This window comes from Pezoporus occidentalis, unplaced genomic scaffold, assembly GCF_034315485.1.
Source record: "Pezoporus occidentalis ecotype Australia unplaced genomic scaffold, CSIRO_AGI_Poc_V1 ctg1, whole genome shotgun sequence".
Lineage (NCBI taxonomy): Eukaryota > Metazoa > Chordata > Aves > Psittaciformes > Psittacidae > Pezoporus > Pezoporus occidentalis.
This window is the reverse complement of record NW_026912778.1, coordinates 18,164,686-18,279,472: the sequence shown is the minus strand read 5'-3', so window position 1 is coordinate 18,279,472 and position 114,787 is coordinate 18,164,686. Positions and strand designations below refer to the sequence as shown.

General features: G+C 39.8%; 1 protein-coding gene across 4 annotated transcripts; it reads right to left on the bottom strand.

Moving 5' to 3' along the window:
• Positions 1 to 58,039: 58,039 nt before the first annotated feature.
• GABRA4 (gamma-aminobutyric acid type A receptor subunit alpha4) lies at positions 58,040 to 100,864 on the bottom strand. Of its 4 annotated transcripts, none has more exons than XM_062607716.1 (10): positions 100,320 to 100,438; positions 95,517 to 95,616; positions 90,985 to 91,052; positions 88,369 to 88,589; positions 88,184 to 88,266; positions 86,309 to 86,452; positions 84,817 to 84,969; positions 81,452 to 81,711; positions 62,604 to 63,018; positions 58,040 to 62,283 (listed from the first exon to the last, which is right to left on the bottom strand). In XM_062607716.1, exons 3-10 carry the CDS (start codon positions 90,985 to 90,987, stop codon positions 62,153 to 62,155), a joined length of 1,410 nt encoding a protein of 469 aa, XP_062463700.1. In that variant the 5' UTR covers positions 90,988 to 91,052; positions 95,517 to 95,616; positions 100,320 to 100,438; the 3' UTR covers positions 58,040 to 62,152. The 4 variants fall into 4 exon arrangements, with proteins under 4 accessions (XP_062463700.1, XP_062463681.1, XP_062463690.1 ...); XM_062607697.1 differs by lacking the exon at positions 95,517 to 95,616 and adding an exon at positions 100,530 to 100,863 and having other exon boundaries at positions 58,041 to 62,283; XM_062607706.1 differs by lacking the exons at positions 58,040 to 62,283; positions 95,517 to 95,616 and adding an exon at positions 100,530 to 100,862 and having other exon boundaries at positions 62,372 to 63,018.
• Between the last annotated feature and the right edge of the window lie 13,923 nt (positions 100,865 to 114,787).

Below are 114,787 nucleotides of genomic sequence, written 5' to 3'. Positions count from 1 at the left end.
TGTTTTATTTGCTATCGCTTACTCAGTTTAATAAAATTCGTACTTCAAACCAAAATTGGCTACAATATTGATAACACCTAGCAAAGATGGATCTTTCGGGAGTCTTAAAATTACTTCATGCTTCCTTCTTGTGCTCAATTTGACTCTTTTTCTGGACCAAGCTTCCAACCTCCTGTTTTGACAATTTCTCTACTCAGAATACTACTTTCTGTTCTCAAAATATCTTTTTATTACAAAATAAACTTTCTTCCCCTATACACACACCCCTTGTGCATCATTCTTTATTTCTATTTTTCCTTCATTTTACATGACCTTAGAGTGAAAAAATCTTCAAATAAAAACATCTCTTTCCAGTCCCACATGTAAATTCACTGCATTGGACAGGTTATCACAACTAGGCAACAAACTGGCAACCTCTGAAGAATGCTCAAAAAGGGAATGAATATGCTTCAGTCTTTCTACTGCCACACAAAATGAGGCGCTGCATTAGGATTGCCTGGGACACAGTTTTTACTATGATATTTAGCTATATCTGCTTGTATGTATAAATATTTAAGCTACAAAAGTATTTAAGCAGACCATTAACATTGCTTTTCCACATGGAGGATGTTTCAACATCATTTCCTGAGCAGATAATTATCCAGTAATAAAGGAAACTATACCTTCTTTGAAGCATTCAGACAAAAATGTCTTAAGAACATTGAATTTCATTGTTCATTTTCTATATTAAAAGGATTCAGAACATCGACCACAAGACCTTTCATTTCCTGAATCATGCTATACACTTTAAAAAAGTAATTTTGCAAAAAGAAGTTGGTATTTTGCTATTCAGTAGCAGACCTATATCTTCTGTTTTAGGACTGCCAAGTTCTGGAGCAACTAGCAGTTTCTTATACAGATGCTGACTAAAAGTTTAAACGCAGAATCCGCAGCATCATTTCTGAATGTCCAAAATCAGCCTTAACATCAGCAACAACATAGTGCCGTGAACCCAGGAGGTTCACCTGCGTACCCTATAAATTTCTCGCAATCTTCCGTATGTCTAAACAGAAATGGCTACGAGTGCAGTGGCAGTTAGAACTGCATTAAATTCTAGCTTCTTAACAGTAGTGTCATGCTATCCATGTTAATTGGTACAGTAAGTTGAACTGGAGGCAGACAGCTAGGTTTGTGGAGGGAAGGTTGGGAAATACATGTGCTGGACAGGCTAGGAGTGCTTCAGCACACCATGCAGCTCTTCCAGCAGATTTAGGAACTTTTTTCTACCCTCCCCCTGTCCTTTTCCCTCAGAAATCCTGTTGCTGAGAATACAGAGAGACATTCTATCTTTGGGAAAAACCTACCCTCAACACAGACTATGACATTTTCATCTACCAGCTTTATGGCCTCTTTTGACCTTGCTGACAGCAATCTCTTGGAAATCCTTCAGGGATTTTAAGCAAAACCAGGTAGTTACATTGCCTTGTCTGTAAATTTAAGCTAGATGACATTGCGCTTGTTTTACTTGCAGGCTCTTTGTAAAAGTCAAATATTTAGACTTAACACAGAAGTCTTTCTTTGTTTTTACTATTGGCAGAACCAAAATCAACAAGTATTTTTGCAGGCATCTCAGAGCATGTTTAGCAAAGCTTCAGGTTGGAGAGCAGTTTCTGCCAAGTTAAAAAGAAGCAAAGCATATTCATGAGCTTAGGTGGAAAAGATTTCCCTGGAAGAGTGAAAAGCCAGTATTTTTCCTTCAAAGTTCTGGTAACAGAGATAGCCCAGGACCCAAGCAGAGGTATAAAACCCTCCTGCTTGTTGATTTATTCTCCTTTCTAAGGATCAGAGATCACTGCTGAAAGGTATGTCTGAGAAGGTACTGATTTTTGAAGTTTATTTATGGTGTGCGATTTTATTTCAACTTAGTAAAAACGTGCAGAGGAGGGAAGTGACACCTACACTTTCAGCCAGAGGGTGGCCATAAATCTATTTCTGCTGCACTGGAAACTGCATCCCCCTCTCCTGTCACGATTATTTGCACATCTACTACCTAGCTAAAGCACAGTCTCATCCTTGCTGTGTGGCAGCGCCAGTCATGGGACTGCAGCATGGGGGAGCAGGCAGAAGAGCTAGCTTCTGCATTCCTTCTTGCAGGTCACAGGTGTCACAGGATACACATATGGTGCATGTTAAAGAGGTATGCTTTTCATATGACATGGCTGGTCGCAGCAGAGAAAATGCTGCAGAGTGATGGAAAGCTGCCCTGGCAGAAAAGGACTTGGGGTGTTGGTCAACAACTGGCTGAATATCATCCAGCTTGTGCCCAGGTGGCCAAAGATGGACAAGACCATCTTGGTTTGTATCAGAAATAGTGCCGCGAACAGCACTAGGGCAGCGATTGTCCCCTGTATGCAGCATTGCCAAGGCTGCACCTCAAATCCTGTGTCAGTTTTGGGCCCCTCACTAGAAGACAGATATTGAGGTGCTGGAGCATGTCCAAAGAAGAGCAATGAAACTGGTGGAGGTTCTAGAGCACAAGTCTTGAGAGAACTGGGGTTGTTTAGCCTGAAGAAAAGGAGTCTGAGGGGAGAACTTATTGCTCTCTACAACTACCTAAAGGAGGTTGTAGCAAGGTGGTGTCATTCTCTCTCAAGTAACAGGTCATAGAGCAAGAGGAAATGGCCTCTAGTTTTACCAGAGAAGGTTTAGATTGGATATTAGGAAAAGCTGCTTCACTGAAAAATGTTGTCAAGCATTGGAACAGGCAGCTCAGGGAAGTGATGGAGTCACCATCCCTGGAGGTATCTAAAAGATGCGGAGATACGGTGCTTAGGGACACCATTTTGTGGTGGAAGTGGCAATTCTGGGTTAACAGTTGGACTTGATCTAAAGGTCTTCCCCAGCCTAAACAATTTTATGATTCCATGAACTGAAAGCAGCTTCTGACTGGCACGGCAGCATTTTGTCTCTGTGACCCCTTCCCAGATGCAACGGTAGAGGATAATCCTGAGCAGCACCCAGACAATGGCAATAGGAGCATACTGTAAAGGGGAGTAATTTCTCTGTGAAGTGCATCTGGCACATGGGCCCTATCTCAGCTCATGCTAGTTTGACAAACAAATATTAGGAAAGTGATCTTTCATTTTTAACAGGCAATAGAAAGGAAATCAAAGTAACAGCAACGATGAACACAACGTTAAGTCTTTTCTGAAAGCCAATCCACTAAATAAAATAGAGCCTCTATGCTCCAGGAAAATATTTTCCAACATGGAAGGTATTTTCTACACAAGTTAAGACACCATTCTGTAAGCAAGTAACAAGCCCTGTTCTCGTGTACCACACAGTTAAAAACCATTACACAGATGAAAACTGTTTTTTCATAATTTAAAAGCGGGCATCAGTGAACTATTTTCATTAGCACTTAATCAAGGTAAATATTAAATTTCATTACTTAAAAGATTCCATTCATGCAGTGATCTTGAAGTAAAGGATTAATTAATATTTTAAATATTCATATTAACCAGATCTCATACCCACACAGACCAATCTCAATCAATTCCCCTGGTAATGCTTCTGCAAACTGCATCTGACTTAAGGTTATTTGAGAGCAGCATTACACCAGATTCCCACTGCTTCTTTTACCTTCTTTCTGCTGTTTGAACTCTCACAGTGATACACAGGACAATTTAAGGAGATACTGCCATAAGTGGAAGGGAAGGCCTTTCCCTGTGCAGTTCATACACAGCTTGTTCCCATCTCACCTCATTTCACCAACAGAAGAGAGAGCACTGTGCTCAGGAATCAGTTGGCTGTCACCTTGCATTGCCTCACATGTTTAAGATATTGTAGCCCTCCCTCACCAAGTTACTGTGGGTCATGTGGCTGGTGATGCTTCCTGGACTCTCTCCATTACTCTGCTAGCATCACTTTTCTGCAGAAAGCCTTTCAAAAGGCTTTCAGAAAGAAGAGATTTTATATCTAAATCTATTAATATTCTGTGATCTTAGTTCCATTACACATTAACTTTTGAGTGTCCTATGTTTGATAAATGCTTTTTTTTTAATTTATTTAATGTAGAACCATAAAGTTGTTTTACCATTGCCAGATTCTTCAATTGTTTAACCATGCATTTCAATGGAAAGCAGATAGTTTGGATTTTAAACTACATATTTTTTTCAAAAAAATTAAAAAAAAAAAAAGTGGGGTTTTAGGCATTACAGCAAGTTCTGTAATACACATAGTTTCCTTTTTCATCATTTTTTTTTTGCCTGGAGACAGCATGTGCAATTAACCTTGCAGAGTCATACATACAGGGCAGATATAGGAGGCTTTACAAGTCATCAAGTTTCACTTTATCTTCACTTCAGCTATTTTCACATAGCAATACCATCACATCTTGTTTATTCTGAGTTATGACTCCTTCTACAATTTCATAAATTTGTCTCTGCAAGGAAGCCAGAAAAAGATGCAATCAGTGGCAAGAGGCAGAAGTTGACTTCTCAGAAATATGATGGAGATGATAGAAGAGAATGGAATTAGCCCTGAAAAGAAAAAAACAAAGAAACAAAAAAAACCCAACAAACCAAACCAACCAACCAAAAAAAAAAAAAACTGTGGAGAAGTGAAAATAAGTGAGTATCTGATAGATGTTGAAAAAAAATTAAGGAAATATTATTAAAACATCCCTGATCTTGCAAAAGAATAAGCAGTGAAGCAGGATCAAAATGAAAATAATGATATTTTGAATCTATGGAGAAGGAACATTGTCTGTGCAACTTTCCATGAAGCAGCACAAAAAGGATATATTTACCAGTTCCAAACCACCACGTGACACTTCAAGAGAAAGTGTAAGGTGCTGGGTGAGACATAAAATGAGAATTTAGATGTCAAGATGGCAGTTTTATTTTGCAAAATACAGTTCTATTGACCCTGTACAGAAATCCATGAGTGGCCCTGCTCACTACTGTAATACCTAAAATTTTCCATCCAGTTTAGTGCTATTGGCAAGACCTGCAGCATTGTTTTTTCTGAAGGCCTTCGGGTCTCTCCAAGATGCAGTATTTCATTGCTAGCACTTGTATCCTTTAAAAAGAAGTTTGCACAGTCAATCATGTTACCATTTTCTCATTGTTTAGTGCTCAACCAAGGCAAGTCTAGTCATTATAAACAGATTTTCCCTAGAACTTTATTCATAATGCTAAGAAAGTCTTATCTCTTTGTTGTGATTTCTTTGCCCTACAATGAGGGTGGGTGTAAAACTACATGATATAACTTCTACAAGGTTTTTCAAGGACCAAGAACACAACAATTACCTTTGTTCCTTGTGGCCCTACAGTAATTTCCACTGCATCATTTGGTTTACAGTAACCTTTTACATACAGAAAAAGCAAGGAAAGAAAAGAAAGAAAGAGAACCTTAGCAACTTCACTTTCCCCCCCCCCCTCCTTGTCTGGAAACCATAGAAACCAAACTGAAAGTACAGCCAAGAAGTTCGTCATTTGGCTATCTCTGGCTGATCTCCATGGAAACATTTCACTTTGTGTTGAAAGGAAAAATCTTCAGATCAGACAAATGGCCACAGTCTGATGGGTTCTGACATCTTTGGGAAAAAATTAAAGAACAATGTCAATTGGTTTTGCTTTACGTATTCCTATTCTATTTCCATTGTATGCCATTTTTGCCCATTTTATTTCATTATAATTACAGGTTTTCTTTCAGAGTTATGTTATCAAATAAGACATTAAATTTGCAAAAAAAAAAAAGTTATATCCTGCCTACAAACCAGGGTCTATTCACTCTGGTATTCAGTTTAGGTATCATTTGCTGTAAGTTATATAGGTCATCCAATACCTTTATTTGCATGCTTTGCCTGGAAAATTGAATAGAGGTGTTGAATACATCATAACAGCTAAGACTGAGAGATAAAAAAACATTCAACACCAGCAAGTCACACCTCTCAGAACTATTCTTTCAGGAACCCTGCAGACCCAGGAAGGTATTTCTGCCTGCTTAGCACCCTCTTACCTTTAAGTTTTATTACAATTAAAATAAACACTGGATGAATGAGAAAAAAAAAAAATCTACAAACAAGACAACTAATATGAGAGGCACTTCCACGGGACTTAAGGCTTCTATTGATCCTATGGAAGTCATCATCATCATGGCTTGACTTCTCAAACAAAGATTTGGGAAGGGCTTTACCCACACTTACTACAAGCGCGCTGATGACTAAAAAGGCTAGTGTGAGATAGGCAAATCCGGCTGCAAAAAGCACAGGGAAAGGTCTCCTTGGGTGGTATAGGCGGGGCACGACCGACTAATGTCCTGAATAACCTGCATGCAGGGTTGGGTCTGCGACTTCCAGTGCACCTTATCACCTCCCGTTTTGTCCATCACCTGTTGCTACAGGGCTTTGCAAGTGTGGGTAGACCCTTCAGGCCTGCACAGTGGATTTTTTAGGTGAGGCACAGAGTGCACAAAACTGGCCCTACCCTTTACACCTGAGGTTTATCTGCAAGGGCCTAGCGAGCTTGGACAGTGACAGCAAAGTCTTCAGGTCTTAGGTTTGATTAGAGTATCCTTCTCTTAGATGGATGGCCTTACAGAGCTAAACGAGCTCCATCTGCCCGGGTTTGAAGTTAAGAGTTGTCCTTCTCCTAGGATGGTTGTCCGAAGGCTAGTGAGCCCATCCTGCCCATGGACACATTTTGTCTGACTCTTCAGTTGAGACCTGTCTGGCATGGGAGACCCTCCTGGAGGCATATGCCATCACCAGTATAGCTCCCAACCTCACAAGCGCAAGCAAGCTCTTTCCCCACGACAAGGGGGTGTGCGTGAAAGAGCCCATGGAAGTACTTGAGCACTTGAAGTACATGCCCATGAGAGGCCTTCTGACAGTGGGTGAAGTGCCTTGAGGCACTCCTACAGAGGCTCCAGAGCTCTGGGCACCATCAGAAAGGAAGACTTTGGAAGACTCCACCTTTATAACTACTTTTAGTAGTACATAGGTACCATCTACACTGTAGGTACTACCTACACTGGTAAGGTGTGGCTAAGCAGTGCAGATACTCTCCTGAACTACGGATTCAGAAGTGAAAATTAAAAAGCTTTGCTACAAAATGGTCTGAGGTACTAAACCACAATTAAATTTATTCATCCTTAGACAGCTCCAAGTTACTGCTGCAGCCATTCTACTCCCATAAATATTTATTTGCTTCTTTTGGAGGTAGTACACATAAAGTAGTTGAGAACAGGGTAATTTTTTCTAATATATACACAGAAGCTCCAGTCCCAGAAAACATTCAGGCATCGAAGGAAGGAAAAATACTGGTACCATCTTAGCTCATACAGAAAAATTAAAAATCCACAGCCACTCTAACATTGTTAAAGAACTATTCTGTTTATCATTATATACAGCAAAACAAACTACGATATATATGGGGTATGATTTGCAGTCTTAGAAAAACCTCTAGGTTTCTGACTGATAATACAATGAATATTGTTTCAAACATCAATATTATTGCAAGAAGTGTCATTAGCTAATGCTTAGTTGTGGCAGTTAATTATACTGCTCCTATCAGTGGCTTACCTGCAAAGAAGTGATGATGAATTCAATGGAAATATTACCAGCGATGAACAGACATCATCTGATTTCAGCTGCAGACAAACTGTCACTGAACAAAAGAGTGAAAATGTGCTGATGCTTCCTGAAATTTGAAAGAATGTTGGAAAGATTGCAATGAATTATACAGACAGAAGTAAATAGAGCAGGAAACTCAAGGAAGTCATGAAAGAACATTCATAAGGAGAAAGTGATAGGCAAGATATGACTCTGCTGAAGGTTTTATCAAACAAAGTAAAATAATAGTCCAGAACCAAGAGGAAGAAAAAGGTCACATTGCCTCAGTTGGAAGAAGTTACTTTACAAACATATAAATGAAGACTTGCATGAAAATGAACGGCAAAGTTTGGTCCAGATTATTGAAATCTGTTTAAGAAGATTATTAAATTTATTAAGATTATTAAGAAGATTAAGAAGAACTATTCTAAATATTTTGACACCTTCTGGTTTCTCTGTACCTGTACATTTCTACACTTACCATTTGTGAGATAAGTTGAAAGATGTGCTTTGTAGTAAAATGCCTCTAATATCAGAACACAATAAAGCACAGCTGTGCAGAAGCAAATGTACAGGACCTGGCAGTTCTAGGTTTATGGTTGGGCTCATAGAATTGCAGAATGGTTTGGGCTGAAGGATCCTTAAAAATCATCTAGTTCCAACCCCCTGCCACAGGTAGGGATACCTTCCACTAGACCAGGTTGCTCAAAGTCCTGTCCAACCTGGCCTTGAACATCTCCAGGGATGGGGAAGATGACACAATTTCTTGGGGCAACCTGTTCCAGTGCCTCACCACCCTCACAGTAAAGAACTTCTTTCTTACATCTAATCTAATCTACCCTGTTTCAGTTTTAAAGCCATTCCTCCTTGTCCTATCATTACCTGCCCCTGTAAAAAGTCCCTCTCCAGCTTTCTTGTAGGCCCCCTTTAGGTACCGAAAGCTGTTCTAAGGTCTCCTCATAGTCTTCTTTTCTCCAGGCTGAACAAGCCCAACTCACTCAGCCTGTCTTCATAGGAGAGGTGCTCCAGTCCTCTGATCATCATGGCCCTTCTCTGGGCTTACTCTAACAGCTCCATGTCCTTCTTCTGTTAGGGGCCACAGAGCTGAATGCAGTGTTCCAGGTGGGGTCTGACAAGAGCAGAGGAGAAGAATCACCTCTGTTGACCTGCTGGTCACATAGATTTTAAAAGGTCTTTTACAACCTAAATGATTCTATGATAAAGGCAAGTAACAGTGGCATAGATTTTTGCCTTCACTGCACATAAGTGCATTATGCTATCAGTCCTTTACAATACATCATCTGTAACCATAAGGAAAGGTAGGGTGTATGTTATTTTAACTCAACAGGCATAAGAGACTTACGATTTCCAGCTTGATTCTATTGAAGTTTGAGTTCAGTTGGTTGATTTTTTTTTTTCCAATCGTTTATGGGGTTTGTGTGGATTTCTTTTACCCAGGGTTTGAGGGGGTTTTGCCTTGGTTTTGGGGTTTTGGGTTGTTTGATTTGGTTTTGTAACTAATGCTTGAGAATTCAAAATAATCTCAACAAATTTGTGAAATTATTGTGTGTAGGGAAAAAAAATTTAGTATTTTGTATTTGTGCTTAGAAGGGATCAGGTGCCCAAACACAAGAAAAAGAAGCCTTTCAACTTAATAGTCCCCAACAATGTCAATCTTGCAAAGCTGTCTTTGTCCCCTGAGGTACATATATATATATATATGTCTTAAAGAAAAAAAATTAAAAGGATATTTTGCAAGGCATCCAACATGTTCTTCTCAGTAATTGCAGATACTCAGTTTGGAGAAGAGAAAGCTAGCGGGAGACTGAGCAGTCTTCTAATATGCAAAAGCTTCTAGTAAGAAGAGATTAATCTGTTTCCCATGACCATAGCAGAAAGGTCAAGGAATGATGGACTTAAATTGCCTCTATGGAGATTTGGGCTAGAGATCAAGAGAGAAATATTTCCAGCACTAAACATTGTGATGAATCTTCTAATAGAAGTGGAGAAATCTCCCTCACCAACAGTTTTTGAGAGCATATCACAAACATCTGTCAGGAAATATTTATACATAATTGGTCCTGCTTGGGGCAGAGGAATTGGCCAGATCAGAGTTTGCCTGCTTCACTCTTGAGGCCAGAACCACAGTTCCCTGCAGTAGCAACAGAGGCAGAGAGCAAACTCACTTTCCCTCTTTAACTTGGAAAGCCAGAAAGGAACTCATCAGTTAGATGTAAAGCACTGGCCAAATTATTTCAGCTGCACCAGACTGAGCAGCCTACCCATGTTCTTAACCTTGTTTTCTACAGTTTTCAGTTAGAGCCATAGAAATAGAGCATTTCAACTTTTTTAGCATATGAGAAAGCAATTACGGTTCAAAACTTAAATTCTAATCTAGAAACAAGACTGTCTGGAATCAGATGCAAACTGATTTTGGTTAAACCAATTTAGAGAATCTTTAAGCATCCTACCTGGCCTAACAGTTAGAGAGTTTAGTTATTGGATATTGGTTTGGTTTTGGTTTTTGTGTGGTGGTGGTTGTTGTTGTTTGTTGGTTTTGTTTGTTTTAAACAAAACCCCACTCCAATGAAACTTTTTGTAGCAAGAATAAGGCATGTTGCAGCACCTGCCAGGCCTTTGCCCATTCCCATCGTCAGAACAGGAGCCTGCACAAGCTCCCAGGAGACTGTCAGTCCTTGGAGGCAGTAAATCTTTCTTCAGCAATAAAAAGTGAGGCATCAGTGATATGGGGCAACCATTAATTACTGTGCAATCCAGATAAAGCACCCTTTCAAATGCCAATTTTTATATTTTATTTTTCTTCAAAAAATATGAATGTGCATCACTACAGGATAGTTTTAGATAAGTATTTCCTGGATTTCTATATTGAGCAATCACACTTCTATTGGTTTTGCCTCAATCTAAACTACTTCATGGCTACTAAGACCACCCTCACATTAACAGCTTCTGCTTCGCTTTCACACAAAAATATGAACATTTCCCCTTGACTTCTCTTGGTGCAGCTTGTAATAGATCTGCATCTGGAAACACTATACCATATTCTTATACTACTTTTATAGCAGGAACTGCTAAGTACTTTGGCTCACTTACAAATTCCTCAATTCACCAAGATATAATTGTGCTGTGATTCATGCTTTTGCTAAATCTATGCAAGTTGTGGGCATGCTTATTAACATCACATTAAACCCTAGAACTAAAAAGATTAGCAAGCAGATTATTTTTTTTCTTGGACATTGACACTTAGCAGATAAATTACACTGTCAAAATGTTTAAAGAAAACAAAGCACAATTATGACAGATACGGTTTTATTTTACATACTGCTCTACTTTTACACAGAATCACAGAATAGTTAGGGTTGGAAAAGACCTTAAAATCACCTAGTTCCAACCCCCTTGCCATGGGCAGGGACATCTCACACTAGACCATGTCACCCAAGAAGACTTTTAAGACTTTAGCAATTGTTGTATGTCAAAATATAGCATCATTTCAAGATTTGTTTATCCATGGAACAGCACGAGACCAGCATAAATAACATTAAGTGCTCAGTTCAGGAATTTATGGTGTTATTTCTTAATTTCAATAGAATTTCACACTCAGCATGTCATAAGCCTCTGTAGTGATGTATTGTAGCATAAACAGGCCACTGTATGTCACCTTGCAATTGCTGTGGAGCTTATTGTATCTCTTTGAAGTACAACCAGTGGCTTCATTTCAATTTTAAATTTTGCTCAGCTTCAGATTAAAATTACTGCCTTTTCTGCTGCATTTTTCTGCTGACCAAAATCTCTTCCCAACACAGGTATGCACCAGCTATGATCAAATGACCATTCAGCTACACTGAAAAATGGTGGCCTCTTATTTCTCATTGCTAGGCAGATTTTTTATTTTTGTTTTTGCACACCTTCAAATAGCTTTCACCCAGCAGATGGCTTTTTTATGCAGATTCTCTAAGGAGTGTTGGGGGGGGAAATAGGAAACTGTCAGCCAGGGTAGAAGGGGTGAACTAAATTGGTAACAGCACATGCCACTGACTTTAGCAAAACCTTGAAGTGTATTGAAGAGGCACAGGATTTATCCTGTGGCTGTAGAATATTGTCACTGCGGCCTCTTAGGAATCAGTCCTGAAAACTTCCAGAGGAATTCTAGAGGGGCAGGAAAGTCTAGCAAGAAATAACAGCTTTGACATTCTTAATGGCCAATTTGGTAATGAAAATGTCTTACCAGGCCAGCTGACAGTGACTGTCTTCTTAAATAGCTTTTTGGGGTTTTTTTTGTTTGTGTTTTTTTCAACATCCTTTCTCAGCAGGATCAGTGCAAAGAACTGTGCTAGAGAAACTGTGCTCAGGGAAAACATTTTACGATAAGCATCATCCATCATTAGAAATGTTAATATGATGACACAAGCAATCTGAGCTAAACAGTCTGTTGCATTTATCATTATTCATTTTATCACATGTATAAAACAGGTAAGAACAACACACTTATATCTAAAGCCAATAAGGAAATCTGCCTTATTAATAGTGCCTTGAGGTTATAATATATGTTATGTTACTCTTACCTTTTTTACAAGTAAATCATATTACTTGCAATGTAATTAATGCAATCGATGCTTCTAGTCATTAACCACTCATATTTAAGAGCTTTCTTGCAGCCATTGATTCTTTTGATTGTTATGCACTGGAATACTTTTCAGATAATTGTATTTAAAAGCTTTCAGCAAACAACAAAGGATCTGCAAAATACTTTTTGGCATTTTTTTGTCAGAAAACCATGACATCAAGACCACACAGATTTTCAGTGTCTGGTATTAGGAACAGATCAAAACTCACTCCTAATAAGGCAAAATTATATCACATTCAGATTTTCAGTGTATGTTCAACACAAGAGAGACTTGCAGAGATTTTGGAGCTACCTTGAGCAGGAATACAATTCGCTTTAAAGTTATTCTGAGATAAAAGAGCTAGATCAGCACACCAAGCCAAAAATACTGAGACAAGTCTGGAGAGACACAGGAGCACATTTTCTGAGCTCCTGACCTGAGCCAGATACTATTGCTCACCACAGGCCAAAGGCAGAGGGAAGCCATAGCCACAGTGGTCCATAACCTCAGACACAGAACTTGGGGCACAGAATCTGGCAGGGGAAAAGCAGGAGGCACAGAGACTAGCATTAAGCAGTGGTTGTTAGTTAAGGGTGAGGGAGACACCACCACACATGAGCTACTGAAACAGCAAGCCTTAAAAAAATCACACCACATATTTTCAGTCATATTCCTGTCAAAGCATCTTTGCTTTCACAAAGCCATTCATTTCCTTTCAATAGCTCACTGCTGGTAATACCAACAAGCTCAGAGCTGTATTATTCGACGCATGACCAGGATGAATTTCATCATTATAGCCATGTGTCGTGGTTTAAACCCAGTCAGGTAATTCGTTCACTCACTTCCCCCCCTTTCTTGCCCTCCCCCTGCTCGCGGAGGGACGGAGAGGAGAATCGAAAAGAATGCAACTCCCACGGGGTGAGATAAGAACAGTTTAGTAACTAAGGTATAACACAAATCACTACTGCTACCACCAAGGATAATAATGATAAAGGAAATAACAAGGGAAGAGAATACAACATCTCACCACCAGCCGACCGATAACTCGCCCCCCCCAGCCCGACCAAGCTCTGACCGATACCTCCTCCAACCCTGCAGTCTCCCAGCCCTTCCGGCTCACTCCCAGTTACATCCTGGGCATGACTTGCTGTGGTATGGAATACCTCTTTGGTCAGTTTGGGTCAGGTGTCCTGTCTCTACTTCCTCCTGGCTTCCCCTCCTCCCTGACAGAGCATGAGGCTCACAAAGTCCTTGGCCAAACCTAAACATTGCTGCTATCAGCTCTGTTCCCGAGCTGAAAGTCAAAACACTGTACTACACCAGCTACCAAGGAGGAGAAAAATGACTGCTACTGCTGAACCCAGGACATTATCCACCCCTTATTCCATACCATTCACGTCATGCTCAGTTCCCACATTTTTAATATACCACCACTCTTATCTCAGTGCATGGACCAGTCCCTATAAAGCTGCTGAGTCCATCTGGTCCATGATGTCAGGCTCCATCTCTTGTAACAGTCTTCCAGAGCAGGAGAGACTGTGTGCAGTGTTCACACTCGTGAATAACCTGGGCAATAGTGTCCATTGCTAAGTCCACCCCTCGATCATGAGTCCATCTCTGTGTTGCATCTCTGCTCTGATGGCCTGAAGTGCCATGGGCCCACCAGGCTTAAAACAATTCACTGTCCCCTTAAGCAGTTTCTGCAGCTTGTTGCTGGGGGCTCCATACAGCTGCCTTCCATCTCCGATGCTTCCAAAGCACTGGAGGGGCCCAGTGGACTGCATAGTTGCCCATACTGTCCCACACACCCTGCCACTCATGACTGTCCAGCCTTGGGGAAAACCTCTTGGTCCCCCTATATTGTTGTCTAACCCCAGACAAGACCCAAACCTGACTCTGCTTAACTTTTGAGATCAGACAAAACGGTTGTGGGTAGAACACAGTCTGTGTGTGTGCCAACATGCTGATCCCCACCACAATCAGCAGGCAGGTCCCAAGGACACCCAAAGGCCATTCAGAACCTTCAGAACTCTCAGTTGATGCTGCTGTACTTGTCACTGGGGCTGGTGCAGCTGCTGTACTTGTCACTGGGGCTGGTGTAGCTGCTGTGCTTGCCGGCTCTCCCACCGCCAGCTTCTCTTTTCCTGAGTCCAGCTCTTCCTCCTCTGCCTTGCTGGGAAATGCTGCGTGGTCTCCTGCATCCTCCTGGGGCTCGGCAGGCGGCTTCCGGGGAATGCTCTCGGCCGTCGCGGGGCTGGGCTCGGCCGCGGGGCTGGGCTCGGCCGCGGGGTTCGGCTCCTCCGCGGGGCTCGGCTCCTCCGCGGGGCTCGGCTCCTCCGCCGCCTTCTCCCGCTGCTCGGCAGCCCCTTCCTTCCTCTCCTCGACCGCCCCGGCCTCCTCCACCGGCAGCCGTCCCCTCGCGGCCTCCGGCCCCTCTCCCGCCGCCGCTTGGTCCCCGGGGCCGCTCTCCCGGGCCGGTTCGGCTGCCGCCGGCTCCCGGGGCCGCTCCCCCTCAGCTCCCCGCAGCCTCACGAAGATGGAGAGTAGGGTGAGGGCCAGGGCGGTGAAGAGCAGCCGGACGGCCAGGTACAAGTCCACGGCCACGTCCGTCCCGCCCTGCTGCTGGAGCCCGCCCGTATTACAAGCCATTGCCATAAAGCACAGTGAGACAAGAACCTTAGCCCAAGCCCCATACTTGATAAACACTATCACAGCAAATACCGGCTCTACGTAAGTTACAACATTCTGAAGCTGCGAGATCAAGCAAAACAACTCTGAGAGCCAATAAATCAGCATTGTGACGAGTGACTATTAATCCAGTCAAATCTGTCGTTATCTCAACCCTTCGTGCCCCACGTTGGGCGCCAAAAAGAACTGTCGTGGTTTAAACCCAGTCAGGTAATTCGTTCACTCACTTCCCCCCCTTTTCTTGCCCTCCCCCTGCTCGCGGAGGGACGGAGAGGAGAATCGAAAAGAATGCAACTCCCACAGGTTGAGATAAGAACAGTTTAGTAACTAAGGTATAACACAAATCACTACTGCTACCACCAAGGATAATAATGATAAAGGAAATAACAAGGGAAGAGAATACAACATCTCACCACCAGCCGACCGATAACTCGCCCCCCCCAGCCCGACCAAGCTCTGACCGATACCTCCTCCAACCCTGCAGTCTCCCAGCCCTTCCGGCTCACTCCCAGTTACATCCTGGGCATGACTTGCTGTGGTATGGAATACCTCTTTGGTCAGTTTGGGTCAGGTGTCCTGTCTCTACTTCCTCCTGGCTTCCCCTCCTCCCTGGCAGAGCATGAGGCTCACAAAGTCCTTGGCCAAACCTAAACATTGCTGCTATCAGCTCTGTTCCCGAGCTGAAAGTCAAAACACTGTACTACACCAGCTACCAAGGAGGAGAAAAATGACTGCTACTGCTGAACCCAGGACACCATGGAATAATTCAAATACACTACTTGACAGTCAAACTAAGAATTAGTAGGACTATAATGCCTTGATTACCTTTCATAACACTTCAAAAACACAAACCTACATAAAAGTCCCTACCTAGGTAGTCTGTAGTTATCTAACAGCTTCTGCATTAAGAGGGAGACAGCACTTCCCCTTGCACACTCACCTGGTTAAACATCTTTTTAAGCTAAAACTTATTAAGTAAATATCGAAAGCAAAGCAAAATACTGACCTGCATAGTCACTTGCCAGTCAGACTGAATCAGAAGACTCAATAGCTTCTGGGCAGCAAGTAAAGACAGAAGTCCTTAACAGATTAGCAGTGAAAAGTAATTTTATTTTGATCAAAGACAGATAAGGATGATTACCAATTTTCTGTTGGGGTTTTCCCCCTCCCCTAATCAATTTGCCCATCCCAAACACCACCCTTGTTCATTATGGTAATGGTTGTAATGCTTTGCAACTGTGAACATGGCAGAAGATTTTCATGGCTTTTTCATTCTACAAATACTAATGTCAAAGAGGACACAAAAGACAATGAACAATTTCTCGCTTCATTTATCACAATTTTCTTGTTAGCTACAGGGCTCAGTTTAATTACAGCTGCAAGCATCGGGTCAGCTGTTGGGTCTTGCCTCTGATAAGTCTGTAACAGTTAGTGTCTTCCTTGATCTGATGCTATCATTGGCAAAAGCGCATGGCACTGAACTTGACATCATCATCCAACACCTACCCAAAGAAACCCAAGAAAGAGATTTATCGATGGGGTTTGTTTGTTTTAAACATAATGGCTGTAACCCAGAAGACTGACCTAATAGACTTTCTGAGGGAGTAGCTCATTAAGCTATTAATTAACAAATACACATCTCTCAGTCTCTGTGATTGTTGCAGTACTAGGCAATATGTATGAGCAAAATAGATAATTAGAGGTGTTTTCTAGATTATCTTTTTAAGGCAGTCTAAACATTATTGCTTGTGGAAGGGAGTGTGATACAGAACACGTCAAAACAAGAACTGCAACACCATTTAACCACTGTTTTTTTCTGCTTTCAGTTATTTAGAGTTGAGTTAGAGCTTTTACTTTCCATAAGCAAATAACAGTAAAACTCTGAACCAATAATATATTAATTTCTCCTATACTGGAAATAATCTTCGCTCCTGTCATGAATCGCTGCTAGTGCCATGCTTTAAACAGACGGGAATAGACAATAAGCAGTTTCCTACATTGGTGAATGCAAATGAAGCACACACAAGGACATGGTACAATGACTGTTTCAGGGCTATGGTGGCGCAGGTCTACTGTCAGAAGCTCTGTTTTGATCAGGTGTGGATGTAACTTGAAATCTAGTCATACCCATCAATTACAGGTAAAATTTGCAGCTATATATGGCAAGAGAAACAATACTGAGGCTCATCACTGCATTACTGATCACACCTACTTTAAAAATCTAAAAGTTATGACCATGATTATGAAGTTATGATGAGGAATTATTATTATCCTTTATTATCACTTTAGATTGCCATTACTAGGAATGTAACTGATTTAGTTAAGTTTAAATTGACACTATGGTGCAAATATATAAAGTAAAATTATGCTCAGTTTAGCACAGTTCAGGGGGAGAAAATAGGATTGGTATGCCTATATTTCTGGCCATACAAAAAGAGGTTTCTGTGCCAATATAATGTACCTGGGGGAAATAAACTTAGTGTGCATGCATTTCATACCTCTTATAATGATAGTATACACAAACGTAGGAGACTATATCTCTCTTAGGTGTTCAGGGCGCCTCCTGGCTTTCTTTAAGATACCTTGGTGGGTTGATCCTGGCTGGAGACAAGGAGCCCACCAAAGCCACTCTATCACTCCTCTTGTCTGGTTGGACAGGGGACAGAAAATATAACAAAAGATTAACAGGTTAAGGACAGGGAGATCACTCACCAATTATCATCACAGGCAAAACAGACTCTACTGGGGAAAATTAGTTTAATTTATTACCAATTAATTGAGAGTAGGGTAATAAGACAAATAAAAACAAATCTCAAAACACCTTCCCCCATCCCTCCCTTCTTCCTGGGCTTCACTTTGCGTCTGAATTCTCTACCTTCTCCTCATCAACGGCACAGGGGGATGGAGAATGGGTGTTGCAGTCAGTCCATTACATGCTGGTTTTGCTGCTCCATCTTCCTCAGGTGAAGAACTGCTCACACTCTTCTCCTGTTTCAGTGTGAGATCCCTCCCATGGGAGACAGTCTGCCTTACTCATAGTAATCACCACAGGCTGCAGGGGCATCTCTGCTCTGGTGCCTGCAGAACCTCCTCCCCTCTTCCACTGATTTTGGTGTTTGCAGAGACTAAGAGCCACAAGTGGAGAACAAATCATAACTGAGCAGGAAAACTCATGAAATCTGGTTTCTTGTATATGGAGAAAGAAGCAGCCCATGCTTATGTGATTTCTGATCTACCCCCCACTGTACTGACAGATCAGTAAGCCAAAAGCAGGTAAAAGTCTAGAGCTCAGAAGATACAGACTTTCTGTCAGAACACTTCTCACCAGTTTCCTTCAAAACTAGGAGCAATTTAATATCTTTGAGATCTCCAACCTTCTGTTATGTCCAGAAGAAAATGTTCAGTGGGTTGAAAATTTACACCACCTTTTAGGAAGGGAGAGGAGAGAGTTACTATTAAAAACATTGTGGAAATGCTCAGAGTTTGGGCTTCTGGGTTATGAGCTGAGACTACCTCCCACTTGGCAAAGAAGGTGAAGGTGATGTAAGTCATTTGCTGTTGGGGAATGCAGGTGAACCACAATGATGACAAACAGAGCAGCCCCTACTGAGGGAAAGTAACCACAAGTAACAGAAAAGGCTCAAAATAGTTTCCAGGATTCTGTCCAAAACCGGAGTATTTCATGTCAGAGAACTGAAATGACCACAGGGAAGCTTAAGGAAAGTATAAAAAAAGAGAAGTTATTCCGATTTGAGGAATAGTCAGCAAGAATCCCAAACTAGCATTAAATATGCCTGAGAAATGATCTAGGGGGAGGAAAAGAACTCTGGAAAAGAGTTACTGCTAAGATTCACCTCAACATCTAGCAAGTTATTTATCTTCAGTGTAAAAAAAATGAGATTCCTAAGTAGTATCTTAAACTCTAGACTCCATTAGGTTCCTATTCCCATGTGATATTTAAAAGTAAGGCTGGAATGGTTGCTTTTTGGAAGAGTATTGAAAGAGGTTGGAGATGAGAAGAAATAAGGACTAGAGGCTGAATTGTACTTAGCTCAGAGTGAAACCAAGGACAAGGCTTATTTATGCATCCTGCTGAATGAAGCATTTAAGATAGGGAAGCCTGGATAAAAGATTGAAGATACTGCTGTAAAAAGTATCCATTTTCTATTTTCTCTATTATTGTGTCACATGTCCTTAGGAGATTGAGAACTGTCGTGGTTTAAACCCAGTCAGGTAACTTGTTCACTCACTCCCAGTGAGTGGTGCCGAGCTGACAACAATCGAGGTCCATGTCCGTCTCCCCCCCCCCCCCCCCCCCCCCCCCCCGGGGCTCTCCCCTTCCCCGCTCCCGGAGGAACGGGGAGGAGGATCGAGAGAGTGCAACTCCTACGGGTTGAGACAAGAACAGTCCAGCAACAAATCACCACCGCTACTATCAACTACAACAATGATAAGGGAAAATAACAAGGGAAGAGAATACGATACCACCGGCCAAGAAAGCGAGTTCCACCCGGAAGCAGTTTGTTTTATATAGGCTAGCAAGACTAATTACTTTAAGTCATTATTAACCTGAACCAAATACACTGTCCAAAAGATGAAATTGTATGTGCACATTAATCCTCGAGAAAAGCGGCAGTCAATGATCCATGGTTTAGATTATTCAGAGATAGTGTACTTCTCACTAGTATAGTCACAGTATGTAGATGGTTTAGAATACTCTTAAATTATAAAATTTTGAATACCTTTCCAAACTCACTTTCCCTTAGGAGAGGCCAGAAGCTCTAGTACTTGCAATTGGGTTGTGGAGCAGTGATATAAAATCTCCCACTTGCTAATGGTGTTCTGGTGCAAAATGGGTCCAGTCAGCACAGCATTAGCTCCCCTTTGTTTAGCTTGCTTTATGTGTCAGTTTCATTCCCAGTCAATCCATCTGTTCATCTATCCATCCGTCCACCCATCCATCCTTCCTTCCATCCATCCATCTAATGTAGTTGTGAAATACAGACAGTAAAACTAGACTTGAATTTCAGAAAATTTTCATTTTTAATGGAAAAAATGTGTGATGATGTAACTATAAATGACGTTACTATAAATGCTAGGCTTGACTAGCTCATTACATAACATTGCTCCAAGTGTTCATTTTGCACATGTACATAATCACAATAAATGCCACTCTGATGCCAAATTTCAAGAGACTAAGTTGCACAAATAAAAGAACAGGGTTTTGTGTCAGGTGGGATATGCAAAACTTAAAGCTCTGCCAGAATACTGTACAGAAAAGGAATTTCACCCTATGACTTCACATGCAGAGAGAAAAAGGCAGTAGACATGATCTCAGCTGGAGTACAAGTTATTCACCCGTCCATTGACTGGTATGAAAGGGGAAGACATGAATCAGTAAATTCATGTATTAAAGAAAAATAAAGTATGTTGAAGCTCTCTATGAAAATTATTGAATAAAATAAGGAATGTCAGTTTGTATTCTGAAACACACCAAAAGATATTGCTCCATTTCAAAGATAAAAGAGGAAACAAGTATACCTGTTAGAACTTCATGTGTCACTTGAAAAGACCACTACGAGTGACAAAGAAACAAAGCTCTCCCCAGATGTTTACGTTGACATCCTGTACTGCAGACATAATAGAAATATGAGGAGTCTTTATAATTTTGGCAGGTTACAAGTCAACAGTATTTTGAGCAACAAATTAAAACTATATCACAAATTCCTGTTTTCTGTCACCTGCAGAGAAAGCCTAAAGCAGTATGTCTTTTGAGGACTTCATTGATTGTTTCTGACATACTCTGACGAGAATCAATTGCAGGTCCTGTGCCTTCTTTCACAATATTTTGTACAGTGGTTTTCAAAGACAGGTATTTCAGGGCTCCTCATTTGTTATCTTTCAGCACCTTTCTGTTCACAGTTGCTGTCATTTCTTGCACACCTGGGGAAGAAGTTATTGAGACAGAAGAAAGAGCCTGCAATGTCCCTGATAGGAGACTGGGAAACCAAAAGCAACCCAACCCAAACTCATGAGAACCCCAGCATGATAAGGACCTAAGGCAGATTTCATGCATGCAGGTTTTTCTCTGTGTTAACTGCATCAGTTATCTATTATAGTGTGCAAATTACTGCATATGTGTAAGCGGCGAGGAGAAGCTGACAGGCCAACCCAATATGGGTGATAAGCAACTTCTGGTTTATTTGTGACGCAGTTCACACATATATAGGAGTGGTATTCAGCCAGTCCTTCTTGGCATAACAGTATTGGTTAGCCCCCACAGCTTCCTCCACATTCTCCTCCCAGGTCCGGTCTCTGGCCACCTGTGGGGGCCACCCCCTGCCTTGCTTGCACAGTCCTCCAGAACTCTATGGCTCTGCTCTTAAAGTCATTCTGCAACAATTCCCCCCTTTTTCTTTGTGCAAGCAAGGCATTATGGGTTATTCTGTTCACCTGTTATATCACACAACTATAAACAAGTCTTAATAGCTACGATGATTAACCTAACAATGATACATAAGTGCAATGCTTCAAACAACAGTGTTTGACTCAACCTGTAATGCCCGTGAAGACAACCATCTAGTTATTCTTAGGATATTGCTCATTTACTATTGCTGGGTAAGCTGAGCCAGGGTTCTCAGCTGTGCGTGCATCGAATTAGCATAATCAGAGAGACTCATACAACACATTCCATCAGACTCTTCACATCCATGTCCCTGTTCGGGCGCCATTTGTAAGCGGCGAGGAGAAGCAGACAGGCCAACCCAATATGGGTGATAAGCAACTTCTGGTTTATTTGTGACGCAGTTCACACATATATAGGAGTGGTATTCAGCCACTCCTTCTTGGCATAACAGTATTGGTTAGCCCCCACAGCTTCCTCCACATTCTCCTCCCAGGTCCGGTCTCTGGCCACCTGTGGGGGCCACCCCCTGCCTTGCTTGCACAGTCCTCCAGAACTCTATGGTTCTGCTCTTAAAGTCATTCTGCAACACATATGCTGTGCTTTTGGATACCTCAGAAATTGCAGCTTCCATGTGCTTCCAGATAGTAGACATGCAACAAAAGCATACTGAAAGTCCCAGGAGTTGGTGTGGCCAGTATACACTGTGAGGCCTGGGATATCTCACTGCATGGCCCTATACTTGCAAAAGGGAAGCAGCTGCCCATGCCCAGGAACCATGTCAGAAAGGTCCTGATCCTGAAAAGCCTGATTTTTCCTCAGAAAAGAAGAAATCCTACACGCAATTGCAACTCAAAGAAATTTCAGTGGGGCTCATGTAAGGAGATATTTCACTGAGGGGCAAGGATTTTTTCACTCTAAAAGTTGAAGGCAGGCAGAAAACATGCAGGAGCTGGCTTGAGCACAAAAAACCTCTACATTCTCCACTGAAGCAGTCTAGAAGTCAGACAAAATAAGCTACCAGAACAGGTCCCATGACCCATAAACACCACACATTTCAGTGACTGGAAGTACAGATGTCACTGCAAGAGCAGACAGGTGGGCCTCCACTACTCTGCTGTAAAAGAGAAACCTCTGGCATTTCAGTTGATATAATACCACCTCACTGACATCAACTTGGATTAAAATTTAATCACTTTACTGCCCATGGAAATATTACAACTAAGTGGTTTCACTGTCACCAATAAATGTGAGGACTTGCTATTTGGCAATAACAGTGTTTTGAACCAAAGATGTTCAGTTCTGCTGACCAGGAGCATTCAGGATTTCTAACTAAAAGGCCATAAAACATAGGACTTGGAAATAACTGCAAAGACATTAAGCTTAACTCACGTTTTCCCTTTGATTTCAGTACACACCATGAGATATTGGGCAGTTTGAGGACAAAGAATACTCTAAACCTTGATATGACCTCTTTAGAAAGAAGAACATTTGCCAGCAATTTGTCTTTCAGATTTATGCTTGATCATCAGTAGGTTAAATGTTAGTCATTTCATTCCAAGTAGGTGAGTAGTATCACTCATTAATGCAGTAGGTGGGTGTGAAGTGAGTGCAGTGGAACAGGTTAATGACATTGCTGACCTGAGAGAGATCGGAAACTGTCTCTGATACAAATGACAGGATTTCTGAGACATAATCCGTTCACTCAAATTTTAAACATTAATGGTATTTTATTAGAAAGAAGCAGCTCAAATGAAACATTTAATGCTTCAAACAATGGAAATATATACACAGATACAAGTATTCTTAAATGTTAACATGGTTCCTGAGTCATTACGGCGTTTCTTTTCCATTAGTCATCAAGAAGAAAATATTAAAAATACCACTGATGGGTATTTATATGGGTGGATTTATCCATCTGTCTACTAATCATAAGGAAACAGAGTTTCTCTGAGTCTCCGTAAGTGCGTGACTATACAAATACATGTAAGTTTTTATGCATGTTTGTCAAGTATTTATGATTGTCAAAGACTCTTCGGTTAGAAGAAGAGATGTTCAAACAAGTAACAATGCCTTGAAATCTTTGTTGTAACCAAGTGGGTTACAGTGAGGTGGGTAGAGGTTCATATATGCAGTGGTTTCTATAGTTACAGTATCTCTTTCTGTCCCTTTAATGAGGAACAAATTACTTTGTTCTCTGTCCAAGGCATCCGTATCTCGCTTGTTTGCCTCTTTGCCCACAACAAACAGTATTTCTTCCCCAGGGGAAGGCAGTAATCTACCAATATTCATGTTCCAGAGCAAAAGACTCTTTGACTAGCTAATCCCAAGCCCTAGGGAAAAGAAAGGACTTTCACAGAAGTGACAAGTTTAATACTGGGCAGGAATAGGTCGAGAGAGGTCCTCCTTCCGCTCTACTCTGCCCTGGTGAGACCGCATCTGGAATATTGTGTCCAGTTCTGGGCCCCTCAGTTCAAGAAGGACAGGGACCTGCTGGAGAGAGTCCAGCGCAGGGCAACGAAGATGATCAAGGGAGTGGAGCATCTCCCTTATGAGGAAAGACTGAGGGAGCTGGGTCTCTATAGTTTGGAGAAGAGGAGACTGAGGGGTGACCTTATTAGTGTATATAAATATATAAAGGGGGAGTGTCACGAGGATGGAGCCAGGCTCTACTCAGTGGCAAACAATGCTCGGACAAGGGGTAATGGGTACAAACTGGAACCCAAGAGGTTCCACTTAAACTTGAGAAGAAACTTCTTCTCAGTGAGGGTGACGGAACACTGGAACAGGCTGCCCAGGGAGGTCCGGCAGGCGGATTGGACTAGATGATCTTTCGAGGTCCCTTCCAATCTCTAGCATACTGTGATACTGTGATACTGTGAATATGGCATGCCATGGCAGTGGATAACACTTCCCACCTCACCACAGCTATAAGAAACCCTAAAAGGCTGCAAAGAAGGTACATACTTTACATAAGCACCTGTCATTGAATTAAATATCAGAAATGTTATTTAAAAAGGACTCAAATTTGCAAGTATTTAAGGAAGTTTAACCATAACAAGTGCAAGGTTCTACACCTGGGTCGGAGCAATCCCAGGCACAGCTACAGGTTGGGCAAAGAAGAGATTCAGAGCAGCCCTGCCGAGAAGGACTTGGAGGTGCTGGTCGGTGAGAAAATGAACATGAGCCAGCTTCAGTATGCACGTGCAGCCCAGAAAGCCAACCGTATCCTGAGCTGCATCAAAAGGACAATGACCAGCAGGTCGAAGGAAGTGATCCTGCCCCTCTACTCTGCTCTTGTGTGACCTCACTTGGAGTATTGTGTGCAGTTCTGGTGTCCTCAACATAAAAAGGACATGGAATTGTTGGAACAAGTCCAGAGGAGGGCCACGAGGATGATCAGGGGACTGGAGCACCTCCCGTATGAAGATAGGCTGAGAAAGTTGGGGCTGTTCAGCCTGGAGAGGAGAAGGCTGCGTGGAGACCTCATAGCAGCCTTCCAGTATCTGAAGGGGGCCTATAGGGATGCTGGGGAGGGACTCTTCATTAGGGACTGTAGTGATAGGACAATGGGTAACAGGTTAAAACTTAAACAGGGGAAGTTTAGATTGGGTATAAGGAGGAAATTCTTTCCTGTTAGGGTGGTGAGGCACTGGAATGGGTTGCCCAGGGAGGTTGTGAATGCTCCATCCCTGGCAGTGTTCAAGACCAGGTTGGATGAGGCCTTGGGTGATATGGTTTAGTGTGAGGTGTCCCTGCCCATGGCAGGGGGGTTGGAACTAGATGATCTTAAGGTCCTTTCCAACCCTAACTATTCTATGATTCTATGAACAGTTTGCTGCAAGATCCCAAAACTTAGTAGTTCCTAAGACTAAAGAAAGACACCCGTAGGCTCTATAATGCATACATGGTAGCTTTTCTCCCCACTCTGAAATTATGTCTTACAGCAGTAGTAGATGAATTGTGACCCAAATCCAGGAAGGGACTGAAGGCTTCACATCCAACAGTTAGGATGCTGTGCTTCTCAAAATATCTGCCGGCTGCCTTTTAGTACCTCCCTTCACAGATCTATCTATCTGGTTATTTTCTTTAGGTAAAAAAGACAAGATTCAGGGGCATAAACATAGGTGCCAAATGCCCTCTTTGGGCACAGCTGAGTTTCTGAAACCAAGTCTTGACCTGTCAAAATCTCACCTCCTGGGCTGGTAGGCACAAATACCTCAGCACCCTGAGCAAGTGTTCTTCTACTCAAGGACCAACAATGGAAATTTAGGGCTATAAAAATTTCACAATACATTTTACCTCTCTAATGAGTAGGACACTCCCCAAAGAGGTGAAGGAGTCTGTTATCAAATGTCCTAACTCATGGGTAAGAGTCACCTGAAGAATCATAAAATGGTTTGGGTTGGAAGGGACCTTAAAGATCACCTAGTTCCACCCCCCTGCCACAACCAGGGACACCTTGCACCATAATGATCACTTTATTAGAATAATACAGTCAGATACTAACTACTTAATACCACTAAGTAAATGCAGTGTTTTATCTGCTCACTTTCTGTCCTGCTGCACTACAGTTGATAAACGTCAGTGGCATTAGTCACATTTGACAGCATATTTTACTGAGCATAAGCACAAGCTAAAAAGTAACCAACAAAGGCAAGTGCAATTTAATGTCCCTAAACATCATGTACATCTATTACTTCGGTAAGCTACAATTTTCAATCTTTTCAGATGAACTTATAGCCAAGCTTAATGTTACGGAAATGAGCTATACTAAGCTTCATCATAGATTTTCCTCAATTTAACTGACAAGCTGAAATTACCCATGCTTGGTCTTTGCCTCAGGGAAATGAGTTTTAAATTTGCCAGGGATTCAAGTCTGTGTGTGAATATCTACACACAGTCTGCATCTCAGAGTGCTCTTCCTGTTTTGAACCCATTGCCAGTTATCAGATAGATCTGAGAGTTGAATGTACTCTCATAAATGCCATAAAGAGGTTAAGCTATATATTGTTTTTAAGCTATATATTGTTCTTAACACCTTAAATATATTCTTAATACCTTTATACTCTTAATTATACTTTAGTATTTTTAATTAAGATTTTCATGAAGATACTGATTTCTTTAAAATATGGGTGGCCAGAAAGAGAAGAAAAGATGTGTAAGTGCCAGGGTAAAGATTGTGTTGTGATTTCAGTTTGTCTGTACAAGATAATCCAGATACAAGACATAAAAACTGGATTTGACTGATTTCAACAGCAAGCAACACTTTACTGAAATTCTAAAAAGCAAACAAAAATAAAATAGTTATTTTACATTTGAGACAGGGAACGTATGATTATTGGTTTAGCAAAGGTTTCTGACTTCTTTTAACAACTCCTTTCTATTTGGAGGAATACATTTAAATTTAGCATGCTAGCTTTTGGACATAAGAAATGCCACCATAAAATCTGACAAAAATATGACTGAACTGTCATTGTAGAAGGTCACTGCAGCCTGTGGGAGTTTTGCACCCCTTGGGAACAGCATCACAGGACAGAGCTTCAGGACAGTAGACAGACAAAGAGCTTCTCTCTGGTTTTACTTTCAATTTTCTCATTCTTTGTTAAAAAAACAAAAACAAACCAAACAACAACAACGACACACAAAAGAAAAAACCCTTCTCAGTATCATGCAGAACAAATATATATATCTCTGCTAATATTGTTGAGGGTAAACTTAAGATTAGTCAGTTCAGTATGGAGACCTGCTGAGTGGTCCACTTTGGACTGACAATTAAGATACATACCGTAATGTGTATTATAAATGCTGACAGGAGGTGAGTTGGGGAGACATGACTGCTACATCTTTGGGGGGGAGGAGGTTCCTTTTTTGTATTTGCAAATGGTCTACTTACACAACATTAAAAGTGAAGAAAGTAGCTGATGAGAAAGAAATCCTATGCAAACACGTGAGAACTAAGGAGACACTTTGCTCTTTATAGAAATATTCTCTTAAAGGAGCATTTTCCCTTGTTAGCTGAAGATTTTTCTTTTTTAGCAAATCAAGAAAATAGGAGTGAAGAGTTTTTCAGACCAGCACGTGATACATGCATATTAGCCAAAGAGTGATAGACAGTTGCACAAGCACAAAAAGAAAAGCTATTTTAAGAAAATTATAGCCCCATGAATTCCTGAAAAGGTTATTGTCTTTAAATATGCTCTGCCTTGTTCAAAGGCCCTCACTGATAGCTGCAATTACTTAAAACAATAGTAATTATTTTCCACATAAATTGACACAGACAGTGAACATGTTGATAAAGTAAGTAACATCATTCTATCCTAGGGTTAAGCTTTCTTCAATAGTCTTTCAATATCTAAATTGTACCTGCTATTATACCTGTTTCTCTGAATTTTAATTATGTAACAATATGAAGTCTAAATTGTGATAGCAGTTATCTTCACTACAACCTGCTGATACAAATTCCCCACTCTGGGAAGATGACATTTTGCTGAATGCTATTAACAAGGCAGCTTAGAAGTTCTCCCCTGAGCAGTAAGATACTTTCTAAGACCAGCAGTTGTTTATTTGCATATGAAAGACAAAAAGAAAAAATTAAAATAATCTCCAGAAGATCAATTATTTCATCATTGCAGTTCTACATGTAATTTGTCACATCATGTTAGCTTTTCCATGTTAAAATATTATGCACAGCGTAGCCATTTCTTCCCAACACATCCTTCTGCAAGGCGAAAGAACAAATTGTATAAACACTTCTGCTCTATTTAAAATAGAAAGTGGGTCACTGGGTTTGCAGATAATTTTATTTAATTCTCAGTTGTCCTGTACTTCTTGTTATCAGGCTGAACATTAGATGCTACTAAATCAAATGGTATTATTTAATCACAGGTGCTAATAAACAGGCAGGCTGCTGGGAACAGCAAAAACTGCTCACACCTGGCCCCACTAGCAAGCTAGAAGATTAATACGAATTACAGGCACATGTAGGCCCTTTTCCTTCTTCCTTTCCCTGGTGAAAGAACTATTAGTATAGCTAATCACCACAGCTAACGTTATCCATTTCAAACACCAGCATTCCCACTCCTCTGACAGCAGGTCCAGAGTCATAGCCCCTAAGGGACAGGCTGACCTCCTCCTTTGTGCCTCTTCTATCCACTGGGACAGTGAGTTACACAGCAGAGCAGTTAATAACGAACAGTAGCATCACAGTTAGCTCAGAAGCTAGAAGGAAGTCTCCACTCCTATAATGAACGAGACAGTGTTATAAAATGGGGATAATACTTGGTACCCAATTGAATATAGCCACTATTTCCCAAATAAGAAGTCCAACGTAAAGAACTGAGGTTTGTATTCAAACCTGAAAACTTCACAAGCATTGCCTAATATTTGCTGGAGTATCCAGTTTTGCTAGAAAAATCTATGTGAATATTAGCAAAAAAAATGCATTAAATTACTCTGTATTGGTTAACTTCTTTTCCTTAGCATAAAAAGAAAAAATAACTCTATGAGAATTAATTTGGATTTAAAACTTACTGTGGGGTGATTTGAGGTTTGGAGTTTTTTGCACAGACATATACATCTTTATACAAAGCCAGTAGAAATGGTAACTTAGAGTTTATCAGAACAAAAGTATTTTATTGTTCTTCAGGTTATTGCTATCTGGGTGTCCTGTGAGGTCATGTTTCTGTGATGTCAATGTTGTCCAAGACAGCAATAAACTGGGTAGCTATTATGCTATATCGTAGCTTCTTATGAGCTTTATTTTTGGCAATCTTGAACACAGGAAGAGGCTATGCACAAGATTAAAAAACTGAGGCAGGGGCAGTAAGGAGCTGCTAGTATAATAAAGATGGCTTCATAACTTTACCTTTCAGCAGCTCTGAATGAGGAAAAGAAGTCAAACAAAACAAAACATGAAGCTCTTTCATGCTTGGCCAGATTTGAAATTAGGTGCTTTCATTCCTTTATTGATTCAGCACCTTTACACAATGCTCTTAGTTCAGCCTCAGCTTGTGAATACGTAGTTTGCTTCATAAATATGCAGCATTTTTCTAAAAGACTTTATTTTTATAGCAAAGAATTTTTACATCATCTTCAAAGCTTACTTCTTCCTTCGTTAGTCCTTTTTGTGAAATACACCTTTTTCCTTTCATCAGGATTTACTGTCAATTAAAATTCTGTCTCAAGTAAGTGCAAACAAGCTTATCTTTTACACAAAGGTCTATCAACTCTCCAAACTGTCTTTAAATTTAATGAGTCCTTACACTTAATAGTGATTAAAGAAGTCATTTTTCTTTACCATTAGCAATCTGGAAAGATGGCTTCTCCTGCAAGGAAATTGCCTGGTCACTGCCAAACTGTTGGTTCAAGTGACCATAGATATTCTCTCCTCAGATCATTTCTTACGTTGGACCACAGCTGGAATATCTGCTTAGACTGATACACCATATATATATATATATATATATATACATATATATATATATATATATATACATACACCATTTCACTACTCAAATAATGCTAAAAGGAAATTTTCTGGTGGTTTACATCAAGACAAATAATATTTGCACCTACACATCTCAGGAGACTTGGTTAAAGTTCACCTATAGGTGGTCTTCACTGCCTTAAGATGAAGTATATCTGAGAAAGCAATTTCATCACCTTTCAATTGTGTCTTTCTTAAAATTTGGAGATTCTAGACAAGAAAATTATTTTAGGTAAGAAAATCATTGTCTTCTCTGAAGAAGGATTTAAACTAAGGTCATACTCATTTCCAGAGACTGGCAGAGGTTATGTTCTGCTCTACCTCACATGTAGATCACAGTGAAGCTTAAATCAGTGGAGTAGCTTTTATTTAAACAAAGAAGTCTCTGAATTCCCCTATGAAGAAAAATTTCATCACCTACTTACAGATGCTGCATGAGTTTTGTAGCTGTCCTGGCTTAGGTGGCTGCCAAAGCAAAGATATTCTATATTGCTATTTTTAATGTGGATGCCTCAGTAAATCTCATCTTAATCTTCCTGACAAAAATTTGACTCATTTCATCCAGATTCTCAGGAAGCCATGAATGGTATTATCACAGGAAGAAAGCCAAGTGCTCAGAACAGAGGAGCATCAAGCCAAAGTTAGAGAAGAAACACGTTTAGCTAGGAATGTAGATCTGCATTTGTCCATCAGGATTAGTCCTATATTCTTCTGAGCAATATAACATGATTGTATATTTTAACTAAATTAAACACATTAATTTTAATTATATACCACTGTCAAATGGTATGAAAAGCAATTTGAGGGAAGTGTACATTAGAAAAATAAATTTTCAGAACCCTAAAACTGCCTGTTACAGCTTCTTTGACTAATTAGCTTGGAGTTGCAGGAGCAATAAATGACCAATTTCCAAATACTCTTATTATTTCAGTCTGAAAAACATGTTTATCAATTATAGAAAAGAATAGATTTTTATTCATAGTCTGATGTTTAAAGGAGTGTTACTTTCCCTAGGTGCAAACTATATAAAAGGGGATTAGGGTATTGTTTTTCTGGAACAGGAAAAGTATAGACACCTCACTTTTTACAGGTAGTCCTCTGTTCTGTTTACATCTGCTCAATGTGAACTGAAATTAGTATTCTTGGTGTAAGCTGCAAACTATAATGTAGTAGTGTTTGAAATCTATTTGACTTTTTTCACATGCGGTGGATAAAGAAGCAGCTCTATACAGTTCAAGGTATAAGTAAATAAATAATGATATTATTTATTGGCTATTTGCCTACTTTTGTAGAATTTGGAGAAGTTTAAAGAAAGCAAATCTGCATTTTGGTAGTCACTGAATAGGAATTATGGGGGAAAAAAAAAAAAAAGAATGAAAATTTAGGAAAATCAGGATAAACTGAGAGAAAAAACTCATCAGTCACCTTCTCTTTCACCTGATACTGAATCTTCAATGTATTAGTTACTAATACAGTTATCATATAGCTGTCATCTTTTAGCTTTAATCTGTCTGGGCCACACCAGCAGAGTTTCTGTCATGAGGAAGACTCTTAGCTCCCTAACTACACTTGTACTTTTACTCTACTTGAAATTCATCTTTCCTCACAGTAGGTGACCAAAATCCACTGATCATTCTCCAAGATGAAACCTGACCACTGTCTCAGAGTGACACTGTCAATCTCTTCTTATACCTAAATGCATTTAAGAATCAAATAGAACTAGGAGAGCCAACTATTTGTTTTAATTTGCTTATCAAAGCTCTGAAATGTTATTATATCAGCTAGACCACCCAAACAGTCTCTTTACCGGTTTAGTTCAGTTATGGAGAAGGAAGCTTTGGCACAACATAGTCTCACTCCAGGATGTGTTCCACTGGTACAAACATTTCTTAGTCCTGCTTTTATCTGTAATTATCTGTGGCATGCCTAGAATAACAGCTGGTAGGGACTCCACTCTCATCCATTGTCACTCTTTGAACTTTGAGGTTTAGTTCCATAAGTACCTTTCTTGGAACTGCAGAAACAGGTCCCCTGAATCCTGGAGCTTGCTACAAGAGACAAGCATCAGAATAAGAAACTAACATGAACAAATGAACTGACGATCAGAACATGGTTTCAATGGTTGCATATATCCTGAGACTTCAGGCTATGTAAGCAATATAAATGAGGTATAGTCTCACAGGGAATATGTATGTCTGGAATTACGTACGATTTTTGAGGAGATGTCCCATGGTGACATTTCAGCTGCTGAACACAAATTCCACAGTGAGGTTGAAATTATATTCTCACACTTCTTAGAGTTCTTTAATGAAAAAAAAACAGCATTTTAAAGTTCCTGAAATCAGAGACTGAAATTGCTTCTTGTTGGATGATGCTGACACAGCATAAATTAGTACACCACAGCAGTATATAAGCCTATGAGCCTGTCATGAGCTTTTTGTCTTGATGGCTGCACAAGCAATTACTTAGTAGCACTGAAGATGAGATTAACCGAACTAAATTAGAAAAACACTCATATATTTAACTTCCATTCACCACCAATAATTGCCCATTAAATTTAAATTTGTTCACATTCTGGATGATAAAGTAAAAATGTCCTTAGTGGAAGTATCTGACTACTTATCGGCTCAGAGGAAAAATTAGGCTATTTATGGAATGTTAATGCTCAAACTATCTAAAAAGAAAAGCACATATTAGTCTTTTACATGTTAAGATTTCTCCTGTTTTAAAAAAGTGTGTAAGTTTAAAAAGAAGAAAAAAATCTGCAAATGAAAATACCTACTAAATATGCAACAGCTTTATGTGCTAAACTGATCGCAAAAGAGAAAAAAGTGATACAGCATTTGAGCTACCTCTATGTGAAGACACAAGGGCTCTAAATATAATTCTGCAATATCTTTAGTTTTAAAAGTTAGGGATACACAGTGAGCAAAAAACAATTTGCAGTCAATATACAGCATGGGATACCTGGAGAAAAGTAACTAAGTTATAAAGCTATAAATACTCAAAAGCTCAGTAATGGTCTCACCCTGGACATCAAAAAAAGAAGTTCAAATTGCTTATTGCCACAGTGTGGTTTTGATCATGCTGTGATTAATCCAAACTCAGTGTGATTAGTGTGACTTAGATGAAGGAGAACATCTACAAACCCAGAAATAATTTGGAGGTTGCTCAATGGAACCCAAGGCCTTCTCCAGGCACCTCAAAGCTTATTGCTTAAGCAGTATGCCTGGCTGCTCTGTCAGTGGGTTGGATATTGTTTAGCTCGTTGGCATGACAGTGGGCCCAACCTAATGAACCCTGACTTTCAGATTACTGAGAAATGAGGCCTTCCATACCCATTGCTTGATGGAACATTTTGTTGACTGTCATTCTCCCCAGGATTTTAGGTACCACATGAGCAAATCTAGTCAAGAATAAGGATTCAAGGGCTGTCCGGAAGGCAAAATGCTATGGTGAGACTTAGGATGCTCTTGTATTCATAGAATCATAGAATGGTTTGGGTTGGAAGTGACGTTGAAGCTCAACTTAATTCCAACTCCCTGCCGTGGGCAGGAACACCTTCCCCTACACCGGGTTGCTCAAAGCCCCATCCAGCATGGCCTTGAACACTGTCAGGGATGGAGCATCCACAGCTTCTCTGGGAAACCTGTTCTATTGTCTCACCACCTTCATTGGACATGTCTTCTCAAAAGCTAGCCTCAAGAGCCAGGAGTATCACACAGGACAAAACAGAAACTCCAGACAGGAACAAGCGCAGGTAGTACTGCATTGCCCCAGGAGTGCTGCTTTGCTGGTATTCCTGTAGTCCTCATGATTCACGTGAGTATCTCTGCTTGGTGCTGCCATGTCACATGCTAGCACCTCTACCGCGGGTATTGAACACCCTGAGGCACAGGGTATTCAATCCCCAAGGGCAGAGATTGCCTTAAAACAGGTGAGATTTTTTAGAAGCACTGGAAGGTTTCAGATTTATATATATACTATATTTCACCAAGTATCACACAGATGAAGTATTTTTCTACTGTGTTCTCACTATATACTAGTCCTAAGAGTTTTTTCAAGGGTGGTGAAGTCTATTGCAAATTTCCCATGGTAGGACAGCTTTATACTGGAAAAATTGAAAGCAGAGCATGTGGAGTCTCCAAATTTAGCTTTTTAAATTAAAGCAATAAGCCATGACAAGCAGTGAATTTTTTGAATGGTTATTGCAGACTGTGGGGGGCATTAAAAGGTACAAGGCAGAAAGCCAAATTGCTTTTTAAGCACTCAAGCAGAGTGAAGCTCAACTGGAAACAAATTACCTGGAGTCTGTTATTGCTACTGTAACATGCAATTCAAGCATCTAAGCAAAACAAGACAAACTATGTTTTAAATAACAAATAATCTTAAAGAAACTTAAACTAGGAGGAGTTCATAAAGGCAAACATTCTACAGAAGGCAGAAAACTTGCTAAATAGACTGTTCAAAGCTACACTGTGCACCTTGGCCATTACTTTACTGAGTACTAAAGAATGAAAAGTGTTTCTAAGTAAAAATTTAAATGCATACAATACTGGGGGGAAAAAAAATTGTAATTTCTCTTAATGATGTATTTAGAAATTTTTTATGGGGCATTACTAATTACATGCAAATTTTGTCCAAAGTTTCATGCACTTAAGTCTGGCTACCATTAAAATAAGATAAAAATCAAGGCTGTGACATTTCTAAAGTTTGCTGCTATACCTAGACTATTCTTTATCCAAGTGGGTTGATGTTTTTAAGGGTTCTTCTTGGTTTTTAGCATCAAGCTAGGTGCTGCAAAGCCTAATTTCTAGGCAAGTAAGTGCATATTATATCTTGACCCAAGCAGGTATTGGTGTCCACAACTCTGAAGTTACCCAGCCTTTACAGTGACATGCTGAACATCTTGCAGCTGCCATGCTAGCACTCTTAAACATTTTTACTTTAGTTTAGAAACCTAAGCCAGAAATATCTAAAGCCACTGTCAGGTGAGTTTAAGTTGAAAGTTAAAGTTGGGATTGGCCCTGCCACCTCTGTGGATGAATAAAGCATCTAGAAGATGGGAGATCTGTGGCAATTTCACTCTGAAGAGGGCAACTGATTTCTAGGGGAAATACTGCATCCACCAGTGGCAGCCTCCTGCCTGGATTTTAGTTGAGCATTTCATTTGCATCCTGGTACACCAACCTCATTATGCATTAAGAAAGTGCGTGCGTGCGTGAGAAATGGTCTCACCAGCAGAGGACCAGGATGGGGTGCTTTGATTAATGACCTTCCTCTGGATGCCCAGGTAGAAATTCACATTCAGAAAGGTACAGTTAACATCTTTTTTGACCCCCTTCAACTGCTTATGAAATGGGGATCAGATCGGGGTTTCAGTGAGCCAGAGTTATCATAGTATACTTTAATATCCTTCTATATCTGAGTGAGGGCATTGATTCTGCCCTCAGCACAAAATCTAGGAGTCTTTTTCCCTCATGTTTGTCCTGGGTTTAAACAGTGACAACGTTGAAAATGAATACAAAGAAAAAAAATACCATTTTAGACTTGCTTTGGATTATATGAAAATAACATCCAAGATAAAAAGGAACTGTGGCTGGTATCTGGATAAGGGTTAGCAGCAATCTATACATTAATGAATCACACAGCTTTAAAAAAAAAAAAAAAGCAGAAATGAATAAATCCTGAAATACATGTGAGAATAAAATACTACTCACAGATATGTACATGCAAAAAGAAGCAGCAGATAAAGAAAGGGACTGGCAAGGTTTACAGACCCAAGGGCAACTGAAGAAATGTAGTTTCATTTCGTTCTAATTTGTCCATTTTATCATATTCTAATTTATGCTATCTCCAGGTCAAAAGAAATAAAAATCACTCATTTAAATTCTTACCATTCTCAGATGGGCACCAAGTTTTTATGTAATCATCACATTAAATGCCTTCCCCCAGAATCAGACGAACAAAAGAAATGAAACCTTGGTTTTTTTTTTTCTATAGAGGCTTTCCAGAAAATCTTCTTTTTAATGCTCTAATTTCAAAAAGAATCAGTTTGGGGAAGAAACAAAGAATTAAAATCAGAAAGCCTTGTTTGAAAAAAGGAGAGTACAGCTGACTAGCCACATGCTCCAAAAGAAGTATTAAGAAATCAATTGGCTTTCCAGTTGGCTGAAGTGTGCAGTCATTATTTGTAGTACCAATATTACATTAGCTGAAGAGAGATCAGCAGCAAACTGGCACTAAACTCTGGGGACAATTCTTTTTCCTTTCCAGCCAGTTTCTCTTTGCAATAATTAACAACTGTCATTAGAGTAAATCCCTTTGTAGTGCAAAATGTGCCTCATTTAAAAAAAAACAACCAAAACTTTGGATTCTGAATAGGCCTGGCTTCCCAGTGCTCTAGGGTGCATTTTCCCCTCTTATGACTTCTATGCAGAAATGGAGAAGGTCTCAGTACAGATATGAGAAATGTGAGATTCAGTTTGTGGGAGATCAAAAGTACATTCTCAATAGAGCTCACCAAGTTCATCACCTGCAGTGTATTAATCATGAGTTTGAGGACTGCAAACTGTTGGCTTGAAGTATTCCCTGAAGAGTTCAGGTGTCTCCATCATACAAATTAATAGTGAGGGACTGGCTATTTTACTAATCTTCATTCACATTATACAGAATTTCTCTGATTGGAGAAAGGAAGACCTTTAACATCAGGAAGAGACAAGAAGACTTAGATGAAAAGGAGAAGTCTTTGTTCCAAAATTTTTTCCTGCTTTCTGATAATATATTCAACATTCATTTGCTCTTGAGGTATTTAAAGAATGGCAAATTGATAACACATTACAGCTGTAATGGGCCCTGTTTAGGTAAATATCCATGATCAGAGGGAGCCATTCATGCGTGGAAAGTGAATTCATTTCCAGTGCTCTTGGTAAAGATAATTTAGATGAACAGTTCATTCACAAACAGCTTAACTGATACACAAGCTTTGTAAAAACAGAGTGAACCCATTAATCTAGATAGTATTAATCTCTTTAGCAGCAAGTAATTTTGTGGGTATGGGCTAAAGCTACAGAGTCTTAAGCACCTAATTGTCCTCATTGCTTTAATCAGGAGCATTTGCTTAAGCTTTGGGTGAAAAGCTCTCCACTCTCCATACTGGATTGAGACTTTACACACATTTCACCTTCTAAGAGGCTGCACTGATGTGAGGTTGTCAGTCCCCTTTGCTGTAGCAGTTTTCCTCTACCTGGCACACTTGGGCCACCCTGTCCACATCTAGCCACTAGACTTAACAGAGCAATCCACATTTGCTCCTTGTCCCAGTGAATAAGCAAAGAACATGGAAAACAAAACAAAGCTGTAACCTCTTTACCCCAGAATAACCTGGAACAATGTCTCCCTGCATACAACAAATTGCGGGATCTGGGTTGCAGTGATTAGATATTTCTTTTATCACCTTCACAATATGATTTAAAAAAAAGAAAAAAGAAAAAGAATAAAATGGTAAACATCTTTGAAGTCTTTTCCTGTCTTTTCTCTTAGCATTCGCAGTATCTCATTGCTCGGCAGCTAATTAGCGTCATGCTGGAAAACAGTGCTGTGAGTCAGAGCTAGTGACAGGGAGAGGAGAGATCAGGAGGCTGGTTCAAGCACACACTCACCTTCCTCTGCAGCCTGACCACCTGGGAAGGGGAAGGGAGGAACCTGACTAAGAAAAAGCATCATGATTTCAGATTTATTGGCAGGCCACAGTCGTGATTGTGACGCTCTCTGTGTTTCTCTCCCATCTTTTGAAATACTTTGCAAGCATGAATTTGAAGCTGAAATAATTACACAACATAATTAGACATTTATTTTAGCTCTGTGGGCCAACGTGTTGGCTGAGGATTTGCAAATGACGAAAACTGCAGCTGCCATGTTCAGCTTTGGGAGCAGCTCAGCTGCACTGTGTGTCATCAGTTCCCATCCTGCCCTCTCGTTTTAATTAGACTCTCTTGCAGGCAACAAATCAGACTGATATTCTTCCTAAATGCTGCAAGTGCCCAGAGCAAACTGTGAATACTAAGGCAAAAACAAAGAGACAAACTAGATGTTTGTGCTCTTTAAGATACAAGAGCTTTACAAACACAGTAAAATCTATCAAAATAGCCATGTTCAAGAGAGAGGTGGCATGCTACTATCACAGTAGTGTTATTTCAAAGTTGTCAGGCAGAGATACTCTCCATAAGATCAGGCTTAGTTAGCTGATGCTCCTGGTGCAGGTCCTACCTCCACTTCCCTTCCTTGACATTTCTTCCCACACCACGCATGTCGCTTGTGGTAATAGCCAGGATAGAAATGGAATGTCGTTAGGAATGTGCTATCCATGCCTCCTTCCAGTCAGCTCAGTGAGTATCGCAACTACTTTAATGTTAAAATCCCCAACTGTCTCAACTGTTCACCAAAAGCAAGGGGTCAGGTCAACTCCATTTGGTTAAAGGCACAACAATGTAATTTGCCCTTCTCTAAGTGGCGTATATGTATACAGGGCACTCCAGACTCTTCAAGAGAAACACACTCCTATGCTTTTATTCATCCCTCTTCTGCCCTCAAAAAAAACAAAATCTCCACTAAAATGAAAAACCTGAATCTCTCTTCCTTCTCCAAGCTCATTCTCTTCTAGAAGAGGAAGATTTTCAAACTTGTGAGCTGTTTCCTACCACCTGTACTTCGTGTTGGCCAGCAGGATGTTCTGTGTTGCTTGTCAAAGGACCATTGCACTTTGCAAGTTGCTCACATTTTCACCTTTCATGATCTTCACCTTCCTGCACTCTCCCCAGCAAAATGCAGAATGCAGAAAGCGCCTTGTGCATGGCTGACTCCAGAGGGGACTGGGTGGAAGAAATGGCTGTAATAAGTAGATGAAAATATAACTTAGTGTGAAGTCCTAGCTCCCACAATTTCTCATCAGCTGCAGGTGATCTGTTACTGTAGTAGTGAAGGGGAGACCCACAGCCTCCTGAAACCCCAAAAAAGTCGAAAATAGGTATGCTAGTATTACAATACTTGATTAATTTATGCAATTTTTATGTTAGTACCGATGCTGGCAAAGATTCAAATGACAGCCCCCATCACTAGTAGATACCTGAATGGAGCAAGTCCAGATATCGAATGTGTAATCATTCCATTCCAGACTGCAGCCAGTATTTATAATTACACTATCAAAATATTTTAAGCACTCTAACAGCTATTTAGCTTCAGAAAGAGTTCCAGACATGATGTGAAATGATCTGTTGTAGCTGGTCTCATTCTTTGAAAGAGGTGGAAATCTTTAATATTCTGATGTTTATAACTTGGCTAAGTCATAAAAAGCACATTCATTTTTTTCTCACTATTGTAATGAAAAAGTCAAAAATATTCCCCCCCCCAAACAAATTTTAAACCATTCACAAATCAGCAGACCATTTTACATAAAGAACTGAACTGCAAGAGCCATGCAGTTACAGTTACAGAATGAACTACAGATTTGAAGGACGATTATAAATGAGGCCCTGGGTGTGCATAGAGAAAGATCCTTTAATTTTAAATGAGCTTGATTGTGAAAACCAGCAGAGCAGAAGCATTTCTCCTGAGGTTGTGGAAGTAAGCTGTTTTACCGAGGTAGGAATGCCCCATGGCAGGGGAACAGGAAAAAGGAGTTAATGAAGATAAGCAAAAGAATGTCTCTGGCATGTCAACACCTGGTTTTAGGTACTCATATGAGTAGGGGCTGCTCATGTAAGTAATATCAATTGCATGATCCTGGCCCTGGAATATTAGTATTCTAATATAACCCTACTAAAGTGTAAAAGGTTGAATAACTATATCATCTGAGCTGGGACTGCCTGGATCTACAGTTGTCAAATTCACCATTCTGGACATTTTTCCAATCTCCTTCAGTGAAAGCAAATGAAAAAATTATTCAAGTGTTGGGCCAGGCTAATATAAACTGAGGGAACAAACAGTGCTTGAACAACTGCCTGTTGACACACTGAAAAGCATATGTATATTTGCCAAGGCAGGCAGCTCCTAGGGATTATGCTTTTCTCTGAATAGCTATCAGCTTGCTGCATGTATCTGAGTTTACAGCAAGAGGTTTATGAAAATGTGTTGAACTGCAAACAAAAATAGTACCAAGTGCAGGCAGAGCTCAAACAGCTGCATTGCAGTAGATGTTTGCTTTGAACATCGTAACAGAACAGCATTCAGCAAAGCTATCTAGTGCGTGTGTTCAAAAAGGATGCCAGGATGTTGTTAGTTCTTGTACTCCCACTGACTGGGATGACAAAGCCATAAACATAATTGTCAGGCACAAAGAAGCGAAGAACTGTGCAGAGGTGCTTCAAACGAGGGAATATAAAGATTTCTATGATCAGTTTACATCTGAATAGACTGGGGTGGAGGGACACGGCACAGGGAAGGGGAAGATGGAGGGAACAGACCAACAAGAGCACTAGAGACACACTGAAAGAGGAAGGACTGGCACTGCAGAAGGGAAAACTGCTGCACAGTAATGAAAATTAAGGACGAGGAATAGCTTATAGAAGAATGAAGAATAAATAATGTCAAAACCAATAAATAGAAAAAAACTTGTCTTTGGGCCAAAGTTTATTTTTTCATGTATGTATTACCAAACATGACTGAGACAGGGTCCCTGTGGTTACAGTTACATGGCACACATTCTCCACACTCCTGGCCCCAGGGTCTATCGGATCTCTTGGCAGACATCCCCTCTAATGAAATTAAGTCTTCTGAAAGAGCTTAGAATGAATCAGGTTGGTTGTTTAAGTGAATGCTACAAGCTCAGGTTAACAGGTCATGATGTGCTGGAAATTACTGATCTGAGATGAAGATTAGATGTACTAAAGAAGAGGTAGGCAGGCCCCACAGCAGGATTTAGCCAACCAAATTTTTCCCAACATAGCTGCATTCAGCAACCCTAAAAACCTGGAAGTGCTCAAAACCCTTTGGCACCACCCCAAGTCCACATTGGCAGGCTTCTACTCTTCTGCATGTCTGCTTCAGTCTGTGTAATTCAGCCTTTAGCTCCAACCCAAGTCTCAAGGGGATGCCAAAGTCTTGAAAAGAGCCCATTTCAACAGGTTTCATAATGCCCATAATTCACTCTGCATCAGCTACACTGCGAATGCTACTTTCTCTGAAATGTGCATGCCAGAGGAAAGCTTTCCAGGAAATGATCACCTTTTCAACATGCAGTTTGTGTTGCAGCAGACCTTTTAGCTCAGGTACAACATGATCCCGGTGCAATTATACAGCTTCTTGATCAGAGGTGATGAACATACAAGCAACAATACCTGCCCATTCAATTCTGAACAGGTATGTCTCTGACATTTTACTGGATACAACCTCTAAGCAACCTAAAAAATGCAAAAATATCTTGTTGTTGTTGCTCTCATTTCTTGATTATTTTTTAATCCCATTTCATTTTTCTTTCAGAAACACTGAAATGAGAAAACTCACAACTTTACTCATACATTTGTGTATTATTTCAGTACAACTCTCTATTATTAGTTCTATTATTTCACTATATTATTTGTCTTAATACTGTATTCATACAACATGTGAAGTGTCATTAGCTCATCCTTATTTATTAAGCAAAAAGACCTTTATTTGTTTTAATTCCTTTTCAATGTCTGAGGTTGACTGCTTATAATTTTCTTTACCCACTCATTTTCTGACTTTCACAGTGTTTTATTTAAATCATCAGCCTTTCCTCGACTTCTTGAAGGCACTCTAATTACTTCCCCAAATCCTTTCAGAGAGGTTTATTCATTTAAAAAGATGTGGAGATATTTTCTACAGTATTTTGAATCCCAAGTTTTGTGATCTTTCCTTTCTTTTCTGAAGGAAATCCCAGGCATTATCTTCACATCAATTTCTGAGCTTCCTAGTTCAATTTGTCTTCAGTTCAGTTTTCTTCACTCACTGTATTTCATAGCTTAGTTTGCAAATCGAACATCATCTTAATTATACACCTACTTTTGTTCTCACAAAATTTAACTAGAACTGACAAATGTCAACTTAATGTAATGTTTTCTACTGCCAGAGCATTTCTTACGTTTTTAGTGCTTACCATGCTACCTTTCTATACAACTTCATGTTCAATTGGGGACACACTGACTTATAATATCAGGAAACAGAAAGAAGTCAGATGAACAAGCCAGCAACTACCTACCTAGTAAACTCTACTTTCAGCAACAGTTAAGATTTAGCGCCCACTCCTAAACAAAGAATACACAAACACAACCCTCAGTCATAATAGTCTAAAATAATAAAAACATCCTAACCCAAAATATATACCATTTGTGCAGCAGTTTAACATATTTCTAAGAATACATGATACTAATGCACCAAAACTCTTCTTGTCCCTTATCCTAATACACAGTGTTGTCAGTAGTGATGGCAGCAGGTAGTTAACGGCCACAATCCCAATACCTCGCAGCTGTCTTTTTTTAAGCTAACAGGGTCCAGGTTTTTCCCCGCCCCCAAACATTCATACCATTCATATTAATTTTTTACTGTCACACACAGCTTCAGTTAATCCCGCTGCAACTTTTGCTTCTTGGCATCATATCTGCCTTGCACCACAAACTGCTCCATTGCTGTACTGCTAAAATATTAATTCAGAAAGGTGTGCAGGTGGAGGGCAAAAAGAGAGAGCAGGACATTTTAACTGCACCTTTGAAAAGAAGAAAGAACATCATTTGAATTGACTAGGTGACACACAGTTTTGGTCTTACCATTTGCCACTACATTACACATTACTTCAGCAAGGTAAAGCCGAGCTGCAACGCAACTAAAAGCTAAAAACAATGTAGAAAATGTCATAGTCTAAGAAAAGCTTTTGTAAAATCTATATTTTGATATGAAAACCAAAATTGATGGGTTTACCGACAAATGACATAACCTCTATTTTTACCTGAGAAACTTGAATATACAGAGTCTGAATAGAATTATAAAAAGTCTAGGCATATAAACTGCCAGTCACCAGACCACACTGTGAAATAAAGACAGTAGCAGGAGACTTCATAATAAAGATGCAAATTCTTAAGAAAGGAGCTGTATTCAGAAAAATCAAAATAATGACTCAAAAAAATATTTGACTCATTAAAGGCAATACATCCTATTTTTCATCATGAACGGACCTGAAGAGATCAGCTAATCCAGCCTCATACCACAGGAGTACTAACAACATTTAAACATTTCTGATACAGGCTTTTTGAGAAGAAAAAGCAATGACAAAGACTCCATGGCAGTCCTGTGCTGGAATACAATAGCAACCAGCAGGTTTTTCCCAGTGTCAAAAGTCTCCCTCATTGGGTGAATGTCAACCCATGAGTCTGAGTTGCCAGTCAAAATGCAGATGACTAAAAGGTAATCTTCTACATAGAGACAACCAAGACAGCATATGAAATCAACAAGATGTAAACCCATGCTTAAAATCACTGAAATATATGATGGGGGTGGCTTAGTGAACTGGCCAACAGTATTCTCATAACCTGAACATCCCTGTTTTTCCTCAGTCATAAAAATACTGACCATCTTCTCAATTTTAAAGCTTGATATAAATAAATTGTTAGTAAAAACACTCACTGATGGACATGGATCAGTAAGCACTGGGCTGTTTGACACTAACAGCAAAGAGCCACAAATATTATAGAAGCTGATAAATGTGAAAGGTGTGCAGTAATGTAGGTCAGGGTAAAAGTCTGCTTCCAGTTCTGGCCTTGGAGCAACTTGTTTACTAACCCTATACCTTTTCAATAGCACTATCTTCACATTTCATGTTTTCAGCAGGTGTACACCTTTACTTACTCATTCTCAGTGTTTTAAAGGCCTCACATCAGGGATATTATACAAGGACTATCTTTATTGGCACTTGCTGATCCAGGAAGCCTTCAAATGAAGAAAGGTACGGAACATTCTTCCTGTAATAGCTTGAAGTCAACAGCATCTAGGGTTTGCTTTTTTTATCCCTTAACATTTCCTGTTTGAGGATCAGAAAAGCTGTTCTATGTAATTGTTTCCTTAAATTGCTGTTTTCAATTTGCATAATGTATCATTTAAGTAAAGGTAAAGAAGCATTTCATCTTGATAATTTCTGCCACAGCTGAGATTGCAAAATTGCTTCTTGTTAGAAGGAAATTTTTAAGAAGTGCAATCACTGCAACTTTCCAGATGGCAACTAACATATTTTTCAGTGTGCTGCAATAATATGTTATGGATATGCCTGCTATTCAGTTCAAACTAGGAAGCATTTGCTCCAGCTGAGGTAATTTTTTTGGCCATACTTTTTCATACTGTATCATGCTTCTTGACATTTCATGATTTTTTTTATTTCCAAAGCTCTAAATTTTACTTTTATATGAAAAAGTCTCTAAAAATTTGGTTTATCTAATTTCTTTGCTACTAAAGCTCATTCTTTTTTCCAGCCTCATTTAAGAATGCAATTCAGTAGTCACAATGCCATTCTACATTTATCAGTTCTTACCTCCTCCTAACTTAAATATATTTCCACTGTTAATAGTAGATATTACTACAGCATCCTATACTTCAGGTTTATCCGTACAGCTATATATCCATACATCCTATACAGCTACAGCATCCTATCCTTTAGGTTTATCCATAAGGTGAGATATACAAAACACTGAATTTCTCCTGAAGCAACATGGAGGTTCACGTCTGATACCTCTCTAAAATGAGTCTTTAACTATAAAGTTGCTGAAAATATAAATTTCATTGTATTGAATAGTTTTGCACAGGTCAAAAGTCTATAAATATGATTTTTTTTTTGTTTGGTTTTAGTCTTACATTTATCTGAGCTTTTGACTCAGCCAGGCATATATAAGGCTTATCGTTCATAAAGTCACTGCTTACCTGCTTAATTTGGTTCAGTGCTGGGCAGGACTGGAAAGTTCAATAGCAGACACAGACATTCAACTACTTAAATTAAATAAATAAATATATAAATCCATGACAAAGAACATATAGAATCATACTGGTTAAAAAATCCTGTTCCTTGACTTAGCTGAAGACTGCAAGTCAGATCCAGAGGTGTCTCCCTGTTTCTCAGGGAGAAGAAAACACTCTTAGTCACCCTGAAGCTCTTGACCTTCATCAGGAATCATTCTTATTCACCTGAACTCTCCCATTTTCTCTTTGAACTTCAAAGCAAGCAGGGTACATAGCCTTATTATCTCTGCACTACAGTATCACAGAGCTGTGCAGATGATCAAAACTAAATTTGTTCTTGATTGAGTCATTTTCTTTTTCTTAAATTTTGAATACTTTCCTTCTCTGTCACCTGCACGTCTACAACCCCTCATTTGAAATTCTTTAGACCAAGTTTATTAAAATAGGACATGCACACCCCTACTCAGTGGTTGGTTTATTAATCCGTCTTTTTCTATCACAACTGGAAAAAACTGTTTTTTCATAGAAAATTTGAAAATCTTGGGTTTGTTTACCTGTAAACTTAGGTGCTTTAAAGATTTATTTTTGATCATTGTCTTTGTTTTTGAAGCTCAACATTTTAACACTGAAGAACATAAAAATCTGTGATTATTTCATTTTTTATGACATCTTGCACAAAGAAAGCTCTATGAAATATTTTACGTCAAAATAACTCCAGTGCTTCTCTAACGTTTAATGACAATGACATGAACTCAAGCGATCTGCAAGGCAGCAAAGAAGGCACCTGCATACAAGGGCCAGATTTCCTGTCTACTGTCTGACCTGAAAGACTACAAGAAATGAAGAGATTATCTAGAATATGTGCACTTTGGCCATGTGGTTGGCGAGTCATGGAGCTGGCACTGTATGTTTGGGTGGAATAAGCTGTGGTACGTCTCAGGTACCTATATGCCACTGCCCGAATACGATCACAGACTGTGAGGTTCACATGAGATTGCACCAGCAAGACCATTTACTTGTGATGTCTGAAACACTAAATGGCTTTACCTGAAAATAAGGGAATGCATTAGGGTTATTTCCTAGAGAATGGAAAGCATTTCCAAAGGATCTAATTGCAGTAATACATGTCAACTTATTTTGAAATACAGGTAATAAGGGCATACAATGCACTAATGATAGCTAAATTTGGCCTTCAGCTAGGATTATCATAACCCAGTGGGGTTTTCCTCTGCAACTGCTATTTAAAACTTCTGCTTTCAACACAGTTTGTCACATTCCTCCATAAAGCTTCTGCTAAATGACCAGGTAAAATGACAATCTCTTGAGGAACACAAGGACTCTTCTCTAGCCCACTGCTTTCTGTTGCACCTATGTAATAGGTTAAACCTGTCCAGGACATTGGCCTGCTGCTGAGGCCAGCTGGCAGTGAACAGAGTAATGCCATTTACTTCTCTTGCCTTCCAGTGAGGGCAACGATGTACTGAGAAAGCTCTCATCATGAACTCCCAGACTGCGTCCAGAAACCTCCTGGCTAGCTGGTGCAAGCTAAAACCACTCCAGAGACTAGTTTAGGTACTCCTAGTACAGACATAATCAGGAAGAAATAAAAGTAAGAAAGAAATAAAACTATGTTTTTGTTTCACTGGCCAAACACTGGACTTCAGAGTATAATTACTGCAGTGGGAGGTGACAACAAAAGTTACTAAATTAATATCTAAGTGGGATTATTTCTCTTCCGCACCAGGTATCCGAGCCAGGTTTATGTAGCTGCCTGAACAATTTATTAATAAAATAATTTCTGACAAAATTAACATGAACAAATTGTTTTTGCATTCATTCATAACTCAGAAAACTCTTCAGAAACATTATTTACTTCACAGACAATTTCAGTCCTGATTAACTAGAGCATCGTTCTTCAGGAGAGCACTTGAGCATGTCTTCAAATCCCACTGAAGTCAATTATCAGGTTAGTTAAGAAAACAGTTTTGAAGCGAGATCAGGGAGGAACATTTAACAGGAAAAAAAAAAAGAAAAAAAAGAGAAAAGCAGAGAAGGAGAGAAACAGAGGCAGGACACAGGATAAAGCCTAACTGAAAAGAACCAGGAGGATTTGAGATCAAATCTGATAGCCTTGGACTACTGTACTTTGGCCATTGGAGGGATCTGTACCTCATTTTTCAGTACCTCCAGCACAAACACAGTAGAAAATATCTTCTGTACTTCTCTAATTTCTTCGTAACTCATGGAAAATGCTTTATTCTATCAAGTTTTCCCAGAAAACTCTTAAAATAAACATGTTAATAACACAACACAAAGCTATATGTAACCTGAATTAACTACTTGTGAGGGCCACCTAAATTTACGTACATAAATGTAATATGTATTAACTGAATACAGAAAAAAAAACCAAAATAATGGTTACAGAAAAACACAACAGCAATGCATTTGCAAGGGCATCCCTAATACTCATGGGGAAAATCCATGACAATGAATTAAGCACACAATTAAGTAATGATTTGGTTGATTTGCTCAATTTAGCACACCCTGCTCCTATGATAATGGAAGTAAGAGTTGCTCACACTATATAATGTAATTTATTCAATGAATCTGACTTTAATGTGAACAAGGTAATGATAAATCAAGCCACATGAAACAAGAAGGGAATGCTCAGGCTCATTCCCTCAATTCTTACTTTGAGCACCTGTCACCTGTGGCTGTCATAGGTCAGTCCTTCTCATCTGACAGAACAACCAGACAACAACATCCACTGGGACAGAGGCTGGATACATAACCAAGGATTTAATTTAGAGTTCAGTATAAGTCTCTACATAACCAAATTTAAACATTTTAGCAAGACTTGAATTCCATAGCATACTTGTTAGAGGGGGAAAAAAAGACATAAAGCAGTGACTGCAAGACCTTAAATTACCTCAGAAAACAATTTTTTTATATTTTTCAAATTATGTCAAGATTATCTGAGAATAGAATTGCCTTTCCCTCCCATCCACTGCCCACCTTTACTTCCCTGTCACCTGCCCTTCTCTCCTCCTCCCAACTCCTAGGAAAAAATGCCTTTGCAATGGTATCAGCATGAAACAGCATCTGCTTGGGTTTAATTCTAACTCTACAATAGGTTTGGATGTTGGATTTCACTGAGGGGAACCTAAAAAGCTGTGATGACCAGCATTTAGCCCAGGTTTTTTAATCCAGAACTTTACAGGCACAGACCCATACATGGTCATAATACAGGTACATAATCAGGGCAATTTAACTTGTGACTGGCTACCTCTACCTTTATAAACTCTTTTTGAGGCAAGTATCAAAACCACTATAGCATTTAGCAACAAAGCTGGGGTGAAGTTCACAGGATGCTTGTGTCTCTGGGGAAAAATAATCCTCCTATAGCTTGGTCTGTGTCCATACAACACACATAACCCTTTGGCCTCTTCAATTGAGTCCAGTTCCCATATTTAAAGGCCATAAACTGCTTTATCAGCTGCCATTTTAGCAATATTTAGGGCCAAATCCAGCAACATCAGCAGGCACTGCAACACCTGTCTCTTCGCACTCCACGTGCAATGTTACCTGGGGCTAAGGCTCTCTGAGCACATAGGTTCCCCAAACAAGGGATCCTGAAACACTGTGAATAATGTGTCCAAAATTATCCCCCAAACTAGCAACTGAATTATGCACCTTTGTCACCTCCAGATCCTAGACAGGCTTCTAAAGCAAAATACCTTCTAGCGTGTTCCAAGGAACACTATGAGGCTTCTTTGCTATAATGGCCCACTGGTTATGTTTACAGTTACTTTATGCCATCTGGGAACCTGCACCCATATACACCTTGTAGGCAGGAGTCTTTGAAGGCCTTTTATGGGCAAGTGCTCTAAACATTAGCCTTGTAAAGAAATTACGTAAGTACCACCTCAGTCAGTAATCAGTTTAAAAACTACCCACCCAGTAGCTACAACACCGGGGAGCCCCAGTTGTTCATGTCATTTTGTTGTGCTTTCCTATGCTGTGAACGACACTTCAGAGTAGCTCTTTATACAGTCTCTTGTCATCTGAAAAAAGAAAATAATACATTTTTAATTTATTTTCTGTAGTTCAAAATGAGATTTTCTCATTTTCTCCACAGAGGAAACAGAAAAAGTCATATAGGAAATATACCCAAAATTGTAATAAATACTAGTGAATACGTTTGGACACATTTCCCATCCTAGATCACCTTTGTCATCTTATCCCTATGGCTTCACATCTGCTAGCTTACCAGCAAGATTCCTTTCACACCATTCCTCACGTCAGCAACGTAATTCCAGTCCAGAGGCTTTCATTAGCATTAAAGCAAGCTCAGCAATACAGATAAAACCTCTACTTTTCTCAAAGACTACCCTTCAGCATTGCTTTCCAACAAAGCTGAAAAACAAGCCTTTGATATATAATTTCTCTAAATCTTGCTGCCTTAATCACTGCAATTCCTGCCTTTGTATTCCCTCGCCTAATAACATCAGGTTGTCACCAGTTCCTGCCTGCTCTCAAACTGGGGCTACACTTCACCCTGTCTCTTGAATTTCTCCAGCCTCACTCAGCTGTGCTCTTTCCCAGGGTGAAGTCAATGCAACTGCCTGTCTCTCTGTGCCTATGCTGGCTGCCATCCTGACATGACACCTGCTAGAATAAGGTACAATAAGCTATGTGAGTTACATCCAGTCTATTCCCAGGTATTCCTTCACTTATATCTGGAGCTGTCATCTGGTTGATTTCCTAGATAATTTTACTCTTATCATCTCAGACTATCTAACAGGCGGAGCTGGCTTTACATTTAATACATTCCAGGTCAGAGTCTATTCATTAGATGAACAGTAATATTCTCCATTTGGGACCAGGACCTTTTATTCAAATAAGGACATACTTACCTGTCTCTTCTCCAGGATCATTCCAGCAGAGTATCTCAGCATACATTTATGAGACTAAGCTCTGCAGAAAGGAAGGAGGAAAAGGACAGAAGACAGTGGCAGGTAAAGAGCCAAAACCTGACTTCCCCAACCGAGTCCTTCTCAGTTGCACAGGTCCACAGTGAAAATGCTCAGACAGCAAACACAGGCTCAATTTCCTTCAACTCAAACCGAACATATACATACAACAGAACTCTCATGCTGCTAACTACCAGGAACAGATCCTAGTGCTCTCAAGAAATACTAATCACACCCAAATATATGAAGATGTATGAAAAATGAATTTAGGAGGTGCTTTGCAGTAGCCTAAAGCAAAATTCCTAGTTGCTTTCAGCATGGGACTAAATTCTTCGTACAGGCAGAGTTCTGACTTGCATAAAACGTGATCCCAGCATCCACTGAAGCCAATGGCAACTTTCCTTGGATGCTAAACAGGCCTCATGTGTAGCCTAACAGCAGAATTCCCTGCCTAATCAATGCAAGTGCCATTAATACAACATGGGATGTGGGGTAGCATTACGCCATAGAGCATTAAGTGGCAGCAGCAGCACATACGACTGATTTGTGCATCAGGCTTAAAAAGCACAGCCACAGCAGTCAGGAGAAAAGGACATAGAGTCTCCCAAATCTAGGAACTAGCTGTGGCTGTCAAACACAGCAGATTTCTTGGCATCAACATCTGTGCCTGAAGCAAGCAGCAATTACAGCACTTTGCAGTTCTGTAAGCCATTCTGACAGCTCTCATCTCAGCCTGCAAAAAGATTTGATGGTTCCAGCCACACTTAGCAGTAGAGGTGAGGGTGCCCCACTCCTTGTCTTGCACAGGCAACCACACACACCAAAATGATTTTTCCATACATCTCTCTCTAAATGTATTTAGTGCTAGGCATTTTTCGTCCTTACTGAAACACAGGTTTTGCAAGTCTATGCCTTTAAATGCATGTAAGCTTTACCAGGCCCAAGCACAGAACATTAGAAAATCACATTAAGTCATGTAAAGAAGCAGAGCAGCTGACAACTGGCCTGTTGTCAGATAAGGCAAGAAGTGTTATACATTACCTCACAGCAATAAAAAATAAAATTAAATTTAAAAAGAATAAAGTGGGCACTGCTAGTATGTGTATTATTTGTTTCTGCTCCGGGGGGAGGCACGGCAATTTATTTAGTTTTTAAGTTGTTAACATAATGACACATCTTGACAAGATATAGAGGTAGACTGGTGTGCCATCTTAATACAATACAATATTATTCATCATATTGCTGATTAAACCCATCCCTTTTTCTATCTTATATAAAGCATCAGGTTGATTGATTCATTCAGCTAACGTCATCAATGTTCCAGCAATAACTGCAGGAGGATCCATCTCAAAGTTTACTATACTCCTTCCTTTTCCTGCTTCAGGCCACAATTAGAAAGACAACTGTTTAAGAACTCTCACAATTGTATTTTATTTGACATCAGCAATATACACTGGAGTATAATAGGAACAATTTTTTGCACAATCTTTCTTGCAAGATGGATTTATTTTCCAAATACATAGATGTTCATAATACAAGAAGGTAACACTTAAGCTGCACAATAGCAAAACAAGTTGACAGCTATCAAACCACCTTTTGTTAGTATAGTCAGGTGACCAGCATTGAATATATGCATTCAGACAATTTAGTTAACCTCTGATTCTTCCAATCCTCCCAGCCACATTGTTCTATGCAATAAAAATATGCACGAAGAATAGGGTAAAGAAATTCAACTCCAAGTTTCCCTTTGCTTTGATTTCCCTTCAGATTTTCCCCCATGTATGAGTTAATACGAGGGGATAAACATCAGAATTTACTGTGGCACAGAAACTCTTGTAACATGCATCTAGGACAGGTCACATATTGCAGAAGTAGTAAACCACTGACAGAGAAGATAGGGGATTTAGGACTTTCCAAAGAGGGTGTTAAAGAATCATTTCTACTGTGCTCCCTTAGTGTGCATTTCCTGCATGCCATGGCTTTTAAAGAAAACAGAATATAAAATACTTCAAAAAGCTTCATATTTTTCACTGGGAATATTCCTTACAATTTCTTACAGTCTAAGCTTAAACCCAAATGCTTTGGTTGCAATGGACAGGGCTTCAAAGGAAAATAAAAGCTTACAGTCAATTAAAATACCAGTAAATACCATCTTCTTGTTTTATTTACTTTTTTTTTCATCTTAAAAACTCCCTTCCTCTTTTGGCTCCTCAGGTGGTATGGCTATTAAACTTTTAATTAGCACAGAAGTTAGCATCTCCTAGCCTGCCTCTCTGACCACTGGGAGCTGAGAGAGCGAGAAAAAGGATGTTCCACATCATTTGTTAGATGGACTGATTTTAACAGCTCAAAAACGTTCTTCAGCCATTTGGAATATCAGAACTGGCAGGATTAGCAGAGCTCAAAATCTGACGGTAAAGGTGAGGAGAAACAGGACCTTGAGGCAACTATTAGGGAGCTTATTTATTGTCAGCATGTAAACACTGTGCAGCCAGGCTTTTAATATAGTGTTGAGTCTCTGTGTTTTTGCTAGTGATGCAACACTCTTCACATGAATCCAAGTCAAATGGTCCCACAGAATGAGTGGGCACTGGTAGTATGCATCCAGAAAATCTAGAAACCAGGAAATCTTTTGTCTGCTCTAAAACTGACTTGTATTTCAAGTATCCAAAGTGTTTTCTGACTCTGCGCTAATGCTGGAGCTTGAAACCTGCGCAACAATCTTTAAAACCACTGCTTCAGTACTCCAACCCTACGCACGCTGCACCTCACTCCCTGGCTATCAGGTTTTATCTGCCACCAGCATAGGGACATGCCCTCCCACTGCCCAGGCTCTGCTGTCCACCTTGGTGATGCTCAGTGCAGAGAGAGCCTGCAGCCAAGCAAAAGGCATGTGAAACCCTCACCATACCATCCCAGTGGCTGCCACCCCCCACCTCGATGCAAGCCAAGAGAGCAAAGCCAAGAACAGGTCTAGAACAAATTCAAATGGTGCAAAAGTAGCAGGACATGCTGAAGTGTGTTTCTAGATTGTACACTTCAGGGTTTTTCAATAGCTAATGAGCAGCTCTTAAGCCTAATTCAAGTCTCATGTTTTACCTCGGCAAAACAGGTAATGGTCTCCAGCCTCAGCGGTTCTTACCTGCAACTGGGATTACCTACTTCTGCTGAACAGGTTACTCCATCAGGACTAAATTTAGACCTACAAAACTACGTTCCTAACTCAGCAAGGCCAGCATTTACCAAGTGCCCTCCTGACTCAACTGATGAACTGAACCTAAGAATTCCTAGGTCTTGATGGAAAAGGCATTGCCTTCTGTACTCCCCCCATGGCACAGCAGAGGGAAAACCTGAAAGTGTACAGGGAAACTGTTAACTCATGTACTTCATAAGAACAATTGAAAGTATGAAGATCAAAGAAGGTCTTTTCTTTACTCACATGTTTTCTCTTACCTGATTTCACCATATTTATGTACTTCCAGGTAGGAAGTAAGAAGTAGCCTTTTCCAATCTCTCTACAAGACTATCCCACCTTGTTTATGCACAATCATCTTATTCTCCAAATGAAAAAAAAACAAAACAATCCATGTCTTTATGAAATGGCTACTGAATATCACACAACTAAGCACCTTTCTCACAATGACATCTATTAACTAGCTTATTAACTAGAAAACCCACATACATTCGTGTCTTACCTTACTAAGTGAAATGGCTACAGATAAAATTCAGATAAAAATTCAGCTTGATTTTCTCCTTCACAAAGACACAGCAGAATGGATAAATGAGCAGCAAAGACAAAACCCCTTTTCCAATGTTTAAGCTACAGGAGAAGTGGTAAGGGCATAATAACTATACCTACAGAAGATCAGTGACACAGTCTGCTTCTGGGAAGGCTTGCTAACTGCTGGCATGAGACTGTGGGTACTTGCCAGTTAGCAGCACTAAGCATGCTCTGTTTCATTACCATATGTGTACTTGTCACTCCCACCACGCTCCGTATCAGAAGATTTAACAGACGCAAGACTGCAATACACCTTTGTCCTCCTTGGGGATGTTCAGTGCTATTAATGGGCATCAGCAGCGCTGAGTCGAAAGAAGAGTCAGACTGAAGATCAGCTTCAGTCTGCTCTATTCTGTACTCTAAGAAAGCATTTTTCATCCCACCCCCAGTGACCCAAGGATGCTGACACTCCATGGTTCAGCTTAGATGCACAGCAATGTGGATGCATCCCAGCAGGCAGCAGCTGCTAGCTCACATCTCTCCAGTTTCCTAGTCACCCCATCAGAAACCTTAGGACAGATTAACTGTGCTGATCCTCCGGCAGGATTCTCAGTTGGTGTTGAATTCCACACTGCACTCAGCTGGTGCCTAAGCTGCCTATTCGGAAAAGAGTTTAGCTGGTATTTTCATAAGTGGCTTAATCCAGTTTAAGATCTGCAGTGTGTCTGAAAGAGGCAGTCTCCTCACTCTCCTTCCTCCCTTCTATTTCTGACCATAGATTCCTGCCTTTTCCCACATCAGCAACATAAAAGCCTTCATGCGCTTAGTGGGTTACAAACGCATCTTTGCTTTTCATGGAATCCACACGGTGCAAGTGCTGATGTCGTGATGTGCCTTTTCAGACATATTTCCCATAAATGCAGCTGCAGCCCACAAGCTGTAGTACTGACCAGATTATCAGAAATGCTCAGAAAAAAGCTCCCATGAATTCAGGTACAGGAATGAAGTCTTCAGATTTAGTAGGAAGGCATGATACTTCCAAAACTGACCGTTGCTGTAAGGAAAGCTTTTTTCTCATATTCCCCCCCCCTCCCCCCCCCCTTCTATAACTGAATTAAAACGGAAGTACCAATCTCTGTATTCAGTCTTTTAAACACAAAGCAAGTTAAATGCTAAAAGCTCCAAAGTGCTTCATTACTTTGAATATTAAATTACTGAAAATGAAATATATGGAGTCCAGAAAGATAAAATTGCTACTATTTACATTTTTGGTGGAGAAATGCTCTGAAACAGCTGGAAAGAGTAACACTTAAAAAACCCATAGTCTTCTTCCTTTACCATTTTGTCTTCTAATTCTTCTTGGCTATGAAAATATCCTTTTTAAATGAAAACAACTTCAATGGAACACAAATGTTTCTAAGAGGACATTAGCAACTTATTTTCTTTATTACTTTCTCATTATATTTATAATGAAGAAATAATTATTTCTAGGCTGTTTCCTGCCAGATGCTGTTCTAGTAGCTCTAATAGGACATATCTTAAAATAACTGCTTGGTAACAAGAACAAGAAACTAAATATTTCGTCCTTACTCATGTTTTCCTTTCTCTTCCTTTTCTCTCTCTTGAAGTAACTTCATTGATTTGGGTTCTTTCATAAATTCTGGCCTGCTTATATCTTTTTCCTCCATTATTTGTTATTGAGGCAATTCATAAAATCACCTTTATGGGGGAAAAGTGACTACAGAGGGCATCTGATGTTCAAAAAAGGCAGAGATTACCTCTGTTTTAATGCCAACAGAGGCAGGATGAGAATCCTCAGGCTGTTTCACACCAGCTCAAAACATCTCTCCTCACCACTTCCTTTGTACCACCACTAAGACAAGGAACCAGATCAGAGAACTGATCCCGCTGGCAACTAACCAGCCAAAAGACCAGCCAAACTTGGCTTTTTAGCTAGACAAGTTATTTCAGCCAGCTCATCACCATCACACAAATACTTCTCCCCACACAACACAAGACAGCAAGGAAGAAGGTGGCAGCGCTATATTCAGATTCATCAGTAATATAGTTTTATGGTAGAGTAATCACAGTCTTAAAAAAAACCCAAACCAAAACCAAAACCAGAAAATCCCCCATAGATTCTGCTAGCAGTCTGTCTGGAGCAGGCTGCCTCAGTGGATGGTGGGACATAAGCCAGCTCCAATCCAGAAGCCTCTTAGAGCAACCTTGCCCTGAATCCTGCCCTGCTTAACATGCTTCATGAGCCCTTCGAATAAGGGTTAAATACTCAAGGCCAGGATTTTGCACAAGTGGATACACTTTCCCATGAATATGCTGCTGGTATTGATTTGCAAAGGCATGTGCCAATGAAACAAAAGGATATTTTCATTTTAATTTTACAAGAACTCCAGTTATCTGAAACTCCTCAAATCTTCACCACAGCTCTGGTGCCAGAGAATGTTGCCAAAAATTAATAAAAAATGGTTCCATGTACCTATGGAATCTCTATTTATGAAAAGCATATTATTCAGTTGACAACCTGGTATATTCGAACTGAAAAAGAGATGCCCAACCTTGCAAATGTAAAGCAGACTATGGAGTTACTGTTAATAATAAGGTTAACTATCTCATACTTTGAAAGCACTTTGAAAAAATACCTGTACACATTCTTGACTTCCGAGTCCTCTGTCACTGTGCATCTTTACATACCATGGAAATGAGTCACCAGCACAAGATGATGAGGCAAAGCACAGCAGTACTCAATTATATTTTGTAATGCACTGAGTTCAGAAGTCCGAGTGCTGTCGCCTGATTCTTCTATCAACCTCCAGCTGAGTTTTTCCCATGGATGAAAACATATTCACAAATAATTATTATTTCCTTAAATTCTTCTCTATGCCATCAGATCATTCATAGAGTGCTATGTCAGTTAACAGCAACATGGATACAACATTCAAAAAAACACAGCACAAAGGTTGAAGGCACTCAACATCAGCAAGACCACCAGCAGGAAATAACCTAGATTTTTGTGCTAGTTGAGGGTTAATTCAGTAGTTCTGTATTTTTGCTCAGGACCTTTTTCTTGAAAATACAGATATGAAGATGATCATAAAAAAGAAAAAAAAAAAAAGAAAAAAATTACCTACCTTACATGGTGCTTTCCATCCAAAAAGGAAATCTTCCAAAACAAGACTGCTTGTAACTGTGTCTTGAGTCTGCCTCCCTTACAATTCAGGGAATTCATATTATTTGAATGGATACATACATATGCATGCATCCAGGCTGCAATCACATTAGTATTTTAAATGCTAAAACTATGCTATTATATAAAAAGAGCATTCAATAGTTGATGGAAATTTGGATGGTTTTCTAAAAAGGAAATCTCCAAGGCCTTTTTATTTTTCCTGCTGTTAATTTTATTTTAAAGAAGCCATCACACTCTCAGTTTCTCTTGCACAAGAGAAATTAAAATAGAATATAACAACAACAAAAAAAAATTGTAGCGAACTGAAGTGGATAAGGACTGGTTTGCTTTCGAGTCCTTTCTAGTGGAATAACATAAAAAGCATAAGTCTGAGATATATGTAGATGCACTATGTTACGGTCTAGAAGGCCCTGTTAGTCAATTCTGAAGTAAATGCCTACTGCATTGTCTAATTCATGTGAAAACAAGGTATGTTTTACAAATTCTACCAATTTTACAATAACTGCATTTTTCATTCCCTCTGGTTAAAACAACAGTACATAACATTAGCAAAGAGAGATCTTTATAGAGTGCTCTGTACTTCACACTACTCTCACTTGCTTGGGATGCAGCAAACACTTTCAGTCTGATTTACTCAGAACATGCTGAAACTGCTCACCACACACGTTTTATCCAAAAAGGCTACATTTTGACTCTGAGGGGAGACCTACAAATTAAGACTGTACAAAATAACACCCATCAGACTCTTTCAAAATGGTGCATTTTTCTGTTCAAAGTGTTCAAACTTCCTGTTCAAAGTACATTGAAGTCAATGAGAAACACCTATTGATTTCAATGGATACCAGTACACATCCTTATAACAACATAAATATAAGTAACTTTTGAAATCACACAGTGAAAGAAATACAGAGTCTTGAAAAAAACGGTGAGAAAAGATGCTATTGTCATTTAACTGGTTTCTATTTTTCCTGGATTTCTTCCTAGTTTGGGGAGATTGGGGATGTGGTTTATACTGACCTCCATAAGGCTATTTAGCTTTTGGATTTTCACTAAATAAGAAACCTTATTTATGGAGTTTTGATCCTCCAACTTCATGCTCTTTCACTTTATTCTTGTCAGACTATGAACAGAAGCCCCTTCTGTTCTTCCCACTTTCCACTGACCTACACAAACTTACTGCTACATAGTTATGCAATGCTTCTACAACTTTGATCTTCCTTGCCTTTATCAGAAAACATTATACTTTACTTAGGCTTCTCAACACCTCAGTTGCCATTTTCCTAATCTGTTATTCAATGTTGGGATTAAATAAAACCAAGAGCAAATTTTCGTCAGCTGTCTGTAGTGTAATTCACAACAGTCAGTGCTAGCCACACACCACCTACCTATTTTAATGCAGTCAAGCCTATTGACAACTCCCAGGAAGACAAGAAAGAACTCACCAAAACTCCTTTCTTCCTAAAACCTTTGGGTCAAGCAAAAGCTCTGGAGCACGGTGTGCAAAGTCCATCATCTACTCTGCTTTCTAAATAGATCTCTTGGAAGCTTTGGGGATTTGGAGGGTGAGTGTGCTACAGCAGAAACCGTGCTCCAGCTTTCACACTGAGCAAGATTCTCCTAGGAAATCTCCTGTAGCACCTATGGGAAAATGTCTCAGGTGGCCAATATGGTCATTTCTTCCACTCTGGCCTTCCCTCCGCTTCCAATAGCGGGAGGAATATGGGAATGTTAGGTTTTGGATAAACTGGATATATATACACTGTATACTCCGATGTCCTCACATGGCACACAGACACTGTGCTAAAGCATAAGGTATACTTAAGCCAAATGATATACAGGAGATATGCAAGAAAATGGAAGGAGACAGAAATCTGTGCATATTGAAAAACTGAGTTCATCTGCTTTTCTGTAGAAATACTGGTTATATCCAATTAAATACAGTTACTTGGTTTCCCCAATTTTTTTGCGAAGTCCAGCCTGAATGATGAAAATTTTAAGATGCCAAAGAGGGTATGTTTGAACATTCTGTAATCAATACCTTTTAGTTCCTATTAACAGAAAAGCTCTAATCATATTCCTTATTAAATTATTTACCTCTATCATTGAATTATCTTATGGTCTACTTGCCTGATCACGGGGTAATGTAGACTGGATGACAAAACAGTCTACAAAGTCTACTTGGTTTTCCCTTAAAAGACACATGGGAGAAGAAATGTGCTACCAACATCCATTTGATGGGGATGAGCCCATTTTATAGGAGGAGAAACATAGTCCAGTTCTGCCAGTGAGCTTGAGGAGCTCAGGTCACCAAGGAGGGCTGGGGTCTAGGCTTGCCGCCTTGCTTGGCTTCATTACTTTCATACTTGCAGTGAAACCTGTTGATAGTAGGCCGATAGAAATTTGACCTTGCTCACAATTGTCTATAAAATATACTTCAGCTCCCATGAAGGCAATCTCCCTCAACTTAGTTTTTAACTGGTTCTCTCAAATGATTGTGCTAGTGGTTGGGGCTGCATCACTGCAGTCTGTGGGAGTTTTGCTGTTGGTAACAATGTCTCCGAGGAAACAGCAGTCAGTGAAGATCTAGCTCCGTTTCCTGGTAAGGTTTTTTGGCTTTCTATCCAGTTTCCTTTAATGTTGATTGAGACGACTTACCTGAAGAGTTTGGTTAATTTTAAATCACTATGGTACTGTCAAAAAAGATTGCCTGATGTAGGCAATAGCAAATAATAAAAATAGCTCCTGCAGAGTTCATCTCACACAAACCCATCCCTAATTAATCATTTGGTCACTGAAATGACACCTGCAACATTCTCCCTTAGGATTTTAGTTAGCAGTGTTGAGTATTTGAGCTACTACATTTAATACAGATTTTGTTTGTGCTTCTGAATTACACAGTATTCAGAACCTGCCAGTTTACTGCAGGCTTTTGACTGCTTCTGATCACTCTACAAGGAGATTAAATATAATGAAGAACAACTGTTAACAATAACCTCCTGTTCACATTGTCCATAGGTACTTTGGAAAGCTAGTTACAATAGTTTTTTCATGTACTGTAACAAAAAAATGTAGCACAGTACTATAAATTGGTCCTAGACTCATAATTAGATTTTTTTTTCTTAAAATCTCATTTTGAACATAGGCATTCAAATGTTGGAAGGTACTTCAGAAATAAACTCATGGGTTAAAAATAGATTTTCTTAGTGTGGTATCATTAAAAATTTCTTCCAAAATAGAAGGATATAAATATTTAAAATCTTTATTTTTTAATCCTCTTTTCTTCTTTGTAAGTCTTTAAAATGAAATGGGAACTCAAATGAATACAAATAGCACATTGAACCCTGAACCAGTGTTGATCCTACTGAACAATGCACTGAAAAAGCTGATTGTACAATCATTATACAGGGATGGGTGGAAGGATGAGACAGCTTTTTCTAGTGAGTTGTTTGAAGCTCTTCCTAAGAGAAAGCACACTTGGTTTTTATCATAGAAGAAAACAGAGTAATTTCAGTAACTTATGGTGCAAACACTAGGTTTGAAACACAGCAAGACATCATTCTTCATACTAGAAATATTCTCTCATTTGTGCAATTATGATCAGTAACTGCCAGAGAAGTAGCTTTGTTTCTTCTGGCTCAACAAAATAAACAATCTCTTGTATACTGTCTTCTATTCTGACAATATGAAATAATGCGATCAAATCAGGGAAGAAGCAGCTATAGCAACTAGAAATACAGCCAAAGATGCAAACTACTGCAATTAGACACCTTGCACAGGTGCTCCATTTTCAGTTCAGTGCTACAGCACATGTAATGATTTTCTGAAGAATGTTGTAATCACAGACTTTTCCTAGATGTAAAACACAAAAAGGAAAGGACCATACCTGGCCTTCTGAGAGCATCACTTAAGCAAAGAACAGGCTAAGGTAACAATTTATACCACTATATCATAATAAAGTCATGTAAGACAATCCCACATCCCTATCATTCTATCATTGACAGCCCAATGCTATACATGAAATAGCCTGGGAACCATACTACATGCTGTAGGACACGTCTTGCAGTGTCTCAGGTCGTGCAAGTTAAATGTCATATTCTCAGCCATGAACTGACTAAAAGGTTTGGAGAGACAGAAAGAGGCACAAAAATATAGTATAATTTCACCATTACAGAGTCTTTTTACTCTGATTCTTCTCCCAACATAGTCTAGGGCAGTCTCATACATGCCCTCAAGTGCCCCAGATTCTTATGGCCTCTATCAGTCACTTTATTATTACCTCAGCACAAAAATCACTCAACACTTACCTGATCTGTCCCCAACATAAAACTTTGACCACAGGCCACCAATCTGCTATTCCAGTCAATTGAAGCCAAGGATTAGTCCAGACCCTTTAAAGGCACAGCCAAATCACAGCTGAGAATTTGGCCTTTGATTTTTACATGTCACCTGCACAGAAACACTAACCACTTGCCTAGCCAGATGGATCTGTACAAACATTTTCAGGTTTATTCCCAGCGTATCTTCCACTCATTCTCATGAAAAGAACATTTCTAATTAAGATTTCTATCAGGTTTAAACAATTCAATTCTTTAATAAAGTTGCCTGCCTGCATATTGCAGTTTGAGCCACTAAGAAAAGAACTTATCTATGCCACAGTTTAAGAGAAACAAATGGATCATAAACTTTTTATTCCTCAGGCTCCACCTAAAACCTTTATTTTCATATTTATGTCACAACATTCCTTCACAAAAAGGTGTGTCTCATTCACTCAAAGATGTGCCATAGCCACGCTCATCAAAGCACAGGAAAATTTGTTTTGCTCAATTTTGAAGCCACTTTTATCAACTGTGTTGAAAATTTAACTTGACACAAATATATATAAAGCAGAGGGTGGGGGGGAGTGAGAGGAGGAGTATGTGTTCAAAGGAAATCAGAGGAATGTGATTGAAAAATGGGGAGGGGGTGTGATCCTAAACCCCAAAGCAACCAAAGGCAGAACAAAAAATTCAAATAAAAAGTTGAACATTGTAGGCCTGGTCCTCATCTACCACAACTGATGTAATTTAGGAATAAAGCCACTCAAGCTGGTCAACAAGGTCAAAGAAGAACCAACACTTAAGATTACCTTACCAAACCAAAACCTCCAATTTTGAAAATTACATCAGATTTCAGATTTTACAACGTGCACTCATTCTTATTTTGGAGTGAGAATTTCCCAGGTTGCAATGCAAAATAATGCTTAGTAAAAATATACGGAGCTCTACAACTCCTTTGCATAACTTTTCTGGAGTTGCACTCTCCCAGGCTGGACTCTCTTTTCTTTTTCCACTGTTCATTTTCTTCCCCCCATTCTGCCAATTTTAATCTAGCAGGGAAAGTCTTTTTTCTATCAAGCACTGTCTAAATATTCAGGACACAGACCTTGCACTCCAAGAATGCAATGCTCTGTCCAGACAGCAGTGCTGGGTGCCTCAGGGATCTGAAATAATCAACATGTGTATTCCTAGCAGTCAAGATGTGTTCCACTGCACAGCTGTGCACCTCTGCCTTTGATTTGTTTCAGGTGCATGTTCCTCCCAAAGGCAAGTTCTGTGTAGCCAGAGTAGTCTGAAGAGAGTGATGGTTCACTGCTAGCTGAAGGGAGGAAGATAAATCTGTTACCCATTACCCTGGTAGGAGTCAACTAATTATCCCCAATAACTCCAGCCTTTACAATGGGAAAGTAGCACACAGCTTTTATAAATAAGAATTATTGACCTCTTTTTAATAGTTTCAAAAGAAGAAACTCTGCATCAAATGTGAGTATAATTTAGGAACTACTACATAGCAGCAAAACTACATTAGACTTTCCGATTTTTCCATGGTATCCTTGGATAGATACACCACCCAGTAGACCATGTTAAATGCTCCAAAGGTAACAGGAAATAAAATGCGTGCATATTTGTCTATCTTACTCGTGCCAGAATGGGAGGCAGGGGGAGCAGGTGGTGTGACAGCAGATGGCTTTGCAGATCCTCCTAACGTGTTAGGTGTAGTGGTCTGAATCTGCTCCAGTCTAGATCCAAGCAAGCGCTGAATGGAAGGGGATCCAGCTGTGGCATGCTGGGATACAAATCCAGTTAAAATTGGGGTAGAAGGAGGAGCTGGAGGGGTAGCTCTTGCAGAAGATAATGTCTCTGATGCATTGATTCGTGTGAAAGGGTTGGGACTTGATGCAGAAAGGGAATGGGGTGTAATGTCAGAAGACCCCTGAGCTACAGAGGGAGGCTGGATGGAGCTATGCCTTGTGTCAATTCGGCTCCTACCATCAGCTTCAGACTGTACTGTGGCATTTGTTCTTTTCCTCACATTTGAGTTGGCATCTGTACTCTGCAAAGTTAAAAAAAAAACATACTAGTCATTCTTAAAATAAACACACAGAATCAATGGAAACTTTATAATCAAGCACTATCAGAGTAATACTCACAAATAGAACCAGCAGCTCGATCCTGAAGCACAAAGATACCACGTGCTCATGAAAATAGATTTATTAGCATATAAAGTGATAAACAAGAGTTCCTTTTACCTGTGGCTGGAATACCAGGGTGAACATACCTGATGCATCATATTCCATGTGATGTGGTACCTATGTGAATTCAATATGATGAAGCTAAGGATTCTTGCATTAGAGTCCATTTTTTTTTTTTTTATTTCCAGGCTTACACGCAGAACAAAATTCTCTGATGTTTACCTATTTTCTCATGATATAAAAACATTCTAGAGGCAACTTACCACCATGATGGTTTAGTTATGGCTTATATCTCCAGAAAAGAAACTACCATATATAAGGAACTCCGGCCTGTCTTCTAGAGTAGATGCTATTAAAATGCAAGTATTTATAAAACCAAGTCACCACAGTGCAGCTCTTTCAGAAATAAAGACAGTGCTTTTTCACATCAAACATAGGCAATAAATTCTCCAGCTGTAATTGATCTAGTGAATAAACCAGTCTTTCATCAACTACTCCTTTCCATTAATTAAACTAAGAAAAGTGGTAAATTCTCCATCACTTGATGTCTTCAGGCAAGTCTGGATGTCTTCTGAAAGATATACTTAAGCCAAATAGTACTTATTAGGCTGGATGAGAAACTGAAAGACAGATAAATAAGTACAGAGTTTAATATTTACTGACTTCTGAGAGTGGGACTCAGGCTCTGCCGTTCTTCTCTGTATCTAAGAGGAAGCCTAACATCTCTTGAATCTCCTTTTGGAAGCGCACCTGAAGAACACTCTTTTGAACCTTCAGCCCTGCACCTAAAATATTATATAAAACATATTATATTTTAAATATAATACTTGAATATATTTTGTGCAAAGACTCATTGCTTTCCAAAAGCAAAGATATAATGCAGATAGAGTACTGTCCAGGTTTCAGCTTTAACCACGACAGGTACATATTCACAGTAGCAGCAGTACAAGTCTAAATACAGGGAGAACCAAATAACCACTCGTTATAGATCAAAAAAAAAAAAAAACATAAAAAAAAAAATCACGTTTTGCACCTCTCTAATGATACTGTTCCCAAGTACTGCTCTGCAACACAAGTACTGTGCCTTTGGCTCCACTTTTTTACACCCCTACCAGAGAACCCTGCCAAAGCTCACAGCACAAAGAAAAGGGAGAGGAAGTGGGCAATGATTTCCCTCCTTCATCCAACAGCAATTCTCTCCAGCTAAGTGTCAGAGCAGTAATGGAGAACAACCCAGGTGTTACTCAAGGTACTAACACCATGAGAAGTGAGCAGTGAGAAGAGTAACAATCAGGTCTGTTTGCTGCATCAGTTGTGCTTAGCTGCTTTGATCAAAGAAACAGAGAGATGGAGCTGAGAAAAAAATGAAAAAAATCAAATCACTTGACATCTCCAGTACTCCCACCATGGCCAGAATGCTGGTCCCAGATCCTGTTAATTGCAGTACAAATCAGTCATTGGCAATACTGCTGGCCTGAATTTATCTGAAGCTGTCATAGCTATATGCCAGTTCATGGCTGATGTATTTGCCAGCTCATGGTTGATAGATCAAAGAATCCCTCTTAAGTTTCACTTAGATTTCCTTCCTGCATAGAAGCATGTCAATCCCTTTATTTATTTTTCTGCATCTGCAATCCAAAGAAGCAGAGGACTGGAATAAATGCCAGAGGAAACTGGATTTCCTGAAAGAAACACTAATTGTACTGTCTGAAAGAGAAGCCTGAGTCACTCTTCGGGAAGTACAGAAGTACACACAGGTGTGCAATTTGGATACTTTCACACTAGGGTTGTTCCACACTAGGTTTCAAAACTGCTAAATTGAAATTATAAAGCACAATCAGGACAGGAGTGCATTTACTAGACACTTGGTAACACCTAGCAGAGTATTACATGTTACTTGAAGGCTTGCAAAGCTAAGCAGGTACGAGTCATTCACTGTCCAAAACAATAGTTCTGTTCTACGGAGAAGCTGGCACTAGAGTCATTGACAGGAGGAGAGTTTTACCTTCTAGGTGCAGCTCCTTGTTCAACTGGCTTTGTTCAGGTTAGATTCTCCCATCATAAAGTTCTCAAGCAGTGCCTGGTGAGCAAAAGTCCTTGGGCTGGGCCAGGGGTTTCAAAGTAGATCTGCACTGGAACTAACAAGTCTCACTTCCCTCCTTGTCTCTGCCTACATTAGACATGTAGCTTAGAGGCAGTGCCATTGCAGAAAAGTACCACACCTTCAGACACTCTAAGCCTATCCATAAAAGAGTGGTCCCAAGAGTAGAACAGAGAACTTGAATGCAGTTCTCAGAGGCACCAATTCAATGCTCCTGCTCACTTGTACTGCGACCTGTTTTCAACAACCATCTCAGTGCATCATCAACCACAGACACTGGTAAGACAGAGAAGTAACAGCCATGCTTATGCTCTCATCACAGTCATCTCCATTTCTTTAGTGGAAACATTTTTTCCATTGATAAGTTTGCATAACATTTCCTCTTCCCCCCACTTTGGCCGTCATCTAAGTGCCCAAATGAGACCTGTTGCTATATTTTATCCACTACTGATATCCCATTACAGTGCATATTCTAAAATAAAACTGTATATATATACACACATATACACATATATATCACATCGAATGGTCAAAACGTATAACTGTCTAAAACTCTACAGGGCATTCTCTTTCTTGCCACTGATACACAAAGCTTCCAATATTTCAGGAACTTTAAGATTAGAGAGAAACCCAGTTTCCTCATAAGTATTACAATGTACACATAAAGCCCAAAGAGATAACATTGTAAGATAACACAACATACCACTGCATAACATGCCCTAAAAATATGGGTACATACTTTTTTAATTCTCTTGAAACCACCTTTCATGCGCTTAGAACATGGAAATTAGAAATGCTGTTTCTAATGTGGTCTGCAGAGAACGTATCACTGCAACCTGTTTTTCTTGCATAATGTAATTGTCATAGCTTGGTTTTGTGTTCTTGAACTGCACCTTGCCCTTGAAACATACTGAAACGTATACTGGAAAAAGCACATTTCATACAGAGATGCAACATTATGTAGCAAAGGCAGGAGCTTTGGCCAGTGCTAGAGTAGCCCTGTTTACCATTAATACTCACTCTAACAGTGCTGGGAGCAACTTTAATATTGGAGATAGAAAATCTCCTGGGTCAGTATTCAGTTTCAATACCTTACACACTCCACAAGGCCCTGTCTAAGGGGAACACATTCAAACCCCCATCCCCAGTAAGTTTTGCAGAATCAGCATGCAACAGCAAAACAAGAGGCAGTCAGCCTGCCTCACTGCTTCCTTTTTTAACACGGCAGCTGTATTGTTCCCACTGTGAATGGTGAGCACCCACCTCTGTCCTCTGTCAAAGCTGAGCAGAATACATCCTCACTTGCCAGGATGGCCTCTCTAGCACATTGCCCACCACCTTCCCTCATATAGCCTTTTCTTGCTCTTGCCTTATTCAAGCCTAAATCATGACAATAGCTCACTCTGCCTTCAGGTGTCTCTCTTTTTAGGTTTGTCCAGTGAAAAAGTTTCTAGCAAAAATTTTTTGTTGGTGGTTGTATTCATACAATCCCTATATATTCCCCTATTCCTCTGTTATAAAGATAACTAATTTCTTCCCACATTAGTCTATTCCTTCTCTGTACTAATGCTATTGCACAACTCTACATCATCTGAAGATCAGTGCCAAGGTCACTAACAAAAAATATTAAACAAGTCTGATTCCATGGCCAAGCCTTAACAAACCAAATTCTATTGATATTAGCAGACATCAGATTAAACAGTACATTGCAAAACATAACATTCAGATTGTAATAAGCAAAACATTCCACAAGCATTTCAGCAATGCTGCATACCCCTAGTAAAAGGTTATTGTGATAATGGCAATCCGACCAACAAAATTATATACATATGTAAAGCGCTGCCTCACAAAATTATTTTACTTAGCCTTTTTAAAAGAACAGCAAGAAACACAAACCTACTGTCCTTCAGTAGCTTTTAGTTTGGAGGCACTGTATTGGGTTTGCGTGGCAAGGCTTTGGTACCAGGGGGGTACAGGGGTGGCTTCTGTGAGAAGCTGCTAGAAGCTTCCCCTATGTCCAATAGAGCCAATGCCAGCTGGCTGCAAGACAGACGCACTGCTGGCCAAAGCTGTGCCCATCAGCGGCAGTGGTAGTATCTCTGGGATAATGGACTTAAAATGGGGAAAAATTACTGCACAAGAGCAACTTCAGTCCAATAGAGGAGTGAGAATGTGTGAGAGGAACAGCTCTGCAGACACCAAGGTCAGTGCAGGAGGGGAGGAGGTGCTCCAGGCGCTGGAGCAGATTCCCCTGCAACCCGTGGTGCAGACCATGGTGAGTCAGGCTGTGCCCCTGCAGCCATGGAGATCCAGGGTGGAGCAGAAAACCACCTGCAGCCCATCAGGACCCCATGCCAGAGCAGGGGGACATCCAAAGGAAGCTGTAACCTTATGAGAAGCCCACGCTGGTGCAGATTTGCTGCAGGACTTGCGACACCGCAGAGGACCCATGCTGGAGCAGTCTGTTCCTGAAGGACTGCACCCCATGGGAGGGATCCCATGCTGGAGCAGGGAAAGAATATAAGGAGTCCTCCTCCTGAGGAGGACAAGATAATGTGTGATGAACTGAACAGCCCTCATTCCCCATCCCCCTGCATTGCTGGCAGGTAGGAGGTAGAGAATTCAGGAGTAAAGTTAAGCCTGGGAAGAAGGGAGGGGTGGGGGAAGGTGTTTTAAGATTTGCTTTTATTTGTCTCACTGCCCTGCTGTGATTTGATTGGTAATAAATTAATTTCCCCAAGTTGTCACTGTTTTGCCCATGATGGTAACTGGTGACTGATCTCTCCCTGTACTTATCTTGACTCATGAGACTTTCAGTATATTTTCTCTCCCCTGTCCAACTGAGGAGGGGAGTGATAGAGTGGCTCTGGTGGGCTCCCGGCATCCAGCCAGCGTCAACCCGCCATAGGCACAAAATCAAGAAATAAAACATTAAAATCAAGTGGAAGTCAAATTATAGTGCAACCCAAGAAATGAAGGGATTATCCAACTAAAGATTCCTTTCTGAGTACAAGTCAGGAAACCACTCAATTATTCTGAGCCGACAGAGAGCTGCTGTGCTAGTCCAGATGGGACTCCACAGGAAGTACTGAGTCCATGTTTTTTACATTCTCACTCTAGATTGAGAAAGAAACTGATTTTCTGGAGGCATTTCAGTGAGATTTTTGGGAGACATTTAGAATGGTGTAGCTCAGGAATGCAAAATGGGAGCCTGGAAACTACCGTAAAATGCAGCATATTCCAGCATGCAATGCCAGCCTTAATATATTTGCTAAAGATTGCCTTTCTATAAATACAACAACTTGCTGCTTACGTAAATGTCGCCTCACCCTTTCTTTGAAATATCTATCATTCTGACTTGGTCCAACCAACTCCACACTTCACAACCACTACAAAACCAGAAGCTGCAAGTACTTTTCTTTGCTCTACCCTCCTTCAAGTGGAAACCTTGCTGTTCATTCTGTTAGGAGACTTCAGCCTCTGAACCTTAACTGGCAGAAATACTATGGATAAAAGCTTCAAAATCCTGGGCAATGTCCATGCATAGACAAAGTTCTCAAGAGCTCTGATAATAATTTAAGAATATATTTTTTGCTTTAATTGTAGGACATCATCAGATAAAGCTCTGTGGCTGGCTGGGATATATTAATGCCAAGAATGTACAGCACTGATCTCCTATTTAACAGCCAAAATTTGCAACAGTGAAAGTTAAGTTTCAGCCTCCATGGGATTTCAAACATTTATCACCAAGATTTAGGGACACTAATATGCCAGAGGTAGATAGCTGACTGCACTAAGGAAGCCAATGAATTGACCAAACATAGAGAAATGCAGGCTCCAGTCTTTTTCAGAAGAGATTGATAATATTTCCTTCTTTCTGTCCAAATTAACATTTCATTAGTCCATATAACTAAAAACAAAAACAAAACAAAACTCAAAAGTGAGTACAAGAGATTTAGAAAGCTCTCATCCTATGCACACTTTACTATGGAGGCAGAATGGGGTGTAGGATAGAAGGTTCAAATTCTGTCAGATAAATTCCATCATACAGCATGCCCTATACAAAAGAGCTTTTGAAATATTTACTGTATTACAAAGCATAGAGATCTTTGTTAATTTTTGCATGGGTTTTAGCTTTAGAAGAACTGAAATAGGGAAAGATACATTCAGTACAAATTCTTACTTAAAAAATCATGATGGAAGATGCCCTTTTGCTAGTCCCAGAGCAGAATGTCCATTTTATTTGGCATGAAGATCAGATAACTAAACCGAACTCTCTGCAGGCATGTGTAAAATATAGTAATTAATGATATATCCTTCCCTTGACAAGTGGATTCACTTTTGCAATTGACCATGTGCAACTGACCATGAATAATACAATGAATGACGCTGTTAGCATACTTCAGGATAAATCTACATGACTTATTGTCAGATACTGTGGCAGATCTGTGAAGCAAGTCTGACAGTCAACTTCTGTGGCAGAATGTACAGAACAGAAAAGCCCCTACAATTAATCTATTGCCAAAAATCAATTTATAGATCATATGCTTTTCTATTTAAGTTCAACTTTGATAGATACGGCTGTTTACTACTGCACTAAAGTGATGCACAATGATTCAATCTAAACTTTTCAATATTTAACATGGTTTGCACACTATAAACAGCTGCTCACATAATGTGGAAATTCTGAAACTTTCTATAAGCCTATATGAGCCTTGACTTGAGAAAAAAAAAATGGATTGTTTTGTATGTATTACCAGTTTTTGACAAGCAAGCCAATTTTGCACTTCAATGAAGTCAAGATTGCAAATTTAGCATGAACTGAAGTAGCGTGCAGCAGCTGAGCTGAGATTCATGGGAAGGGGATCATCAGCACAGCAATATACAATACTGAATTTACAAAGTCAGTCATCTTGTTACAGAACAGAGAGCTGGTAACAACCACAGTGCATATTCCCTATGATAAGGCCAACCTAGAATGTGTAAAACAAACAAGTAGCATTATTTAAAAGTCACATGCCATGTCCTGGGGAGAATGCAGCAATGATAAAAGCAATTACCAGGCATCAGGTAACTTCATCCTTAGGGCTGTAGTATAAGAACGTAAGCACAGCGAACACTGCAAGCTGTGAGAAATTCTTGTGTTGGTACAGCCCTGTAGCACTCAAGAGCATCTTTCTATAGCCTGTTAGTGCTCAACATAACAGCTTTAAATCAGTCTCTGCAATTTTAAATTGCTTCATAGTTTTTATGATGGATACATCCTGTTGGGATGTAATTCAAAATAAGTGGTTCCTACTGCCTAAGCTAACAGACAGTAACACTCAGCACTGAAAATCCCCTTCATAAGTTTTCTGGCCACTAGGAAGCTCAGCCATCATCAACTGCTGATAAACAGGTACACATTAGACCTAGAACCATGTATCCGCAATATAATTCAGAGGCATTCTTCTAATCCTCCTCAGCACTCTTTGAAAAATAGTTCGCCAGTCCTGAGATTGGATATATAGATGGTTCTGAAGACATACACCAGTCTCACCCTGCAACAGACCTTCACAGCAACATTGTGCGAGGTCCAAAGGCTGCTTTTGCACCATTTGTTCACTTAAACAGAGAGTTCATCGCTGCAAGCCAATAGATTTTCTAGGTCCTTAGCAGATTTTTGACACAGGATAATCATTAGTGCTATCTCTCTCTGGGACAGAGGTGGTACAGTATTTAAAGCAGTAGCTTCTATTTTCTCAGGATAAATTCACAGCAGAATTTACAAGTTACAACACCACCATCTGGTACCAGTCTTACTGAAAGAGAACTAATGCTTCGACATTCAGCATGTTGCTGTCAAAGCTGGAGACACGTGTCCTAGGTAGGATCACAGCCCAAATTACACACCTTTGCAGAAGGAACCATCCAATTGTACCCAGCACTTTCAGCTCTGAGCTTTTTCCTGAAACTAGATAGCTAAGTCACACTTTAGAAAGACACAAAAAGACTTTGGCAGTGACCAGGATGGGAACATTGGTTTGGTGATAGGAGACCTCTTCTGAAATCTGCCCTGTCACAGGAGTATCAAAAGAGGCCTTCCACATCTTATGCACTTTCCCACCAGGCTACTGGATATTCTACAACAAGTGGTCCTCATTCCTTGTCACAGGTGTTGCAAACTGCCCATTTCAATCTCTCCCTCCCACTGCAGTGCATGCATGGACAAACCGGCTCCAAAATCCACTCCTCTCCTTCTCACTGTCCCCACATAAATTATTTCACAAGAGCAGCTTCAACAGGAGCTTAACGTCCCACAGACTACCTAGTAGCCTGGTTACTAATACAATTCTACAAGACAGAAGGGTCAGGACTTAAGCCTGCTCAGACTCCCCCATAAGGTTTGTGGGAGGCTGTATCTAATAGCCATGCTGGCCATTCAGATGAAACAGTGTAAGTATTTTTCCACCTAAGATGTGTGGCAAACACTTTGGAAGCAGCAATTCTGTTCTGTACATGCCTACCCAGGAAAAATCTAGTAATCATGCTTTTTAGGTGCCTAATCACCATTTTGGATACTTAACCTCCCTGGGAAGAAAAAAAAAAAGAAAGAAATGAAAACACAACCAACCAACCAACCAAAAAACTCCACAACCAACCAAACCTGAAAAGGGTAAGGTATCACAAAGTAATTTAATAACTGCACAGAACAATTTTTATTGTTTACTAGAATAATCAAGCATATAACAAAGAGGTGTTAATCTAATGAAATGAAAAGGAAACAGTAAATAAAAATCTGTATGCTTCAACATTAATTTTGCAAGACTAAGATTAGAGCTTTCCAGGATAGTACACAGGAAGGTCAGTGATGTGCTGTATGAAAGCATAGGTTTCTTAAACTGAGAGATCTCAACTAATTCAAACAAAAATTCATGCAAAAATCGGAAGGCTTAAAGCTACCAAAAGTCTGGCATTACTTTATGTTTAGCAGCAACATGAAAATTGTTTGTGTGGTAATCTAGTAATATTTTCCTATTAAACTCTACCATAGCGGTTTTTGTCCTTACCATTCCTTCCGCAGAAAATGGTCTGTTCTTCTGGGAGGACATTAGATAGCCTGCCAAATTCACACCATATGACATTTACCAGGGAAGTAGCGTGTTGTCATCAGCGTAAATAATGCTGCTTGTCCCAAATCCCACTGAGTCACCGTATTGCCATGCTGCTAGCAAATGCACAAGTTGGAGGAGAAATCTACCATGGTTTACTATTACACTGTACAGCCAGTCAATCAAAATCCTACTGCAACAGTACTAGAGATTTTGTTTTGCTTTACAGAGCCCTGGAATATGACCAAGTAAAAGCTCCACCTGCCACAAAATACAGTGAATTCTAGTTCACGGCTTTAGCAGTGCAAAGAGCAATGCAGATTATTTGGAGAGAAAGAAATGAGGGGACAGAAACTATGAGAGCCAGTGCACCATCGGTGCTCCTCATATTGCAATCTGAATCATGCAATAGGAGGTAAGAGCAGCACTCCATTATATGTTCTACTATTTAACATTTTTATTGGTGACATGGACAGTGGGACTGAGTGCACCCGCAGCAAATTTGTCAGACACCAAGCTGTGTGGTGCTGTTGACATGCTGGAAGGAAGGGACGCCATTTAGAAGGACCTTGACATGCTTGAGAGGTGGGCCAATGCCAACCTCATGAAGTTCAACAAGGCCAAGTGCAAGGTCCTATACCTGGGTTGGGGCAATCCCAATCACAGATACAGGCTGGGCAGAGAATGGATTGAGAGTAGCCCTGAGGAGAAGGACCTGGGGGTATCAGTCAATGAGAAACTGAACATGAGCCAGCTCTCGCAGCCCAGAAAGCCAACCGTATCCTGGGCTGCATCAAAAGGAGCATGACCAACAGGTCGAAGGAGGTGATCCTGCCTCTCTACTCTGCTCTCATGAGACTCCACTTGGAATACTGTGTGCAGTTCTAGGGCCTCAAACGTATCAAGGACTTGGATGTCTTGGAGCAAATGCAGAGCAGGGCCACAAAGATGCCAGAAGGCTGGAGCATCTCTCCCATGAAGACAGGCTGAGAGAGATGGGCTTGGTCAGCCTGGAGAAGAGAAGGCTCTGGGGAGACCTTAGAGCAGCTTCCAGTGCCTAAAGGGGACCTACAGGAAATCTGGAGAGGGACTTTTTACAAGGGGATGTAGTGACAGGACAAGGGGGAACGGCTTTAGGCTGAAAGAGGGTAGATATAGGTTAGATATTAGGAATAAATCCTTTACTGTGAGGGTGCTAAGGCACTGGAACAGATTGTCCAGAGAAGCTGTGGTTGCCCCACCCTTGGAAGTGTTCCCAGGTTGGATGGGGAGCTATATGGTCTAGTAGAAGGATGGAACTAGGTGATCTTTAAGGCCCCTTCCAACCAAATAGCATTCTATGATTCTCTGACAGGCCCAAAAGTACACATGAAAGACAAGTGAATTCAAGGCTATTAAAGAGACATAATTAGAAGAACCATTTTTCAAAAACTAGATGCCAAATAAACCTATCCACCTGTATGATGCTTAAGAGCCATATACTTGTATAGGGTTCCTAAGGACTGGTGTGCACAATTTTTGGAGATTTATTTATATCATGACAACAATGAAAGAGCTGAAAGCAACATTGGGAGAATAAATCTATTAGGAGAGGTCATGTGGTAATCAGCTGTCGAGGTGCTCTGTTTAACATCTATGAAAGGAAGAAGAACAGCTGATCAGGGACCAAAACCCTTCATTATTTTCTATATCTTTCAATTTTTGGGGACCTTAAAGCTGTAGTTAAATTTGCTTCAGTGGTTTGCTGAAAATGCCTTGAACACTCATTGCCTCATAGATTTTCCCAAGCCTCTCAACATTTATTTCTTCCGACTCCAATCTTCCCAGTGTAAAAACGAAATCAGCTAGAAATCTCACACACAGCTGTGAAACTCAATTGCAATTTGATGTCATTGGGTTCACTAGTACTGAAAACTCTGTATGGAGGGGAAACAAAACTCAAATCTGAATATAAATATAGAAAAAGGTTTAAGCAGAAAATATGAAGAGCCTTGTACTCAAAGGCATCATTTCATATTAATGATCATAGGGAAAACTATGAAATCCCTGACAATGAAAATTGTCAGGGATGCTGAGCAATCTGAAAATCTTACCCCTGTCACCATTCAGGTTTGTTCTGAAGTGCTGTTTCTGAAATGCTGTCACATATATTTTGAGTCCTTAACATTTGCCTCTTAAAAAAAAAATAAAAATAAATAATTAGATCAATAGCCCTATCTTAAACCTTGCTACTGACATTAGTATGAAAATAACAAGAACGTGTATTGTTTATTCTAAGGACAAAACTATAAGGAATACATTTTTTTGGAGCATGGTGGAGGCTTTTTTCCAGTAGACCAGCACAACAGCACAGGATGGCATTTAAGCATATATTTAGAATTAAAGACATTACAGTTTAGTATTTTCTAGAATAACCACTTGAAAGATTGACATTACTGAACTTTGGTCTCCAAAATAAAAGCCTTATCCTAGTACAATTTAAATTAAGTCTTCCCGCAACTATAGGGGGAACACTGTCAGCTATTTGAGCATCAGATGAATAACAGCCAAGCATATCCCTCATATTCCCTTGCTTACTATTGTGGTAGTTCATTATAATACTTATAGAAAATTGAAGAGTGAGCAATTACCACACTTGCTAGCAAGGGGTGGAGGAAATATCATGATTTTTTGTTTAGTTATAAATCAGGTGGTTAAAATAAACTTCTGGGGTTTTATGAATATTAAAAAAAAACACCAAACAAACCAACACCCCAAGAGACAAACAGAATCACCCCAAAACAGAAAGAATTTCCATTTTCTTATATCAATATGAAAAAAAACCCCTCATTCCTCAACTTTGAACTGCAACACTTTTGTTCATTTTATCAACAGTCAGCCGTTTTTTACCTTCATTATAACTGAATTCTGGAATTCAATGTATTTTACAACACGGTTGTCTCAGAATCTAATCCCAAACCTAACCCCACGTTGCATACTTCCAGTAATTACTCTGCTCACTTTGCAGTAGGCAAATGATTCTACTTCCAGTGTAAATTTATTCCACAACTCAGCCATGTTAAAGGTAGAGCAATATTGGGTTCTTGGAAAGAGACCAATTTTTTTAATATAGCACTTTAATTTGTGCTATTTAGAAAGACATACAGTGTGAAATATTAAGAAAACCATTGTAAATTGTACACCACCCATTTATGCCTCAGTTGTATTGTTTGAGCACATATTTAGCTTTATACACTGTGAGTAGTGTCATTTGTTGGGTGGGAGAGTCTAGAGAACTAAGTTAAAAAAAAACAACAACAACAAAAAAGAAGCAATCAGAAGTGGAAAAAAAAAATGGGGGATGGGGAGGAAAACACAACACAAAACATTGTACCTGGGCATCGTAGTTAATAAGATATTTTAAGAACCAGTTTGTATTTATTCTACCTTCAGGTCTCCGAACATTCAAACTAAGTCACTGCCACCTTACCCTAGGTAGTTATTAGCTTCCATCTTTCAAATAGCATTGGTATGAAATGTGCTGGTTGTTTATGACCTGCATCCACTCCCATCCTACCTAACATGATGCTAGCATATTACGACAGTAAAGAATTGATAGCAAAAATGCTGACTAACAGAACAAGAGTGACAGAAAATTGTTCATGTCAAAGAAATTATTCATATGGCACAGCAGGTTCCCTTTGTATGGTCCTGTCCTTACATCTGCATGAACTCTATAAGCATTTCTTGAACCTGAAGTCCTTCATTAGGATCTGAGTTTTAAATGTCACTGCCCTTAAAAAACCTGAACCATAACACCCAAGGCAGTGATGAATCAGTGAAGCAGCAAAAAATTATTATTATATTTAAAAACTGAAATGCTGTTCCAACAGCAGAACTATTCAAGTCACACAGAGGAGGTAGGCTATGCATCCATATAAGTTCAGCAAGCAAACCATCACCTTGTGGTCCAAGTACCACCAGTAAGATCTAGCTGCTCTTCAGGTAACTCCCTCCACATGAGGGAAGAGGGCTTAGCTCCACTTCTCTATTTGCTGGGACACAGGAAGATATTTTTTTACTAGTCCAAGGTAGAAGCAAAGAAAAAAAAGCAGTACCGCTCTAGATCTGGTACATTTATGCACCTCTCCATTACAGAATACGTCTACATAGTCAAAAAGAAGTTTTGGTTCAAAGGTTAATATTTCCACTTTCACTTACAGTCTAAGCCTTAGAAACAAGAGTGTATCTGCTGCTGTTTCAGCATTAATCAACTCTGGGGAGTAAGACCAAAAACAAACAAACAAAAACAAACAACAAAAAAAAACCAGCATACACATGCACTAAGAGAAGTATCCAGCCTATAGCCTCTGGATTGTACCCAGCCCATAAGAGCTATTTATCCAGCTGAACCCTTACTCTGGAAGTCAGGAGATGAGGCAGAGAGCTGGGCATGAGCTAGATTAATTGCTCCAGACAAATTATTCTAGACATCTGCTCATCAAAAGCTGCCAAAGGATCCCCACTTTCCTCCCATCCCCCATCATATCACTTGAGCCCTGTCCATCATATGACCACAAAGCCACAGAAAATACATCTTGACTACATATAAAAGCACATATGCGTGTTGCCCACATGAAAATGTTTCTTGTAAACTTGCCAGGTACATGCCAATCACATATTATCCTACTAAGGAGAGGAGTGCACGCCTACATGGCAGTGAAGTTTGACCCTTCAGTTCCTCCATTAGATGCTATGTGGCTTACTCAAGACAACATAGCACTTAACTGTCTTCAAAAAATAGAAGAGAAATTTGAGAATTACAATCTGCTTGTGACTGAGTTTAATGAAATTATTCCATTGAAAAGGGTCTTCTGAGTCTGAACTGTTTTTTTCCAAGTTTCACACTCTTTTAAAAACAGCTAAGGTTGAAGCTTATGTTAACAGTGTTTAGGAGCCTGTTTTTTGAAGACTACCTTTCAGTAGCATTCTTCATCTCCAAAACTGGGTAGGTATTAACTGTATCCCAGATGAAACCAGGACATCTTTAAAAATAAACTTCATAGGAATACAGTGAGAAGGAAATAGTGCAGAAGCATAAAAATAGACTCAGAAGTCCAATAACAAACTATAAATCATTTCCATCACACACTGACTTGCACATTTCTGCTCTTACTAAAGAAAGTAGTTCAGAACATTAGGGACAGGTTCACAGAATCACTAGGGTGGAAAGGAGCTCTGGAGATCATCTAGTCCAACCGCGCTGCTAAGGCAGGGCCACCTACAGAAGGTTACACAGGAACGTGTCCAGAAGGCTGTTGAATGTCTCCAGAGAGGGAGACTCCACAACCTCCCTGGGCAGCCTGTTCCAGTGCTCTGACACCCTCAATGTAAAGAAATTCCTTCTAACCTGAAAGCATTTTAACTTGTTCCAAAGACAACAAAATCACATGAGGCCATGGTGTAAGTCATCTGTCTTGGCTTAGACAGACTCCAGTATGGTCTCACTGTGTGTGACAGAAGGGATGAGTGAGGCTGTCCAAGTTCCTTGTGAACTCATGGCAGACCTAAAGCAAATTTGGACATTACTCATGGGATGTCTACTGCAGAACTGCACTCTTTACGGTGACACGTTAAGTTTGTAGCAGAAAGTTATAGGCAACAAGAAGAAAGTTGAAGTGAGACAGGGAGAGGAGGAGGGTAAAGAGACGTTGCATAAGACCATGGCTAAAACCAAATCAAGTGATAGAGGGGGACACCTGCATATACAGGCACTACAGGCTCGCTCCTGCTACCCCCAACCAATTTTTTGTTGGAGCTAATACAGTTCAGATTACTTAGCTAGTCTCCAAAATTCTTTTAATGCTTACTGTAATCAATACATTGATCCATCACCCATCATGAAGCTTCAAAAAATTAAATACAATTACACAAATGAATAACCTAGAAAAGAATATAATCCACATTTGCTACAGTAAAGATGTACTGGTTGTGGTGAATATACAATATGAATTAATACATCCCAAATCATTTGATCATAACAAGAAGAGTTGCCTTTGATCCCAGACAACTGGAAAAGTGTTCCTTATCAAAAAGAAAACACCACCACACCACCAAGAATTGTAATTAACGTGAGTAATATATGAACTGATTTAGTATAGAAAACCCACTTTAATTCTATGGTCATAAATCAGTCACATACATGTTAAAAAAGGACTTCCAATTATGTGCAATTTATCTTTATTTTACCAAAATGTACTATTAATATACCTAAATTTCTAGTACTATCGAATAGTAAAATCCCTATGTTCTATAGGGAACCCAGTTTCACAGACCAACTTGCTCCATCCCAGAAGCCTTCTGGGACAATCCAACCATGTTACTTGAGGTAAAAAATAAATAAAATTAAAAAGCTACTGCATTAACCACCCAGTAAATAATGCAAAAACAAAGCCCACAGAATTAAGCCCTTTAAAAGTATACTTTCACCTTGTTTGGTTTCCTTAACAGCCTCAACTGCTCTGGATGTTTTCTGTTTTCAGGGCACCTACACAGATGGGACCTCAACCATGAAAAGCCAGTGCAACCTTCTGTATGCCAGTTCAAGGCAGGCAAAAGTACAGGACTACGAGGTGTAAGAGAGGGATCTCTCCCCCTCCAATTTTAGAAGATCCAAAGCAGGTTGCAAATGGTGAGACATGCCCCAGAAAAAAAAAAAAAACATGGTCCAGGTATCTGGTCATCTTTTTTCCCAATTTACACACATTTTCCTCATGGGCTAAGTAAAAATTTTGAATTTTGGAATACTGACAAATTTACCAGACTAGTCGAAGTCTCTCTGAAAAGTTTCAAGTTTAACATAAAACTTTCCCTTGAGCTCTGGCAATTGTATTGCTAACAACAGAGTTGCTAGTACAATAGTGGCAATGTACTACAGACTGTTTTTTAAACATAAACTGGGTTAATATTTCAAACCCTATCATTTAGCTATGGAGATGAAACTTGTAAGAAACAATGATCATGGATTACATGCTACAGGCAGGCTATTGTCCTACATTCTTTGCACCACAAACTCAGGGAAAATAAGATTCTGTTAGCTCTGGTAAATCAGCACAGATTAGACGGTATATGTGCAGGGGAAAAAAAAAGAAAAGTCAGATTCATAATAAGGCATAAGAAAATTCTATATTAGTCTTTCATAAGCAAAACTAAACATTTTAAGGAAAGGACTATATTATATGTTAGGTTGGAAAGCAGAGTCTAACATGCATATAAACTTCTAACAAATTAGAACAAGTTAGCTTCTGTTCTGTGCAGCAGGAGACCAGAACAGAAGTTATCCTCTACTTATGGAAAGGACTGCATGGTAGCTAAGTTATTATAACAGTATCCGTGTTCTCACCGTGTACTCCTGTCCTGGAAGAGCAAAGACTCAAGTCTTAGCATAGGCATAATTGGAGAAAAAGCCGTTAAAAAAACCCAACAAACAAATCAGAACAAACCAACCAGCAAACACACACAAGCGTTCAACGTACAATCAACATTATTACTCACTCACATGCTCATAACATTAATGTGTAACCCTTCAAGATTTCTCCTTGAGGGCTTCCAAAATCCCCAAATCTGTAAGCACACGACTACTTTTGTCACAGAATAATTAATTAAGCAGTGGAATGGAACTATTCACATTTTACCAAGCTCTCAATTTGGATGTATTCTGTTGTTGCTGCTGTTAAAAAACAAAAAAAAAGGGGGGTGGGGAGGGGAAGTGTAGGGGAAGAAATAGAAAGAAGAGTTTTTCCAAAACATGTGTACAAGTGGCTAAGCATGATACAAGACTGACACAGCAATTCTGACCATGAACCAAAACAATTTTTTAAGCCTCTATAGTTGCTACCTGAGAAAACTACAATTTTTTTCCTTTTGCTTTACTCAAATCTTCTAAATAAACCTAGGATGAAACTGCTTGTATTCCTATGGACTCAAGTGAAACCTGACTATCACCAAAAGCAGTATTTATTAACTCTCCTCAGGAGTGCATGTGATACTAAACTGCATGCTGTACAATTAAGAAGTTAACACAAACTAATGGCACTAATACCTCTTTGTACACAGCCAACTCCACACTACCATAAACATACTTTTTCTTGTTCCCAGAGTGATGAGTAACACACTCTTCAGGAGCACATCTGTGCTTTTAAGCAGAAATGGGAGCTAACAGAACAACACAGCCAGGAGATTGAAAGCAGTAGCACTCTATGGTAGGACAGCAAAGAAGAGAAAGAAAAATGAAAGTGGGAGGACAGCAGCTGAGCAGCAATAGCAAATGGAAGGGGTGGGAAGGCAAAAAAAAGAGCAGATGAATAGGAAAGGAGACAAATGAGATAGGAAAGAGACAGAAGACAAAATTACCAAGAGTCAGTCTAAAACAGCAGTTCTTAAATTATGGCTCAGCCAAAGGAAACTACAAAGTCAGCCTGACAGGAAGAGTAAATTACATTGCTGCTGTCAGCATCTTACTTCTTGAGTGGTGTTGCCAGGAGTCAGCCATGGCAAGGAATTACCAGCCTACCGCATGTCAGTGCAGGTGCTGCAATAACTTTGTTAGCTAGGTGTCTCATTAAGAAAGAAAACTCTGAATATGCAATATATGCAATGAAAGGAGAACTGTGATATCTAAGGAAGTGCACCAAGGTATTCCTGTAGTGCCTTAGCCTATTTTAACTAGAGACATTAGCTACGTAAGATATCATGCTTTCCTTACATTATGCAATACCTTGGTCTATATAATCAATCCAATCAGAATCAATGTGCAAAAGGGAAAGAAAGTTTTCTAAAGATGCCCATCCTAACTGACCTTTGCCAAAACACAACTAAATATCAGAAGAGACTGCAAGTATGGATGGACACAACCTTCTTCTCTCCTGAGTTAATCTAATAATGCAAGTAAGAATTAAGTCATGTTTTACATGTTTTCATCATTTAATATAGTGTAGCATTAGCCTTCCATTAGGTTGACTTACTAAATCATTAGCTCAGAAGGAACCTGGAAGGAAGTTAAAGGCCTGTTTTTACCAAGAAACTGTACCAGAAAGATAAAGTTAACACAGGCTGAAAACCTACCGTGAGTGTCTCTTCTGTACTTCTTTTTCTTTGTAGTGGAGCAACTGGAAATTCAAGAAGGGATTTTACTGTCTTCCTTTTGGCTTTTTCCATTTGAATATTAGTAAAATAGTTGACAGCAGCAAACTCAATAAGAGCAGAGAACACAAAGGCAAAGCAGACTGCTATGAACCAGTCCATGGCAGTAGCATAGGATACTTTTGGTAGTGAATGTCTTGCACTGATGCTCAGTGTCGTCATTGTCAACACTGTAGTTATTCCTTCAAAAAAATAAAGCAAAAGCATTGCTGAATATGAGTAAAACAAAGTGAGAATAGGCAAGCAACTTCAAACACTTTTAAATTGCTCAGAAATCTCTCTGCTGATGATGAATAGTTCATTAGATTTAAGTTATGGCAATAATCATATATCTATAAGCAGCTATGCATACAAAACAGTTAACCAGATTTTTAAAGGAGGCATGGAAAGCTGTGACATCAGCAGATTATCCACAGTTCAAATGAAGAAAACGTGGAAGCCTTCATTTCACATTCTTTTTGTGTCAAGTTCGGTAGAAATTCTTATTTTTATCTCTTAAAACAAGTTATTTTATAAACATCTGAACATAATTTAAGTTGTTAAATCATGTCTGTGCTCCTCAGACTGCAGCAAAACTATGATCTTTCCTGTAATGGGTTCAGAATGCCACCTATTAGTCTGTGTCTGTTCCTCTGATCTCATTTATAATCTAGGTGCCATTAAGTCATGGCAAATTATTTTGGTGCTAAGGAAAACTAGAATATTATGTTAGTAACTCTGTTCATTAAGAAAATATCACCTTATTTTTTTAAACCCTTCTGCTACTACTCAACCAATGAAATTTAATTAGAATTTAATCTTCCAAAAAGAAGAATTTTTTAATTAAAATATACAGGCATGAACACTGAACTCAAAATATGCCCACTTCATGGGAATACTTCAAGTGCAAACAACATGCTGTATAAAACCAAGGTATGGGGTGGGATTTTTTTTCCTTTTTCATCCAAATTATCCCGTATCATGCAAACATAATACCAAGAATATAGTGAACACTGCATAAGTCCTACCATGATAATGGCAAGAAAGACTGACTACAAATGGAGATGTCTTTACTCTTATGAAAAGAATACTGTATCCATTTTAATTCAAGATGAAATGCATATGCTCAGAAGAATTAAAAGTAATTAAGAGCATAGTTTCCAACAGGATCTTCACATGCCCTATTCCTTAAGCAGTGGTATTGCATATGGATAATCTAGTATGAAAAAGTTTCACCTAGATACTGCCATACAGAGAACTGGACACAAAAAAAACCCAGTCCTTCCTACTGAAGAAGAAAAAAAAAGGGAAAAAGTAATAGCCAGTTTGTGAAAGCACAAAGAATAACTCGGAGCAAACTCAGCGGGATTGAAACACAGATGCAAGCTCACAAAACCTTCTTCAGTGGGAAGGTGTTGAAAAACACATCACTAAAAATATTTAAGTCTGAGTTAAAAAAAAAAATAAATATGGAAAGTTATTTTTTTTTCCTGGAAGAGACCCATTCCTGATTAGCCCTATCCTTACTCTCCTACCTTTGTCCACTAAGGAAACAGCTTGTCTGAATAGTTTTTTTTAAAGACATTTGTTTAATAGATGTAATAGGATGAAGTGACTTGAATGGACAACCATTCCCCAAATAGAAGGAGAAGCAGGCAGGCCATAACAGTATCACAGTTTATTGCCATATTCTTTATCAGTCGATGATTAAATCATTCTTCTGGGAGACTTACAGTTGCCACTGCAATTGCTCTTTAATACGTGCCACAGGGTTTTACAGGGTAGGAAATCAGTTCTGGTAAAAAAAATATTACATATACACACGAACTGCAAATATTCAGAGCTAAATACTTGCAAGCTTCTGCAGTGTCCGATGGAAAGATCTTTTTTTGGATAGCCTCTTCTCACAGTTCCACTAGAAAGCTGGTACTATAGCAGGTGTTCTGGCTTCATTCCTATCTCTTGCCTATCTTTTCTTCTAAGAAAACCTTTAGAAAACAAGGTCCCTGTTGGAATTTATCAGAAAACTCAAAAGATACTTTTTAGCCATACTTTAAGCCATTTGCTTTCAAAGGCATTTTAGAGAATTATCTGTAACTTAGTGGATGTCCAAACATCATTATTTGTTTCCAGTGTGACATATGTATATAATGATACTTATTACATCTATTGCTCTATAATTTGTACATTTTCAATTATCACATTTTGTCTGTAAATACAGATGCTACCTTTCCAGTTCATTGTAATACTCCCTTCAAAAAAAGTTCCATTATTCAACATCCCTGCAAGGGCATGTGAAGTGATATACTACTTTGACTAATGTAATGCTCAAGTTCTGAGCTAGTATGGTTCTTATTAGGTTTGCAGGTTATTTCTCCTATAACTAATCATTAACCTTGTTAATTTGTGATACTGAGCAGTGTTCTGACTCCACTTATGTTGTTTGAGCTGGCTGTCACGTAGAAACATTAATTCCCATCACTCCTGCCAGCATCTATCTATCTATAGAAAGGCTTTTTGTAGAACATTCTCTTCCTGATTAGTCCTGTTTTAGGCTACAGTACATTATAAAGTCAAGACATTGCTCTATAAAGACTCCTTTTAAAAATGTTTTTATCCTACTTCATTGTTAGGAATCATATTTCCATTTAATGTCTTCTGCTTTGTCTTCCATCGAAGCTTTTTTGTTTTCATTTTCAGAGTCACTGTACCATCTCATTCAAGATGTATTTTGATGAAGGCAATTTTAATATCTTGCTATCATTTTGCTTTTTGAATTCATTTTTATAACAGCAATGGCAAAAAGGAGAGAAAAGCATTAAACACAAAATTACAGGAACAGGATCTAAGCCTTACTGATAGCAAGCTTTCACTAATGACACAGATATAAGACGACATCGATACATCTCACACACTCCCAATAAAATTGTTTTAAAATAAGTAATTACACTACTGTCCACTAAAGGATAAAATTGTTCTGGATGTGGATTAAGGACTTGACTGTATTACTCAGGTCTTCCCAGTTTTCTGGGATTCTACCCAAGCAGGTAGAATCCCCCAAGATACATAGCCATTTGCCACAGGCAACCATGACACCCTTCAGGTTATACATTCCAAGTTTCTCTTCAAATTCCAAGGATTCACAGAGCAACATTCTTCATACATTGACAGCAAAAATTTCTCTGAATTTATATGATTCCCTTGTTTCTGTACTAGTATGGAGGCAGTATACCCCAATGCACTAAAAAGGCCTATTCTAGTGAAAGTCAATAAAGCAGTACAAGAAAAAGGAAAAAAGAAATAATTACCAAACACAGTTCTAGCTGGAACAGATTCCTTATTTATCCAAAATGAAACTTGAGAAAGGATCACGGTCATAATACATGGGATATAGGTCTGAATCATAAAATAACCCATTTTTCGTCTGAGGTGGAAGTAAACTGTCATAACAACATATTCACCTAGAAAAAATATGTAAGTAAAAGAAAATATTTTTCTGACTGTGCCAAAAATTTGTGTTCAGAATAACTGTTTCAGATTATCAACTAGTATTGTTTAAGGTGATGCTATTCATACCATAGAAAGATATGTTCCTTAAAGTCAAGGATGAAAGTTTTAAACAAATACCCTAGAAGCAGTAGATCCTAGCAGTGGCATTCAGAAGCTGATATCCAAAATACTATAAATGTACAGCTAATATTGGATTACATTTTATAGTATTAGCATGATTTTAAAAATTCTTTTAGCAGCTGTGCATGAAAAGAGCCCAAAGACACAAGCTACCTACCCACCATAGTATCCCTAACATTGTGGTACCTATCTGCCAAATAAACAACAACGATACACATTAAATGTTATGGAAGCATCTCAGCTTTTTACTAGTTTTATATGTCAGCACCACTATGGTAATGAAACAAACGCAAAAATCACTAATAAGAATTAAAAATACTGTACCTTTATCTAAAATGTTAACATTCATATTAAACAAAAAAATAATTGCTGATTCATCGTAAACTGAACAAACTGTCTAAATAAAGCACTACAGAATGAGAATTTTGGGAACAGTAAGGAAATTCTGTGGTTAACTCATAATAATCAATAGGCTGAGAAGTAAACCGCTAGTGTATTGCAAAATGCTGTTTTATCTTTGAGAAAAACATCCATAGAGCAATACATCAAATACATTTGTTTTATCTGCTTCATTTTGACTATCTCACAACACCCAAACTTGCTGATGCTTCGTAAATTATTCCGAATATGCTTGTTTATCACCATACTGCTCATCAGTGATACTTCGCTCATTTCAGATGCCTGTAGTTGCCGTTTGCTTTACTTCTTACAGCACAAATCAGCAGAAGTATCTATTGTGACTAATGCATTTCTGCCTATCCTTATCTGACTAGAGGGTTTTTACGGCTTTAATAACCCATTCTGTATGCTTGCACCACCAAACAAAGGAAGTCTTTTGCACATAATGTGGATACATTACTGAGAAATTACTTCCTCACCCAGGCATCCTCTTGACTCTTTGAACTGCATTTTAAGCAGTGATTAAACGCTTATTTTGTCTCTTAGAGTAATGATCTCATTCTAGCTTTCTGAAAGACCATAGCAATCTACTGTAATGAATCTGCAAACAATCTGAAGGACAGAAACCTAATTCAGATTTATGTCCTCAGCCCTTCATCTATACCCTATGACATTCAGTAGAACACCTTACAAGAAGGAAAGAAAGAGATTTTGGGCGATGTTACAGGGTTAGTTTTACCTCAAGTTGATTTTTACTGATGAGACTCCTACCTGTAATAGATTTAATGGTTTCAGTGGATACCGTATGCCCAAGAAGGTCATACTGAACTAAACTGGAAGACTCCTCAGGAACTTCCACTGACTTCTCAGGTCCTTTTGTCCAGGTATAAATCATTTCACTCTTTGGATAAGCATCTACAACACAGCATCAGTTTGTGTAAATAGGAAACTTCTTCTCACACCTTACGAAAAGCCCAATCCAAACCTACTGAAACAGTAAGACTCTCACTAACAACTTAAGAATATACCCTTCATATTAAGTTAGCCCCAAAAGCCACTCTCAGAGGAGAATAAATAGCAGCTAAAGTCATCATACATCAAGTGTTACACACAAATTCACTGTGAATGTGAAGTCTAAACATGAGCTCTTTATGGATTGGCCCTTATTGGGCATGTAAAGTTTATCATTAAATTACTTTGAAATTTTTATCATTAAAATATACTAATTTATAAATAGAATATGTATAAGGAGGATACATTTTGGAGACTAGGTGCACATTTTTTACAGAAAAGAATGATTATACTAAAAACTATAGTATAATATATTATATACTAAAAAATACAGTATACTAAAAACTTCAATATTTTAAACTTGTGTTTAAAATATTTGCCAGAACCGGAGGTCAGTAAAAAAATCACAATACCCCAAAAATAAGCACAGCCAAAGAAACATTTTACATTTAATACAAAAGACATAACTTAGGGCTAGCATTCAATCCGTACACAGCTCAAACTCCTGTTACAATTAAATTAAATCAGTCTTGCATTTGAAATGGCTACATCTTATTTCAAGTTTCACTGAGGAAAATTCAGGTTAGCGTCAAGCACAATTTCTGCTGGCTGGTGATTCTGCCTTAAGAAATATGCCTGTGGAGAAGCCCCCACTACTGAAGCTCCCATATAGAACAGCTGATACCAAGCCAGATCTGGCAGTGCCTAGTCTACAGTCTCACCATAAAAGGGATGAAAAACCTTCTCAGAGCAGTGTCTTTAAAGCCCCCTTTTGATTGACTACCCAGCTGTGTAAGCTAAATTTATGCTAAGCAAATACTATGAGGAGCTTCCAGCCATTTCTAACCTCACCACTCTCGGGTCCAAGAAAACAGACTAATATCTAGGCACTGACCATGTAAAGCAGAGGTCCATGACTGAGGAGGCTTAGAAGAGTGACCAGATAGTTAATGTAGTGCACTAACCATCCCCAGTCTCAGAGGTCTCTGCTGTGAATTCAAATTGGGGAATCATAACTACCTTGGTTGTTAAGCAGTATGTCGCAAAATGTTCCTGCTAATCAAAGTTTGGAGATTATCCAAAAATCTGCCTGTCTTCAAAGCAGAAAAGGGAAGTTACCTGCTCTAAGATTCTTCTCATCAGTCTAAAAATTATCTAGTCTAAACTTGCCATGCAGAATCCTGTTACAGGCCATGGGTAAAGATGAAATCCCTGCACATAACCTACATATCTACCATAGCATGTCAGTGCACCTCCAATGCAGAGAAAATCAAATAAACTCCTTCCTTAGGTGCCTTTCACCTGGCTGTTGTAAACTGAGATGGATCCACCCTCTTTTTCTTCTCCAGAAATCTTACACTTCACTGAATATCTACCTAAGAACCAAGAACAACTAGATATTTAAAGCAGCTGTGTAGCCAGAGTAGTGGGGTAGTAGCTGAATCACTGCCCAGTTTTCAGTTCTCTGCCTGGATTTAATTTTTGAGGCCCTAAATAAAATTCCCAAGGAAGTTAACAGGAGTTTTGTCTGCATAAGGATTGTGTATCAATATTCAGAAAGTTTAGTAATTGCTCAAAATCTACTTCTACTATTTAAATTCTGTAGTTACAAGAAATTTCATAATTGCAACTTACAACTCCCAAATTTGAGAGGACAAGCATGACCATCCATGGGAAAATCCACTAATCTCATGGGACACTCTGCACTTATTGTAAGCCTATAATGGAACAAATTAAATAGTCGCTGGTTGCCATTTTGTCTAGGCAGCATAACTTTTGCATACAATAATTGTAAGAAGCCAAACAAAGAGATGAAATACCTCATTGTGTATAGGATGGTGCCATTTCTCATTATTCTGAAGAGTTTATTTGGGGCTGTCATATTATGTGCAACAGACTTTTTCCCATTCCTGAAGAAAGTGTCAGGAGTCCACACCTTCGAAACCATCAAGTTGTTAAGTCTTAAAATTTCAATAGGGCCATCATATTTTAATCTTTTGTCTACCCATGTCTGACGGAAGAAGACATCCATTGTATATTCCTGTATTAAATTTGCAGAAAAACAAAGATCACATTTGCTTGTGTTTCCTGTAAATAAAGAAATCCCTCAGAAGCAAAGAAATCAATAGTAAAGAAAACGCTAAGTCCACCATACAAACATATTTACAGCAATTAAGGTGTGATATGTACTCCTTAATAGCTTAATTTTACATATTAGTCATATCAATAAATTGCTACACATATTTAATCATTAGGGAATAATTTATCTAATTAGGTTGCAGGAAGAGGGCAACTAAATTTGTAGTCAAGCATAATATAACCAGAAACAAAATGATGTCTGACAGTAAGTGTCAATAAATTCTTAAAGAAAAGGCATCCATGGATTTTCTGCTGCTGGCTAAATTAAAAATATCATGACAAACAATTACTTCCATTTTAAATTTAGGAAAGAAAATTTAATTTCAACTCATGGAAAGTAAGCTTTTAACTGAGGAAAGCTAAATATTTCCTTTGCCATGTTCATAAAACATGGATAATAAATCATATATACTCTTACATATATACACATTTGGTTTTAACTACATAAGTATCCCAGTAAATTCCCCAGAAAAGCTCCAAAGAAAACATGCAAACAACTACAGAACTGCTGACACAGGCACATCATGGGAAATCATATGTGAATGAATGGACAAAGGAATGCATTTCTCACCTTGGGAAGCTAAAGCATGTCACAAAAAAAAAAGTCATCATGTGGCATAGAAAAACCTTTAACTCCTTTCTAACTTACAGCTGTGATTTTGGTGTTAAGCCAATGTTTTCCAACTTCATTTGAAAATCTTCTGCATGATGTTACCTTTGAAACTGCTTGTATGACCATATCTGTTCTCACCATCAAGGAGGAATGTCTACTAGTGTAGTGCATCTCAGAATTATGTCCGTCTTCCATGGTTGCATCCCCCACTTTGGTTTATACTTAATCTATGAAAAGTCTTATCTAGTGTCATTTCTTGCTGGTGCAGCTCATAAGTAGCAGTTTCTGTTATTAGCTTCTACGTGACAGATTTTGGAATATAAGATTTTGTAATATTTAAACTGTTTTCATTACACTGGGTACCAAAGTAACCCAGCTCTAAAAAGACATTCTGATCACCCCCTGTACCAAGACTGCCACTCTTCACTATTTCAACAAGTTTCATGAGTGCAGCCACATTCAGATCACATTGGGTCACTAATGGGTACATTAACTAAATTACTCTATGATTCTACGATTCCAAAGCCAGTTCCTGGATCCCTGACTAGCCTCGGCTGTAAACTTGCCTTTTGCCACCTTCTTACCTACATTCAGTCCATGTTCTCACTCCTGCCTTCTCCAATATAACTAATAATTTCCCATGCAGCACCATGTCAAATACTTCAATAAAACCTGAGATACTGTGCAGCCCCCATTTTAGATTTGAGGCACACATTGAATGAATTTCCCTGGGACCAGATTCTTGTACCCTTGTCACACTGAACAGTATCATACTGTACATGACAACCACTGAAGAAGTAAGATGGATTTCAATGTGAGACTTCTGTCATGAATGTAGCCCTTGGAAAAAAAGCTCTTGCTATCACATATCTTTCCACATGATAGCACCAAATCAGGTGCACCACAAAGTGCATGACAGTACTGCATGGCAAGAAAAGTTACTGCCTCAAAACTGCCTTTCCCTTAAAGAAGTTCTGTTCAGCAGATATGGCTATGTTACTTCCACGGGATTTCTTGGATACTCATAGAAAGAGAAACTACTGTATGATTTAAGATTATACCACTGGATTATGGAAGCTGGTGAGCATTCTGCTGGATTTGACCTCAAATGAATGCAGATGCTATTCAGGCACAAAAAACAGTACATGCAAATGTAACATTTCTGTAACTATTTCATGCATGTCACTTTGATGTTTAATTTCTGCAGACATTTATGAAAACTCTTTATCAGTCAAACATTTGCTGAAAGTGATGCTAAAAGGGCAGAAAGATCAGCAAAGAGTATTCATCTGAAATGAAAACATCAACAAGTATTTGTGAAATGATGTCATTATTATTCCCCTGAGAATAATACAAGCTTCAGAAAGGAAAAGCAATTTCAAAGATATTACACGTTTTCCCCACAGTAGGCTGACTTTAGATGCTCCCCATGAGGCCTGATTCTGCCTCTACACCAGTTTGTTTTAAATCCTATGATCTGAATTCCTGAAGCCAACCAAAACCCAGTGAAAGTGTGACCAGAATCAGGCCCTGATGTATCTAATTATAACCTGTAAATTAAGCTGTTACTAATCTTGCCTACATTGCATGATTGACAGAACAGTACAGATGAAGCATCCCCCCTTAGTGCAGTTAATGGTTTCTCAGAACCAGGAAATGGCATTTTAATCCCAGAAATACATACCATTTCTACATCAGAAACAGGTCCAAAACTGGTGACATATATATCTGTTTTGACTTCAGTAACAGGACCTAATGTATGAAAAGGAAGTGAGCAAGAAAATTTGAATTTTGCAGGTCAACAATCCCCATAAAGGATCCTGATGTGTGAACAGTTACTGCTTTGAGGGTTCTGTGGACAAGCAAGAGCAAAATGCAAACACAAGTCATTTCATATAAATCTCTAGTAACAAGCGCTGCTCAATTACCTTTACCACATAAGTAAATCAAAAGCAGAATTTCCATGCAAATCCCCATCCAGAAAACGAATGTTGACTCAACGGATAAGAAAACAGATGCCAAAGAATTAAAAGGCTCACTGAAAACACCACACTAATTAACAACAAGCACTGAATTCAGGAAATCCAGATTCTCAAAGGTATTTATTACTAACATTTGGTCCTACTGGTATTAATGGGACTACAGATATTAGCATGCCATGCACTGGGCAATTCAGTAATGCAGGATCAAGACTGGCACCCATATACTGAGATGTCCTTAACTGCTTTAACGTTAACAATATAAATAAAAATTTGATATCTAAGCTTTTTTGGGGGTCTGAACCTAGGTGCACATGCTATTACAAAGCCTGTCATGAAAGAACTGGTAATCTCAGACACTGTTAAAAAGAGTGGCCTTGCACTTTCACAGCTGGATATGGCATGGCAACCATCAGAGAAAGCAGATTCATTTTAACGTATCATTTTGTTTACTACAGGACAAAACACCTTGAAATTTCAGATGGACATTCACTCTACAGTCCCCCTTAAGCCAAAGAACACATGCACTAACTAATTTCACTAGAATTTAGGTCTGTGCTGAATGTAAAAGGCTAGAAAGCTGCTAATCATTACCAGCTATTATGATAACTCTGCAATCAAAGCATTAGCTAATGGTTTAGTTCAGATAATTAACTCACATCATAAACATATCTGTTTGGGAAAAAAAACCACAACCTGTGATATACAAATTCATAACCACAGTTTTGAAACCCCTACAGCTCTCTTCTACAGAGAATAATTGGCTTGAGTCTCCTAATTCAGGCATTATCATAGTATTTGCAGTCTAAAAATGAAAGGATGACTTAAGACTGTTAGCAGCTGTTTCTAAGAAAGAAAAAACAATATTAAAATAAAATACTGTTGACAGATGTCACCAAATCAAACAGTAAAGGAGAAAAAGAAATAAGCAACTGGAAAACAGGGAACCCATGGTTCTTGCACCTAGAACAAGTGTTAAACTGTGGAAAAAAAGGTAAAATAAAGCCATATAAAATTATGTCAGTAAAAAGTTTGCAAGTTTCATAGAGAAGAACAACTATGAATTTTTAAGCTAAATGTCAAAAACCAACTTTGCTGGAAGTTAACAGCTTCACAGAAAGACATTTTTATGAGATAAAATCTGAAAGAAATTCACCCACAAGAGTTGATTGCTCAGTGGTACCTGGAAAGTCAGACAGTTTGGCATGACTGTCTTGAAGAGGCTTTAAGAAGAAACTCCCAAGTTCCAGGTAACACCCTTTCATACTGTGCTGTTTGTTTTGCAATGGGTTGCTCTCTAAGAAGCTGTGCTCCTTCTATAAATAATGAAGTGTTCACTAGGTCAGGGAAATCCATGAGTGTTTAGACCACTCATTCTTCTGATAACATAGTCCAGTGACATCTCCTGAATACAATTATTTCTGGAGAGCAGAATTGCTTCAAGAGATTAGAAAAACTCATACTAAAGCTGTCAAGATACCAAAAGTGAAGACATTCTTCTGTATCATTAGAAAATAGGCAAGAAAAGCCCAATCATACTTGTACATAGACAGAAAAGATCCAATCATATCTGACCTCCCATAATCACAAGACTGTAATTTATCTAGGGTTGGTTTAAATATATAAATATTAATTTCATCTGAACTTGAAATATTTATGAAATCAAAGTTCTAGAAAAACAAAAAAGTCATTTTCCCATGTAGCTCTAATAAGAAAATGCAGGAATATTGCACTCAGTTCCTGTACCCGTTTCAGAAACTGCTTTGTTAGTTCTAAGAAACTAAATATGAATATTCCTCAAACCTTTAACTGCTTCCCTCTGGCAATATCTTATTTTCTTTAGCTCAGAGAACACTGTGATGTTATATCAAATTAAGCAATGGGGCAGATTTTTCCCACAGGCATGAGCTGCCTCTCCTCAGGCATTAATTTCTTTTGTTTTATTAAATGATTACAGCTTCATGAGTAATAAATGTTCAGAGGCTTTTTGCAAGTTCATTTTTTTTGGAGTTTCTCAGAAAGAAGGGGAGAGCTAAGATCAAGAAGTTAATTTCCAAACCAGCAAGTCAATAACTTAAATCTATCAGAAAGCCTGTAGCAGGAGCACAGGACTAAAACTATGCTTGAGTTCATTCTTCAGTTAACTGCTATTCTGCTCTCAAACCTTTAGTTGTTCGTAGGTCCCATGAGAAAGAAGGAAGCAGGAAATCTCAGACAATAATGAAGCCACAAAATAAGGTGGAAATTAAAGTTTACTTCAGTTGCTTGCCTGACACAATGGCAGTACAGTGACAAAATGTTAAAATCACATTTTAGGCCACTAGAAAATGGTAGATGAATGAGGATCTAGAAATATTTTGGGCATCGTAACAGTTATCCACCTAGTACTGATATGCAAATCCTCACTTTGCATTCAAAACCTTGGTCAAACAGTAAAATGGTTGGTACAAGCAAGGACAGCAGCAAGGGACAGTGAAGCTGATTATCTCCCTAAGTCTTTCTCTTCAACTGCAGCCCAGTTGTGCTCCACATCTTCCACCTGCATTGTCAGTTCACACTGTTAAGGCCAAATCTTGTATTTTCTAGCACATCCCAGTACTTGATGCCAACCCAGGAGTACCTATGGCAACACCAAAACCTATCCCTTATCTTCTTTTTCTAGAAGAAAACATAACTCCAGTTGGTAACAATAGCGGGGGTACAAATAGTGAGTCATGCTTTTTGTTCTTTATCCTTTTTTAACTATTATTAATTTTGGGAATTCCTGTCAATGAGGGGGTGATCTGCAGTCACCTAACCTACTTTTACTGGTGATTTAAGCAGCCCTCCAAAAGGAATGTGTTGCACCACTTAATCAACCCAGGCTCTGCAAGCAGAAGAGCCTACTGGAATCCTTAACACTCTATTACCGGCAATAAAATGCAGTGAGTTGTAAGAAGGCCAATTAACTTTAAATATGACCATTTGGGCTTATCCCTCAATGGATGTTCAGAAAGTACCTATCAACCATAAATCTTCAGGAATGCTGAACAACTATTTATAACATACTGGTGTGTATTTTTATGTCAATGAAATAGGAGGAGAGTCCTACACACTGCAGTGGGAACAGTTAAGTCTGAATCACTGCTTGCAAGATAATACACTTTAAAGAACATCGGGCAGGATTAAAAGCAACCCCTGCAAAAAGCCAGAATAGTTCAGTGTTAGAGATGTTACACGTGGGCTGGAGAAGCGATGCCAGGCCCTAACCCTGTGAGGAGGTACCTAGGACAGCTCTCCAATCGATTTTATGCCAACATATGGGTTGAACTGCGGCACAGCTCCCAGTGAAAGACTTCGGGCTCCATTATCCCTGCGTCTCCATAGGCAACTGTCACTGCAGAAATCTCCACTGTATGTAAACAGTCAAATCCTGCACAGGCTTTCTCTATATTGCAAATTTTGCCATCAGGAGTCACAGAGCCAATCAGGAACATTAGCAAACAAGCCTATACAAAGCTTTCAACACATAAAGTATAAATTAAATGCTAAGTGCAGTTATTTCTGCTATTATGAGATCAGTCCCAGGATACATAAACTACATGAAATTATATTACACCAGTTCTTACAGCTACATCTAAAAAAAAACAAAAAAAGTATTTACTATAGATTTATTTTTTAAATATAACTACATGTGACAGATTTGGTGTTTCCTTCTTCCAAATTCTTGCTGCCTGGACAGGATCAATCTCTTTTTTCTTTTTCTTCTTTTTTTTTTCATTTTTTCTTTACTGTCACTTAAAAAAAAGCCATCATATGAAGTGTGTTCTCATTTCATTCTATCAGAAAGAACAGCTGAGGACACATACTATATGTAAGAGTTCTGTTAGGAAGTCAGATCAACTAGATAGGGCATTTTAAAAAAATTAATTCAAACACGTGGAATTCAAACATGTGGGCTACATTCTCTACCAAAAGACAAACATAGCAGCACAAAATTGCCTTTGTCTCTACATACGTTCATCCATCATCATGTATGAGCCCTGAAAATAAAAACCATACTTCTAGAAATGAGATTACTGTTCCTTTGCCTGCTCATCATCAATAATCTCTCCTAAGACAGCCAACAAACTTGATACTGGTGCCAGTTTTCATGATGTGGACACCTGTCTACTAAGAATTGGACTAAGAATATCACCAAGTTTTATATAGGTCACTGCACAACAGACAGATGGTAATGACTTCAAGCATTACTAACCTGGGCCAAATTCAAATCAGCCAACTACAGGTATCTAATACCATATCCTGTTAAGCCTGAGTCATCTACTCTCACCAGCTGAGGAAGACTGGACAACTGCCTGAAAAAAAGAAACAATCAGCTTCACTTTACAATGCTCACTTCAAGTCCATTTGTAATCTAAAAAAAAACCAAAATAAATGACAATATCTATTATGCTGAGCAATGGAACCTTGAAGGTCCACATGTATTGCTAATAAGAGCATAGAGTCACATAGATATTTTTATTTTCTCTAAAAACAGAAAATTGCCTTTGCTCTCCAAATTTATTCTGTGTTTATTTTCTGACTAAAGTCACTCCTCCTGCAGTGACAGGAAATGAAACTCTTCAGAAATTCTGTTCATCAGCTGAACGTCACACAGCCCAGAAGGGGCAGAGAAGTCCTCTCTTTCCGTTCTTAGGGGAGACGATGGGCAACATGTCTAATTCTGCCAAGTACTCAGCTGCACTTTCACAAGTACAAGATCATGAGAAAGAATATGAAAAGAGAAAGAAAAGAAGAAGAAAAATGAATTAACACAGTCCTGTTCCTTCTAACTCACAAGCCAGTGTACATGGCAATTTCCAAACAGAAAGCCATGGAGCTATCCCATTTCACTACCTGATAGTGAGACTTGCAGCTCATATCAGACTCTAGCTCACACAAATAAACAGAACTCAAGAGAGAGAGCTCCAGCTTTCACCAACTGATGGACAACCACACCACAAGCAGTAACATGCTGTGGGTGATACTGTCTGCTTCTTCAGAGCTGTCAGCAGGTTCTGCAGTCAACCTAAGAGTATTGGGCAGGAGGGCTGTCACACACCACCTTCTTTTTTTGGTCTGGCCATACAACTGGCCATTAAAAGCAAGATGCCAGAGATGAGTTGTTCTCTAAAAGGCACAAGTCACTGAAATTAGTAGATACATGGCAGCACACGACGATGCTGCCCTCATCAGCTTCAGTCCCTCCATTCCTTCTTACTTCCCTTAGTGCAGGCTGAAGTGTGATGAGTTACTATATCATGAAATTTTCAAAGACACCATTACATTTTTTTTCAAACTACAAAGCCATACAGGTTTGAATCACATCTCACAGGCCCTTCTTTATGTCATGAGCTAGCTGCTCATGTAAAGTCTAAAACCATGCAAGTGTTTAAAATGCCAAATCAGACCCAGGCCCTTTTACTTCAAGTAAATAATGCTAATTTTTATAAGTCTCTGGACTTCTACCATCAATTTGACACTAATCAGCAGTAGAACGGTAAAAATTTTCAGAGAAAAATCCAGGTTTTTGCAACTTCCCATAGTTTTCCTTTGTGTCACACTCAAAATTTTTAAAGCAGATGAAAACTGGAGCCAAGGTATAACTAGAAATGCTTTTACTTCAAAGTTTTACAGCTGAATCAAAACAGCACTGCAGTAGCACTCTTGAAGTTTTCCAGCAGGTAATGCTTTTAGTTAATTACTGAATCATTTAGGTTGGGAAAAACTTTTTAAGATCATCCAGTCCAATTGTAAACCACTCTAAATCACACTACAAGTGGCTTGTAAACACCCCATTCTTATAAAGTGGTAAACCGACATGCATTATAAATTGCATTCTGAAATCCAGGATAAAGATATAACGGGGTATACAAGTGCAGGAAATGGAACCGACTTTATTTCCACCACACTAATTTTCAAACATCTTACATTATTACTTTATTCTTTAGTCCCTAAATTCCTTCCCTCTACTGAAATTCAAAACTCTTATGCCTTTAAAGTCTTCCTGACAGCAGCGAAGTTGGTTGTTTGGGGTTTTATTTTTTCTTTCTTTCCTACAAGAAAATGTCTGTTCTGCTTCATTTCATCAAATTTCTAGGTGAAATCTCTTAGTTTCTTTCTTGCTTCTTTAGATTCCCTCTCCATCTGCCCAAACTTAAGGGGTCTTTAATATTCTTTTTCCTAAACCCTTCTGTGTTTGTTTGTTAGACTACCAAAGCTGACAGTGCTTACTGAGTGTCAGCAAGTTCTTAGGTTTTCTTAAGTCCATTTAATAAAGTGAGTTTGTAATGCAAGGTGTCAATCCAAGGACACAGAGAACTCCATTCTTCTATTAACCCTCAATATATGCCATGCTTCTGCATGAAAAGTACTAAGAGAAGCCTCCTTTGAGTTTCAAAACCCTCCTGAGAGGCCATTTCCATATTTGTAAGCATGCTCAGGTGATTTAACTTCTCTTCAGTAACCACCCAAAATTGTGTTAATTCATGATCGCATGGTGAATTTGGATCCAGTTGCAGGAAAACTCCAAAATCTTCTAAAGTCTTCTACTTCACTCTGCATGCAAAAAACCTGCATGAATTATTATTTGTGGAAACTCTGTAAGATGCCAGCAAAATTCAGAATTTGGCTACTTCCCCACATCTGATTTTAAACATCATTTGTGCCAGAATTGGAAATGTTTTCATTAATTTGAAGTTTAAAATCAGCATCAGTCAGACCTCTATGCAGCCTTTTGTTCTTAAAATAAAACCTTCATTTCACTCCGAGCCACGTGAAAACTAGATGGTGAATCAGCCTCAAGAATAAAACAAAAATAAATATTCTGCTGTTCATCAGAAAGTGATGCAGTTTTAACATTACCAAAACACACTTTACTTCCCACTGCTAAATATTCCCATCCCCTCTGACATTTTTTTTCCTATACTATAAACTAATGGGTGACCCACTTTTAAGATATAATTCCCATTTGTCATTAAGATTTATCAGGAAAAAAAACCAGGGAAAACTTGATTTGGATAGTGTATATTTTAATAAGTAATCCATAGTTATTACTTTGAGTTATGCCAAAAAATCAAATCTGACCAATTGCAGAAATGTCTTTCTTTGGTTGATTTTGGTTTGCTTTCTTTAAAAGTTGTTCTTGACAAATCAGATGAAGGTAACTTTTGTGGTAAAGAGTTAGGGAGGCAAGCATCATTTCCAAAATAAAGCATTCCCCCCCCCCCATGTTTTGCTTATAAGTTATAAACTCAAAGATGAGTGGAAGAAGCAAGAAAAAAACAAAATATCAATTTTGTGAGATATTCACGCAGAACTGTTTTTCCCAGACTGAAATCTGATTTATTTTTTTTCTTCCTCTACCATTTACTACAATATTCTCATTATGAAACTTCAAGGAGATATAATGAACTTTTCTCCTTGTTAGCATTTTGCTGAAAGCCTGCAACACTTCTTGGGAAAAAGATCTTCTCCTGCAAAATATCCTGCAAAGAACAACTGTATTAAAATAAAAATTAACATAAACTGTAAATCATATTACATATTTAGTAGTTGTTTAATTTTGGAAATCTGATAATGCTCATAAAGCATCTTTGCTAGATGACTAATTAGTTGGCATTCAACCTAAAATAATGCCAAACATAGCACATCTCTTGTACGCTTGCAGAAGTGTCTGTAACCTCTTCACAGAGACTAAATTGCAAAAGGCTACCAGTTCCCAATGATTCCTCTGGGTGCTAATAAATTTAGCTTCCTTCTCACTTAAAGTGTTAGCTAACTTCTAGAAGGCCTCGTTCATTCTATACACTCAAAATAATAAAGAAGGTGATCACCAATGTCAGGTGCTGTCCTTTAACAATCACGATCATGCATGCGAGAACATGTTGGCATGGGGAACGTGTTGGCACGCATGACAGTGTAGATGGATCACGTGTATGAAGAAGGTACTTTCAGAGGAGGAAGAAAGTATATAGCAGCATAAACCTACACAAGGATCTCATTCAGTCCTGCATAGGAAGCAGTCTATAAAACTATAAAACACTTCATGCATCGTAAGAAGGGCTGTAGCATTTGTTTAAATCTTAAAAAAAAAAAAAAAAAACCAAAAAAAACTAAAACAAACCAATCTTCCCCCCTAACCCACTTTCATTTCTGCATGTTTAATATCTCCATTACAGATTAGAAAATAAACTTTTATTTTGTCTAAATCTTAATGACTTCTAGTTTCAAGTCCCTACATAGCAACATCAAACCCAATAAGGAACTTCAAGTCTGGCTGCTTCTTCAGCAGCACAAAACTGCATCTTAACAGCCTGGGGCATGAAAGGGGCTCAATCCTCCTCCCCCACCCCCGCCCCCCATGCAGAGCACAGCTAAAGGCAAACTCAAGACTCCTCCACTTCTAATACGGCAATTAGGTTTACTACTTCTAAATCAAAGAATCCGAGCAACTGCGGTAAAAATTGGTGTGCTCAAGCACCTTACTTCTGGTTTTCCCTAACTAGTGGAACAGAACCCATCAAAGACCTGACCTTTTAGGCTGATAAAAGTACATTTGTTTCTACTAGGACCCGGCCCGTGGCATTCAGGGGTCAAAACTGCCAAGAACCAGAAGAATTGGGATGTTAGACAGGTCCCCTCCACCTCCCTCAAGCCAACGCGCACCGGCTCCAGAGCTTTCCTCCCTCCCCGCCAGCGCGGCAGCTGTAGCCTCCCGAGCCCGGGCTGTGGGCAGCACAGCGGAGCGGGGGCTGAGCCCGGGACCGCCCCTGCTCGGCCCCCACAGCCGGGGCTGCTCAGCCTCCCCCCGCGCCCTCGGGACCAGGAGCTGCCTCGCTGCCGGCCCTTCCCTGCCCGCAGGCTGAGACCCGGGAAGCGGAGAACGGGACTTGGGCGACAGGGGCGACGACACACACGTTTTCGGTCGGCAATGGATCGGTACGAGCGGCGAGTGCTGCACCCCCCGACCCTGCCAGGCGCACCCCCCTTCTCCGCCGGCACCGCACCGCCACCGTACCCCCGAATCCCGGTCGCAGCCGGTTGTCATAGCCATCCAGGAGGCTGTTCAGGATGCTGGTGAAATTTTCCGGCCACAATTTCTCCTCTTTTTTGATCTGCCCTGGCGGCCCGGTGAGACTGCGAGGCAAAGAGGGAGTGGATGAGCGGAGCAGTCGGGACCCCCAGTACCGGCCGCCCCGGCCCCCCCGCCGCTGCCCGAGGTACTCACCACGTCGCCAGGCACAGGTAGTGCAGGAGGGCGATGGAGAGACCCGAGGACATGGCGATGGCTGGCTCCTTGGCAGAAACCATCTTTGCATGCCATACTTCACGCCTGGGCACGTTAAACGCCTTGTCCGGGGCGGGGAAGGGGACGCGGGGGCCCGGTGGGAGTGGGCGGTGGCAGCCCCCGGCGGCCCTACATGCGCGGCGCCCCGGTTGCCAGGCGCCCGGCACGGGCGGAGGAGAGGCGCGTTCCCCCGCTCCGTTAACTCTCTCGGGGCAACAGGCGCCCGTCCCCCCCGCACCCGCCGGCTCCGCTCCGCTCCGCCCCGCCCGCGGCCCAGCGCTCCGCCCCGTGGCGGAGGGCGCCCTTCGGGGCGCAAGACCCGCCCGTCCGGGGGACAGCACCAGGGAGGGGGCGCGATTGGTGCCCCAGCGAGAGGGGTTCGGAGCAGGAGGGTCCCTGTGCTTCGGTGTGAGAGGAGCTGCGGGCAGAGGGAGGGGACAGGGGAAAGAGAGGAGAGTAAGAGGGAGAGGAGAAGGGAGAGGAAAGGGAAAGAAAAAGGGAAAGGGAGAAAAGAGGAAAAGGAGAGGGAAAGAACAGGGAGAAGAGAGGGGAAGAAAAGGAAAGGGGAGGGAGAGGAGAGGAGAGAAGAGAGAGGAGAGGGAGAGAGAGAGGGAAAGAAGAAGAGAGGGAGAGGACAGGGAGAAGAGACGATAGAGGGGAGGGGAGGAGAGGGGAATGGAGAGAAAAGGAAGAGGAGAGGGAGGGGTGATGAGAGGAGGAGGGAGGGAAGAGGGAAAGGATTTGAAGAGGGGAGAGGGAGCTCCAACTTCAAGGTTAAAACACAGCGCACCCAAAATGGATGGGAATGAGTAGGTTATCCCAGGTTTCTAAAAGCTAAAATGCCAGAATAAGGGAATGGTTTCACATTATATATCTTCTATTTTTCCTTTTCCCCCCATTTTCATTCCTATAATTAGGAAACAAGATTTGGTGACCCAAATAATTTCCATTATGCAAGGTCCAAGGTAATCTGCAACAGTTAACAGTAGTGTTCCTAGTCTGTCACAGGCTGTTGGGATGGTTGGGTGGAGCAGGGAAGAGAGGGGAAAAGGAGGAGAAGGGGGGGCATCCCACACACTATAGGTATTAGCAGTAAATAACTTATTCTTCTGATTGAGAGTGCTGTAGGTACAGTTGTTTAGGGTTGGAAATTAAATGTGCACATCAGTTTTAATGAGGATGGTAAAGTTCATCGTGCAGGAACACATACAGCCGGTATTGTAATTGACTCCAAGAGTACAGTACTGTCAGTGCTGACACAGAAGGGCTTTATTCATCACTTGCTAGAGTATCTTCAAGCATGAAAATGCCTGATTATTTCCAAAACTACTATACACTTGAAATCTTCCTAATTGTACTTCAGAGCTTGTTCCAGCTAGGGTGACCTTTGCTGATTCTTTTGAAAAACAATTAAAGCTGTGCTTGAAATCCATAAACAGCTGATGCTGTTTATCTTTCGAAAACTCTGTCTATGCAGTAAGTTCTGCATCCAATTTTAAAAGCCCTATTAAGGCCTCTGCAGATTACTAGTCTGCTTCCTGAGGTTTTGACAGAATCCTCATCTCCCAGCTGCCTTACTAGAATGATAAATGCTCTGCTAAAACCTCCTGGAGCAGGCAGTCTGTCTACGGACAGCATCCACAGTCCATGCACTATTTGCAAGCCTGCACAACGCAGACAGTAGGACGTCATACCAAGGTCACTTCAGCTTTTGTGATAAGGCTCTGTGAGCAGCCTCTTTAACTCCACACACAGGTGAAAACCGAGACACCACTGCCCTGGCTCCATTAGCAGTCTGATCAGGAGCAAAAGAAGGATGGATCAGCAGCTCTTCAGGAGTCTAATTTACCACATCAGATAAGTTTGCCTGGGTTAATCAGCCACTTTTGATCTTCTATAACATGATGTAATTCGTTTTTCTGGACCAGTCTTCTGCTATAGCATGGACTATGCCAACACAATACTGTCCTCCAGTTCTAAGAACCTCTAGTTCTTCTGTCCCTTTCAAGAAAAAGAGTAATCCCTTGTTGCAGAACATTGAAAATATTTCTAAGTGAGGTTATCTGATCTAGGGATACCTCAGAAAAGTTTTGCTGGCAGAAGTGAAACTCACATAACTAAAGCAAGGGGAATAAATGGCAAGTGAAAACTGGGAAGAATCCTGCTGGCTACTCACAGACACAGAGCAAACTGTGGTTCTACAGAACTGCCGCTTCTGACAGCTGCTGTGGAAGAAGGCCAACAGCACTCTGGCAGAGCCAGGGACACCTTTCAGTGTAGGTTGTTTTGTTACCTTCTGCATATGTATAGATACCTGCACAAACTGAAATAGAAAAGTCGGGGGGTGTTCACCAGTAATGATCTCCCCACATGAATGCCCTGTGTGTTATTACTTGAGCCCCTCTCAAATCCATGCCTGGAGTCAGAAGGAACATGGATGTCATAGGCCCATTAGTTCTGCTACGGGTAGAAATCAGATAAACTCAGTTAGCCCCCTTTCAGCAATTTTAGGAACTGAGCTGGTGCTTGAACAATTCCTGGATTCTTTAGAAGAATAATATTATTGATACCTCTTGTCTCTTCAGTGCAGGTACATCAGTAAAGGTAACATCAGGATACCTAAGATGTTTGTGTTGTTTTTTATAAGTAGACATAGTGCCCCTCTGTCACACTCTCCCTGACGTAGGTTGTATTGGTGTAGGGTCCAGGTTCCATCTGTGTGCATTTACTCCCTACAAGTGCTAAAACTGAGTGAGAAACCACCTTTTTCTAAATCTAGAAAATGAATTCGAACACTTCGCAAAATTATCAGTGGTTAATATCTCCCTTAGATCCAGCAGTGACTATCAAGAACGCTGTAAGATTAATACCAAAATCAGAGATTATCATCCTGAAAAACTGTGTCATTTGTATATTGCTCAAACTTTTACAAAACTAAGCTTAAGGGAAACATAAACCAGTTAAAAAAAACAGTTACAGTCCTGAAAGCCAGATATATCACCTCTGACTACCTGTTTATACCTTCTGACATGTGCATTGCTCTGGCTAATTTCAACATTTTTTTGAATTACATCTTAAGAGATATTCTGCTTCTTTTGTAATGTATTTGTAGCATGGACATATACAGAAACTCCCAGGGTGCTTCTGTGTCACCAGCAGATACATGCTGATTTTAAATATACCGCTTCATTGGCCTTTGATCACTTCAAAGAATTTATGGGTTATAACATATCTCTAAAAGAGCCTGATTACTCTAAGAGGGATTTAGTGGTCACGGGCTGGATTGATAGTCCCTAAAAATGTTTGCTGAATTCAGCAGTTTCTCAGCTTCTCCAGCTTTTACCACCAATTCTTTCAAGATTTCTCTGAAGAAATCTCACCCATTGTGTACTATTGTAAGAAGGGGACTATTTTTGCCCAGCTCCATATGCTCAGAAAACACTTGAATACCTTAAATAGATTTTCTAATTTATTTTTTTTTTTACTGCCCCTATGCTGGTGTATCCTCCTAATGATTTTTGGTGAAGCAGACATTCTGGCCATGCCTCAAAAGCAGTTTTATCCAAAGCTATGGATTTTCAAGGATAGCTGGATCATTTTTTATTTATCACAACACAGAAAGAAGCACAATTTTTTTTCCATCATCCTTCCCATTTCCACTTTACCATCAGATTCAGGCAAAAGAAGAAGGAAGTTGGTACTTTTCTTGTGGAAGGCATTATCTAACTTTTCCATATTTTTTTTTTTGTAAACTGTAGTGTCCACCACCATTACAGTTTATATGGGTAAATTACATGTTACATCCTTTTCTCCAGCACATTTCATTATTCAGCTGATTTTCACCCAAGTTACTACTGGCATCAAATTCGTGAAGTCAGACAAGCTCATATGGAAAAGACTGGGAAAATCTTTAATGCCCAACTACATATTGCATAGTTAAAAGCCTCTAACACTTAGAAAAGAGGAGATAAAACTGGGGTCACTGCCAAGCATCTAATAATGTTTCTTTATGTGACTAGCTAAGTCATTGATTTCTTGGACTCTTTACGGCTTCTGCCCATATGAACAGAATTTCTTGGAGTCCTGATCAGATGGCTGGTCTTCACATACGTCCTTTTTAAAGGTCAGGAGTTGAATATTCATTCTTTGGAAAATGTATACATCAATCCTATTTTGGGTAGATGACCAAGAAAATATATGAATACCTTTTTTGAACAGCTAAATAGAAGGTCTTTCACTCCCTTCCTTGCAGCCCCTCAAGGGTGCAAGGGGTCTTTTGTGCCCTTCCTGCATCCACACACAATAAAGAATAGTGGGAACCTATTAAAAACACACCGCACCTGCCATTGGCTTTATCAAAACTTTGATCTGGAGCTCAGAAGAAGCCTAAACTACCTGTTCAGGGAAGAGGTTTGCATCAGTGAGGACGCCAGGATACTGTGGGCCTTGACTGAACCTCTAGCAACATGCTTATGTTTAAGGAGTATAGATTTTGATCTACTGTTTGCAGTCTCTCTGGGAGCAGTAAGATAAATGCTTAAGCTCTTTCTGACTCTTCTTCCAGTGCAGCTTTCCCCTCCTGCTGTAGTTCCAGTAGTTTTCTTCCCAGCTTCTTATTTCAGTATCTGATTACAAAGTTGTTACCCCCAGGATCCAATTGCATTCACTGAAACAAATATGTTACCGGACACACTTCCTTCTTTCAAAAGCTTACAGACTAGATAGATAAACTAATGTTGTGGTTTAAACCCAGTCAGGTAACTCGTTCACTCACTCCCCCCCTTCTTTCCCTCCCCCTACTCCCGGAGGGACGGAGAGGAGAATTGAAAAGAATGCAACTCCCACAGGTTGAGATAAGAACAGTTTAGTAACTAAGGTATAACACAAATCACTACTGCTACCACCAATGATAATAATGATAAAGGAAATAACAAGGGAAGAGAATACATCATCTCACCACCAGCCGACCGATAACTCGCCCCCCTCAGCCCGACCAAGCACCGACCAATACCTCCTCCAACCCTGCAGTCTCCCAGCCCTTCCGGCTAACTCCCAGTTACATCCTGGGCATGACGTGCTGTGGTATGGAATACCTCTTTGGTCAGTTTGGGTCAGGTGTCCTGTCTCTGCTTCCTCCTGGCTTCCCTTCCTCCCTGGCAGAGCATGAGGCTCACAAAGTCCTTGGCCAAACCAAAACATCCTTGTTATCAGTTCTGTTCCCAGGCCGAAAGTCAAAACACTGCACTGCACCAGCTACCAAGAAGGAGAAAAATGACTGCTACTGCTGAACCCAGGACAACTAAGTATTGAATGCAAGAACAGTACTATTATTTCTGGTTTGCTGGGAACTCATGCAAAAAGCTGAAGTGGCAATACGACACCATAACACCATGTAAGAAATTTACAGCCCAACAGGAGCTTAATTCCAGGCTGCTTGTTTCCCAGACCAGTTCTCTAATCACCCCCTTAGCTGTCAGTTCAAAGCTCAGCATAAGCTCTGTGTAAAACTGAACCTTCAGCTGGCCCAGCTTTGCTTCACTTCCATGTCTGGAACTCCTACGAAACTGCAGGAACTGAAGCTGACATGCATTTAGCCGTGTATTTTTTCCTCTGACATATGGTATTTACAAGACTGTCCTACAGTACCATGGTTATTTTAACACACATGTCATTTGTTGCTTGAAATAAGACTAGAAAATCCTTTGAGTACCAAATATATATACATGCACACACATACATATTGCTATTAACTGATGCAATAGGATTCATGTGGATTCTTACAGTGATTGACACATGGATGTTTAAGGAGGTAAACTGTGAGCTTCATATTTAAGGGGCCCTCGACACACTGCAACAGAAACGTGTCTGTGGAAGCACTCACTGCAGAAACTACCAGTCTGGGGCAAAAACTGTTTTTAGCAAGAAAGCCATAGAGAATTCCTATGCCTCCATGTCTCATTTCTCATCTAACTCTACCGCTTCTCCACCACACACACTCATATAATCAGGCACGCTACTGACCCATGTCACATCTGCAGCAGGAGCCTTGTTGGGATGCAAGGGCCATCAGGGCAGGTCACAGTTGCTTCCTCGGTAGCAGAGTGGGAAATAAAGCAGATCTCCTGATTTCTGTCTCTAAAATTGGCATCCCCAGAAAAATCCTATAAAATCTCTTCATGCAGGAGGAAAGAGATTTTTCTAAAAGCACTATAAGGCTATTTCTGTTTCATTGAGGTGAAGGACATGGAAGCTGGGGTTTTGAGGAGGAATCTGGGAAGCCAGTGCCCTTGTACCCTGCCTTTGCCGATGAGGCTCCCAAGTTTAATGCAAAATGTGTCAAAAACTGTGGCTGTCTTTGAGCAACAGTAGCAAACCACCTGCAGCTTTCAGAGGAGGCCGGGAAGGTGGACAGAAGGGCAGGGGGCTGAGGCAGGAGCAGTTTGTGGGGGCTGCCGTGGCTCAGAAGGAGGGAGGAAGGCTGGGTGCTCCCATTTGTGGTCTCCTTCAGGTTTCTGCTTTCAGGCACAGCCTCCTGCTTTGCCACTTCATTTTAAGACAGCTGCATCCCACTACTGGCCCCTGCTCTCAGAGGGAACAAGAGAGCAGAAGCACCAACAAACTGCCGCCCTGGAAGGCTTCATGTTCCCGATCATTACATGTCTGTTAATCCCAGAAGTATATGAGTCATGGGCAAATGCCTGCAGAATGAGTTAAATATGTCATGGGAGCCATAGGTCTGGCTCCTAAAGCACACTGAAGCCATTGGTATCAGCTCCAGTGATTTTCTGCCTGCTTTCATGGTGCTTGGCTTGCCCAGGTCTCTCAAAGGCAGAAGGAACTTTATTTTTCTCTAACAGAAGGAGAGTGAGAATTGGAAAGTCTCTGGATTGTACAGTGGAGGAGGAAAAACCTGAACAATTGATTTTACAAGGTACTGCATAAAGAACCCAATATCATGCAGGCAGCTAAGCAAAACTGAGAGTTCTGAATTTCATGACCCCTGTGGGTTTGACTGTTGATTCTCAAAAGTCTGGGGCTAGCAGTACTGATGAGGCTTTTTTTTATGCAGTTCTAACCTCATATCTGTGCTGGGGGGATTGGTGAGCCATGCTCAGCACCACCTCTGCACTCACAATGATGTTCAGTTAGGAAGAGACACTTAGCTTTGATTTGGTTCACTTCGCACCACTGCTCTCTTTGCTGGTGTCAAGCACACACATCAACAGAGAGACCTTCTCTTCTACCTTGGAAGAGATATATCCTTTATGTCATGACATTTAAGAAATACTAGGGCTCCAGAAGGAGCAAGGCATCCAGTCACCTAAAGGTGTTCTGCATCTACATTCTTACAAGGCATAGCTTGTATAGTTGTACACCAACTGTAGTCAAAAACCTTCTTTATAATGATAACATCTCTGTATTAAATATTAATATCAGCATTTATGTGTTATGTAGAAAATATTCCTTTTAAAACATTTTAGAATAAACCTAATCAGATTTATTTTATATGCAAATAAAGGTGCCAAGCAGACTTTTGCAGCAGCCCGGGGTCTGTAAACAGCTCAACAAATTGGCATTTAGATCTGTACTTGTACGCTCTGCTTGCGAAGACAAAATTTGCCAATGTGATTATACACTTACTCTACAAAAGACACACAACCAGTCTGCTCTTCATTACCATCTGGTGGTTGCTGGATGGAGTGGCATTACTCACATCTCAAAAAGTTACTGTGGGGAATTTTCATGTGGTCTACAGAAAGGAAAGGGTGCTGTAGCAGCAGTGGGCAGCACAAGGGGGTTGGTTTTGTCTTACAGGCATTAATAAAGAAGCATCAGGCCCAGAAAACACTGACAAAATGAGCAGGTGGAAAGAGAAAATTAAGAAGCATCTGATGGTACTTTAGCATTTCATCAAGTAATTTAAGGCATACCTGAATATCATTTGCAAGGAGCTGAGAACTGCTTGGAAGCATACTGCACTCTTCCCTCCCACTGACAGCAATGGCAGCTGAGACCATTTGACAAGATATGTTGTTAACCACTGTTAATAACTAGTTCCCAGATCTCATTCACTACCTACACTGAGAGGCATCTTACAAGTGATATCCAAGTAAGGGCCCTATGTCCTTGGTGGTAAGCAAGAAGATAATCCCTTTCTACAGCAATATAGGGAGCTAGCTCTCCTCTCACCCTGTTCATGCTCTCCACTTTATAGTCTCTTCCCCTTCCCACCAAATGGTTTAATCAAAGGGAAACTGTGTGGTGTGATTTAGCTTGGAAGGAAATTTTAGAAGCCATTGGTCCAAGCTCCTGCTGAAAGCACAGCCAGCCTCAAAGTTGAATCTGGTAGCTCAAGGCCTCTGAGGAGATCCTTACCCTTTTCAATCTTCTTGGAGTATTTTTAGTGAAGCAAAGATAGTCTGCTCTTATACCAAGTGAAAGAAGTGTAACTGATGCAGTACAATACCATTTTGCCTTCACATAAGTGTATGGATCAACAGATAATTGTTATACAGTGTCAAGTCCACTCTAAGTATTTTGCAACAGAAACACAACCTCCTGGCCACAGTCACAGAGGGTGCTAGTCTGGATACACCATGTATCCAGGTTAATCTAGTGCAGCTACAATCATAGTGCATAAGACAATCTCCTCCCTTATGTACTAGATTGAATTTTTCAAGTATAGCATGAAATAAAATAAATTCATTATTGCAATTAAAATATTCACAAAGCATAACAGACTTAAAAACAGAAATAGTTTTACATCTCAGTTGCTTTTTACCTTGACAGAAGATATACTCTTCAGTTCCTTTCCCAGCTCCACCACTGCTTTCTGTGACTTTGGATAAGTCATTTAGGTCGAATCTTCTCAACAAGCGTAGCTAATACTAAGTGCGTGAACGTATACGAAGGCTTTTATATGTAAGCATGACACAGATCTTCTGCAGGTCAAATGCCCAAATCTACATTTAAAATTTTGATCTCCAGAACTCTGTGTCCTGTTTCATAAATTTTAGTGGAGACTTACATATGATGCAGGGATATCTGAAGGTATTAATTAGTTCAAATGCACACAGTGCCTTAAAAATGTAGAATATATAATTACTATTACTATCAAATAGGTCAGTATTTAACCAATACTCATGTCCTTGTTAGCTTAGACATTTTGTTGATTTTGTGTCTCATTTTGGATATTTAATACATAATTAGCTTTCTAAACATTTCTCTGCTGGACACAGGCATCAGAGTACATGAGATTAATGCTGAGAAAGAAACCCTCCTTAGCCAATACACTGTCTAATGCACAGGCCTCCATAGTCACCTCTTTGACCTCTTAGCCCGTTTAGACACAAGAAATGAAGGGCTTCCACTGCTGATGGTGAAAATGAATGGTGGAAAACCCAGGGGACAAAAAGGAGCCTGAATATTTTACAGAGACAAATACATGATTCCAGGAGGCAGACTTCACAAAATGAATGGTTTTAACAGGATGGATGAGGTCGGCATTCACAAGCGCTCTTTCTTATCTTGTGGAAAACCATCTGTGCATTCCCTGTCTTATTACTCCAGAGGAATACGTGCTCTTTTCCCTGCTGCATGGTTCAGCTCACAGCCCAAAAAGATAAAGTACAAATCTACCCTGACTTATGTATGATTTAGACACCAGGGTCATTTATGTCCTGTTCCAAAACTCACTGAAGTAAACTAAAAACCTGCCACTCAAGCCAACGATTCTGGATCAGAACCAGAAAGCATTTTTCACTCTAAGTTCCTGACTTACTCTGTTGGGGTTTTCTCTATATTTATATTTTGTTTTCTTATAGCCTCATTGTTGCGGTTTGTTTTTTTTAAATCCTATTATGTTCTAACTCCTCACCACATTACAGACAGGCATGCGATATTTTGCATTCATCGAAGGGGGATGGACAGGAATTTGACTTGGCTGCCACTCTTATGGCTGGCCCCTCAGACCGGTCTAACACAGAGACAATACTGAAACACATTTTGCAGACTTCTTTAAATTAAAACCTTGATAATGTCCGAAAGCTGAAGTAAAATGTAAGCCCTAATGTGCTAGGTGAAAGGAGAGAAACTCTCTGATCCAAGGAACAAGTCACTTAAGGAGACACTTGGCAAGATGACAGGGAAATGCTTCCAAATTATAAAATTAAGTATATTTTTTTTTTTCTTCTTTTGGTCTCTTCTGCCCATGAAACTGAGTCTTTCTACCTCTTTCACTTCTGCCCAGAGCTGATATTAGAAAATACCTGAAGCTAATACTACTAACCACATAAATGCTTGCCACTGCCGAGGGGAGCAAGAGGATACTCCCTCATCCTTTATCTCACCTTTTACTGCTTCCTGAGCTTTCTAGTTCTGTGGATTCCCCTAAAAGAGGAGGCAAGATGGTTTTGCCCTCTGAGGTGGGATTGAAGGCAGCCACAAACAGTGCAGTCTTTTCCAAAGTGCCTTAACAGTGAATAAACCAGTACACCCTGCTGTTCAACAATTCCTCCTGCTGGCCTCTCAAAGCAGTCATCTCAGAGACAGCCTCTGTGCCCCTGTGCCACTGCAGCAGCAAGAGATACCGACAGGGGCTAAAAAACTAGTAGCATCCCAGTTTTGTGATCTGACTGAAGAACCTCTATCTCATGTATTTACCAGTTATCTTTCTCTGTGTTCAATTTCTTTCTCTTCCAATTCTTATCTTTGCACTTATTTTAGCCTTTATTTTAGGGCTCTTCTTCAACTATCTAAAAACAGCACAAATGATAGGGCGCAATCTATTTCTCAGTTTATGGACTGCTTTCAGTGACTTGCTGCCAGCCCACACAACATATATAAATCATGGATTTTAGACCTGCAGCCCTGCATCAGCTAAAGAGATAAGTAGAATTACTTGTTGTCTTACACCTCCCTGTTGACAAAGTGACTCCCAGCTGAAGAGATTCACATGTGCTCTTTATTTCAGCAAGCAAGAAACATCCATCTCACTCTTCGAATGTGCTCCTGAGACAAGAAAGGAGTGTGCAAGCAGCTGTTGTGTAGGACTATTCAATTTGTTAAAATCATGCCCACTTTGTTTTCTCCCAGTGTAGGTATGACTATACATGGTGATACATATCTAATGCTGTCATTTTCATGGCTGTAAATCTACTCAATAGAATTCCAGAGGAAATTGCCATCAGCAAAGAAATCGCCCTGGAAATTTTCAGTCTGGCAGCTGTTATTGTTGTATTTTCCTTGTTTTCTAATAATCACTTTTAAATATGAGAGATGAAATACTTTGTAAACATATTCTTGAAATACAAAGCAAAATTTCCTCCTTGTCACCTTTGTCCCTGGAGGCAGCAGACAACCTTGATAATGAGTGGAAATACAATCTGCCTACCTTTCCTAAGGCAGATGCAACAAGAGCATAAAGAACCGTTTCTATATGTGATGACCCTTCTTGGCTCTGTTCTAGATTTTTCTCTTTAGGGCCTTACCATAAACAGGCACAACCTCTTAAAAAACACCATATACAGTCATAATCTCTTAAAAAGCAAATACTACCCAATCTTAACCAAAACATCTGTTTCTTTTCTTACTGAACCTATCTCTTTGAGAAATATGTGATTTGGAAGCTGTGTCTCCAGTGCACTGAGGATACTTTCAGTTTGATGTAATTTTAAAACTGGAAGTACCTTCCAATGGGAAAGGCTCCCATTCAGCACTAGTTTTTATCCCAAATCAGACCTAAGTCAAATCCCCAAAAATTTTGATACAAAACTAGTTTTGAGGAAAAACTAATTAGGACCTTCAATCTCCCCAGCAATGTAGCACAGCGTATAAGCAGGGGCTACTGTAAATTACAGTCTCCATGGAAGAACTGCAAATCATAAGAAGGGGAAGAAAGTGATGTTACCACCCTTTAGAGTAACAAGATCACAAAATACTTAAAATTGGAAGGGGATGTTATCTAGCCTACCTCCTGCTCAACTGTAGAGCTAAGTTCCACTCCAGCTCTGAGTTGCACTAACCTCAAAGCTAGATCAGGTTGCTCAGGGCTTTGAAAGAAGTATCTCAATTCTAAATTTCTTGAGAGTAAATATTGCAGAAATCTACCTTTTCTCAAAGAAAAGTTCATTTTGATTGAGCATTTTCCTTCAGGCATTTTCCTTTGACAGGCTGAGGAAGTTGGGGCTGTTCAGGCTGGAGAAGAGAAGGCTGCATGGAGACCTCATGGCGGCCTTCCAGTATCTGAAGGGGGCCTACAAGGATGCTGGGGAGGGACTCTTCATTAGAGACTGTAGTGATAGGACAAGGGGTAACGGGTTAAAACTTAGAGAGGGGAAGTTTAGATTGGATATAAGGAGGAAATTCTTTCCTGTTAGGGTGGTGAGGCACTGGAATAGGTTGCTGTCCTGGGGTCAGCAGTAGCAGTTATTTTTCTCCTTCTTGGTAGCTGGTGCAGTGCAGTGTTTTGACTTTCAGCTCGGGAACAGAGCTGATAACAATGATGTTTTGGTTTGGCCAAGGACTTTGTGAGCCTCACGCTCTGCCAGGGAGGAGGGGAAGCTGGGAGGAAGCAGAGACAGGACACCTGACCCAAGCTAGCCAAAGAGGTATTCCATACCACAGCACGTCATGCCCAGGATGTAACTGGGAGTTAGCCAGAAGGGCTGCGAGTCTGCAGGGTTGGAGGAGGTATGGGTCAGTGCTCGGTTGGGCTGGGTGGGGGCAAGTTATCGGTCGGCTGGTGGTGAGGTGTTGTATTCTCTTCCCTTGTTATTTCCTTTATCATTGTTATTATTGGTGGTAGCAGTAGTGATTTGTGTTATACCTTAGTTACTAAACTCAACCCGTGGGAGTTGCATTCTTTTCGATTCTCTTCTCCACCCCTTCGGGAGTAGGGGGAAGGCAAGAAGAGGGGGGGACAGTGAGTGAAGGAGCTCTGCCTGGTTTTAAACCATGACGGTTGCCCAGGGAGGTTGTGAATGCTCCATCCCTGGCAGTGTTCAAGACCAGGTTGGACGAGGCCTTGGGTGATATGATTTAGCGTGAGGTGTCCCTGCCCATGGCGGGGGGGTTGGAACTAGATGATCTTAAGGTCCCTTCCAACCCTAACTATTCTATGATTCTATGATTCTTCTTCCTGACGATGAAGCGCTTTGATCAACACACTTACATGAAAATATACACAGAGAAGTTGCTTTTGTGACCGAATTCAGCCATTCTTTCTCTGTTGCTAGAAGCAAACAAGCTAGGCTCTTCTTTGACTCACAGATTTGTAAAGTGTATGTAGAGAGTGCATGCCATCACTGAAATGGGACAAAGAGACACATTGCATTCTAGTGGCTCAGTATGGTAAAATACATCTGAGTGTGAGCATCCTACTCATCTTTCTCTAGTCACTACTTTTAAAAGGACTTATTTAATCTGACAATTTAAATAGGGTTTTGCAGTGAGCTGCTTCAGAAAATAATGAAAATGCAAGGCTGCAGAAAATGAACTCCATTTATCAGAAAAATAATTTCTGGGCCATTCTAGTAACAGTATTTCATTTCTTATGCCAAAAAAACCCAAAACCAAACAACTACACAAATAAAGACAGGACCAGGTCTAAAAAGCATAGAAGCAAAGGTCTCAATCCTGTAAATACATACACAATTTGCCATGGTATGCATCAGCCTGTTCAAATCAAGGGAGCTGCTTGCAATGGGGAGATATATTTGTGCTCAATTTCTACACAATAATACATCAGGTATTAACTCTTTCTATCCTGCTTCTGACATCCCACCAGCACTGACAAACCTGACTTGTTAGGAACTATATAAAAGGAAATACCTGAAATATCTTTTAATGGGAATCATAACAATATCACACTTCATGTCTCTGTTCTTTAAATATCTCCTTAAAAGTAGCCTCTGCAGTGCTGTCTACAACTGCCTTCATTTTTTCAGCAACATGTAAGACTAGAGAATCCTTGTAGTTAATACGTGTACTATATAAATCCATGCAAACTAAATGCTGCCTTCACCTTCTTCATGTCTATCCCAACACTTGTTGAATGTCTTCCTAACTTATCCTGGATGGTTTGTTCTCTAAAGCCAGGACTGTCTTTTTGACAATTTGGCACAAAGACCTTAATCTTTAACCTCCTGACCTAGCATCAGAGGCAGAAGGAGCTTCTGAGTCTCCCAAACCTGGGTTGA

Excerpts from the sequence above, each read along its gene's own strand:
- GABRA4 (XM_062607697.1), bottom strand. The coding sequence starts at position 100,612 with ATGGTTTCTGCCAAGGAGCCAGCCATCGCCATGTCCTCGGGTCTCTCC. Across the intron at positions 84,970-86,308 it reads AACCATTAAATCTATTACAG|GTGAATATGTTGTTATGACA; the intron begins GTAGGAGTCTCA and ends TATTTTTTCTAG. Across the intron at positions 63,019-81,451 it reads GTACAGAAGAGACACTCACG|AGTACAGATGCCAACTCAAA; the intron begins GTAGGTTTTCAG and ends TTAACTTTGCAG.